Below are 144,179 nucleotides of genomic sequence, written 5' to 3' on the forward strand. Positions count from 1 at the left end.
TGATTTGCTCAAGTTCGCAGAGACAAGAGACGGAATTCAAACTTAAACCTGGTCAGTACAGAATTCTTCCATTATGCCAGCCACCACTTGTTGAAGAAGTAGCATGTGCTAAGTACTTTATAATTATATTACTTCATTTAATCCTCATGACAGCTCCCTTAGGTAGCTATCATAAATTCCATTTTATGAATGAAGATATATAGTTTAGAGAGTGGTATGTAAACTTTGAATAAATAAGTAAACCCAATGAATAAATGACAGTATCAGGATTTGTCCCCCCCATGGGCCATCTGATTTCAAAGTTGATGCTCTGAAACACTCCTCTGTGCAACCCCTTCTACTCTTGCTGCCTCTTGACAGCGAGAACAAAGTACATGCTGTGTAAACTTCATGTCCTATTTCCTTCCTTAAGGCTGGTTGTTTTGTACCCTAATCTGAAGGTCACTGTGTCAGAAGTCCTTGATAGTGCCTGTTTGGAAAAGGGAAAAGCTATGACCTGGAGCAATGAAGACCACCATTTAAATACTCCTTAAACACTGCAGGCTTCCAGAAAGAGAGTCCTGTGTGTGAGGAAATTCAGGCCACGAGTGCTTTTTCATTTCATTGCAGCACTACAAGGCCTGCAAATGGATTTGATCTCTCCACTGGGCATCTGAAACTAAAGTAATTGATTGCACAGTATTGTGTGGATCAGAATGCTTGGTGTAGTAGAAAGAGCACAAGATTTTGATTGAATCTTGGTTTAACTGTGTCTTTGACCCATACATTTGCCTTTTTTTTTTTCTGTTTGTACTTTTAGTGGTTTATGAAATGCCTCAGGAAGAGAGGCATTACCTGCATGCCAGCCCGAGAGAATGCTCAATGAAGATACAATCAGAGCAGGAATGGGAATAATCAGAAGGGCTTCCTTTAGGAGGCGAGTCTTAGAAAGGACTTTGAAAGTGCTAGATTACTCTTACCCTGGAAAACACGAAGATGCCAATGTTACTGCAGAGGCCACCAGCAAGTTCCCATCCATCCGGCACCCCTCACAGAAGCCTCCAGCCCATTTAGGCTCAGCCCCCTTGGCTCCCACTGTAGGCCTTTGGGGAGAAGTTGATATTAACTAACAAAGAGATTCTTTGAGAAGCCTGATAGCCCAGAAAGAAAAGCACAAGCTGGACTCTCCATCTGCTTGCTTCGCTGTTGTGTAACAATCGGAAGGGGAAGAGGAGTGGCTGGGGCAAGGTGCTCACAGTAGCCACAGTCAGTCCCTGGCTGTGGAGGAGCCAATTCTGCTGACAGGCTGGGCCTCTCCCACAGGTTTTCCCTGGGACCAGACAAAAGACGAATAGAGAGCAGGAAAAGGGTGGAGGCCACAAATAAAAATTAATTAGCACTATCTATTTTTCTTTTTTTTTTCCTAAAGGTAATCTCTTAATCCTAAGAACTGGGATTCATGTGTGCCCTTTGGTCTATAACCAAAAACAAAAGAGTCAGGAGAAATCCATCCTGTTCAAAGTCTCACCTATTACTTTTCCTTTTCTCAATGGCTTTTTGTGTTGCAATCTCCTGTGAAGTGAAATAGGCCTTCTAGGCTTTGAATAAGATGAGGCAACCGTGGTCAAGGTTACCCATCACCACGAAAGCTTTGATGTGGAGAGTTTGGGAACTGCAAGGAAATTGGCATGTCAGGAATTGGGTTACCAAGGAAAAAGGGGGTACTGTAATTGTTTTTCAACTGCTGTCCAAATCATTTTTTTTTTTTAATTTTAGCAGTTTTTTTACTTTTATTTTTTTCAGTTACAGTTGACATTCAATATTATTTTACATTAGTTTCAGGTGTATAGCATAGTGGTTAGACATTTATATAATTTATGCAGTGATCTTTCCAATTAGTTGAGTACCCACCTGGCACTATGCATAGTTGTTGCAACATTATTGACTATATTCTCTATGCTGTACTTTATATCCCTATGACTATTTTGTAACTACCAATTTGTGTTTCTTAATTCCTTTCCCCTTTTTTACCCAGCTCCCCAACCTCCCCCCCCCACCCGGCAACCATCAGTTTGTTCTCTGTATCTATGAGTCTGTTTCTGTTTTGTTTTTTGGCTTATTTTGTTCTTTAGACTCCACATATGAGATCTGACAATGAAGTTCACAAACTTGCCACCGTGTGCTTACACTGGAAGCACTGTACAAAAAGCTTGGTAAGGTTTCATAACCTTGGTATATCAGTGTCTCACAGTTGTGTTCGTGTCAACGTGTGTCAGTGTCTTGCTGAGTGGCATTCATTATTGTTGTTGTGTGTTTTTGTGTGCCATTGTCAGAATGTCTGAGCTTGAATTAAAGCAATGAACAAACATTAAATTTCTTGTTAAACTTGGCAAGAATGGAAGTGAAATCAGGGACATGTTAGTACAAGTTTATGGGGATAATGCCATGAAGAAAAAAGCAATGTACAAATAGATTAAACATTTTTCTGAGGGAAGAGAATCTGTCACTGATGAAGAGAGGTCAGGGTGGCCAGTAATGAGCAGATAAACATTTTGCAATAAACATTGCAAAAATTTGTCGAATTGTGCGTCAAAATCATTGGCTGACTGTGAGAAGCATAGTAGACCAAGTAAACAGCAATAGAGAAACAGTTAGGAAAATCGTAACTGAAAATCTTGGCATGAGAAAGGTGTGTGCGAAAACGGTCCCAAGGGAGCTCACCGATGAACAAAAGCAAGAGAGTCTAAGTTTGCCAAGACCTTTTGGAAAGGCAGGACGATGTTTTGGGCCATGTTATCATTGGTGATGAGGCATAGGTGTACTGCTACAATTCTGAAACAAAGCATCAAAACGCACATTGGAAGTGAGCCAATTCTCCACAACTGAAAAAGTTCCATCAGTCCAAATCAAGAGTCAAAACAGTGTTGCTAAACTATTTTGTTATCAGAGGGATTATTCATTATGAATTTGTACCAACTGGACAACCAGTTAACCGAGTTAACTGTTTGGAAATGCTGAAAAGCCTGCGTGAAAAAGTTAAAAACTACCTGAAATTTTCACCAACAATTCATGGCTCTTGCTTCACGACAATGCACAGTTCACATGGCACTGTCCCTGAGGAAGTTGTAGCCAGTAAACAAATAACTATTGGAACATTCTCCCTACTCATCTGATATTGCCCCCAATGACTTGATTCTTTACCCTAAGATAAAGACATTTTGATGACATTCACGACATCAAGTGTAATACAATGATAGCTCTGATGGCCATTTCAGAAAGAGTTCCAAAATTGCTTTGAAGGGTGGACTAGGCCCTGGCGTCGGTGCATAGCTTCCCAAGGAGAGTACTTCAAAGGTGACCATAGTGATATCCAGCAATGAAATATGTAGCACTTTTTCTAGGATGAGTTTGCTAATTTAATTGTAGACATTTGTATAAGTGGGATCATATAGTATTTGTCTTTATCTGTCCGACTTATTTCACTGAGCAAAATACCCTCACGGTCCATCCATGTTGTCGCAAATGGTAAGATTTCATTCTTTTTTTATGGCCGAGTAATATCCATTGGGTATATATACCACTTCTTTATCCAATTATCTGTTGATGGGCACTTAGGCTGCTTCCGTGTCTTGGCTATTGTAAATAGTGATGCAATGAACATAGGGGTGCACATATCTTTTTGAAGTAGTGTTTTGGGTCTCTTTAGATAAACACCCTGAAGTGGAATTGCTACGTCATAAGGTAGTTCTATTTTTAATTTTTTAAGGAGCCTCCAAACCGTTTTTCATGGTGTCTGCACCAATTTGCAATCCCTCCAAGAGTGTACAAGGGTTCCCTTTTCTCCACATCTTGCCAACACTTGTTGTTTGTTGATATATTGATGATGGCCGTTCTGACAGGTGTGAGGTGATATCTCATTGTGGTTTTTATTTGCATTTTTCTGATGATTAGTGACATTGAGCATCTTTTCATATGTCTCTTGGCCAGGTATATGTCCTCTTGTGAGAAATGTCAGTTCAGGTCCTCTGCCCATTTGTTACTTGGTTGCTTGTTTTTTGGGTGTTCAGTTGTATGGGTTCTTTATAAATTCTGGATATTTACCCCTTATCAGATGTATTATTGGTGAATATCTTCTCCCATGTAGTAGGCTGTCTTTTCAATTTGCTGTTGCTTTTTTTTTTTTTGCTGTGCAAAAACTTTTTAGTTTGATGTAATCCCATATGTTTATTTTTTCTTTTGTTTCCCTTGCCTGAGGAGATAGATCAGAGAAAATATTGCTAACAGTAATGTTGGAGCATTTACTACCGATTTTTTTTAAGGAGTTTTATGGTTTCAAGTCTTACATTTAAGTCTTTCATTCATTTTGAATTTATTCTTGTATGTGGTTTAAGAAGGTGGTCCATCTTCATATTTTTTTGCATGTATCTGTCCAGTTTTCCCAGCACCATTTATTGAATAGACTGTCCTTACCCCACTGTATATTCTTGCTTCATTTGTCATAGACTAAATGACCATATGTTTACTTCTGGGCTCTCTATTCTCTTCTGTTGATCTATGTGGCTGTTTTTATGCCAGTACCATGGTTTTTAGATTGCTATAGCCTTGTAGTATAGTTTGATATCAGGCAGTGTGATACCTCCAACTTTGTTTTTCTTTCTCAAGATTGCTATGGCTATTCAGGCTCTTTTGTGTTCCATATAAATTTTAATATTATTTGTTCTAGATCTGTGAAAACTGCCATTGGTATTTTGATAAGGATTGCATTGAATCTACAGATTGCTTTGGGTAGTATGGACATTTTAATGACATTAATTCTTCCTATTTGTGAGCACAGTATATGCTTTCATTTATTTGTATCTTTAATTTCTTTCTTTGGTGTCTTATAGTTTTCCATTTACAGTTTTTTACCTTCTTGTTTAAATTTATACCTAGGTATTTTTTTTTGAAACATTTGTAAATGGGACTTATTTCTTAATTTCTCTTTCTTCCTGATAGGCAAATCATTTTTTCTCCCATCAATTTTTCTCTTTATTCTGTTATGTCCCACATTTTCTCTGCCTCCATCCAATCACCATTTTAGGGACTAAGAAATCAGAGGTCTTGAAATTAGAATGTTCTTTTCAGTGTCTTTTAGTCTATAATCATACACAATGAAGATAGGAAAACCTGTGCAATCCTGGGCTACATCCTCTGAAAGTGGGGAGCAGGAGGAAGAAAAGATATGACTGGAAAGGAAATATGAAGAATAATTTGGAACCAGTTGGAAATTGGGAAGCTACTCTTATTATTTGTTACCAACCACTCAGTTCTTAAGCCAGACATTTGAGAGAGCATCATCACTGATTTCTTTCCCTCATCCCCTCTATGTCCATAGCCAATGGTCCAGGTAATTATGATCTCTTGCATGGGTTATTATAATGATCTTTATTGATCTCCTGCCCTAAGGTATTGTTGTTCTTCAATTTAATTTGCAAATCACAATAAAAATGTTCTTTTTGCTACACAACTTGATCGTGTTTCTCCCCTAATTCAATGGCTCCCTATTGCTTTTAGAATAATTTCCAAACTCCCTAATACAGTATTCAAAGCTCTCCATGATCATTGGGCCCCTATGTCTCCTGCCATATTTCCCCCTGCATTCAAAGCCTATCCTGAACTAGCATGATATGCTCTAACTTGCCTCCTGAACTTGGTACATTCTGCCTGGATGACCTTTTTTCCAATTCTGGCTAACTCATATCTGTCTTTCAGGTTGGTTCTCCCTTCTTCTGAACAGTTTTTTTCTGACCCTTCCTATACTGGATTAGATACCTCTTCAGTGAGCCCCCATGACAATTGTACATGCCTCTATTGTGGCTACTATCCCCATTGCTCATTACCAGTCTGTTTTCCAGATTAGGTTGTAAGGTCTTTGAAGAGGCTTGAAGAAGTAGAATGGAAAAGCCTTATTCATGTTTTTAATTTATATGAATTTAACTATATGACCATATTAAAAGAGAGAAAAAATGAAGGAGGGAGAGATTGAGATATTGTTACCTCAATGGTATAAGTAATGCTGAGTGATGTTGCACTCAGCATGAATCAGCCCACATGTGCCCCTACATAGTATCTTACTGGATGAATATGAATCTCTACTTAAAGGTTTTTGTTTGTTTTTATTTTGTTTTATATCACAGGGCCACTAAATATAACCCACAAGCATCATCTAATAAGGAAGCAACAATATGTTCCAACACTGGAAAAGACACTGGTGACTTTTGACTTATTGAGACACTGGATTTAATTCTCTAATACAGTGTATCCATAAGGGATTTTCAAAGGTAATCTATGCTATATTTAATTTTTGTTTTTGTATGTTTTTAGAATGAATATCTTGGTAAAATATAACTTTGCTCTATCAGCCAAGCTTGCCCCCTTTCTCATGACAACTGCATCCCTACTCCATTTACATGGCTAGTACAGGACCTGCCATGTTCTCACCTGACCCAAGATGGACCAATAAATATCTTCTCCAAGACTATTAAATTTGAGATCCAGATAATTGAATCCATGTCCTTTCTTGTGGGTGAAGATGTAAGATGCAAAATTAAAGGCTGTAATTTTCAACATGTGGCAAAATCTAGTCCACTGAAAAGAATAGACAAGATGGAGAGAGAGGTGACCTGACATGGCAAAGGCTGATTCAGCAGCTGTGTGCTCCTTATTGCTAGAACGTCATAAGCAAGGCCTGGGTGGGGAGTGGGAGGAGACTGCTAATTGGGTATATGATTCCTTAGTGATGATATTAGGTATACGAGGAAGAATGGCTACTCTGGTGAACTTTAAGCCTGAGTTTGTGTGATTCCAAGGAGTGTGAGGATAGGTAGGGACAAGCAACTGTAAAGAATGAGGATTGTCTCTGGATGGAGAAGATAAAAAGAAAGAATGGTGAGTGAGAATGGGAGAAAACTGAGTTAATTGGCATAGGAGATGAAGTGGAATGAATTCAAATTTAAATATTTAGCTTAAGAGCTAACCTAGGCTGGGCAGTTAGTAAATGGAGGAAATTGTGCCTCAGAGAAGTTAAGTCATCCCAAAGTTATACAGCTGCTAAAGTAGCAGACACTCGATCTGAATTGCAGTCTATGGGACTCTAAGGTCCATGCTTACCAATCATCTTGTCTAATCCTATCTTATCACAGATGAGGACAATGAGGCTTTGAGAGGTGAAGTGTCTTGCACAAAGACACCAAGATATCCCAGTAAAACCAACCTAGAACCACCAAACCCCAGTCAAACATTCTTTCCAGGACATTCGTTGCTTCACATCATAATCAGAAAAGAAGGGGGGATTTACTGAAGAAGGAGTTTCTTCTCTCATCTGTGCCCATCATCTTGATAAACTAGGGAGGATATTGACAAAGTGTCACTGGCGTGTGAGACACTTGGAAAAAAACAATCTAAGCAATTATTTACTTTTCAACTTAAGAGGGTGGGGTGGACTAATTTGAGCTTAAAGGATCAGGGTAAAAATGAAGGTGTAATTATTATTATTATAGTGATAATCATTTATTAATCTGCAGATTCTATACAGATATTACTCCACCTCAAGTGGCTTAACTGTTATAATAGGGAATAAGCCAGTGGCTAAGGTGGGGGATTGGAAGGAGAGAGGTAACTGGCACAGTGAGGGACAGAAGGTAGAAAACCAAACTGGAGAAAGAAAACATGCTGATTTGCTAGTATTGAAAGGTTGAAGATAGTCTGACTAGTAAGACATTTTATAGTAAGTTATAACTATTTGTATTAAGGAAGATCTTTCAATGGAGTCCAAATTTCTGATTTCCCATATTAGGAACTAAAGACAAGAATGTTAAGTGAACTGCCTAAGATCACATAGCTTGTCAGTAGCAGAACTTGGACTAGAACTTGAGTCTTTTTATGGTTAGTTCTGTGCTAGTCCAATAAAAGCACAAGGGGTGCTGGAGAATGCACCAAATTGGAGAAGAGAAAGATCAAAAGAAAAGATGTTGGGATATAGGTCAAAGAGGCTAGTCCAGTAGGATCAAATGCCCATCTCTGTTTTCTATCCACACCCTCTCCCCAATGTATTTAAAAAATATATGAGGACCCAAGCTTGAGGACCCAAGCCTTTAAACCTAAATATCATGGGCTGCTCCAAATCAAAGTGGCTTATGAGAGTGGCAAAGGTAATGTGGAGCTTTTTTATTTATCCAGAAGTGACAATCCATATAAATGGAGAATAAAATAAAAGGCACCATTAACAAATGCCTTCTAGTTATTGTGCACATGTCATATGCTAATTTCACACCATTTTGCATCTAAATCTCACAACTCCATCCATTCCACAGACATTTATTTGTCATTTATACGTATCAGGCACTATGTGAGGCTCTGGGGGTTTACTAGTAAGCAAAATAGAATGAAGCTTTCGATCCAAGGGGTAACAAACGCTAAATAAAAATTATGTAATAAATTAATTAATTATAATAGAGTTGGGGCTAGTAGAGAGAAAGAGTCAACAAAGTACAGCAAACATCCTTTAAATGTATAGCTAAACTTACATAGAATTAGAGAAATGTCCACATCCTCAAAGCAAAAGATAAAGTAAAAACAAGATTGGAAAGTATAAACTGATACAGCCTGTGGCACGGGGTGGGAGGAGGGTACAGAAGGTAGAAAGAACACAGGTTATCATCTTAGTAACCATAAGGCTTAGATTGAAATGCCCATACTAGTTCAAGAAACGAGACCTTTGACGACACTGCTCCAAAGGTGAGTAATTGAATGGAGACCCTCCTGTAATGCAGGACCCTCACTGGGTTACACTATTAGTGAAAGGATAAGCTAAATATATATATATATACCATCAGATAAAGGAAGATGTGAACACTTAATTTGTCTCAGCCTGGGTTCTGGTGGAGGGGACTAAGTCCCCAAAAAACTCCATAATTACAGAGCTTCACAGAATTTAGGGTTTCAAAATACATGACCTTGGGGAAGAAATTAACAAGAAAGGTGGTCCCAGGCTGATATCTTTGGTGAAAGCCAAAGCAGATATTCCTTGGAAGGACACAAACTCTTCCTTTCACATCCACATAAATATAAATGTAATGCAGTGGTCCACAAATAAATCACTACTGAGATGAGCTCACAGTTCAAAATTACTAAACACAAAAAGAAGCAAGTCATTGGAAGCAATAAAGAAAAAAATCAGACAAAACCAACAAGATTAGACCCTTAAGAACTTCATCAATAGAACAAGTTGAAAAAGCCCATAAGATAAATATATTTAAAATTACTGAAGACACAAAATGAGAATTGAAAAAGATGGGACAAAAGCTGCTTTAAAATTCCTAGGTAAATTTGAAAAATAACTAAATAAAATATTTAGAAGTAAAAAATACAGTCATTGAGATTAAAATGAATTAAGTAAATTAAAAGCAGTTGAAGAAAGAATTAATAAATTCAAAGATAGGATCATGAAAATTAATCAAGTTCATAAAGATAAAGAAATGGAAAATGAGAAAATGAGATTAAAATATGGAGAATAGATTAAGAATGTTAAGTTATATCTATCATGGGTTTTGGAATGAGAGAATTGAGTAAATGCAAAAGAATGTTCAAAGACAATTTCCTAGACTAGATAAAGACATGGATTCTCAGATATAGGGAGCATAATGAGTACTTAGCATGATAAAGAAAATCCACATCCAGACACAAAGTAGTAAAACTACAGAACACAGAGACAAAAAAATATTTTAAGACAGAGAAATGTATTTTTTTTAAATTGGGGAATGGGAACAGGACTTTATTATTATTTTTATTATTATTATTATTATTATTATTGGGGAACAGTGTGCACTTCCAGGACTTTTTCCAAGTCAAGTTGTTGTCCTTTTAATCTTAGTTATGGAGGATGCGGTTCAGCTCCAGGTCCAGTTGCCATTGTTAGTTGCAGGGGGCACAGCCCACCATCCCTTGCGGGAGTCGAGGAATCCAACGGCAACCTTGTGGTTTAGAGCCCACGCTCCAACTGACTGAACCATCTGGAAGCTCAGCAGCAGCTCAGTCCAAGGTGCTGTGTTCAGTCTTAGTTGCAGGGGCAGGAGCCCATCATCCCTTGCAGAGTCGAGGAATTGAACTGGCAACCTTGTGGTTGAGAGCACACTGGTCCATGTGGGAATTGAACCAACAGCCTTCGGCATAAGGAGCACGGGGCTCCAACCCCCTGAGCCACCAGGCCGCCCCAAGACAGAGAAATATTTTTAACCAGAGAGAAAGACATAGAGAAATGTTTTTAAACAAAAAGGTAGGATACTGTCAGAGGAATGGCATGTGGACTGACTTACAACATTAACCATTGGCAATGGAATACCATCTTCAAAGTGTAAGAGAGGCGAACTAGCGGAGGGCGGGGGCCGGACGGACGAGTGCGGGCTGCGGCTCAGATTGTGTCAGGGGCCCAACTGTTGCATAAAGCAAGGTACCCTCTTGCATTACTCTGCATGGGGTGGATGTAAATTGTACCAGGCTGCCTGATGTCATGTGGCCTGTGTTTTGGACCGTGGTACGTACCTATGCTCCCTATGTCACATTTCCTGTGGCCTTCGTGGTCAGGGCTGTGGGCTACCACCTGGAATGGTTCATCCGGGGAAAGGATCCCCAGCCTGTGGAGGAGGAGAAGAGCATCTCAGAGCGCCGGGAGGACCTCAAGTTGGATGAGCTGCTAGGCAAAGACCACACCCAGGTGGTGAGCCTCAAGGACAAGCTGGAATTTGCTCCTAAAGCTGTCCTGAACAGCAACCTCCCAGAGAAGAACTAATGGAGAAGACAGGGACATATGGGTCCTTCTGTTGGCTGTGACTGGTCTCGCCGCCATGTTGACCCAGCATCTAGAACCCACATCACATTTGCTTTGTTGCTTATTCTGGCCCTTCCTGCCACGTATGTACTGGCTGCTCTTCTGTGGCCAGGCAGATATACTAGCAGATGAGGGGCCAGTGAAGAGGAAGGCCTTGGAGGGTTTTGTTCTGCAGGCTGCATCTGTTGTATACTGGCCACAACTGCCCAGGCTTCTGCACTTCTGGGTACGCTGCTGGGAGGAGTGTTATGAAATGAACGTCGGCTGTCAGTCTCCATGGGGAGGCAGTTTGGCCTCAAGCGGAACTAGCTGGGATTGGGGTGTTTTCTTAGCAGGGATACTACATGTCTAGTTCCTGTTTGCATGGGAAGAATTAAAAAATCTACCTGTCTCCCTTCACTAGTTTACCCTGTCCTTTGTGCTCACTCTTCCTGAAATCCTGTCCTATCATCTCAGGAAGAGGATTCCATGGGGAAGGAGAGCATTTTTCTGTTCTTGGAAGCCCAGGCTATTCACCTTGATGCAGGTGAATTTGCTCAAAAACAATCACCATCTTTTACTCCCTATCACTGTGTAGTGCAAAACTTCATTAAAATGGCATCTGAGAACCAAAAAAAAAAAAAAAAAAAAAAAGTGTAAGAGAAAAATCATCATAAACCTAGAATCCTATACTCAGTTAAAGTATCATGCAATAATGAGGGTGAAATTAAGACATTTTCAGATAAATGAAAACTGAGACTTTATCATTAACAGAAATTCACTGAAAGAACTATTAAATGGTGTATATGAAAAAAGGAACTAAATCAAAAGAGTTTCACAAGAAATGTTGAGCAAAGAAGCTTCTAGGTAAATATACCTTACATTGACTACATAAAACAGGAAAAATAATAATGGTTTACGGGGTGGGGTATAAAAACAGTGAAATTAAAATATGGCTCAATAATGACATATGATATGAGAAGGTGCGGATGGTACCTAAAACATTATATTCCTATAAAATATCAACAGAATTCACCACCCAGAGTCAGTTCCCCTTCCATCACCATATATTTGATCACCCTTACCCTCATCTCCCACACCCCTCCCCCCTTACCCTCTGGTAACCACTAAACTATTGTCTGTGTCTATGAGTTTTTGTTTCTCATTTGTTTGTCTTGTTCTTTTGTTGTTTTGGGTTTATATACCACCTATCAGTGAAATCATATGGTTCTCTGCTTTCTCTGTCTGACTTATTTCACTTAGCATTATATTCTCAAGATCCATCCATGTTGTCACAAATGATCCTATTTCATCTTTTCTTACTGCTGAATAATATTCCATTGTGTATACATACCACACAATGGGATTTATAGTGGATGTAATACAGAATTTTACACCTGAAATCTATGTAACTTTACTAACAATTGTCACCCCAATAAACTTTAATTAAAAAAAAAAAGAAAAGAAAGAAAAGGAAGTCCAGACTAGATGGAAAAAAATATTAATAGAATTAGAGCATGTAATTTATAAATAAGTAGAGTGATGGGAAGGGAGTAAAGTTGATTGAATCAATCCAATAGATGGTAGAAAATGAGGAAACAAATCTGAAGGATAAGTAAGAGGAGTCATTTTAGGGTGTGAGGGTACAGGGAAGAGAGATGAAGTGAGGCTGGAGAGACAAGCTTGGGCCAGATCTTGTTAAGTAGATTAAGAATTTTGATTTTAAAAGATAGATAGTATTTTTAAAAATATGTAGAAATTAAGTCTCAGAAGTTATTTCATTTAAGTTTATACTGCTAAATCAGAGACAGAGCTCTAAGGCATGTCCAGTTCCAAAGCCTTTCCTCATTCCACTGTACCATGCTGTTAATTGCTGTGAAGACATCCAAAGACCAGAGCATCTGACTCAGAGCACTGACAAAAGCTCATTTACGAAGCACTTACTATTTGCCACACACCATAAGGACACGCTTCATCTCATTTAATCCTCACAATTATGAAGCGGTAATTATTACTATCCCCATTTTACATATTTTAGAAAACTGAGGCTTAGATGGTTAAATGACTAACTAGGCCAGTGGCAAAGCAAGCTGTACATTCAGATTCATCTGTCTTCATATTATGCAGCTAGAATTAGAATTTCTGGCACTAGGCAAAAAAAAAAGAAGAAGAAAAAAGAATGCAGAATAGACTGATTCATCTTTTCCAAAAGGCATTTTCTAATTATTAAATATTTTTACAATAATAAAAACCTGAATTTAAAAAGAAAGTACTCAGCCTTAATCCTGCTCCACTGACATACAAACTTCCTAGTTTTCTCATTGCTATGTAAACTTTATGCATATGGACACATTATTTATGTAGTACAATCATATAGTATAACAATTTTGTGTGTTTAGTTTCTGTATGTGTAATAAAATATCCCACTGAGTCGAGGTCTAGTGTTGCTTCATTACTCCTTTATTGTTAGACATTTAGGTGCGATCATCCCCTTTCCTGTAACTTCAATGTCTCCCTCATCATTAGCCCTTTCCTCTCAGCATGTAAACACATGCTCATCTCTCCTATCTTACAACTGAAATACCTCAGTCCATTATACACTGTACTTACTACCCTACCTGTCTCCTTCCCTTTTCATTTTTAAAAAATTTTATTAAAATATAGCTAACATACAATATTGTACTAGTTTCAGGTGCAAACAACATTTCTAGACCTAAAGAAGAGATCACCATGATAAGTTCAGCAACAATCTCACACCATATAAAGCAAACACAATATTATTGACTATATTCCCTATGCTGTACATGACATTCCCATGACTTATTTGTCTTATACCTGGAGATTTGAACCTCTTACTCCCTTTCACCTCCCTCCCTTTTTAAATTTTACAATTACAGTTAGATTTGATATTATTTTATATTAATTTCAGGTGTACAGCATAGTGGTCAAACTTTTATATAAATTAAGAAGTGATCCCCCCTGATTAGTCTAGTTCCCATCTGACACTATACATAGTTATTACAATATTATTGACTATATTCCTTATGCTGTACCCTACATCCTCACGACTACTTTGTAACAACCAATTGGTACTTTTTGACTCTTTCCCCTTTTTCACCCACTTACAAACCCCCTCCCATCTGGCAACCACCAAAATGTTTTCTGTATCTATGAGTTTGTTTCTGTTTTATATGTTTATTTTGTTCTTTACATTCTACATATAAGTGAAATCACATTGGATCTTTCTTTCTCTGTCTGTCATACTCCAGTCAACACAATATTTTCCAAGTCTATCCATGTCACCGTAGATAGCAAGTACCTATTCCCTTCCCTGCCCAAGCAATATTCCATCGCATGTGTGTACCACCTCCTCTTTAGCCATTCATCCATCAATGGACACCCAGGATGCCCCCACATCTTGGCCATTGTAAACAGTGCTGCAGTGAACATATGGATGCACATGTCCCCTCAAAGTAGCATTTTGGGTTTTTTACAGATAAATACCCAGAAGAGGGATTACTGGATCCTTCTTTGTCTCTTGTTACAGCCTTTGTTTTAAAGTCTATTTTGTCTGGTATAAGTATTACTACTCCAGCTTTTTATTTGTTTGTTTGTTTGTTTCCATTTTCATGAAATATTTTTTCCCCATATCTTTGCTTTCAGTCTCTGTGTCTTTTGATCTGAAGTGAGTCTCTTGTAGGCAGCATATGTAAGTGTCTTGCTTTCTTATCCATTCAGCCACCCGACTGTTTTATTGGAGCATTTAATCCATTTACACTGAAAGTAATTGTTGACAGGCATGTAGTTGCTGCCATTTTATTATTCATATGCATATGAAAAATAAACCAAGCTCTGGCCAGTTTTATTAAAGAAAAATTTTGCGTGATTTACTTTTTACCAGTCTGTTCTGGCATGCTTCTAATGATATCAGAATCACATGGATCACTGATAGCCAGTGTGCATACTCCCTAGTATTTTCCACACACTGTGCCCAATTCAATATTATTGCCACTGTAGTGGTGTATACCAGTCTTGGCCAACATAGTGTAGTACTCTATTTCAGATTTCCTCAAGGTTGGGCAGTTGTCGGAAAGTATGACCAGTTTTGCTTTGCCTTGTCCGATCATTTTCAGAGTCTGCTTGTACCCTAGCATGTACTTTCAACTTTTCATAACAAGTTTGAGCCTAGAATTGATTAACTCCAGTGATTTTTTTTGTCTTTTTAGCAGCCATCATCTTCCTGCCTTAGGTGCGGAATGGCCCCCAACCAAGAGCAGCCACCATGATGGCTGAGGAGTGAGAAAGGCTAATTATTCATATTTTTTATCTTTTATTTTTAATCTTAAAAATGTCACTCTAAGATTCCTTGTAGTTCTGGTTTAGTATTGATGAACTCCTTCAGCTTTTTCATGTCTGGGGAACTCTTCATCTGTCCTTCAATTCTAAATGATAGCTTTGCTGGGTAGAGTAATCTTGGCTGTAGGTCCTTGCTTTTCATCACTTTGCCAATCCGTTCTGGCCTGCAAAGTTTCTGTTGAAAAATGAGCTAATAATCTTATGGGAGCTCCCTTGTAGGTAACTAGCTGCTTTTCTATTGCCATTTTTAAGATTCTTTCTTTGCTTTCATCCTTTGGCATTTTAATTATGATGTGTCTTGGTGTGGGCCCCTTTGGGTTCATCGTGCTTGGGACTCTCTGTGCTTCCGGAGTTTGTATGTCTATTTCCTTCACCAGGTTAGGGAAATTTTCCATCATATTATTACTTAAAACAGGTTTTCAATTCCTTGCTCTCTTTCTTCTCCTTCTGGTACCATTATGAAGCAAATGTTGATATTCTTGATGTTGTTCCAGAGGTTCCTTAAACATTTCTCATTTTTGGGGTGTTTTCTGCTATCTTTTCTTCTAAATCGCTTATTCGATCCTCTGCTTCATCTAATTTACTGTTGATTCCCTCTAATGTATTCTTCATTTCAGTTATTGTATTTATTTTTCACTGATTCTTTTTTATGTTTTCTATCAACATTTTAATGTTTCCTATCTCTTTGTTGAAGTTCTCCCCGAGATCACTGAGCATCCTATAACCATCCTATAACTGAGCATCCTATAACCAGTCATCCTACCAATCTAACCGGTAGATCGCTTGTCTCCATTTTGTTTTGTTCTTTTTCTGGAGCTTTGTTCTGTTCTTTTATTTGGAACATATTTCTTTGTCTCCCCATTTTGGCTGCCTCCCTGTATTTCTTTGTATTAGGTAGGGCTGCTATGTTTCCTTGTTTTAGTACAGAGGTCTCATGTAGAAGTTGTCCTGGGGGACCCAGTGGCACAGTCTCCCTTGTCACCAGAGCAAGGTGCTCCAGGTGTGTCCCATGTGGGGATTGTGTATGCCCTCCTGTTGTAATTGAACCTTTGTTGCTATGTGCATGTCAGTGGGAGGGATTGATCTTCAGGCTGATTAGTTGTGAGGACTGGATGTGACTACAATGAAAGAGCAGTTCTGCAAGGGCTGACCCTGCAGAGCAGGATTCACTTTAGCAGGGCTCTGGGCCTGCCCAATCTGCCCTTTGTGTGTGTCATCCTTAGAAGTGGCCAGGTGATTCTCTGGTTGGGTCCAAAGCTGGCCCCAGGACATGCCAGTCCCCAGGGCCTGCTGGGAGGGGCCCTATTGCAGGCCATGTTCAGCCACAGACTGTGCCTTACCTGGGGCCATGTCACATGAGCCAGAGTGCAATCCACAGATGGCTGCCACCCACACTGGAATTGGTGGTACCTCCAGAGGCCAAGCCACGAACTGAGACTGGCTGTCACTAGTGCTGGGCTTAGGGCTGCTCAGCCAGAGGTACAAGACAGGCCAAAGCCAGTTGCTACTTGTTTCAGTTTTGAATCTTTGAGAGATTTTAGGAAAGTCTGTAGCATGAGCCAAGGCAGGTCATTTATACGGAAAAGACACTGTAAGTGGCGTGGGTGGGCCTAAAAGTTGGGTGGGGTGGGGTCTGAGAATCACTAGGACAAACAACCTGTGCTAACCAGGTTGATGGCAACTTAGATATGGTGACCACCTGCATCTGCATGCTGGGAGGGGTTAGGGCTCAACAAATCAATAATGGCTTTCACCAGCTCCTCCATTTGGGAGAAAAATGCCCCTCCAGCCCTCACTCTGAGGCCAGACAAGTCAGTTCCTCCCCATATGTCCCTGGTGAGTTTTGAGTTGCTGCTCCCGTGCAGGAACTCAGAGTGAGTCCATCAGTGAGTAAGTGTGTGGGCCCTTTGGGAGGAGTACCTAGGACTCCAGTCACCCTTGTCTCACTCAGCCATGATCTCTACTGGTTTTCACAGTCAAAAGTTATGGGCACTTCTCTCCCCAGCCCGGAAACCCTGGGCTGGGGAGGAGCTGGAACTCCTTGCTCCTCCCGGGGACATCTTCGCAGCTGAGATATCCCTCCTGATTTTTAATGGTCACATGTGGGTGTGGGACCAGCCTGTTCCATGTCTCACCTCTCCTACTAGTCTCAAGATGGCTTCTTCTGTGTGTCCTTAGTTGTAGGGCTTCAGTTCAGCTAAACTTCAGGAGAATCTCAATGATGGTTGTTCTGTAGTTTAGTTGTAATTTTGATATGGTCGTGAAAGGAGTAAGGACAGCCTTTACCTACTCTGCCATTTTGACTGGATTCTCCTTCCCTTATCTACCCTGTTTTCCCGAAAATAAGACCCAGCCAGACAATCAGCTATAATGTGTCTTTTGGAGCAAAAATTAATATAAGACCTGGTATTATATTATATTATATTATATTATATTATATTATATTATAGACCCAGTCTTATATTATAGTGAAATAAGACCAGTCTTATATTAATTTTTGCTCCAAAAGACGCATTATAGCTGATTGTCTGGCTAGGTCTTATTTTTGGAGAAACACGGTATCAAGTTTTCTGGAAAAGTATTCTCTGTCTAGAGTGTCCACTTCAGTACTCATTCATGCCTCAATCTGCTGCAATCTAGTCTCTTCAGTCCTGTCCTCCACTCTCTTTTGACAACCTCATCCATGTGCAACTATGACAACTAACATCTTTGCTGGTGACCCACACCCAGACTTCTCTAAAGAACAGTCCAGGAGCTGAGGACTAGGCTGAGGTTTAAGACTGTTCTAGACAACTTGGTAACTTTCTCAGTAGTGTGTAGCAGCCTGAGAGAAATAGATAAGAGGCAGGGTTACAATTAATCCTGGTTTGGGCTTTGCCTAACGTAAAGGACAAAGCTGGAGGAGAATTGAGAGCATCGGTGAACATGGAGACTAAAACATAAAATTCAAAATTATAGTCAGACAAGTCAGTGCAAAGTGAAGATACAGTTCTCTATGTAAACTGGAAAGGAAGAAAATGAGGCCAAGGGGGGGCTGATTGGCAGAAAATGACGGGACCAAGAATACAAGTTATAGGAGTAAAATTATGACTAAGCTAGAAGGATAGAAGATTATATTCAGAGAGTGGGATATGATGTTTAAGATCTGACATAGTACAGTTTGGGGGCTGAGAAGAACAAGGTATATATATATACACAAAAGTAAGTAGCTGAAGTGAAGATCTAGGTATTTACATAAACATACAGGTCACCCAGAATGACAGCATGATGTGAAGTAGAAAGATTGGTCCACAAGCCAAAATCCTCAACATATGTGGGGAGTGACCAAGAGGTGAGTCAGTCTCTATCAGTAATAAGGTAGGGCAATAATATAGCACAGACAGGAAAAATAAACTTCAAAGGGGGAGATTTGTGCACAAAGATGGCGAGCTAACAGTTTGTATTCAGCAATGGGGAGAGAGGCAAAAGGATGCTGGACTTCTCTCTGAACCCTGTGATCTCCTCTTAGACCACACATGGAGCAACTCTTTCCAGCTTTTTGAACATTCCATGCTCATTTGCACTTGTCTTTCTAATGTTCCTCATCTCAGTGAGAATCACCATTTCTTATCCACTTGTACAGGCAGAAACCTAACAGTCATCCTGAACATAGTCTGCTCCCTCACTTCTATGTCCAGTCCATCACCCAATCCTGTTAAATATCTATTCAATCTCTCTGGAATCCATCAGTTTCTCTCCATCTCCACTGTCATCACCCCAGTCTTAGGTCTCATCAGCTCCTGGCTGGACTGCTACAATGACTGCCTCCAGACTGACCTCTCTGCTGAAATCTGGTCTCCATACTGAAATTGTGTCAATATGTATCTCTCTTTAGTCTGATCACTCCCACCCCTGATTCATTATACTCCCTTTCTTGAAACTCCTTGATGGGGTTCTGTTGTTCTAAGGATAAAGATAAAATCTTTTACATTCCCTACAGCACCTCATTTGGACTGCTGGATCTGCCTCCCAAATCTCATGCCATGCTTTCTTCCTCTCCACTCTCTAGCTCTAGCCTCACTGACTGGCTTCCTTTCACTTTCTTGAATACATAAGAGGTCTGACCATTCAGTTCGTGAAATTGTAGAAAAAGTGCTACATACCTCATTGCTGAATATCACTACCATCACCTTCAAAATACTCTCCTTGGGAAGCTATGCACTGATGCCAGCACCTAGTCCACCCTTCAGAGCAATTTTGGAAACTCTTTTTCTGGAATGGCCATCAGAACTGTCATACTATTACCCTTGATGTCCTGAATGTCATAAAGATGTCCTCCTTTCAATATTTCTTTTATCTTCGGGTAAGGAAAGAAGTCACTGGGGGCCAGATCAGGTGAGTGGGGAGGGTGTTCCGATACAGTTATTTCTTTACTGGCTAAAAACTCCCTCACAGACAGTGCCGTGTGAGCTGGTGCATTGTCGTGATGCAAGAGCTATGAATTGTTGGCGAAAAGTTCAGGTCCTCTAACTTTTTCACACAACCTTTTCAGCACTTCCAAATAGTCAACTTGGTTAACTGTTTGTCCAGTTGGTACAAATTCATAATGAATAATCCCTCTGATATCAAAAAAGTTTAGCAACAAGTTCATGAACTTAATTGTCAGACCTCGTATGGTCCAACATTTACATATGCTATTCTCTCCATCCTAAATATTGTTCTCTACTCTCCCATGAAGCATCCTCAGGTCTCCTCTCTGCATATTCACATGGTAACATGTACCTCTTCTTGGCAGCGCTTACCACTGACATAATTTTATTGGAGTTGTCGGGTTATATGGTTAATACCTATCTCCTCCTGTGAAATTGCAAAAGTGGTGAGGAAAGGAACTATCTCTGATTTTATTACCACTTCATCTTTGATTCTTAATATGGAGGCTGGCTACATGCAGTAGATAAGATGAGCCACCCAGACCCTCTTCAAGAAAGAGCTTGCTGCCCTTCTCTTCTTGCTGCCTATCTGGTAAACAGAGCCAGATGTCATCCTCCAGCTGTCAGCAACTGGAGTCTGCCTCAGTTGCAGAGTGGCATCTTTGAATGCCATACCTTTTGGGGGCAGTCCACATTTGGTGATTGAGTAAAACAGGTACAATGGGTTGAATGGTGGCCCCCAAAAGATATGTCTGTGTCCTAACCCCCAGAACCTGTGAATGAGACCTTATTTGGAAAAAGGGTCTTTGCAGGTGTAATTAAGGTAAAGATCTCAAGATAAGATCATTTCTGCATTTAGAGTGGGCCCTAAGTCCAGTGACAGATGCCCCATAAGAAAAATGTAAACGGAGATTTGAGACTCAGACACACAAAGGAGAAGGCAGGTGAAGATAGAGGCAAAGAACTAGAGTGATGCTGCCACAAGTCAAGGAATGCCTGGAGCAACCAGAAGCTGAAAGAGGCAAGGAAGTATCCTCTGCTAGAGCTTTGGAGGGAGCATGGCCTGGCTCACACCTTGATGTCGGACTTCTGGCCTCCAGAATGGTGAGGGAATAAATTTCTGTTGTAATTTGTTATGGCATCCCTGGGAAACTATTGCATAGGGGCATAAAGGCCAACATTTGGGCCACTGTGGCATGAGCAATTCCTGCTCCAGAGTTTGCTGCTGTGTTCCTGAGGTTCTGAGGCCTGAACCATGTTCAACTTTTCTTCTCCCCAATCCTGCTTTCTTTCTTCCTCTTTTAACAAATTTTGACATCTAATAAACATCTCATATTCCAAACTCTGTCTCACTGACTGCTTCCAGAGAACCTAGAGTGACATACTATAATAAATATTTGTAAATGAACAAATTAAATAGACAGGGAGTTCCTGGAAGGCAAGAACTCTGTATTATTCATGTTTACAACCTGAAAGCTTTGCACAGTGTCTCACACATAATCCATGTTGAGCAACAATTTGTTAAATGAAAGAAAAAATACATGACCATGTAAATAGGTTGAATTGGATCTATAGATTAAAATGTATTTTGGTAAAATACTTTGTGTTTCTTGTGAGCCTATGCTGAAGAAGGAAGAAAAGAAGGAAGGAGGGAAGGAAGGAAGGAAAGAATGGAGGACGGGAGAGTCAGGGGGCAGGGAGGGATGAAGAAAGACTGATTGATTGTTGCTTGCTGTGTCATGAACTCAGCTAAGCATTGTCATGAGGCTCTTGTGAGGGTGGGATTGAAGAGGACACAACCTCCACAAAAGATAGCTTTTTACCTTGAGGGCAAAATTTTTGTTCTTGCAGAGCTCAGACTCTCCCTATCAACATGCAGAAATAATTTCACCACCCTGCCCCCAGCCATTCTGACATAAATCCTTATGGATGAACATTTTTAGTGTAAAGAGCAAAAATAAAACAGAAGGGACATGTTCAAACAAGGCAGCGGAATGTGGGTAAAGGAGAAAGAATTGCCACTATTTTCAACAGTTGAAAAGTCTCCGTGAAGGAAATGAGATTTCAGAACCACTTTATATCAAAGTGTATTTCAGGGGAACAAGAACTTAGAGGTCATCTACTGCATTACTTTCTTTTATAGATGAAAAAACTGAAGCTCAGAGAGAGAAAGTGATTTGCTCAAGATCCTGCTGCTAAGTTAGTCACAAAGATGAGGCTAGAACTTCAGAGTACTTTCCAATAAATTTTAATGGGGTAGTAAGAAACAAGGAATGAAAGAAGCGAAGGAGGAAGTGAGGGAGGGAGTACTGGCAAAATTGCATTTTAGCATATGTAGCGGGGAGAAAATAATCAGACTCTGGCTAGGTGCTTTGAACAGATGATGCCATTTTTTTCCTACAATAACTATGTGAAACAAAATCTGCAATCTTCATTTTATCATTTAGGATGGTGAACTCAGAAATACTGGGTGAGTTTCCCAAGTAAGTGGTAGAGTTAGGATTCAAACTCTAATCTAACTCCAAAAACCATACTTTTCCTGGACAGCATGTTACAAGGGAGAAGTGCGAGATTAAAGTGGAAAGTTGAATGAAGGGATGGTGATACCTGGGGGGAAACTGGAAAGGAGAACAGGAGTGGGGTTTGAGTAACCAAGAACCCCCAGAAAAGAGTTCAAAAGTTTAGAGTGACAGAAATAGGGCAATGGAAGCTGTCTTCTTGTCCCCAAATGTTTAAGGAGAAAGGAGAAGATGGCAGCTGTGCCTGTGTCTGGAGTTTGAGGCAAGGGTTGAAGTTAAAGGTGGAATGCTGTGATGTAGAGGGGCCATGATTGTCTATGTGGGGAGGTAACGATCACTCAGCAGGAATTAGGGCATGAGCCTGGAAACGGAAAAAAATAGAGAGGTGTGGAATATGGAATCAGTGAAGGAGTGGGAGAAGTCACGTGGGCAAAGCGGAGGGTCATGTGGAGTTCTTCGTGATGACCAAGAGGTTTCCTCCTCAAGGAGCATAAGAAGTGAGCATGCTGCTCATGGCAACAAGAAAGCTGAGCCTGGGGGATGGTTCCGAATTGGCCAAGAAGGACCCCAAATGGGAGGACAATTTGTTTGAATTCAGAGTGGTAAGAAATAGAAAGACATTTAAGGTCACTGAGACCAGCTCAGTAATGTTTTAGAAATCTTAAGAGTCAGTTACAACAGAATGGTGGTTACTAGAGGAGAAAGAGGGTCAGGGGGCAAAGTGGGTAAAGAGGGTTAAATATATGATAATGAAAGGAAACTAGGTTTGGGGTTGGGAGTATGCAATAGAGTACACAGATGTCGAATTATAATCTTGTACACCTGATAATTTTGTGATGTTATTAACCAGTGTTACCCTGATCAATTTAATTTTAAAAAAAGGAAAACAAAATAAAATTTTAAAAAATAAGAAGGAAAAAATAGACCAGCAGATGGCAGAGATACTTTCCTTTCCAACTATAAGGGAGTAGTTCAATACACCTGCTAAGAACAACTAGAAAAGACAGACAAAATGCATTTTTTTTTTCTTTGAAGGCACTGGATATCTATTAAGCACGTAGGACTTGAGTGGTCATATCCTGTAGAGGGGAAGCTTATTTAGGCAAATCCAGCTTTCTACACACTAATTTCACCTATGGGCATTTGTTGATTATTGTGGGGCCAGAGATCAAGAAGCCAGGCCGATTAGGGGAGCTGCTAAGAGGCAGAGAATCAGAAATGCTTAAGGCAACTTCAAGAAGTGGAGAGATACAAATGGAAGGATCTCCAAGGCAGACATGACTTGAGGGCTAAGATCCTGGAGAGAAGTAAGCCTGACATTGAGTACTGATATTTGAGGACTTTCGTAATTAAGCTGTGTGAAGCAAGAGACTAAGAAGACAAGAGGAAGAGGCTGAAAGGCAGAGAAAAGCTTTTAAAAGTCTTTCAGTCTATGGACAATAATTGGAGTTTAGTATTTCTTCAAGGATGGGGGTAAAAGATCCTAGAAAACACCTCAGAGTCTTGGGACATTGGAAGATCTACATCCTAAGAGTGACAGCAAACTAGCTGTAGACAGCTAGTTTACAAAGTCTTTATCTACAAAGACTGCAGATATGCCTCAAGTCAACTCAATGCATGTTGGATTGAGGAGATCTGATCCTCAGTTGCCTGCCAGAGGATAAAGTGAATTTTCTCTAGAGTGAGGAAACATCACTCAGAGCCTCTACATTAGTACATACACAATATACAACATCCAATAAATAACTAACAGATATATGAAGAAATTGAACCACGGGTAAAAACAAAAAATGGAAATATATGCATAGGTGATCCAGATAAGAATCATCTAACATAGACTTTAAAATAACTATGACTATATTCAAGAAAACAGATAACAAGACAAAAAAAAAAAAGCTTACTATAGAAATAGAATCTTTAAAAATATCAAAGAGAATCCTAAAATCCAAATAATCGACACTGTGAAATCAATCAAAGAGCAGATTGGACACAGTGAAAGAGAAGATTAGTGTGCTTGAAGATAGACCTAGCTAAAGAAAGGCAATAGACAAATGCACAGATATTAAAAAGGATAGAAAAGTACAAAAAGGAGCATAAAAATGATGAAAAGTTTAAATATATGTATAAATGAAGTCTCTGAGGAGTAGAAAAGATATATGCAGAGAAACATTTCAAGAGACAATGAGTAAGAATAATGAAAAATTGTCTAGAAACATCAAAATATGAAAAATAGATTAAACAAGAAAAAAAGAACCAGAAGAGGAATAAATACAAAGAAAACCACACTTAAGCACATCAGAATAAAATTACTAAAAACCAATAATAAAGAGAAAATATTAAAAGCATCCAGAGAGAAAAAAAGACACATTCCCTTTAAGAAAAGACCAACATAAGAGTGACAGCTGACTGTGTTCATTCAATAGTAGCCATTAAATAAATAAATAATAAATAGATAAATAAATAAATATATAAAGGCAGAAGGAAGAAAGAGCTGAAGACATCTTTAAACTACTGAAAGGAAAAAAAAATACTGAAACAAAAAATCCAGGAGACATTTTAAGTTACCCGCCCCCAAATAACCTGTCAACCAGAAATTATTTACAGTTAAGACAAACAAAGGAAGGAAAAAAAACTCATAGACATAGACAATAGTTTAGGAGTTACCGGAGGATAAGAGAGGAGAGGAAAGGGGGCTCTAGAAGATGGTAAACGGGATCTAATATATGGTGACGGAAAGAGAACCGACTCTGGGTGGTGAACACACAATGTGAGATATAGATATTGTATTACAGAATTGTACACCTAAAATCTATGTAACTTTACTAACAATCATCATCCCAATAAACTTTAATTAAAAAAATAACATGAAGAAATAAAGGGAAAAAATATATATGTAAAAAAATTCTTCAAAAATGAAGGCAAAATAACATTTACAAACAAGCAAAAACTGAGAAAATTTGTTGTGGAAGACCTTCACTCTAAGAAATTCTAAAAAAAGTCCTTAAGGCAAAAGGAAAACGTTCCCAGTTGGAAACAGAAAAATGAGGGAAGGAGTAAAGAACAATGTAAAACATAAATATGTGAATACATTTAAATTAATATAGACTATAAGGCAATAACAACAATTTCTTATCAAGCTTAAAATAATAGAATTTAACTGCATGATAAAAATAAAAAAGTAAGAGGGTTAATGGAATGAAAGTGTTTTAAGATAATAGTATTGTTTGTGAAGAGGTGAAAATCCTAATTTATATTAGGCTCTAATAAATCCAAACTGCATGTTATCTCTATGTCGACACTAAAAGAATAGTAAAAGAATATATGACTAACAAGTTATTATAATAAAAATTGAATAATCTAAAATAAGACAAGAAACGATCTCTTTTAAAAGGCTTTAATCTACACATGTATATTTAAAGATGGTTTCTTATAGACAACATCTAGTTGGGTTTTATTTTTTGATCCACTGTGACAATCTCTGTCTTTTAATTGATATACTTAGACCACTGATGTTTAGTGATTATTGTTATAGTTGGATTGTTATCTACCATATTTGTTGTTTTTGTCTTTTTTTTTTTTTAATTTATCGGGGTGACAATTGTTAGTAAAATTACATAGATTTCAGGTGTACAATTCTGCATTACATCATTTATAAATCCCATTGTGTGTTCACCACCCAGAGTCAGTTCTCCTTCCATCACCATATATTTGATCCCCTTTACCCTCATCTACCATCCCCCTACCCCCTTATCCTCTGGTAACCACTAAACTATTGTCTGTGTCTATGAGTTTTTGTTTCTTCATTTGTTTGTCTTGTTCTTTTGTTGTTTTTGGTTTTTATATCACATGTCAGTGAAATCATATGGTTCTCTGCGTTTTCTGTCTGACTTATTTCACTTAGCATTATAATCTCAAAATCCATCCATGTTGTCATAAATGGTCCTATTTCACCTTTTCTTACTGCCGAATAGTATTCCATTGTGTATATATACCACAACTTCTTTATCTATTCATCTATTGAAGGACATCCATGTCTTGGCCACTGTAAATAAAGCTGCAATGAACATTGGAACACACGTGGAGTTTTACACTTTTGCTGTACTTACCATTCCCTGTCAAGAACACAGGATGCCATATGGGGCCACTCATGGAAGCCCCAAAGGATGAGGCAAGGCAAGCAGGTTTAAAATGGGGAAGTTTGAATAATAATTCTGGTAGGCTCTGGGGTGTAGGGGCTGTCCCTGGCCCTGGGCAATCAGGGTGGGTGGATAGCGGCCTAGAGCGTGAGATAAGAGAGTGGTTGAGGGTGTGGACTTAATTGACTGTTTGGGAAGGGGAACTGACTGGCCTCTAGCAAGCGCCTTAAAACTGGGTCAAGAGAGCATTTTAAAAAGCTCTATTATACCGGGCACACAGAACGTTCTCAGTAATTGTTAATTCTTATAAGGAATTATAATTCAGGGTCAGAAGTCAGTAGGGAACTTCTTGAACTCCCCTTTCCCCTAGAGGTGCACAATTATCTTGGAGACTCATGTGATGCCAAAGCAGGGAAGCTCTGTTTCTTACTCCTGCACTGTATGAGTCTCCTAAGGCTCTGCTGTAACGAATTATCACAACATAGTGACTTAACACACAAATTGATGATCTTCCAGTTCTGGAAGTCAGATATCTGAAATAGGTATCACTAGGCTAACATCAGGGTCAGGCTGTACTCTTTCTGGAGGCTCTAGGGTGAAATCAATTTTCTCACTTTCCTGGCCTCTAGAGGCCACCTGCATTCCTTGGCCTATGGCCCCTTCCTCCATGTTCAAAGCCACAAGCATAGCACCTTCAACTCTGTGACTATGACTCTCCTACTTGATTCTTTCACTTTTAAGGACCCTGTGATTATCTTGGTCTCACCTGGATAATCCAGGAATATCTCCCTATCTCAAGGTCCTTAACTTAATCTTGTCTGCAAAAGTCCCTTTTGCCATGTAAGGTAACATAGTTCCAGGCTCTGGGGATTAGGACATGGAAACCTTTGGAGTGTGCCTGTGTGTGTTGGGGGTGGGGAGGGGAGTGGAGATTATTCTGCCAACCCAACACTGTCACCGCTGATATCTTCATTATATGAGTCCACATGGTCCCTTGAAACCACGTGGTCCTGCAGCTTTCATGCCATGACTGAGCTCGAGAATCTTCACAGAGGCTGGGAGCCCCCGAAGCTCCGTGGTTCATCCTGCAGCCATTCACCTCTAATATTCTACCACCTCCCATCTCTCTTATCCTTGCAGTTCTCACAGAATTCCATCAGCTTCCCAGCCTCGGGGACTCTTGCCCCATCTTACAGCTTTTCCCCCTCTCCTCATCCTCCTAAGTTGAGTCATCTAAGAAGTTTCTCTGGCTTTTAGAAAATAACAGAATAGATAGTCAGGGGAAAGGGTCTGCTTTTGACTCAGCAACAAGCGCTTTCTCAGAAGTAAGGGAGGCCAAGCTGAAATAAAAATTCATTGAGTTATCCTGCCAACTGTCACATGAGTCACTTGTTTAATGTTTGTCTTTCTGATTAGACTTCACCTCTGGACAGCATACAGGGTCTATACCCTGTCCTAGCACAGAGTAGACACACAAGAAACAAACCCTTGGGTGCCTTTCAACTCAAACAACCTATACTATTCTTCTTCTATACTATTATTACTATTATTATTCTAGAAGGAAAAGCCACCCTAACGGCCCCATCATTTTGTTGTCTCTCAGTACTCCAGTTTCTCTCTCTGAGATGGCAGATTATGCAGCCGGTCAGAAAACTGAACTGGGATATTGGGGGAATTCTGCATGCCCTCCCACCCCTAGTTGTGGAAGCCAGTGCTCTGTGCAAAGCCTCTTGTATGTAATTTTGAGGGAGGAACACTGATAAAGGCATCCACCAATCCATCCATGCATCGAATATAATTAGTACCTACTATGTGCAGAGGGTGGCCGGAGGAGAAGTGATATTTATAGAACAACTGCGATGTGACAGATACTCTACTGTGCACTTTATGCACATTTCACCATAGTTTTGTGGCAAAGCATCACTAATAATAGTTTGCATTGGATTTGTATGCTTTAAACTGTTCAAAGTGCTCTTACATATATTACCTTACTTGAGTTTTATGAACTTATGTGAGTAGGCATGGAAGATATAATCATCCACCCTTCAGACAAAAGGGGACTGATATAGAGAGAAGGGGCTACACAAGTCATGTCATTCGTTGTGTTGAAGGCAGGTCTCTGGACTCCTGGTCCAGCACCACTTCCCTCCCAACCCTGTGCTCTTAGTGGTTTCATAGCCTGTACTTCATATGCCTGATTCATCCTTTCTTCTACATAGAAACCTTGACACCTCTCCTGGCATGGCACATAAACAAGTTCCCACAAAATGTATACGTCCACATGTGCAAAGACCAGCACATATTTACACACAAACACACACTTGTGCACAGATACACGCACACACCCATACACATACGGGTTTTAGGGAGGAAGCATTCAAAACGCATCTTAAACTGCCAGTGGCTCAGAAAAAGCAATAATGAGACAATGCTCCATGAATATTTTCACATTTCTGCATGGCCCAAGCTTTCTTAGCAGAGTACAGGTAACTGGAGTGAAGAATGATTGAATGGTTAAACATGCCTTGGAAGTTAGAGGTAGTGTACTACTCTGGGAAAATGTGAAGACTTATCTCCCCCAGAGCCATTTGCTTGTATTATAGGGGTAATAGACCTAGAGACCCTCCCCTCTCCCCGGAGAGAACTTGTTTACATTCCAGAGCAAAGGTCTCTCTCCTCTCCTCCTTATTCCCTTCTCCATACCTCCTCCTCCCACTCCCCCTTCCTCCTTTCTCTTGTTGCAGATGCCTCATTTAAGCTCCGAGTCTCATAATTTTAGGGCTCCTCTCCTGTAGTACAAACCTCACTGCACATGCAAGTAAACATGTGGCTCTCACAGCATTGCCCCTTGGGAAACTGGAGTATGGGGAATAGGTTTTACTGAGATGCTATGTGAGTAAATAAAAGGTCCCTTCTCTGATCCAGAGATCTTGTGTCAGGATAAATCAAAATAAACACAGATATAAAAAAACTTCACAAAAATTATCTGCCCTAACTCTCTATCGTCTGTTTTTCTAGAGTAGTCTGCACCAATGATAATTATATTATTATTAATAAAATTAGCCACACTTATTGAGTGTTTACTCTGTTCCGGGCACAGGACTAGAGGTTATAATTTGCCCAAGGTCACTCACCTGGCCAGTGGTGGAGTCCAGGAGAATGGGTACCTTTGCCCTGGGTGGTGCTGCATTCAGTCAGCTGCTTTTCCATGGAGCAAGGCAGTGACGACTATTTTGGACAAAGCACAGGTGAGCTGGCTTCTTGTAGGCAGGGGTGCTAAGTCACAGATGAAGAAAGTCTGCAGAAATGGGAGATGTCTCTGTGGGACATGATTCCCCACTAACTAAGCCTTTCCCATTTCTTGCCATAAGGTTCTGTAATAGACTAATTATTGTATCAGTCCTTCATTTGCCAGTAGTATAAAGATGCCAAACCTGCCAGACGGTCTCCTGCAGCTTCCCCTGCTGCTCACAGCTTAAAGTCCCATTAGCAAGAGCCATACACTGAGCTGGACTTCCAGTGTTGGGATACAGAGGAACCTCAGAGTGGTTTTGAGGTGGGTGGGCGGGTGGGGTGTGATAGAGAAGAGAATGAATGGCGCACCCTGTCCCTGTTTGCTGTTTCTCCATTCCTTACCTCCCCTCCTCCTAATAACATGGATGAAATGCTTCCTTAACTGCACTCAGTAAGCATACAGTAAGCCCTGGCCCTGTGCTAGGCAGTTAGTTCCCAGCACAGACAGTATTTGCTCTGGCCTCTGCACTTTTGCTCTTGCTGTGCCTCTCCCTGGAATGCCTTCTCCCTTCCTCTAGCCCATCCCTGATTGTACAGGATGCTCTCGAGTCTCAGCCCCTCTGGAAAGCTCTTCCCTCTCTGAATTCTCTAAAAATGTACCTCTGGCACAGACTCTAACAGAGTTTGAACTTTACACTCTAGATTCAATCCAACTCTTCAATATGTGCAGTATTTATTGAGTGCTAACCAGTGTAGCGCTAGGTGTTGGTGATAGGGTGGGAAGTCAGACTCAGCCCCTTCCTCACGGAGTTTATGACCTACGGAGTTTAAGACAAATTAGAGAATTGCAAGCATGCTGAGTGTTAAGACAGGGGAGGTAAAGAGGTACAGAGAACAAAGGCATTTATCCAAATCAAAGGATTCGGGAAAAAGCCAGCTAGAATATAGATTTTCTTACTCTTTAGTCATTTTGAGTGCGAGTGAAAGTCTTGTCTTCTCTATACACTGCATGTGCTCACTGCATGTGCTCACTGCAGAACCGAGAGCCACACGTGGTTTAGCCTTAGTTAGTGTCCTTCATAATTGTTAGCCCAGGAAACACTGGCTAGTTTGAATGAGACCAATGTGACAGTGTCTGCAAGGAGCCTGTCCCCCCCGCCACACACACCCTGTAGCTGACATGACCATTTTTATCCTCAATGCTGCACCCAAAGTAGAATTTAGGACACTCTTGGGGGTTTGCGAGGGGGTTTCTGTACACTTGCTATCCCAGTTCCTTTGCCTTGCTTCTTACCTCAGGGTCCTCTCGTTGAGCTCCCCTGGCGTAGGCCTAGAAGGAATGCTAACCCCAGATAAAAGCCAAATGTGAATCCTGCTCTGGCCTATGGGAGGGTCACTCCACAGAAAAGTGAGAGGATCCTGAACCCAGCAGCCTGAGCAGAAAGCAGAAATGCTGACTTTCTTCCTGCGAAGGTCCACCATTAAGCCACTTTAATAAAATTAATTTCATTCAACACTTATGAAAATCATACTCTGTGCTAGGAAGTGCATAGGCATTGGGATGGTACAAAGGTGGCTGGGATGTGGCCAAACCCTCAAGGAGCTTACAGGTGAGTCGAGAGACGAATCCACTCAGAGGTGACAATAATGACAGTTTCTGATTAGTGATGTACCCCAGGTGCCAGGTCCTGTGGGCTTTGCCTCTGTTAGCTTTCCCCTAACCACAATCCTCTTGGTAAAGTATTAGTATTTCCATTTTAGACTGAGCAAACTGAGGCTCTGAGATTTTACCTTGCCCAAAGTCAGAGCAGGCTAGTTGCAGAGTCAGGATCTAAACCCAGCTTCTTTGTTTAGTTCCATGATATATATATATATATATATACACACACACATACATACACACACATACATACGTGTATATATATATATATTTCACTACAGCATGCTGGACAGAAATCAAAATGGATTTCTTCACTTACAAAGTAGAATGATACAAGTGCTCCACAAAAGATATGCAAGGTGTTATGGGAATACAGAGGGAGTTGGATGGCTTCAAAGCAGAGGAGTTGGTAAAGGTCTCATATGAAGGAAACAATTTTTAGATATTGATTCTTGTTTTGTTTTTATTTTTTAGGTCCAGAAGGATTCTTAAAGATCAACTAGTCCAGCATTTCATGTGTGTTCTGCAGAGCAATATATTACTTTAAAGAGTGTGTGTGTGTGTGTGTGTGTGTGTGTGTGTGTGTGTGTAGTTTTAAAAGCCTGGAAAGGTTGCAAATTATATTCCTCTCTTGGTCCTCAGAATGCCCATTAGCAAATTAAAGTCTTTGAGAAATCCTGTGGTAAGGAAACCTGTTTAATCCAAGGTTTTCCAAACTTACTGGACCACAACACCCTCTTTTTAGAAACCCTATGAACATTCCAAAGAATTCTTTATTTTTCTAGTTTTTAAAATTGAGATATAATTGACATAAAACATTATATTAGCTTCAGATGTACAACATAATGACTTGATATATTACAAAATGATGACTACACGAAGTCTAATTAACATCCATCACCACACATAGTTAGAATTTTTGTGTGTGATGAGCACTTTTAAGATGTACTTTCTTGACAACTTTCAAACATACACTACAGTAGTGTTAACTATAGTCACCATGCAGTACATTATATCCACAGGACTTACTTATTTTATTACTGGAAGTTTGTACCTTTTGACCCCTTCTCCCATTTTGCCCACATTCCACCCCCACCTCTGACAACGAACAATCTGTTCTGTATATCTATGAGCTCGGTTTGGTTTTTGTTTTAGATTTCATATATAAGTGAGGTCATACAGTATTTGTCTTTGTCTTGTGTCACTTAGCATAATGCCCTCAAGTTCCACCCATGGCAAGATTTCATTCCATTTTATGGCTGAGAAATATTCCATTATATACTTGTATGTATGTGGCACATTTTCTTTATTCATTCACCCATTGATGAACACTTAGGTTGCTTCCATGTCTTGGCTGTCGTAAATAATGTGGCAGTGAAGATGAGAGTGCATGTATCTTTTTCAATTAGTGTTTCCATTTCCTTTGGATAAATATCCAGAAGTGGAATTGCTGGATCACAGGCAGCTCTATTTTTAATCTTTTTGCGGAACTCCATGTTTTCCACAGTGGCTGCACCAATTTACATTCCCACAAACAATGCATTAGGATTCCCTTTTCTTCATATCCTTGCCAGCATTTATTATCTCTTATCTTTTTTATAATGACCATTCTAACAGGAGTGAGGTGATATCTCACTATGGTTTTGATTTGTATTTCCCTAATGGTGTTGAGCACTTTTCATGTACCAGGAATTCTTATTCTTCAGAATATCAGGGTAGTCTAATCCCATCGTTGTGTGGGAAAGGAAAGCAAAATCAAGATGGTCAGTGCCGGGCCTGAGATCCCAGCGAGACAGGCATCAGTGTGGGGCTGGCACGGAGCAGGGTTGTGAAGGATGAGTAGATTGAGACAGTCACAGCGATCTATGTCAGTCAATTCATGGAGATGGGAACTAATCCTTGGTTTGGAGAAAGGCAAATAGCCTAGTTGGCCTCTGTGTGAAGTGCCTGGGGAGCTAGAAAGATGGTGCAGCCGAAGGGAGTGATGGCATGGGAGACAAAATGTAAGGGAAGATCTTATATTCAGTAACAGGGAGTCACTGGAAACTTGGAGCATGGAACAATTCCTTTCCTAATGACTTGTGCCTTAGGAAACCTTCAGTGAAACTGTATACACGTTAGAATGACAGAAAGGAGAGACTGGAGACAGTGAGATGAGGGCAGGGAAAAGGCAAAAAGGGCACTGTGGATTAGATATAGTTACTCCCATTTCACAGAGAAGGAGACCAAGACAGAGAGCAGAAGTGATCCAGCCCAATGTCATATAGTGATCCTCAAGTACAGCCAACAAATTGTTATATTAATGATGGCTTATGCATTTTAAGTCTTAATAATTTACTACATTTTTGTTTTTAACAGATTTATTGATACATGTGTGATACATAAGTCACATATACAATTAACCCATTTAAAGGGTACAATCAATGGCTTTTAGTATATTCACAGATATGTGCATCAATCATCTCAAAAAGAAACCCTGTACCTTTTAGCTGTTGTTTCCCTATCTCCCCATACTCTCCAGACCTACGCAACCACAAATTTACTTTCTGTCCCTATAACATGTTTCCCCAAAAATAAGACCTAGCTGGACCATCAGCTCTAATGCGTCTTTTGGAGCAAAAATTAACATAAGTCCCAGTCTTATTTTAATATACTGTAAGACCAGGTATAATATAATATAATATAATAATACCGGGTCTTATATAAGACTGGGTCTTATATTAATTTTTGCTCCAAATGACTCATTATGAGAGCTGATGGTCCGGCTAGGTCTTATTTTCAGGGAAACATGGTAGATTTCCCTATTCTGGACATTTCATATTAATGCAATCATATAATCTATTGTCTTTTGTGATTGGATTCTTTCACTTAGCATATTTTCAAGTAAATCCATGTTTAGGCATGAGTCAGTACTTCATTCCCTTTTATGCCCAAATAGTATTCCACTGCATAGTTATACTACATTTTCTTTGTCTATTCATCGGTTGATGGACGTGTGGCTTGTTTTTACCTTTTGGCTATTATGAATAATGCTGCTATAAGTATTCATGTATACATTTTTGTGTGAAAAGATGTTTTCATGTCCTTGGGTATACACCTAGGAGTGGAATTGCTGGGTCATATAGTAACTGCTTAACATTTGGAGGAACTGCCAGATTTTTTCCAAAGTGGCTCTACCTCTTTACATAAGGGTTCGATTCCTCCATATCCTCTCCAACACTTGCCATTGTTTGTCTTTTTTATTTTAGTCACCATAGTGAGTGAGAAATGGCACCTCACTGTGGTTTTGATTTGCATTTTCTTAATGACAAATGATGTTGAACATCTTTTCATGTGCTTATTTGTATATTTGTCTTGGAGAAATGTCTATAAAGATTCTTTGCCCATTTTTAATTTATTTTTTATTATTGATTTGTATGAATTCTTTGTATGTTTTATATATAAATACTTTAGATATATGATTTATAAATATTTCCTCCTATTCTATGCGTTGTCTTTTCACTTTCTTAATGGTGATCTTTGAAGTACAAAAGTTTTTAATTTTGGTGAAGTCCAATGTATTTATTTTGGTTTTTGTTGCTTTTGTTTTTTGTGTCATATCTAAGAAACCATTGACTAATCCAAGGTCAAAAAGAGATACAAGTCCAACTTCATCCTTTTACATATGAATATCCAGCATCATTTGTTGAAAAAACTATCTTTCCCGTTAAATTTTCTTGACACCTTGGTTGAAAATCAATTGACCATAAATGTAAAGGTTTATTTCTGGACTCTCAATTCTAGTCCATCAATCTATTTAAGTCTAGACATATGCCTGAACCACACTGTTTTGATTACTATAGTTTTGTAGCAAGTTTGAAATCAGGAAGTGTGAGTCCTCCAATTTTGGTTTTATTTAAAATTGTTTTGGCCATTCTGGGTCATTTATATTTCTATATAAATTTGAGAATCAGATTGTCAATTCCTGTAAACTCCAGCTGGGATTTTGAAAGGGTTTGTGTTGAATTTATAGATCACTTAGGGGATTATTGCTATCTTAATAATATTAAGTCTTCCAGTCTATGAAGATGGGATGTGTTTCCATACGTCCTTCCTTTTCATTGCCAAATAATATTCCATTGTATTTATTCACTTGGACATTTGGGTTGTTTTCACTTTTCAGCCATTATGAATAACATTGCTATCAATGCTCATGTACATGTTTTTATGTGGGTGTATGTTTTCATTTCTCTTGGGTATATATGTAGGATGGAATTGCTGTGTCATATGGTAACTCCATGTTTCACATTTTGAAGAGCTGCCAGCCTGTCTTCCAAAGTGGCTGTACTATTGTACATTCACCACTTGCATTTTCAGCAATGTATAAAAGTCCCCATATCTCCACATCCTAACTAACATTTGTTCTCATCTATTTTAGTCATTCTAGTGGGTGTGAAGTAGTATCTCATTGTGGTTTTGATTTGCCTTTCTCTAATGGCTAATTATATTGAACATCTTTCATGAATTTATTGGCTATCCCCTTCACTTACTTCAAGGGCTTTAAGCAATGTGGTGAGGCCGAGAGGGAAGCTATGGGCTTGGGTTGCTAGGGTTGCCCACAAGCTCAGTTCTTCGTTTTCATGCTCTTGGATATGTATCATAAATAGAAAGTGGGTGTCCATGGAAAGAGAGGTAGCGGCCCACCAAACTCCACCCTGCAGGGAACTGGACTTTTAATGACCTCAGGAACACGGTGGGCACTCAGAAAAGAGAGAACAGGGGTGAAAGGCTTGTTGTGTCATGGAGATCTTAAAAATGATACTTCATTTGGAGAGAAAGAAAACATAGGAAGATGTAATAACTGTTTGAAATTGTTTAAAGCAAAGCAGTTAAATGGAAAAGGAACCAATGTGTGTTTGTGTGTGTGACTCTAAGGAACAGAATTAAGACCCATTGGTAGGAGTTACACTGACATGGTTTGAACACTTTCTAAGTAAGAACTTCAACAATATAAGTAATCTGAAAACGAAACTTAGTGCCTTGTAAGGTAATGAGCTCTCTGACAGTAGAGGTGCTCAAGCAGAGGTGGGCATTTGCTAATAGGGGATGACATAAAGGGCATTCAGACATTTGAAAGAGGTCCTGATGGAGTCTCAAAAACTTCTGACTGAATATTTCTGAATCTATTTAGGTTGAACCATATGAAAGTGCCACTATTTCTCTCTCTGGCCACTTACAGCTCTTTAACATGAGGACACTCCAGTCAATTCTTGGTCATCTGCATCAAAGGAGAACCATAATAATACATAACAACCAAACTAACAATTTGTCAGACCAATTGGATTTGATCGTGTAGTAGATTTGGTTGGGGGGGAGAAGGCATCTCGTTATATTTTATTTAGACTAATAGTTTGGAGACTTTTCTTACCCCATTGGATCCCACACCGTGTACTGAAGTTACAAGAGAAAGAATACCCATTAATAGCAAGACCTTCTGACATTTCTGGCAACTACCCCATCTAGCTCAGTATCTGAGATGGATCTGTGTGCGGCTGAAATATGAGCTAAGGGGAATGTCACTAGTTTGGAGAGGCCTATGCTAAAGGACCATTGGGAAGGATGAGCTGGATTATGTTGGAGGCTGCCCTAGGAGTCATGCCAGTTGCAATCTGTGGGATTCTTCAAACCTGTGTGTGTGTGTGTGTGTGCGCGCGTGTGTGTGTTGTGGGGAGATGCAGCTTGAAATCCTTCTCAGAATGTTGTCCTGAACCTGGGTCAGCCTCCAATCATGAATAGCAAGTATTCCTCCTATATACCCTTCCAGTACAAAGGTCCACTAAATGAATAGACAGAATAGAAAATAGAAAAGCAAGGTACACACACGTGTACGTGCACACACACAGCTTTGTATCACTGTTGATTTTTTTAAACTGAAATGAACTTGATCCGTAAAAACAACAGAAACTCAAACTGAAAAAACAGCATATCAACATTATAAAAAAAAAGGTTTTAAATGAAAAGAACACATTTCCTTCATCCTTGTCCAGCATTGCTGCTATGTTTGGCACTATATAAGGAGGCTAACTGATGTAATAGTTAAGAGAGTTGGCTCTGCGATCAGACTTCCTGAGTTCCAATCCTGGTTCTATCATTTACTGGCTGTGTGACCAATGGCAAATTACTTTACCTCTCTGTGCCTCAGTTTTCACTTCTATAATAAAGAAGAGGATGATAATAATAGTATGTGCCTCAGGGAATATTGTGAGATTCAAATGTAAACTACTTAGAATGATGCCAACCATGTAGTAAATATCAGTACTCAGTTTATAGTTAAATGAGTACTGATATTTGATAATTAAATAAGTACTGATAAATGAGTAATTAAATGAAATATTCAATTTCTTCTTATTATATGATATTATAACAGCTAATTTTCTCGCAAATCAAATCCTAGGTACCCTGGAGGGACAGGTGGATAGTGAAGGTGGATTTTTTTTCTGATAGCTCCAATGAGAAAATGTAGCATCAAGGTTCTTGATCAGAGTTGTCGTTTTCAGCACTTGCTACTAACTAGAATCAACTGGAGAGATTTTTAGACAAAGACTGGCTGTACCCAGGCCAATTAAATAGTAATACCTGGGCGTGAAGCCCATGTCACCATGTTTTTCAAAAGATCCCCAGGTGATTCTAATGTGTAGTCAAGGCAGCAACTCGCTGGGCTAGATTCTTGCTACTTGAAGTATGGTTCAGGGCTCAGCAGCACTGACGTCACCTGGGAGTGTTAGAGATGCAGAATCTCAGGTCCCACCTAGCCCAGGACCTATGAATCAGAAGCTGTGATCCCCTGGTGGTTCACATGTACATTGACATTCGAGGAGCACTGCAGTAGATGACTTCCAAGTTTCACTTCTTGCTCTGAAGTCGGTGTCCAATAAATGCTAAATGATATAATGGCATAGTTATCTGATGTCCCTTTCAGGAAAGTCCTAGGCTGAAAGGCTTTTGGAACCTAGAACAGCAGAGATGCCATCAGAGCCAAAAAGTGATATTTCCCCAGGCATGGAAATCTTGACACAAGCACACCTGCGCTCACAGGCCAAGGGTAATTAATTAGCAGGGTTACCTGGCACTGAAGCTTCTGGTACCAATAGAAACGGATGATGGGAATGACATAGATTGATAGGAACCAGAGACAGAAAGTAAAAAAAGATTATTTTCCCGAGCTCTCAATGAATTTTGGTTTAGACAGTTTGGTGCTGTGGAGTGCTCAGGTGAGTTATTCACACTTAGACCTGGCAGCCTCCAGTGAGGTGTGGTCACCACTCACATAGGAACCCAAGCTCCCATTTACTGTTTCTTTCCCCCCTACGTTCTCTTTCTCTTTCGTAGCCATTTTGAGCACAGCTTTGCACTCCTATCAACCCTCATTATTTCAACCTAAGCACTGTGTTTCCTAAGCACTGTGTCACTATCTCTGTCACATGCTGGCAAGCGAGGCGCTGTTCTGTGTGATAAGAGACATCAAGAATCCAGGGATGGCCACTGTGGGGACAGAGCCAGGAGTGCAGTTTCCAGGCTCTCCCCCTCACGTGGAAAGGTGCTGGCTCAGGTAGTAAATGGCTATCAACTGTGATCGGATGGCCATCAGCTGTGGCTAGTTAGCCGTCAGCTATAACCAGTGAGCCATTGGCCACTAATACAACTGTGGTGGCTACGCTAGCAGCAGAATGGGGCCTACCAAGCAGACGGTGGCTGAGCTAGCAAGAGCGGATTACAGCTAGCACAGCGGACTGCAGTTAGCAAGTGAGGTCGGTTGGCAGAGAGAAGTGGACGGCAGGTTGCGGATAGTGTGGCTCCTGCTTCCTATGTCTCCAATCCAGCCGCCAGTGAGACAATAGTGGTATAACTCCCCTATCTATGGCTCCATGGATGTTCCTTTTTGGCTTCACCATATCCTGCGTTCTTATGTGGGGAGCGGGACCAGAGACCCTGCATGACACTTTGCATGACAGCCACCATACCAAAAAGCATCAAAACTTCAAAACTAAGTCAAGTGTCAATCCTATTAGCTATGCAAGTGGAAACTCACCAGACCTGATGAAAAGTACAATAAACAAAAGATTAGTTAGGCTTCCAGAATGGGGCAACCTGTCTGAAGGAGCACAGTGGAGAACAAAACCAAGTTCCTTTGTGCAGGGATTTAGTGCTCCACTTTTTTTTTTTTAATTGTGATGAAATACACATAAAAATTTTTACCATTTTAAACAGTATAGTTCTGTGGCATTAAATACATTCCTATTGTGCAACCATCACCACCATCTATCTCCAGAAAATTTTCATCTTCTGAAACTGAAACTCTGTACCCATTAAACACAAACTTCCCCAGGCCCTGGAAACCTCTACTCTACTTTCTGTCTCTATGAATTTGACTGCTCTAGGGACCTCAAAAGTGGAATCATACTATATTTGTCCTTTTGTGATTGGCTTATTTCACTTAGCATGTTGTCTTCAGGGTTCATCCATACTGTAGCATGTATCAGAATTTCCCTCTGATTTTTATCCAACATCTTGCCACTCTGTGAGACAATGAATAATTGTGTATCTAGACAAGGTCATTCTGCATTGCAGGAGAGGACATAGGGAGGTATACAATTAGTCTCTGCTTCATCAACAAAGGCAATTGACACAAATAAAGGGAGACTGGGCGAGGGATTAGAGCCTTCATCTATCAATGTAATTGGAAATGGATGAGGGCAAAATGAGAGGACACGACAGATAGGAGGACAGGACCAAACAGAGTTGGGCATGAAGCTGGTGGTATGTACGTGTGGGGACGGAGTCCCAGAGAGCAGTTTCCAGTCTCTCGGCCTCACATGGAAAGGTGTTGGCTCAGTTAGTAGACGGCCGTCAAGTGTGATTGGATGGCCATCAGCTGTTACTGGTTAGCCATTAGCCACTAATATAACTGTTGTGGCTAAGCTAGCAAGTGCGGATTGCAGCCAGCAAGTGCAGTTAACAAGCGGATTGTGGATTGCGGATTGTGTTGACCCTACTTGCTGTGTCTTGCCAGGCCGCCAACGAGACTGGGGTGCAAAAAGACCCCCGTTGGGGTACTGGCAGATGTTTGCTTTTGTGTCTCGACCAGCCGGCATCAAGAATAAAGTGGTATGAACCCCCTGTCCATGGCTCCATTGGTGTTCCTTTTCAGCCTCACCATATCCTGCATTCTTGTGTGGGGAGCGGGAGCTGAGTCCTTGCATGACAGTATGTGTGTGATAGGAAAAATTCTTCCTGAGCTAGCTCAGCTTCCTAAATTTCACCTGCTCCTATGTCAAGTGTGTAGGGCTTCCTCTGGGTAGCACCATTTGTTCTAGAGCACTGGTTTGCAGAATGTCATCCATCACCTTGGGTTATTCTTAGTTTTCTCTTGGACTGTCCTCAATGTGTTTGCAGCTGAGTCCGTTGCTGACTCCAGCTGGCTCAGGCCCTCCACACTCCCTTCTCTACCCCCAGGTCCATGCTCACTGGGTAATCCAAAACTCAGCCTAGAACATAATTACAGCTCCAGACTTCAGGAAGCTCACATTTCAGGAGGGAGCAAAAGTAGGAAGTGTGTCTCTTGCTTAGAGTCTCAGCATCAGAGGTCAGAGTTGGAAGGAACGTCAGAGGTGCCATGCCCTCATTTTATTCTGAGGAAACTGAGAACCAGGGAGGGTGGAGTAACTTGCCCAGTCATTCAGTAGAGCAAAGACAAGAGTTCAGGTCTCTGCTGTTTTTTCAAACCTGAGTTTCTTCTAAGTTCTGATGGCTTCAGCAACAATGAATTCTCCTTCTCCCATCCTTGCCAGCCTCCTGGCCCTCCAATTAACTGAATACCTCTGCCCACACCTCCAGGGATTGAAGATCGGAAAACCCACCTCAGAGGCAGCCCTTGATGTCCGTCCTCCCTCCACCCCCCGCGGCCCCCCCATCCCCTTTATCTCCTATCAGTCCCACTCTCTCCAGGTTGTGCCTTCTCCCTTACCCTCTGGGAACCCTCTTCCTTTTGTTATGATTGCTTACTTTTTCAATCCAAACTGCTGTGAGGCCTTGAGCAAACCATCTGCATAGTAAAATCCCAACTAGAATAAGAAATTAATGAGCAAATTGAATGTTGACATATAGGACTTGAAACACCTTTTGTATTTGCTAGCCGCAGCCCCCACCCAAACCCCTCTTTACACCTTTGTTTCTAGGGCCCCCTCAACTGCTCTCTTGTTTCCATGAAACAACTGAAATGCCCTAAAAGGGACAGCTCAAGATTTGTAATTACTACTACATTGATTCAGGCAAGTTCTTACCTTAGGAATTTTGGACTGATCTGGGCAAAAATTTTTGAAAGTTCCAACCCACCTACTTTAATCTCATTAGAGCACATTCAACTGACAGGCACTGAAGCAACCCTGGGGGGTGCGGGCCTGGATATGCAGACACTTACAAGGGGCAATTTCCTTCGCACCTGGAGATGAGAAATCACAGTTGTCAGCTCTTGCTTTGAAAGACAGGAAGATTGGTGATAAAGTCAGAGTTGCATGCAGAGAAAGGACACATTCCATTCCCTCCCAGGGAGGAAGGAACAGCGGATGGAAACAGCTAGGACAAAAAAGAAGCACAAGAAAAAGGAGAGACAGAGTAGGCATCTCAAACAGTTCACACCTCTCACAAGAGAGCCTGGATTAAAGCCATCAAAACAAATCAACTTTCCCCCTCCCCTTCAACTTCCCTAAAGCCTCCATTGTAAGCATTGGCCACATCTGCTATCCTCGGGAGAAATTACTCAGAAGTTCTAAATCTTTGCCTATCCTCCTAAGTGTTAAACCAACATTGTACTTACTCATTATTTCCATATTATCTCAATGACTCTCCAGCAAGAACTCCAAGAATTTGGACCTGGGAACTTCCCTTCTGACAGAAAATTGGCAAATCTTTCTTTTGTCAAGTAATGATGCTCAAACAAAACAAAATGATGTGAAAAATGAGCAACTATCATCACCATACTTTCTTTTTCTTAAAAAAAGATATTTTTAATAAATAAATAAAGGTCTTTACATAGCTCTTAATTTTCTCATTTTTGACATGGTCCTTCACATTTGGGCCCAGGAAATAAAGGCCTAACCTGTTTGGATAACTGAAAACTTTGTTTCCACTTCAGTGCCTACCACTATCCCTGATCTGCTTCCCTTCCCTAAAATAAAATACTCCCTTTCATCCCTCTCAACAAACCAGAATATTCTACACCTGACTCTCTACACCCTCAGTAACTCCTTCCTCTCTCTGGTATCTCTTGCTCATCCTTGAGCTCATTTTCAGAATCCTCCCCTTTCTCTGCAGGCAGAGGGCCACCCCTCCTCTGTGCCTTTTAAATACAATTAAAAACCTTTAAAAAGCCCCATGCATGGTTTTGCTTTCCTCTGTTTGTTACTCGCAGTCAACTGTGGTCCAAAAACATTAAATGGAAAATCCCAGAAATAAACAATCTATATGTTTTAAATTGCACGTCATTCTGAGTAGCGTGATGAAATCTTGTGCCGTCCTGCTCTGTCCCACCTGGAATGTGAATCATCCCTTTGTCCGGCAGCATCTCCTCGCTGTAGATGCTCCCCACACTTAGAAGTCGGTATTGTCAGCAGCTCAATAGTAACCTAATGCTGCGCCACAATGCCTATGTCACTCACCTCACTTCATCTCGTCATGTTGGTATTGTATCATCTCACGTCATCACAAGAAGAAAGGTGAATACAGTACAGGAAGACATTTTGAGAGAGACAGAACCTCTCCACATAACTTTTATTTCAGTGTATTATTATAATTGGTCCATTTTATTTTTAGTTATTGTTGATCTCCTACTGTGCCGAGTTTATAAATTAAACTTTATCATACGTATGTATACGTAGGAAAAAACATAGTACATATCTGGTTCTTCAGTACCTTATATGGATTCAGACATCCTCTGGGGTCTTGGAAGGTATCCCTTGGGGATAAAGGGGGATTACAATAATCTTATTGTGTTGTAATTGGTTACATTTACACATCTGCCTTTCCCCTTCTGTAAACTTCTTGAGGGCAGAGGTGATTGCTCACCAAACCTCATGGTCCCAAACGTCATACAGAAAGTCCCCTCCCCAGCAGGGGTACTCAGCCACTGGTGGAGGAGGGAATGACTGACACACAGGCCCCTTAATCCACAGACCATGTACTCAGGACTATATGGCATTATGAAGGCTACACTGAAATAGAAAACAAGGTCTTTGCCCTCGGAGAGTTAGCTTTTAGGGAACTGGGTAAATCAAACAGACTTAAATGAGACAATATAAACCATTTGGAATCAGTGTGACTCAGACTGTGGGCATAATAGCTGAGGGAATTTTAAATGAAGGGGAAGTCATCACAGGGTGGGGTTTGCCAGAGATGGTTTCATGGAAGAGTTGAGTTTTAATCTGGGCCTTGAAAGAAGTATAGAATTCAAATTGGCAGAGGAAAGCAAGGATAATCAAGGAAGGGTAACGAGTAGGAGGGAAGGCCTGAAGGAATTATGCAGTGGCAAAAACAAGCTGAGCACTGGGGTTAGTGCACGATGGTAAGAACTAAGGAATCCAACATGGGAGTTCTGAGAGGGAGGTAGGGTGGGTGGGAAAACTTGGACTAGCCAATACGGAGACTTAAATGCCAAGCAGAGTAATAGACTTTTATTGCTGGAAATAAATATTTATTGGAAAGACTGGACGTCATCTAGTCCAACCCACTCCATTTTACAGATGAGAAAACAGAGACACAGAGAGGGAGGAAGCCTGCCTTTCCCAAGGTAGTAGGAACAACAGTATCAGCAGTAAAAGTAAATACAATGGCTGATTTTTATAGAACACTTATAATGTGTTGAGCATTGCTCTGATCACTTTTTATGCATATCTCATTTAATCCGTACAACAATCACATGAGGTAGGTACTCTATCTCCATTATGCAGATCAGGAAGCTGAGAAGTTAAGTAGCTTGCTGAATTTCATAAGGTAACATGGACAAGTGACAGAGTCAGCACTCTGGAATTGATCTCATAGGGTGCTAGTGCTAGAAGAAAGAACAGGATTTGGAATCAAAGGACATGTATTCAAATTCTAGCTCCACCCCAGTAGTCATGTGACCTCAGGCAAGTTACCTAACCTTGCTGATCCTCTGTTTCCTCATTGGTACAAAGGGGATATAAGTCCTACCTCACAGGATTTTTATGGGGATTAAATAAGATTATATGTGTCAAATTCTTGGCACATAGTATGTGCTCAGTAAACATTGGTTTCCTCACCTCCCCATCTCCTCCTTCCGGGAGGCTTGACACCACCTCTATGGTCCTGTGGCTGCAACTCCTCCCCACACCCCCCTCTGTCCCCACTCCACCTCTGGACACTGGTCTTCCAGGTTGCGTGTATTCTGCCCTGGAGGTAATGGTGGGGTGGGTATGGGGGTTGGGAGAGGAGGAATCTGGCTTTCCTGATAGATTGGCACCATTCTCATTTGCCTTTGGTGATGTTAGCAGCATGGGTGTCAGAACAAATCTGCTCCCCTGCTTGGGGTGAGGTGTAGGAAGCCTCGTAATGAACCTAGGGAAAGACACAAGCTAAACTTCCCCAACCCTTTCATGGAATGACCTCTCCCTGGCCCAAGCCTTTCAGGGAATGACCTCTTCCTGGGTTTCTTGAGTTCCTTATTCCCTCTCCACCTTCTTTATTTAAACTATCTCGCATGCTGAGTTGCGCTGCTTAACTGTTCAATAGGAGGCCTCCAAAAACATGTAGAGATACACTAGTTGGTAGGGGACAAGCATTTGTAACAAGAACTTTGCTCAAACCAGGTTGCCTGAGATGGAGAGATAAGATGTCATGTAGCTCCCGCTCCTTGCACAAGAACGCAGGATATGGTGAGGCCAAAAAGGAACAACAACAGAACCATAGATAGGAGAGTCATACCACTGTATTCTCACTGGTGGCTGGTTGAGACACAAAAGCAAACATCTGCCAGTACCCACCAGGGGGTCTTCCTGCACCCCAGTCTCACAGAGCGAGACACAGGAAGTAAGATCCATATGATCCCCAATCTACCATCCACAATTTTTAACCCCACCTGTTAGCCGCAATCTGCCGTCAGATTCTCTGCCAACCAACCCACCCATTGCTAACTGCAATCTGCGCTTGCTAGCTCAGTCACGGCAGTTATATTAGTGGCCAATGGCTAACTGGTTATGGCTGATGGCCAACTAGTTACAGCTGAGGACCACATCCTACCCGAGCCAGCACCTTTCCATGTGAGGCCGAGAGCCTGGAAACTGCTCTCTGGGGCTCTGTCCCCACAAAGACGCACATTTTCATTTGTGGCGAAGAAATGGAATAGGATGAACATTCATTTCTCCTTGTAAAATGTAAGTGTTTAGATAATTTAACCGCTTTTTGGCCTCTTGGTTTCAAACTCCTTTTTTCTACCCTCTTGAGTGTCAGCAAGTTTGAGCACACGTGGAAACTGGTGTTGGGGCTATTGAAGTGAATGAACTGGGGTTATCAAGTCCCTCTGAAGGAAAGGTCACGTTAAGTGAACAAGGAGTTAATGAACCTACGCACTGTAGACGCTCTTTCTATTGCATTTAAATGAAGGGGAAGGAGGGCTCAGGGAAGACATCAGGGGATGAGACCTAATATTTTGAAAGCACCCGATGTGTGCACAGCACTGTGTGAGTGCTGTGTGCGTGTTGTCTTGCTCAATCTTTCCAACAACCCCATGAAGCTGATGAAACCGAGGAGCCCAGTCAGGCAGTCCGGGGTTTTAATCACAGTCTACACATTCTAGCTTTATAACTGAAGCACATTAACTTCTCTCAGTTTTAATTTCCACATTGAAAAATGGGGATAATAGCACCTATCTCATAAAGGAGTTCTGGAGGTTAAAAGATGGTCAAGAATACTGCTCCCTCCTGGCTCAGGGCTGGGGGCTCGGGATTGTCTAGTACTGTGGGTGGGAGTGGGGGTGGAGTGCTTGGGTCTTAAGCTTGGGAAGAATTTGGTTTTTTGCATCTAAGCAAGTTTCATTCTGTTGAAAACCAGGGTGAATGTTTTGGTAAACTCTGAGTGTTTTGGAAAATGTGGGATAGCCCTGGGGTGGAAGTCAGCTGGCCCATAGCTATCTTATTCAGGTCATGGGACCTCAGTTTCCACATGTATGAAATGTCAGCTGGACTCGGTGATCTTTCAAGTTCCTTCCCATCCTGCAAAGAACCTGGTGTTCTAAAACATAAATTCATTTATATAATCGCAACAGTCCCATTCCAGCTCTTCAAATGTGACAGGAAGCTTAGGAGGTACAAGAAAAATACCTCTTAAATAATTTGAAAACAAAACAAAGCAAGCTACGAGTACTGCCTCTGGATTGGATGCGTTTTATATTTCTTACCCTGGTCACCTGCACAGGAAACACAAACAAGAAACTTTTCTTCCCCCTTTTTAAATAACACACACATTGTCTTTCTACTTGACTTTTCATTCTGTCCTTGTGCCAGCAATGTAGATAAGATCTTTAAGGAACTTTTATAATGTCACATACTTATGCAAATTGGCAAAGTGTTTATAGCAACAGGCACCACAACAGCACGCTGCGATTTCAATTAGTGAAAAGCAGCCCGGCACCCTAAGCAGCTTTGAGTGCTGTAATTACAGGAGGACAGCTCTAAAGTGAGAGGGTGGGGTGAGATCTGTCAAAAAGACCGATTCTGGAGCGTTCCAGGCTTCAACATGGCTGTTGCTGGTCAAACCATACTGGTTAAAACCACTCCCTCCTAGATAGTCTAGGTTTCCTATCTGTCCAGTAAGAAGGTGTGGCTGTCCCATTTCATGGATCTCAGGATGGCTATGGCCATAGACTATGTCGGCTGCCTACTAATCCAATTCTATCTTCCATCACATAGACTCTAGAGTGGCAGCAAGGCCTCAGCAACATCTCCAGTCCAAAGGCCCTACGGAAAGTCAGGCCCACATGTGCAGTGATTGGGAGCGGAGCTTTCGAAGTTAGTCAGACCCGGAAGTAAGGCCTGGGTCATAGCCCAATTCCACCACTTACTTGCTCTGTGACTTTGGGTGCAATACTTACCTTCCTTGAGTCTCATTTTCCTTATTTTTAAACAAAAGTAGCCAGACCTGAGTTTTAATTACAATCTCACTTTCTAGCTGTATGTAATGCACTCCCCTCATTGGGTGGTTTGGGAGTTAAATGTTTATAAAAAACTAGCATAGTGCCTGATGCGTAGTAAGCATTCAGTCAACGGGCATTATCATTACATCATCGTCATCGTCGTCATCAACGTCATCAGTATTTTGGGAAACTTCCCAAGCTATATCTGGGGCCAGCGACATTGTTATTGTTAACAGACAATATTCAAAAACAGTTCTGTGGTCAGATTAATTAGGGAAGTGCTAACTAATTAAGGGGCAAAAGTGGACAAGCTTCCTTCTTGCAAGATTTCTCAAAGCTCTAATGAGAATTGTGAATTTTTGAAAGAGCGTTATAGTGCTCATTATGTCTCAAATTGATTTCTCCTCAGAACTCCATTTGGTTGTGGCCATTTGGGGACCAATGATATTTGAAATACCTTTGGGAAATCCTAATCAAGGTTTAGAAAGGGAGAAAAGGAATCTCAGAAAAGAAGTACCTGGTGAGAGGTGAAGAGCAGGACGTTTCAGGAAAGAGGAAAAATAAAGGACTTGAAGAGAAAAGATCTGGACAAAGCTGTGCATTGGAGCCACATGGATGCCGTTGTGAAGTCCGAACACCCTTGCTGCTCAGGGAGCTCTTGTTACATTAGTTTGTTTTGAATCTGTACACAAATGTTTGAGGGAGCCAGGCCAGATTGTCCCCCATTTTACAGATGACCGTAGGTAGGCACTAACGGGTTAAGCTACTAACCCAGGGCCACACAACTAGCAGGTGGTGGCTCTGAGATATAAGCCCACTTTATTTAATGTCAAGTTCTAGATTTTCCTGTGTGAGTGAGAAGAAGGTTGATTTGCATTCTAGCATACAGATCATTTGAACCCCATTTAGCCTGAAGAAGTTCAATACTCAAGGTCAATTTTGGCTTAATTTTGGCTTTAGATGTCACCCAATTATTTTCATTGGTAGCTTCTTTCCAACATTTACATTTGGAACATTGTAAAAATTCACTCTGTTGAGAAGCATAATTAGAATCTTACCAAAAAAATTTTAAATGAGTTTTAGATTTAGTTGAACCAAATCTCCCTTTCCTTCCTATCTTTCTTTTTAACCACATCTCCATCTTTAAAGTTCAGTGGCCTTGGGTTCAATCTCCCAAGCTCACTCAGGTAACCCTCCTAGAGCCCTATGACTTCACTGCAGAAATTGCTGAAGTCAGCCTGTTCCCTTCACAGTCCTTTGGGATAAGGAACATCCTAGGGGCCTGTTAATAGTGCAAGAAGCAACACCCCACCCAGCATTCTATTTGGCTTGGATGAAAAATGTACGCGGTAATGATGCAAAGTGCCCTGGGCAGCCACAGGGCCCAGTGATGTTCCTATAGCACATCACTTGCTGATTAATTATGCAGTCATATAGAGAGCTGCATCAGTTGTGGAGTTAGAGGTGGTGCTGTGTGCTGTGGGGGTTGTTCCCTCTTGCTAATGCTGTGTGTGCTGAACTAGAGAACACTCCCTGCCAAGGGGTAAGAGGCACAAGCCATAAACATTCGTTTGAAGTGGTGGTGATCAATTAGGGACTGAGTCGGAGTCCACCTGTCACACCCAATCTTCTCAAAGCCAGCTCTAGGCACCTGGGAAACCATGTAGAGAAAGGCGTTTTTTCCTCTCTGTTTTGATGGCTGGCTTTTGTTTTTTGTTTTTACTGGGAAACCAAATTCAAACAAAACCAAAAGGCTCACTCTTAAGTGCAAGACCCTGAGAATAGGGACTTTCCCTTACTCACTCAAAGATCACTGATGAAGGCTTTGTTGTATGAACAGCACTGTGTGAAATCCCTGGAAGAAGCCGAGGTATGAGGGCTGACCACCAGGAGCTCATGGGAGGCTGAAGTGACAAGATCCTCAAACCAAGTAGTAGGACAAAAAGGCAAGAAAGGATAATATCCTCGGAAGTGGCAGTGGACAGCAGCCATTTTTGTCAGTTCTTTGAGGAGCCACCCTTCACAATGCAGAGGTCCTGGTGGGGCTGGCCATCACAATCTCCTCTGCTCCGACCCCTAGCAGAGGAGTAAATGAGTGAGATGAGCCCCCTTTCTACCTAGGGTTTGTGTTTGAGTGTGGACACAGAGGGAAGTAACAGTTTCAGAAAGGGTTTAATTTCCACCAGGTTGCTGTGTGATAGAACTGAGCCTTAAACCAGGTATGTCTAGCTCTAAGGCTATGCTCTTTTCCACAATGTCACTTTAACCTCCAGGAAATGAAGGAAATAAGGAATAAAGAAGTGGAATCTAGAGCTTACCACGGTAACCCCCTGTGGAAGAACCAAGGCCAAAAGATGACTTGGATTGTGTTATCATGAAACTTCAAAGTGGAAGAAATTATTTGAAAAGAAGGACCCAATGTAGCCCTCAGCTCCTAATAATGGACAACAAAATGAGGGTAGAAACTGTGCCTCTTTCTTCTTTTCTCCCCAGCGCCTAGCACTTGTTTACTAACAGTCTAATTCAAGAGTGTCAAAACTGCGGCCGGCGGGCCAACTGAGATCCGCAATCCATTGTTAATTGGCCCGCAGCAAATTCCAAAAATATATTTAGTTTACTTAAATAAACCAGGTGAGGCAATACGTACTTCACCTCGAGTGAGTGGCCCGGCTGTTTGTGTATTTTACCGCATAGGGCCCTTGGTGAAAAACATTGAAAAAAGTTTGGACACCCCTGGTCTAATGCCATGCCATTATTTCCTTGGAAGAGCATAGTGATTAAAAGAATAGGCCTTCAAGTTGGATAGATCTGGGTTTAAATCTTCCCTTCACTGGAAAAAGGTGGCTTTTTATATAGAAATAATTGAAAATGGAACCTTATCTCACACCTTCAAAAATCAATACCAAATGGATTAAGAATACCAATGGCAAAACAAAATTGGAAATCTTACAGAAGAAATACATAAGAGAATATCTTTATGACTGTGGGATAGGAATAGATTTCTTCCAGACACAAACATTGCTACTTATAAAAAAAAAAAATATGTAAATTTAACTGTATTACAACTAAGAATTTTTGTTTGTCAAAAGAGTCTCTAGTAGAAATAAAGCTGGAAGCTACAAAATTGAAGAAAATATTTGAAATGCTTATAGCCAACAAAAAATTAGTTCTGAAAATATAATATATAAAGCATTCCAAATAAGAAAAAACTCAACTCAAAATAAAAATGGGCAAAAACCATAAAGAAGCATTTCATAGAACAAAAAACACATATGGAACCAGTAAATACGGCATGTGGATATGGGGAGTTAATGAAATAAAATGAAGCAACATTTAGAGTTTATTTCAAGTTTTAAATAAGAATTGATTTTTATATTTATTTTTTATAAAAGAAACACATGTGGTCAATAAACCTATAAAGAGATGCTCGCTTCACCAATAAGCAGGAAGAGGCAGATCACATGTCAATTTACATTCATTTGCTTGACAAATCTGACAACACCAAGTGTTGGGTATCAACAGGGTCTCATACACGTCGCTGGTGGGAAATTGTAAAACCATTTAGCATTATCTTGTAAGTTGAATGCTTGCATACCCAGCAAATCTATTAGGTATATACCCAATTTCTGTAAGTATGTAGCCAAGAGAAAATCTGGCACATATATACCAGGAGACTCATATATAAAAACTAATCACAGTTGAACTTAATCAAAACAAAGAAAAACTCAAAACGATCTAAGTGTCCATTTAAAGGGGAATGCACAGATAAATCATAGTATATTCATAAAATGGAAAGTTCTATAACATGAAAACAAAAGAGCGAAAGAGACACCCTTCCACATGGATGAATCTAAATAGCATCATGTTGAATGAAAAAAATGTGTGTCCCAGAAGACCACATATAACATGATAGACTTTTTATAAAGTTTGAAAACTGCAAAATCAAAACTAAATTAAGCCAAGCTAAATAGTATACCACTTAGACACACGAATTACTATGAAAAATAACTTTTTAAAAAAGGCAAGGAAATGTTAAGCACAATATTCAGGGTAGTGCTTATCTCTGGGAAGGAGACAGGGATAGGAAAGAAGAAAACGCAATGGTTATTGGTAATATTTTAGCCTTAGTTTGGGCAGTGGGGTCAGAAGTGTTTATTATATTATTTAGCATGCATACATACATAAAATACAGTAAAATAAAAGACGGTCTTCAATGCTTATAACTAATCCAATTCTGTGAAACTAAGACCCACTCAGTCAATTAAAAATAGGAAATCCTGAGTCTATTACACGCTAATTATATGGGCCAACTTAAGTTACTTAACATATTAATCTTGGTTTTCTTGACTTTGGGGAACTAAAAACCATGAACTATTATAAAGATTAACTGAGCAATAAATGGGAACTAATATATTTTTATAACAACTTTATTGAGATATAATTCACATCCCATATAATTTACCCATTTAAAGTCTACAATTTACTGGTTTTTTAAAATGTATTCCGAGTTGTGCAACCGTCAGCACAATAAAATTAAGAACATTTTCGTCACTCCAAAAAGAAACCCTATGCCCATTAGCAGCTACTCCCCATCCCATCCCCCCCATACCATAGCCTGACGCAACGACTATCTACTTTCTGTCTCTATGGATTTGTCTGTTCTGGACATTTTGTATAAATGGAGTCATATAATATGTGGTCTTTTGTGATGGGAGCTAATATTTTTATCTTTCCCTAAAGAAGAAATTCTTTGAGTGTAGCTATGTGTATCCCTATTGGCCTACAAATATCCGCAGCTTGGCTCATATTAATGCTAGCTGTAATCGTGAACATCAAAATAATTTTCTTTTAAATGATTAACTACTATCTATCATCAAAATGCTGTGATATGTTGTCTTCTTCACACAAGTCTAACAGCCCTAAGAAGTAGGCGTGGAGAAGCCAGCCTGCTTGATCAAGGTCACGTGAGTAATTACTGGTTCAAAGTAGAGACCCATACTCAGGTCTGTCTGACTCCGGAGTCCAGGGTCTAACTCATGACCTGATAATGCCCCCATGTATGATGAAATGCTATTCATCTTTTGGAGAAGGCGGATATAATTGGCTTCATTTTTATACAATGACTTTTTTGTCCTGGTGAAGCTAATTTGCAGTTTCCATTGGAATCAAGTCCAATGGTTAAGGGCTTGAGGTGTTCTTTGCCTTATCTATATTAAACCTTTTTTTCTAGAAAAACTTACCTGTGGAAAGAGCGGCAATTACCACTAAAGAGAAAATGTGCCAGTGAATGAGTAGTAGACTGTTGATTTAAGGGTTAGTAAAAACATAAAGAGCTCACTAAGTCCTTAATTACTTGTGTTCAGTTAAGGATGCACCTTCCTGTTCTGACGTTCCTGTGGATATCAAGCCAGAGAAACAGGAGCCGCTGCTATTTTATGGGCATTGAGACAGACTTTCTCTGAGTGTCTAGCAACTCCCACTGCATACTGGAAATAAATGACAGGTAACAAAGAAATGGGGTGGGGGAACTAGCTAAACCTAATTTAATTTACCACATATACTTAAACTACTGTGTACATTGTTACTCTGGTAGGCCATGGCAACTCCAGCATTTCTATAAAGGGTCAGCATTGTTGTTAGAAGAGGATACTCAGGAGGATATTTTTATACTAATTTTACAAAGCAGAGGACACTGTTTTTTGTTTTCTGGGTTTTTTTTTCTTTGATTATACATTTATTTGGTGGAAGAGTTGTTGCTTTTGGAAATTATACTTTCCCACAGAAAGACGCAAAACTCATGGCACCTTCTGCCCGACTTAGCCTCAAGGGAGCTTAACTGGGCCTGATTAAGCAAAGAAAGTCATCAAACTTTTCTTCGACAGCTCAGAAATCCCTTGGGTTGAGTTGAGTTTTAGGTGAAGGGTTCATACTGGTGTCAAATGAGTTCCCGCCATCTCATCACTGTCCACATTTGACAGGACTCCAATTCCACCACACTCACACTGACAGCCAGGAGACAAGCTTTCATTCATGCTTGAGACCTGAAGAAAGAAACACCTGGCTGTGATTACCTGAAACTACAGAGTTAAATTTTTATTGAATAACTTCATGACCCATTTCCAGAAGAGCAGGGACTTCAAATGGTGCCCAGGCTTTAGGGTCTGCCTTTCTCTCCCTGTGCCCTGGCCTCCTTCCCATTATCGACCTCAGAGGTGTCTAGCTTTTTCCTCTTTGCTGAGCACCAAGGATTCTTTTCCCTCCCTTGTAATGGGGAAACAAGGCATTGAGTTGTGTGACAACGTCAGCCCATGTGGCACAGTAATTCTCAGCCTGCCCCAAATCTTGGTAACAGGTAAGAGACACCTGAATTCCTACTTCACTTAATTAGGAAAACTTTCCTTCCATTCTAGAAAAAACAAAATAGCCTTACAAGAAAACAAACTTTGTAAGTTGGCTGGTTCCTGACAATAGGAGAACATCACCAGTGGCAGGTGGGGGTCTACGGAGGGTCTTAAGTTGCCTCAGTGTATAGTTACCTGGAGCAGGTTGAGCTGGAGGCTGGATAGTAACTTAAAGCAATAAAGACATAAAAGAGCCATGTTAAACTCTGGTGACACAGAGTTTCTTTCTTTCTTTTTTTCTTTTTCCCCAAACTCACTAATACATGGCCCTATGAGGACAGGGATATTGTTGCTTGGAACTTACAAGGCTCTCAATAAAAAATTATTAAATGAATGTGTGAAAGCCAATATGGACCAACGATGTGGATGATTGACAAACCTGTTTCCACCTGCTGATAGGATTTACAGTGAGGAGACAAGGTTGGAGATCGGCCCTTCTCATTTCCACTCCTAAGAAGGCTACTGTGCATCACTATCAGCACAAGCAACACTCCTACTACCATTAGTACTGCTAACTATACGAGTTGCTGTTATTGATTGTCTCGTCTATGCCAGATATCATACCAGGCAATCTATATTTATATTCATACTTAAATTGAACCTCACAATTACCCTGTGAAGTAGGTATTATCGTTCCCATTCGATAGATAAGGAAACTAAAGCTCACAGAAGTAACTTGTTCACTTTCACAGTTAAACAGCAAAGAAGGGATTTTAATGTAGATCTAACTGACCCCAAAGTCACTACTTTTTCTTTTTCTTCACTACCAAGGTGTGAAGAAAAGAATGATGTCTATTGGTGTATTCTTATTAAGAGGTTCTAAAGGGAAACCGTGTGCCTTGTTATGAGAAGAAAATATCCTCAGTCAACTCCAATATGAGTCAACGATTTCCATGTCAATGTTATTTGTGGTATTGATGTGGTGGGTTGCTATTATATTTTTCTAGCATTCATGTCAAGTTTGTAATACATGATCAGACATTTGTAAGGGTTCTCACTAATTTACATATTATATAATGTTAGGCATAGATATCTTCTCTGAGAATAGGAGTCAAGTCCCCTGATGCATGCTCTACCATTCTTAGAAGAGCATTAGCCACTGTGTAAATCGTCACAGAAAGACCAGGAATCTGGCACTTAAAGATTATTTAAATAGTTCCTTGATGCAACATCGTTGTTGATTGATTATTGTAAAAGATTACGAACCATATTGTGCCTACCCTGGAAGTGATAAGTCATTTCACCATATAATTACCAGATTACATTCTAACACATGAATCAGGCACTATCAATGCATCCAATGATTTATAGAGCCAAATGTCAGTCTTCTAGAAAAGAGGTGACATGGCATGGTAGATAGACATCCAACATGAAATGGCTGATGGTCTCCTTGGTCTGCTAAATACCAGACAGACTAGAAATCTGCAAATGTTGATACGAAAATGAAGATATCTCTCACCATTTGGTGAAGCACAGAAGACAGAACCGGGATGATAGGAGCTAATGGGGAGAAGATGAAAACAACCTTTTCTCAATCTCCTCTCCTGGCCCTAGGATAAGCTCACAAAATATGTGGCAATAACTCCTGTAGTCCCTTAACTAACTTATTAATGAGTTAACTCAATTTTTAAAAAACTTCCTTGACCCACATTTTCCTCCATCTAGTGAGCCATGGCTCTGATCACCTTTCCAGCAAAATTCCTCAAGAGTTGTTTATATGAACTATCTCTTCTTCTTCCTCTTCCCCAGTTCTCTCTTGAGCCTCTGAAACCGATCTTGACACAGTCAACAGTGTCCTGTGAGCTGTCAGCTATACTTGACAGTCAACCACTCTCTCCTTTAAGAAACACTTTCTTCACTTGACTTCCAGAGAATCACTTTCAAGACTTCACTTGCTAATCCTTGTCTCCTCTGCATCTTCCTAAATCCTTTGACCTCTCAATGCTGGAAACCCCCAAGGTTCAGTCTTTGGAATTTTTTTGTTCTCTAGGTGATTTTATCCAGTCCTTCCTCTTTAAATACAATTCATATACCAACAACCCCAAAATCATATCTCCAAATCTGGCCACCCCCTGAATGCCAGACTGGCTTATCCACTGCCTAGTCTACATCTCGACCTTGATAACTCATAGGCATTTCAAACCTAACTTGCCCAAAGCTGAACTCTTGATCTTTTTTACCCCTCAAACTTGCTCCCCTCATAATCATCTTTATCTCAGCTGATGAAACTCCATTCCCTTGACAGTTCTAACGAAACACCGTGATACCATCCTTCTCCCCTCTATTTCTCCTGACTTTTCCTACATCTCTTAGGAAATCCTGATGGCTCTACCTTCAGAATGATTCCAGATTCTGCCTACTCCTCCTCATCTTCATTGCTGATGCCCTAATCCAAGTTATCATTACCTTTAGCCTGGATTACTGAACTTGCCTCCTTAGTGATCTTCCTGCTTTCATCCTTATTCCCCTTAGTCTGTTCCCTGTAAGGCAGCCAGAATGATCCTTTTAAAGCCTAAGTTTGATTATGTCACCCCTCTGTTTAAAAAAACATCCAATGGTTTCTCAGTAAAAGTCAAAGTCCTCACAGGGCTCCACAAGGCCTTCCGTGACCCCCGACTACCTCTTTCACCTGTTTTCCTGGTACTGCTCCCTCCCTCCCTCACCTCCAGTGCCACCAGCCACTTTGCCTTTCCTAAACCTATCAAGCCCACTTCTGCCTCAGGATTTTTGCACTTACAGTTTCTTCTACCTGAAGTGCATAGATATTCATGTGTCTGCCTCTCTATTCATGTCTCTGCTTAAATGCTGCAGCCTCAGAGAGCCTTCTTGACCAAATTTCCACTTCTTTACTCTTTGTCCTCTTAACTGGCTTTAGTTTTTCTTCACTGCATGCATCACCAGCTGACACTTTATATATTTATGTATCTGTGTGGTCTGTCTGCTCCTGATTCATTATAATCTCACGAAGGCTGGAATTTGGGAGTATTTTGTATTGGTTGTATCCCAATTGCTAGAAGAGTCCCGGGCATGTAGTAGGTGTTTAATAACTATTTATTGAATGAATGGCTCACTTCCTGGAGGGAGATGAATCTTAAAGAACAGGTAAGAAATAACCAGGCAGGTGAGAATGGAAGAGGATTCTAGTCAGAGAAAAAATTATCCCCAGTCAACTCCAACATGAGTCAACCATTTGCAAAGCCACAGAGGCCTGAGAGAATTTGGCAGATTCAATAACTTACAAGCATTAATAGCTCTAAATGACTCTGAAGACCTGCTGTATTAATACCCAGGTCCTTTCAAGGGTTTTTTGCGAAGTGGTACCCCTTCATTCCAGGGTTCAGGGTGTTTTCTGACTAGCTCTTGGGAGAAAGTCTTGTCGTCTGAGCTGGCTAACTGCTCTTCCTTCCCAGCTCAGGAGCTCCCACCTAAGGAGCAGAAGGGAGGTGGGGAAGGGAGAAGGGGAGAAAGAGCCAGGGGAAGGGAGAAAGTGAAGAAGAGGTGGGAGGAGCCCTCAGATTAATCCTGTGGGTTCATTACACCAGCATTGTGGGTCCAAGAAAGCCATACTTAGCAGCTAACGGGCCTTGCTATGTGACTCAGCAGCCTCCAGCATGGCAGCCAAGCTGAGTCGGTTGAAGGAAGCATAGTTCCCCAAGGCCTTAGTTCCTGAGTGAGGTTGTAAAGAGCTCACTGAAATGAATTGCAAAGCCATTCATTTTCCCAGCAAGATGCTTCAAAACCAGGCTCAGAACTCATCCAAAAAGAGGGCGTCTTGATCCAAGTTTACAAGGCATGTGAACCAGTCACCCAGCATCTGCCAAGAGGCCTTAGTTCCATGCGAACTGGGAAACTAACAAAGTTCCGCTGAGTGCATGGCCCATTAGTAAAGGGCCACTGGTTCCTAAAGGCTCTGGGATTTAAATTCTCAGCCTCCACAATGAGGCTGCTTCATGCTCCTCTGACTTCTTCCACTGAAGCGTCCCAGAGTGCTTTCCCAGGGTGGATGATTTACCCCATTAGGTGGATGAGGCTCAGAGAAGCCAAGTCTTGCCTGCAACCACCCAGCAAGTCAGTTCCTGAGGTTGGAATTGAGACCCAAACCTCCCGGCCCTGTTGTGGTCATAGGATGGTACCCTCCGAGCGACTCCAGAGGCCAGCAGGGGCAACGGGGCAAGACTTCTTGCATGAGAACTGAGGAAGACAAAGGGGATGGGGGCAGACATAGGGGTGGAGCACTGCAGATCCATCAGCATAGCTGGAAAAACAACTTGGAACACGTGCACCTACCAGAGGTGTGTCAGTGGCATTTTCTTTGTAAATGAAGGACATCAGCACTGAGATTAGTAGTTGCATAATCATAAAATGTTGGAGTTGGAAGGGGCCCTGGGAGAGCATCAGACCAATTTCTTTTGTTTCCTGGTGAGGAAATGGAGATCCAAAAAGAGTAATTCACAGCTCAAGGTCACACACTTGGCCCACATCAGAGTGAGGCTTGGAACCTATGTATCTTAAGCATTGACCCGGTGCTCTTTCCAAATGCCAGAAATTCTTACAATAATTACGTGTTCTTTGACAGCACCTTGAAACTGGGTAAGTCACCATCTCAAATGTTAGTTAGCTTTTTCCCTCTGCTTTCCGGCCATCTCAACTGAAATGGCGTGAAAGAACCAGAGGTGAAAGGACAGTGTGCCCTGCTCAGACCTGTAATCTACGACTTAAAACCTCCTGAATCTTCTACTCATTTGCTTTTGAAGCCAAAATTAACACAGGAAAGAAATGCTGGGAAATCTCAGAAGGCTTGGAAAGCCAGCTTCTGGGGGTTGGTGAATCTGGTCTCACCAAAGAGTCCAGCCCCCTCTGGGGCAGGTATCTAAGGGAGACGTGTCTGGAACAGTGTTCTCAGGCTTTTTGCCTGGGCCTTCCATCGCACTGAGTGACGATTATGGCTCTTGGCAGAGGGGTAGCTGCCAACAGGAGGCTTTCCCATCCCTCACCTACCAGGTGTTCTTCCAGCAACCACACCAGCTTGGCAGGGAGTGCCACAGCTGGGTGCTGGGATGGGCAATGAAGTGCAGCTCTCTCTTCTCTGCGGTCCAGATGTCAACAGACGGGATATGGATGTGCCCCTCCCTTAACAAATAAATAGGACTTTTATAGGCTGAGTAATCCACAAGGGATGAGCCAGACTGTCAGTTTTCCCAGGTTTTCTAGCCAGGGTCTAACCTCAGGCCTGGATCATAGAGCCTGTCACAGCTCTTTTAGGAGCGACGTTCTTAGAATGCTGGACATCTACTGGGCAGCAGGGAGGCTGTCTTTCCCTCCACTGGAAGTACAGGGAGCTAAGGATTCCTGGGAGCTGCTACTTGTCTTTTAAATCCTCCCAGTCCCCTTTGGCAGCTGTCCTGTTCCAGACTTTACGCTCATGGTTCTGTGCAGGTACAGTCAGTTACTCCCATTCAGCACCAAGAGAGACAAGAGTGAAACTGCTGAAGGAAGGAAAACGCTACATTGTTGAGAACAGCATCAGCCCAAGCCTCATTCTTCTCTAACTGCTTTCTGACCTCAGTCAAAGAAAGAGGCTCTCGAGCCATTTTCCTCTCCCTTCTGATTCCCTGCCAATGCCAGGCCTCTGGGCGAGGGGGACAGACTGGCTGGGTCCTGACAAGTGAAAAAGGGGCGCTGGCAGGTGGACAAAGACCGGGTGAGAAGCTAAATCCTTGAGTCTGACAGTACCCTCCTTCTAGCCAACTAGGAGAGAGAGAGTTCCTGGAGTTAATATGCAAAGAGCTCCAGGCTAGGAGTTAGAGATTGCCGTGCGAGACGGCCTGCAGGGTCTCTGGTCCTGCTCCCCACATAAGTAAGCAGGATATGGCTAGGCCAAAAAGGAACACCCACGGAGCCATAGATAGGGGAGTCATACCACTACCATCTCACTGGTGGCACTATAGTCTCACTGGAAACTGAAGTCACACGACCTGCAACCTGCGGTCCCTTTCTCTGCCTGCCAACCAACCGACTCCCCAACCTGCGCAGCTGTGGCCATTATATCAGGGGCTAATTGGCTAACTGGTTACAGCTGATGGCCAACTAGCCACAGCTGACAGCCATCTACTACCCGAGCCAGCACCTTTCCACGTGAGGCCGAGAGTCTGGAAACTGCTCTCTGGGACTCTGTCCCCACAGAGGTCCTGGCGTCTTAGACACTTGCTTAGGTGACACTGAAACTCAGTTTCTTCAACTGCAAAATGGGGATAGACACAGCTCTCAATGAGTTAGGATAAATGAAAGCTTTGAAATTCTGACGAGTACACCATTCCAAGTAAATCCTCACTTTGCTCTTGTGAGCAGTCATGGCTCAGGTGTTCCGCGCCCTGGCTGGTTAGCTGCTTCTGGCCACTGCTGAGTGACTGGGGGCATGAGGGGGTGGGTGCTCATCCAAAGAGAGGATAAAGGAGGTAGGTCCTGGGGCTTTCATTTGCACTCACTCCTTCCTATAAATAAATATTCTACAAGCACTTTGCCAGGCACTGTTTAAAGGAGCAATGGACAAAATCCCTAATTTCAAGGAAGGATAGTAGAACTGATCTCCTAGTGATTGGGACAATATACACTATCTCGGCCTTCAGCATGCACATGTTTGCTAAATACCAACAATGAGAAAACTTTCTGGACCTTTCAGACAGGAAGGCCAGCTAAGACCCTGGGGAAACCAGCAATCCAACCCTCTCTTAGTGGTCACCCACCTTCCAACTTCTGACTGCATCAGAAGTGCTGGAATCTTTGACTACCACAAGCCTGTTTTTTTAGCATGAGGTCACGTCAGGGTCAGCCATCAATCCCTAATGCTAGACAAACTCACCTCTGACTTAGTCCGAATCCCCAGGTTTTTTATCTACCAAGGAATGAATTGGCACTTTTCAATGAGGAATGACTACTGGGCCCTTTAGAGCCTCATTAAGCTCTGTGACTTAATGACTCTCCTATTTAATGGAAGCCAAAGCCGTTTAAGTGGTCACAGCTGCCAGGAACTTGGTTAAACAGTGAAACTTTCCGAGCAGGTCTGGAGTAGCCACGCTAATCTCCTTGCCTGCCACCCCTCCCCCGCCCTTATCTCAGGCTTGTTTTGACAGCTCAGAGCCGGGTCCCATGGGTCCCACGGGTCCCACGGGTCCCACGAGAAGAACCTCAGTATTGCTCCTTTCCCTTTTCCCATCTTTCCCTCCAACCTAGCATTCGCCGCAGGGGGAAGGAAGGAACAATCAAGCATTGTCTTGTTCTGGCCCAGTGTGTCAGGGCCTCATGGAATAAATATTATTTGCCTGGGAGGGGAACTGGCTGGGAGACAGCTCACAGTGTAAAGTAAGGGCAGAGGAGGAGGAGGACGAGGGTGGTGATGTTTGCATTTGGTTATATTATGAGTTTAATCTTTTTCTCCCTTACTTCTGCGGGTTTTTGGCCCCCACCAAACAGGCCATTAAGCATGAGGCTTGTGTTGTACAGGGCCTCTGCCAAGAAGAAACAAAAGAGATTTTTGCAGCATGTGCCCTTGGTTACTCCCTGATCAGCTCTGGGTGAGCAAGGGGTGTATATTCTAGGGACTGTCACAGGCTGAAAAGAACCTCTTGGAGCATTCCACCTGCTATGGCAGTTCCTGAGCACCCCAAATGTCTTACCTGCTATGGCTTACAGCTCTGTCTCTTTAACTCTTTAGGCAAGCATTGTCAGGACAGTAGACCCCTCTGTGGGTCTGGGGAGACTGAGGCCCCAGATAATCCTGTTGGTCAGCATTTATTGAATTCCTACTGTGTGCAGTGCACTAGATGTTCTAGTATGCTACTACATTTCACTCCTCCTTAGTGTCTTTTGCCCCAAGAAAGCTTCACATCTCTCTGGAATAAAGAACTACAGACCAACCGTTGACTAAGAGACAGACATTTGAGGGACTTCTCCAGAAAGGCCAGGCCTCCTGGCCATCTCAGGAGAAAAGTGGGTAAGAAACACGAGGGCCGTGCTGCCTGTGACAGCCACAAAGCAGCAGGGGAGCAAAAGGGTCTCTCTCTGCTGTGCAATTAGAAGTCCCCCTTTCCTAACCACAAAACTTTCCCTCATCCCAAAAATTCATTTTGGGTACAAGCTACCTACCCAACCGCTGTAATAATAGCTATTGATGATTGAGAACTTACTATATGCTGGGCATTGTGCCAAGTGCTTTACATATATTATCTCACTTAACAGAATGGTACACCTATCAGATCATTTCCACAGATGGGTGAGGTTAAGGAACTTGTCCAAGGTTACACAGCTAATAAGAAGGCTGTGAACTCACCTCTACCTGCCCCCAAAGTCTTAGCTGCTCATGAGGCACTTCTCAGAAGTGGGAGTGGATTTGTGAAGACCCTCACACAACTCCATGTCTCCTTCCCCTTGCCAGCTGGATGCACTTTTGCTAAGGGAATGGGCGTAATCTGTAACTGGTGAGTACTGTGGCTCCAGAGAAAGGCAGCCATAGCCTTGGCTTTTTGGGCCATTGAGCCACCTTCATGTGCTGGGATCTTATGTTCCCACAGGACAGAGACCCTGTCTGTGTACTTAATTATTTTTATATACAAAATAATTCAGTGCTTTGTTCAGTGGCATGTGCAATTAAGGGTCTAGTACATGCTTTTTAAGGGTAAAAAAGATCTCACCATCCTAGCCAGTGAAGTAAACAACCCTCCCCCTTTTCTCAAGGAGAAACAAATAGCCGCAGAAAGCCACACCATCCTGGGCACTGAGTGCGGTGTGTCAAGAGCATGGGTACATGAGTCCCGCAGACCTGGCTTTGGATCCTGACTACACTCATTGGCAGGGTGCCTGGAGCACACCAGCTGACCCCTATGAGGCTCAGTTTCCCCAAGGCTGGGGAAGGTCACAATACCTACCGTATGAGTTTTTGTGACGATTAGGTGAGAAAATGCCCACAAAGCTCCTAGCAGCCTTGCCTGGCAAAGTAGGGATTCACTGTTAGTTTCCTTACTCAGTGCACCTTCTTTCTTTCAATGAAGGTTTCATCATTAAAGAATCTTGATTTGCCTTTGCCTTGGGGACATTCCCACCACCACATGTGCTGGCACCACACCAGGTTGACTGGCATGGGTCCACTGTTCTCCGTGGCATAGCTGAGACCAGGCTGGAGCTTTCTAACAAAATATAACTCAAATGCAGAATAACCAAGGAGACACAAAGCCAGAAGAACATGCAGGTAAACCACAGGGTTACTTCTGCACCTTGTGGCCAATCTGTCCAGCCCCCGTGTCTCCAAGTGGCACTCTCCAGCCTGTCTAGGGTCCTCAAGGTCCAGGCTGAAGAGAAAGAGGCCGAGGTGCTAGAGTTCTCTCCCACCCAAACCCATTTTTGGACCGACTTTCCCACTTTCGATCTGAAGACAGGCCTCCTTCCCAGATGATTACAGGAGTAAGCATCCTTTCAGAGGAGCCCCACTTCCTAATGAGGTCTGACAATTAAGTTAGCAAACTCAGCCTAGAAAAAGTGCTACATACCTCAATGCTAAATATCATTATGGTCACCTTCCAAGTACTCCCCTTGGGAAGCTCTGCACCGATGCCAGTGCCTAGTCCGTGCTTCAAAGCAATTTTGGAACTCTTTTTCTGGAATGGCCATCAGAGCTGTCATCATATTATAGTTGATGTCCTGAATGTCATCAAAATGTCTTTCTTTCCATATTTCCTTTCTCTTTGGGTAAAGAAAGAAGTCATTGGGGGCCAGATCAGGTGAGTAGGGAGTGTGTTCCAATGCCGTTATTTGTTTACTGGCTAAAAACTCCCTCATAGACAGTGCTGTGTGAGCTGGTGCATTGTCATGATGCAAGAGCCATGAATTGTTGGCGAAAAGTTCAGGTTGTCTAACTTTTTCATGCAGCATTTTCAGCACTTCCAAATAGTAAACTAGTTTGACTATTTGTCCAGTTGGTGCAAATTCATAATGAACAATCCCTCTGATATCAAAAAAGGTTAGCAACATCGTTGCAACAAGTTTGCGAACTTAATTATCAGACCTAGTATATTCAGAAATATGGCCTTATCAAGATAACTGTGTCAATTCAACGCAATAAACCCTGCATCCATACAGGCGATACTTACCTGGAACAGCAGGGGAAAGAGAAGAGGGAAGTGCTTTATCTTTACACTGTCTCACTGGATCCTCACAACAGCTCTGTGAAGTATTTTTGTAGACATTTTTGTAGATAAAGACATTGTAGCTGGAAGAGGTTAAGTGAATTGACTAAAGTCACACCTGGCTAGCAAGTGGCAGAGCAAGCACTTGAGCTCAGTCATCTCATTCTAAGCCCAATTCTCTGGTCTCCCTGCCCTCGAGCCCAGGACACCAATCCTAGCAACTATATCTTCCCTAGGAATGAATCTGGGCTCTCCTACTGACTAGCATGAGAGAGGGGTTTCCTGAAAGTATTCAGTGAAACGAGCACTGCATAAAGCCACAGACACAAGGCAAGGGAACCTGGCAATTGTCCCTCTCTCTGGCAGATTGTAGGCCAGGAGACCTGGGTGAAGTGCAGGCTTTACTACCTGGAAGATTGTATAGGTCTGAAATCGTTACTCTCAGTGCCTCAGTTTCTGCATCTGTAAAATGGGGAAGAACAAGTGAATATATATATATATTTTTTTTTTTCTTAGAATGGTGCCTACCACATAGTAGTTATTAACTAGAGATATTTTATAAACACTGTTGTTGTTGTTACTATTATTCCCTGTCAAAATTTTGTGAGGAATAATTGAGATGTGAAAACTTGTTATATGCTGCAAAGATAAGGGATAAACACTCATATATACTGACGGAGTAACAGGAAAAAAGACTTGGCCTCAGACAATGTATTTGAACAATCTCAAAACCGTCAACATGAAACACAGAACCACTCCTCCAAAAAGCAATCACTTGCCTTCTATTGTGTTTGTTTGTTCTATTTCAATTTTAGACTAGATCTTTTACGTTATATATCTAGCTCTCTGCATTTCATGTAGTTATCCTGGATCCCGCATACCATAGGCATACCATTGTTAGAGAAGCAGTACCCGGTCTAAGTACACCTTGGATGCCTTAGTGTGAACAGAGAATACAATTAAGCTCTGTCTTGATTTCTCAGGTAATCCAGGAGCAATCTTTCTCGACAGTCTGGAGGAACCGGCCAGGGCAGCCACCCAGTGAAGGGGAGTTGCTGCTAGCTGATTAATGTCTGAAAGCCCAATAATATCACCCCTCAACTAAGGAGCAAAAGCTCCTTAGTTCCATTTTGGCAAGGTTTAGCACGTGTCTCATCAATTAGCCAACAAGATCGAGTGATTGCAAATTTGTGCCCAGCACCATGTGAGAAATAGCAGGGTATATATATAAGGGAAGTGTCTATGCCATAGTCCCTGCCCTTATGGAGACCAGTGTGGCTGACAGAAAAGACCGATGAAACTGAAACAATGAGAGAATCAGAAAAGAGTGATGTGATGAAGGGTTAGTTTTATGGCACTGAACGTACTTTGGAGTATAGAGTGAAGGGAGACAGATGAAACTACAGAGGGCAGGAAGAGGATCATGCGACAAGTTTGTTAGCTGGGCCTTGATGGGTGTGTAGGATGGATGGGTAGTGGAAGGAAGAGTGACATTTCAAGTCGGAGAAACTGTGTGAGAGAAATCTATGAGGTAGAAAAGAACAAGGACTGTTTATAGGACTGTTTATAGTGAAACTGGCATGACTGGAGTGGAGGAAACACACCGTAACTCCCAAACCCATCGACCGCTTTGCAAGAACGAGGAAAATAAATTCCTATTGGTAATAAAACTGGTTGAAGGTGGTCTAGTTTGTCTTATTTTGCTTCCCACATATGTAGCTATCCATAAACTTTGGCAAGTCACTTAATCTCTCTTAATTCATCTCCCCCCCTGTACAATGGGGATGATAACACATGAAGCAGAATCACTGTGAGAACTAAAAAGGGTGATATGTGGAGGTTCCCAGACTAATAGTCAGGTAGCTAAGAGTCAGGGTAACTAACTCTCCCCTCGTCTCCCGGGTCAGCAGCTCTGAGCTCAGGTTCACCAGGGGGGAAGAAATGTCCCTGGTGCTCTGCCAGGAGCTAATGCCCATCGCTCCTTCCAAAGAGTGTGGGGAATTGCTTTGTCTTACCCGTGTTTTGGGGCAGAGGATAAAGGCAGAGATCTCTTGCTGCTGGGACTTGTGCCCCTGCCACAGAGAGAGACCGAGGCTCTGTGTGAGTTTCTTGCTGTTGACATTGAGCCATAGGAGGTGCAGGAGCAGACTTCGAGCCCACTCACCTGGAAAGCACGACTGCACCCTGACTGAGTGGGGTCCTAACAAATACCTGCCAACTTGGGGGCCCTTCCCAGCTAGGGCTTTTTGAATGGAGCCAGCAGTCCTATTGGGGAGTGGGGGGTAAGGGGTAGGGACAGGGGTTCCTTCTTCCTTGAGAGCACAGAAAGGTAGGACTGGCCTTGGGAGAACCTCTCAAAAGTGCTGACTGGTCCAAGGAACCAGAGGTAGTCTGGTAAGGAGTTGGCCCGCGCATGGGAAAGGTTGAGCCTGAGAAAGAAACTAGCGTGCTGTGTTCTGCGCACCCTGGATTGGATTGTGTGAAGAGAAGCGGAGGCAGGCGGTTGCTAGGGTTGGAAACAAACAAACAACCGACGAAAAATGCCTTGGGAGGAAGGAGCGTCTAATCGATCACCCGTGAGGCACACAGGTCCGCACCTCCTGACAATGCTCCCCGGCCTGGTTTCAGGCCACTGAGTCCAAGTTTCTGCCACAGACCCAGGGCTGAGGCTGTTTCAAAATAGTTTGATAATTGTTTTCCACCTGTGCCTTGCCCAAGAACTACTGCAGAGTACCTTCCCTCTCTCCTCCCACCAGGCCGGGGCCCAGAAATCATTACTGAAAAGGGAGTAATCAGCCTGGCAAAGCTGGGTCTGGGCGGGGAAGCCCTGCCTCCCCGGAGCTGCTGGTGTGGACCAAGGGACCTGGAGGGGCTGCCGGTCCTGGTCCGCAGCACGCGGGGCGGGATCCCGCGTAGCACTTCGGCCCCCAGCCCTATTGTGCTGGCGGAGAAGAAGCCGGGCAGGTGTGATAACATGGGAATCTGGCTCCCAGGGCTCCGCGCCGTCACCTCTCCTACGCAGCGGGGGATCCCGGGCCGCACCCCGCCGACCGCAGCGGGCGTCAGACCCCCCTCCTGGGTTGTTGCTGGCTGGGTGCTCCACGGTGCCGCGTACGTCCGCGGTTCGAGGGCCCCTGCTTGCACCTCTGCACGTACCCTTGGCGTGGGGCAAGGCGTGCGGGTGCGCGCGCCCGCGAGTGTGCGTGCTTGTGAGGGCACCCCCGCGCGCGCGTGTATGCGTGTGTTCTTGCGTGTGTGTGCGTGAGGATGAGAGGGGGGTTGCAAGGCAGGGATTAGGGTGTTTGTGCACGTGTGCGTGCGGGTGCGCGGGAGAACGTGTGTGTACTTAGATGTGCATGTGAGCGTGCATATATGTGCACCTGTGTGTCCGTGAGTGTGCGCGCATGTGCGTATAAACAGGAACCGGAAGGGGGCACCCTAATAGAGAATCCTAAGCAGCCTAAAGACAACCTGAAGCCACCGGGTAGAACCCCCTAAGTAAACTCCTCCACGGAGGATTTTTTATTGTTTATTGCCATTTTCCCAGTGCTCATTAGGGTGCCTGGTGCACAGGAGATGCTTAACAGTTGTTGAGTTAGTGAATGGATCCCAGAGTTGAGGGAGGCCATTCCAGAACTGGAGAGAGTGGAGAAAAAAAGCCGCATTTCACCTCCTTGGCTCTTCTTCTTGGTACCAGCCCTTGCTCTCCCTCCAAGGCCAACTCTTCATCTCCAGGTTGTACCAAGTTTTCTTCCCTGTTCTGCTCTTACATCTTCTCGCCTTGACCTGTTCCTGTTGCCTCCTTTCTTTCTTTCTTTGCTTTCTTTCTTGCTTGTTTGTGTCATGCAGGGTCTCTGGTCCCGCTCCCCACATAAGAACGCAGGATATGGTGAGGCCAAAAAGAAACTTCAATGGAGCCATGGATGGGGGTTCATACCACTGTAGTCTCGCTGGCGGCTGGGTTGGAGACACAGGAAGCAGGCTCCACACAATCTGCGACCCGCCCTCCCCTTCTCTGCCAACCAACCAACCCCACTTGCTAACCACAATCCGCACTTGTGAGCTTAGCCAGGGCAGTTATATTAACGGCTAACTGGTTACAGCTGATGGCCAACTAGTCACCGCTGATGGCCATCTACTACCCAAGCCAGCACCTTTCCACGTGAGGCCAAGAGCCTGGAAACTGCTCTCTGGGACTCTGTCCCCACACCTGCTTTCATTATATTAGTTTCAGATGTACAAAACATAGTGATGAGACATTTACACCCCTCACAAAGTGATACCCCCTCCTCCAAGTTTACTACCCCTCTGACATGGTATATATCCTGCTGTCTCCTTTCTGTTATCCCACAGCTGTCAGAGTGGAAGACAGGAACACAGAGGAGCAGAGCTCTGCCCATGGGGGAGCTACCAAGGTGGCCTTCCCCTTCTGGAAGTGTATGGTCTGATGGGGTGAGACTGGACACTGTTCCCCCCCTCCTCCATTGGGGAATTTAGACTTTGAGCTTAACTTTCTCCACTTTAAAATAGTGCCTGTTACATTCACCTCACTTGGTTGTTGTGAAGAGTGAAGAAGACAGCAGAAGGAAAAGTTCTGGAACTTGTAGCTCCTACAGAAATGTTCATTTATTTTCCTGCCTACTAGGCAAAAATCTGGGAGTGCCCCATGTGCAGCTAGGGATTGGTTATAATTTGAGAATCACTACCAAGAAAAACCCCTCTTTTTTTTTTTTTTTTCCCCGTACTAGATGCCTCAGGTGGAATATAATGGTTGTCGAAAACTAAGGCATGCTTCATTTCTGAAACATCCAGAAGTTAATATGCTATGAGTCATGTATTCTGCTGGGGCCACCTCACACTCAGAAGGGAGGTTTTCCAAGTAATTAAGCCATCACTTTTCGGCCAACCTGAAGTGCCCCAGCTCTGGCCTTGCTGCTGGGGACCTTCCCCTGCCCACAGCGGCTGCCTCCACAACTAGCATGGAGAAGATCAGCAAATTCTTCCTTCAGCTGTAGAGGGAGACACTATGTGAAAACCTAAGCCTGCAATAACATTTTTCATCACTAAAGGAAGATCAGATTTCACCCTTCTCAAACTGATTTAAGGACCTACCAGAAATAACAACCTTCTTGGGGGTAATTAGGAAATTATCTTCTTACAAATTGGTAGATGTCTGCTTTCTTTTCCTTGGGACAAGATGGAAAGGGTGTTGTTTTTCTTTTACTCCAGTGAAGCTATAGCTATTAACCATGCCACCTGGGTAACTGTTCACTTGCGGGTAAGCTGATAGCTTGCGTTCCAGGGTGCGCCTGCTAATGTACTGCAGAATAACATGTTATGTCCTCTGTGCAGCCCTTTCTGATGAAAGGAAAACTTCAATCATATTTAGTTAAAGGAGGTCTTTAAACCTGGCCAGTCAATACCCGGGAGGTGGAGAATTACACCAAGGTTAAGAAGAGGTTTCTTAGAACTGGCTAGACATGAATTTGTTTAAAGGGACTGGGTGCATTCAGTTTGAGCTCGATCAATACTGCCCGATCAATTCTGGGCTTGTGGAAAACAGTGCAGATATTCCATAAGAGAACCCAGGAAGTCCCTAATGGCCCAGGAAGGCTTTCTATTTGATGACGAGGAGAAACTGTTAGATTTCTAAATCCTGATCTATTTTAATTTAGAAATCTTCTAAAATGATATTGGAAATAAAACTAGATACCCAAAGGTAAAAAGGGAATTAGCATCAGCCTCCTCCTTCTGCTCTGACATATTCTGTTTCACTCCTCCCACCCTTTCTCTGTTTCTCTTTCACACACATACACACACAGAGCAACAACCCAACAGGCTTGACAAACCTCTTGGATTCATTAAGAGTCTTCTGGAGTTTTCAATATACTAAAAGGTAATAAAAGATATGTGTTTTTGTGAGTGTGCACGTTCATATGTTTTAGCACTTCTGTTTAGCATTTGATATGTTCCAAGAGCTCTTACATTTACATTCCCTCACTTAATGCAATTATAAAACACAAAAAAAAGACGCTGTATGGCAGACATTGATATTATCCCCAATTTCACCAGGAAGGAAACTGAGACTAAAACTCAGGTGAAGCGATTTGGGTAATGTCATGCCATCGGGTGCAACACAGCCAAGATTTGAGCCCATGTACCCTCCCAGGTCGTTAAAAATGACCATCATCTCACCTGACTCTGTGGAAAGGAACTCTTCATTAAATCAATGTTCTATAGTAAATGGCTGATAGCAATTTCGTGGGCTGTCACTTCTGAAAGTATTTGCATTGAAATAGGAAACAATTCATGATCCAAATGAAGAAAGCTCTAATGGTAAAAATTTCAGGCCCCAGTAACAGGCTGATAAGGTAAATAAATATAAGGACTTAAGAGACACCAGAGTTTCTTCAGTTATGACAAACTTGACAGAACTTTCATTGCTAGGAGCTCCTACAAGCCTCCTGGATGCCTCTCTGTCCTTAGCCTGTGTCCTACCAATCTGTTCTGTGTAGTGCCAGCTGCTCATAAAAGCATCAGAAGTGAAGACTTCCTAATGCAATAGTTCCCCAAGTGTGCTCCCAGGATTAGCAGCATCTGTGGGATCTGATTAAGCGCTTATTAGAGATGCAGACCTGGCCCCAGACCTGTTTAATCAGAAACTCTGGGGGAGGGGTCCAGCAATCTGTGTTTTGACAAGCCCTCCAGGTCATGCTGGTGCATGCTCAAGTTTGAGAACCACTGTCTTATAGCCTATAAGAGAATGTCCAGACACTGCCCCAAGACACACCCACCCCATCAGGTCCCTTACAATCTAACCACACCCACTTAATCCTCCGTGTTCCCTAAACATTTCTTTTTCATGTATCTTTGTTCCTGTTCCTGTTCATTTCAGTGGCATTTTTTTTCCTTCTCTGCCTGGCAAACTCCTACTTATCATTTAAAGTCCAATTCAAAGATCTCCCCCTCTCAAGACTTCACCTGTCTTCTCCCAGGAGAGTTTCACTTAACCCCTTTCCCTGTTCCTCCACAGAACCTGTATAAACCTCAAAACCTTGTCGTGTTGTGTTCTTTCGGTTCCTCTGCATCACACTTACAGTGGACTGTGATAAGGTCAGGGACTTCGTCTTATTACTCTCAGTATCCCTAGTACCTAGCATTGTGCCAGGAATACAGTAGGTGCTTAATAAATATGTATTGGATAAATGAAAAGGAGAATGCATGAGCCCAAGTATTATAACAAGAATACTGAGTAACAGACAGGAGACTGGACTGTGGACACACATTTGGTTACTTCAGAGCCTGACCTGACCCCCAGGTACCCTGACTCCTAGCCCAGGACAGTAATTGTTTCATTTGTCTCAACTAGACTTGGTGAGTTTCGGTAATGTAATTGGTAAACAAGAGAGTCATTTTTGGCTATTTTGTGATAGATAATTATGCCAAACACCCAGAATAGGTAAAATTCTTCCCTTTAGGCCAGGGGTGTCCAAACTTTTTTCAACGGTTTTCACCAAGGGCCATATGCGGTAAAACACACAAACGGCCGGGCCACTCACTCGAGATGAAGTACATATTGCCTCACCTGGTTTATTTAAGTAAACTAAATGTGTTTTTGGAATTTGCTGCGGGCCAATTAACAATGGATCATGGGCCGCAGTTGGCCCGTGGGCCTGCAGTTTGGACACCCCTGCTTTAGGCTATGGAGCTGAGACTTGATGAGGTCACAGACTCTCTCCGTTATCTCTACATCTCTGTGTATTTATATATGACACCGACCTATCACAGTGGTATCTAGACCAACTATTAAGTCGTTTAAAATGCCCAGGAACCAATTTGTGGCAATGAGCAATTAGCTCCATTCATGTTTTAATTTTTCTCCCTTTGAAGTTTAATAGATGGTTATTATGACGTAGTCTTCACTGCCTCCAAGGCTGCAGGCTGCTTGTAGCCTAAGTCTACAGTTAGAGAAGATTAGAATCCAGAAGGAAACTGCATATAATCTAAGGTGACTTTTGGATTCCTTTTATAAGTCTGCTGCTTTGCCTGGGTCCTCTTTCACCATGAAGAGAGTCAGTATGAAAAAGGATCAGGAATCTACCCATTTATTCATTCATTCAGGCAACACACATTTAGTAAGCCTTACCGTGTGTTAGGTACTGGGGATACCCAGAGAGTAAGACGTGGTACCTACCTTCATAGAGCTCTGAGCCTAGTGGGGGAAGCAAGGGTTATAAACAGGAGTTTATGCTATGATAGAGGAAGCCCAGGGAGGGAAGGCTATGTACACTGAGAACTCAAGTGTGAGTAGCCTTTAGCCTGCTTAGATGGAGGTGAGGAGTGTTCTAGGCACGGGAAGCCCAGAAGTAAGAGAGAAAGGCACTCCTGAGGAACTGAAAGTAGGTCCCATGGCTGGACTCATCATGAAAGACATTGGTGCTGCATCTTGGGTTGGATGCCTTGAAATCCAGTAATACAGGTAGTTGCCCAGAATGTCGAAGGATGGAGATAAATGACAGTCTGGTGCCAGGACAGAAGGAGACAGTAGGGGGCATAATTTCTCAGCTGTGCCTTCCTTGAGGGTGATAGGCACAGCCAAATTTTGCCCCAAATATACTTCATATCAAGGAGAATCTCTATTTCTTCAAGCCATTTGTGGCTTTGGGACTAAGAAGTTTGCAAAAGGCAAGGAGCTGTGAATAAAGGATTAGAATTTGTCATGATTATCAGTCTTTCCCTTTCTAATGGCTACTTCCCCAGAGCTTATAAAACATATTCAAAAGTCTCTTTCATCCTAAAAAGAAAAATCGACCTAACTAAATATAAGTCCTTCCTCACCCTGTAATAGTTGCAAACTACCTCTTTATCTCCTTTCTTCCTTTGATAAACAAGTTCCTCAAAAATGTGTGTACTCACCCTCTCCTTTCATTCACTGTTATACACAGGCTTGTGTCCTACAACCCACAGAACCACAATGACAAACGTTATCAATGGCCCTCCTTGGCCATATTCAAAGGACTCCTTTATTCATTCAGAAAGATTTTATTATGTATCTGCTCTGCACCAGGCCCTGGGACAATGGTGTAAAGGCTTTCGCAAAGCTTACGTTTTAGTGGGCTCCTTTTAAATCTTAAGTCTCTGTAGTATTTGCCCTCCTTGAGCTTTACCTTCTAGAAACACTTTCTTGCTTTCAATGACACAGTCTCCAGCACTTCTTCTTCTTTTTTTATTGTTCCTTCTCAGTCTCTATGGTGCGTTCCTCTTTCTCTACGTGTTCATTAAAGCCTAACATTCGGTAGTTTGTATTTTAGGCTATTTAGATTTATCCTCTAAGATTTTATCCTCTGACTTTAATTCTTAAATATGTATCTCAATATCCATAGAACCATCTCCCTCCAGACATCTTCCGGTTGATGGCATCTCAGTGTCAACATAACCAAAGCTGGACTCTGTGCGCTGTGCCCCCAAGCTGCTATTTCTTCTGAGATTCCCATCTCAGTGAATACTGCCACGTAATCATGAAAGCTGAGAATCAGCCTGGACGCATTGGTTTTATTCTTATGTTCCCTATGCCTACAGCCTCTGATCTAGTGCTCACCCTCATCATCTCACCTGGAACACTGCCAGAGTCTCCTTGCCTCCAGACTGGTCCCATCCAACTCATCTTTCACACTGCTATCAGAGCAATCTTCATAAATTGCAAATTTGTCCATGTCTCTCTCCAATATTCTCCATTTCCTCTAGCAGCAGTTATCAAATTATGAGACCCCAAGACACTTTCAGGAGGTCCACAAGATCAAATTATTTTCTTTATAATACTAAGATATTATTTACCCTTTTCACGGCATTGATATTTGCACTGATGGTGCAAAAGCATTGGTGGGTAAAACAACAGGTGCTTTAGCATAAAATAAGGCCATGAAACCAAATGTACTATGTACAAGTACTTGTATTCTTCGCACCCAGAACATGCAGAAAAAAAAGAAGCCAGTTTCACTTTATGTCCCTGATGAAGCAGTAAAAAATATTAATTTTATTAAATCTCAGCCCCTGAATGAGTATCTTTTTAATATTCTGTGTGTCAGCATGCATCCATAAAGCAATTCTGCTACATACCAAAGAATGATTGTTGTCTCAGGGAAAAGCATTGATGACATCATTTGAGTTGCAAGCTAAACTAGCCTTTCTCCCTTCCCATAACACCATTTTTACTTGAAAGCATGACTGATAAACAAACTGTGGTTATTCAGACTTGGGTATTTGGCAAGCATGTTCTTAAAATTAATGAAGTAAGCTTATCACTTAAAGGAAAGTATCTGACAGTGTTAATTGCCAATGATAAAATTTGATCTTTCAAGAAAAAAATTAGATTTTAGAAAACATGTATGTGCCACTATGAGAGTGACAACTTCCCAATACTTAACAACTTTTCTGATGAGATTGGTGGTGATTATTAACAAATGTGTGGGGTTTCTCTTGGATCTTATACATGAGATGTGTCAACATTTGGAAGTCTCAGTAAGCCAATATTTTTTAAATGGCCAATGATTGATGTTATAAAATTATGCATAAATAAAAAAGATGTATTCAGATGCAAGATGGACCAATGGATTTTAATGTAACAGTTTAAAATGTTCATTAATATGGCTTCAGAGTCCACATTGTAACTAACCTTTAAGAAACTACCACTTATCAAATTTTAGTGTAGTATCAAAGAATATTCATAATTATCTAAAAAAGCTATTAAAATACTTTTCCCTTTTCCAACAATATCTGTATTTTCTTTATATACCTCGACCAAAACAACATATTGCAAAAAAAAAAAATTGAATGCAGATATAAGAATCCAGCTGTCTTCTATTAAGCCAGACACTTCTTAAAATTTTTCTGTTTTGAAAAACTGATAGACATAGACAGTAATTTAGTGGTTACCAGAGGGCAAGGGGGGAGGAGGGTGGTAGATGAGAGTAAACGGGATCAAATTTATGATGGAAGGAGAACACACAATGTGATATATAGATGATGTATTACAGAAGTGTACACTTGAAACCTATGTAACTTTACTAACCATTGTCACCCCAATAAACTTTAATTAAAAACAAATTTTTTTCTGTTTTGGACAATACAAATGTTATTTATGCTAACATGTAATGGGTTTATTATTTTTTAATGTCTAAAAATATTAAACATTCTTAGTTTCAATTTTGAATATAATAAATATCCATATATATAATCCACATAAACACAAAATTCTTTGAATCCTCAATAATTTTTAAAAGTGTAAAGGAGTGTGAAAGCCAAAATTTTGAAAATTGCTGACCTATTGAAGTCCCCATTTCTTTTTTTTCCCCCTAGGTATTTTTATTTTTAAAGTTTATTTTAATTCTACATATTACTTTGACTCTTAATGTTCAAGGTTAAAAAATCTGATTGCTGGTAAATAACAGTAGTTTATGAAAGAATTATGAAAACCAAAGTTAAATCTCCAAAATTGAGAAATGTTCATCCTTAAAACAAATGATGATTTGTTTATTAATAAAAATGTATTTGCTTTTGATGTAGTCCAATTAACCTATTTTTTAATCTTTTGTTGCCTGTGCTTTGGTATCACCTCCATGAAATCACTGCTAAATTAGTGTCATTAAGCGTTTTTTCTGTTTTCTTTTAAGAGTTTTGTAGATTTAGTTCTTAAATTTAAGTCTTTAATCCATTTTTAGTTAATTTTTGTTTGTGATGTAAGAAGGTCCCAATTTCTTTGCACAACATATTAGGCCATCCATTGTTTGTTCTTCACCAATCTCTCCAGCCTCTGCTCTCAGTGCTGTGTTGTCACCAGCATATCATTACCCCCTCCCCCACCCCAGTCAGGCCGCATATCCACCATCTCCATGTGCCAGGCTTTTCCCAGCCTTTATGCCTTTGCTCACCCTTTGCCTGAACTACCCTTTTCTTATTTTGTTTTGTCTTGTCTTTTTTCAGCCTTTTAAACATCTATCAAAAACTTCAAAACACACTATTGTCATCGCCTTTAATGAGACAACCAAACCCACACACACACCAATTCTATTAGGAAGACTTAATCACTCTCTCCTTTGTGTCCCTAGGTACTTCTACAAGCACCCATAACACTTCGGTGCTGATTCTCCAATTTAGCCTTCAGGCCTTACCCTGAGTAAAATTGTGGACAGTTCCTTAATGCCGTGTTTCGCCGAAAATAAGAGCTAGCCAGACAATCAGCTCTAATGCGTCTTTTGGAGCAAAAATTAATATAAGACCCCGTATTATATTATATTATATTGTATCATATTGTATTATATTATATTATATTATGTTATATTATATTATGTTACATTATATTATATTATAGACCCTGTATTATATTATGTTATATTACATTACATTACATTACATTATATTATATTATATTATATTATATTATATTATATTATATTATATTATATTAAGACCTGGTCTTATAAAATAGTAAAATAAGACTAGGTCTTATATTAATTTTTGCTCCAAAAGACGCATTAAAGCTGATTATTCACCTAGGTCTTATTTTCCGGGAAACACGGTATTAGGCAAATGAATTGTTTAAAATTTTTTTTCTGTTCCTAACAAAGCCACTTTGGACATGCTTGTACATGTCTCCTTGGGCACTTGTACAAGAGGCTTTCAAAAGGATATTTCTGGAAAGGGGAATTACTAGGTCATAGGGTTTGTGCATCTTCACCTTCACTAATTATTCCTAAGTTGTTCTCCAAACTGGTTGTATAAATATATACCACCAGCAGCAATGAATAGAACCTTCTGATTTCTCCACATTCTTGTCAACTTAATGTTGTCACACTAATTTTTTTAAACTGATAGCTGTGAAATAATATCTGATTGTTATTTTAATTTCCTAATTACTAATGTGATAAAAATCTTTCTATGACCCACCCAGGTTTCCTGTTCTGTAAATTGCCTGTTCAGAAATATCCTTCTTTGTCTTTCTGTTGGGTTGTCTTTTTCTTACTGATTTGTAATTCTTTATGTATTCTGGATACTAACATTTTTCTGCTATATGTGTTGCAAATCCCTTTGCCCTGTGTGTGACTGATCTATTAACTTGGTCTATGGAGTCTTCTATTGTACAAAAAAATTCAATCGTTAATATAATTACATTTATCAATCTTTTTCTTTATACTTTAAGCTTTTTATTGTTTAACAGATTCTCCCCCATCCCAGGTTCATATGATATCACATATATTATTGTCTAAAACTTTGAGAATTTTACTTTTCACGGTTAGTTCTTTAATCCTTCTAGAATTTATTTTTTAGTAAGGTGTAAATAAGGGATCTACTTTTTCTATTCCCATATGTGTAATCAATAGGTCCAAATCCACTAATGAAATATTTCATGTTTTCTCAATTGATTTGAAATGGTATTTGTCATTGGCCTTTTATTTTATCCCATTGGTCTACTTGAAGAGTCAGTAAAATTTTTCTATAAAGGGCCAGATAGTAAATATTTTCTGGTTTGTGGGCTATAGAGTCTCTGTCACAATTATGCAAATGTGTTGCTGTAGTGTGAAAGCAACTAACAAGTGTGGCTCAATGAAACTTCACTTACAAAGCAGGCATTGTGCTGGATTTGGCACACAGGTTGTTGTTTGATGACCCTTAGTCTATTTATCTACTCTTGCACCAATATGACACTATTTCAATTATATGTGTAACTTTATCTTTTATGTTTCTGTTTGGTTGAGTCAATTTCCCCTCCTTGTTTTTTAAAATTGGCAAAACTATCATTGGCCCTTTTTCCTTCCAAATAAATAGGATCACCTTTAAAATTTCATCAAAATCTCTGATTTGAAAGGAGGAGGGGTTTCTTCTATTTTACTTTTCTAACTTCTTCAACTGGACAGCTAACTCCTGATTTTCAGTCTTTCTTCTTGTTGTACATTTCCTTTAACTATTGCTTTAGCTATGTCTCACAGATTTGGTTGCTATTGTTTTTATTGTTGTTATAAATACTTTCTAACACCCATTATGAGTTCTTGTTTCAATTATGGATTATTTAGAAGTGTGCTTAAATTGTCCAAACTGGACAATTTAAGGGATGGGTTAGGTTTATCTATTTTTAGCTATTAATTTCATGTTTAATTACATTGTGCTTGGAGAATCTAGTCTAATTATATAAACTGGGCTTTTTTTTTTGTATTTGTTGAAACTTGTTTTGTGGCCTAGCACATGGTAAAATTTTACAAGTATTTTAGAATGCTTGAAAAATGTATTTTTAGGAGCCAAGTTCTATATTTTTTTGTTTAGATCAAACTTATTGCCTGTATTGTTCTAAACTTTCCAACATGGTTATGGATTTCTCAGGGTTTTTTGTTGTTGTTGTTGTTTGTTTTTTTTACTATTTATTTATTTAGACTTTCAATATTATTTTATATTAATTTCAGAGATACAGCACAGTTGTTAGACATTTATATAATTTCAGAAGTAATCCCCCTGACTAGTCTAGTATCCACCTGGCATTCTACATAGTTATTACCATATTGACTATATTCCCTGAGCTTTGCTCTACATTGCTATGATTATTTTGTAACTATAAATTTATACTTCTTAATTCCTTCCCCTTTCTCACTCACCCCCAACCATCCTCCCATATGACTACCACCAAAATGTTCTCTGTATCTATGAATTTGTTTCTGTTTTATTTGTTTGTTTATTTTGTTCTTTAGATTCCACATATAAGCAAAATCACATTACATCTGTTTTTCTTTGTCTGACATACTCCACTCAGCACAATATCTTCCAGGCCCATCCATGTGGCAGTAAATGGCAAGAACCCATTCCCTTACATGACCGAGCAATATTCCACTGCCTATATGTACCACCTCCTCTTTATTCATTCAATCATTGATGGACACCCAGGCTGCCTCCACATCTTGGCCATTGTAAACAATGCTGCAATGAACATATGGATACACATGTCCCCTCGCAGTAGCATTTTGGGTTTCTCTGGATAAATACCTAGAAATGAGATTACTGGGTCCTTCTTTGTCTCTTCTCATAGCCTTTGTTTTAAAGTCATTTTGTCTGGTATATAAGTATTGCTACCTCAGCTTTTTGTTTTGTTTCCATTTTCATGAAATGTCTTTTTCCCATTCCTTATCCCTTTACTTTCAGTCTGTGTATGCCTTTTATTCTGAAGTGAATCTCTTTATAGGCAGCATATGTAAGGATCTTGTTTTCTTATCCATTCATCCACCCTATATTTTGAGTGGAACATTTAATCCATTTACACTTAAAGTAATTATTGATAGATATATAGTTATTGCCATTTTATTATTTGTTCATATTTTTGTTCATTTTATTTCCTTCTTCTTCTCCTTCAAGAAGTCCCTCTAACATTTCTTGTAATACTGGTTTGGTGGTGATGAACTCCTTTAGCCTTTTCTTTTCTGGGAAGCTCTTTACTTGTCCTTCAATTCCAAATGATGGCTTTGCTGGGTAGAATAATCTTGGCTGCAGGTCCTAGCTTTTCATCACTTTGAATATTTCCTGCCAATTCCTTCTGGCCTGCAAAGTTTCTGTTGACAAATCAGCTGACAGTCTTATGGGAGCTCCCTTGTAAGTAACTAACTGCTTTTCTCTTGCTGCTTTTAAAATTCTCTCTTTGTCTTTAACTTTTGGCATTTGATCTATGATGTGTCTTGGTGTGGGCCTGTTTGGGTTCAACTTGTTTGGGACTCTCTGCACTTCCTCAGCTTGTATATCTATTTTCTTCACCAGGTTAGGGAAGTTTTCAGTCATTATTTCCTCAAATAGATTTATCTTTTTTTGGTTCCTTTACTTTTAAACTCTGTGTTTTTACATTTCAATTGTTGTTTTCAAATAGCATCCAGCTGAAATTTTGGTGGTGGTGGTAGGAATTGTTGAGTAAATTTATTTATTTTGTTTCTTTTTCTTTTGAAAATATGTAAACCTACATAATGACTACCACTATACACCTTAATTAAGATTTGCCAACTGTTAGTCTTGCAAATTTTCTCTCTCTGTGTGTATCTTTTTTTACAAGTCATTTATGCTACACACATCATGACACTTCACTCCTAAATATTCCAAAACACATTTCCAAAGAAGAACAACATTTTTTATATAGCTACATCACCATTACCACACCTGGGAAAATCAACATTAATTCAATAATACCTTATGATATTTGGATTTTCCCAGATGGTTTTCCCCTTTGATTTAGGATCCATTCAAAATTTATGCATTACATCTGGCCATTGTATCTCTTTAATTTCCATTAACCTAGATAGTCCCTCTCACTTCCTTTTGTTCTCCATTATGTTGAATTCTTTATTCAGTCCAGGCCTATTTTTCTGCAATAAATTCCACACTCTGACTTTGTATGAATTTCCCCACATCATTAGATTAATCTCAAACATTCCTGGTAAGAACACCATATAAAAATGGTGTCTATCTGCAGGTAATGCCAAACTTGACTGCTTCATTGAGTTAGTAACTCCCAGATTTCTCCACTGTAAAGGCACAAGTTCTCTTTTCTAACTAAAAAGTAATCTGTGGTGTTTACCTTGAAACCAAATAAATATATTTTACTCAATTATTTTAGCATTCTTTGATGAAACTCATCTGCATAAATTATTACACTGAAGAGTTACAAATAATGGTTTTGTAATTTCATCATCCTTTCCATATTTATCAGCTAGCATGCTTCCATAAGGAAGAAATTTCTCTTCCCTTATTTCCATCTCTCTCTCTCTCTTTCTCTCTCTCTCTCTCTCTCTCTCTCTCTCTCTCTCTCTCTCTCACACACACACACACACACAATAACTTTCTATACTATAAATTGCATATATTTAAAGTGTATAATTTGATGATTTGTGGGTACTCCCATGAAACCATCACCACAATAAAGATATGAGCCTTTTTATTACCTTAGAAGTTCCCTCATTTTCCAACCCCAAGCAAGCATTGATCTGCTTTCTGTCACTATAGATATGTTTGTATTTTCCAAAATTATGCACAAGTGGAATCATACATTAGACACCCTTTTTTGCCTGACTTAATGATTTTGAGATTTATTTACTTTTCTTTTGATTGCTAAGAAATATTCTGTTGTGTGAATATACCATAAAATTAAATTCATTCACCTGTGGATGAACATTGGGTTGTTTCTGATTTGGGGCTGTTACAAATATAGCTGCTATGAGTATTCTTCTACCAGCTTTTGTCTAGGCATAAGTTTTTATTTCTCTTGGGAAAATACCTGGTAATGGAATAACTGGGTCATATGGTACGTATATCTTTAAATTTTTAAGAATCTGCAAACTGTTTTTCAATGTGGATGTACCATTTTATATCCTCAGTAGCAGTATAAGAAGTTCTAGTTGCTCCATACCCATGCCAGTTGGTATGGTCAGTCCTTTTCATTGTAGATTCTAATGGGTGTATAATGATATCTAATGATGCTTTTAATTTTCATTTCCCTGATGAATAATAGCATTGAATATCTTTTCATGTGATTATTGGCCATTCATATATTTTCTTCTGTGAACTCTCTGTTAAAACCTGTCATTTTTTTTGTTATTAAGTTGTTTCTATTCTTATTTATCAAATTGTAAGATTTCCTTTCATATTCTGGATGCAGGTCCGTTGTCTCATATATATTGTAAATATGTTTTTTCAGTACTTGTATGGTATTTGCTCTATAATGTCTTTCAGAAAATAATTTTTTTTTTAATTTTTAGGAAGCTCAATTTATCGATTTTTTTCTTTTATGTTTTGTGTCTTTATATTTCTAAGAAATATTTGCATAACCTAAGGTTACAAAGATTTTCTCTTAGAAGGTTTATAGCTTTAGGTTTTATATTTAGATATATGATTTATTTTAAGTTTACTTTTATGTATGTGCTCATTTTTTCCAATATGGATATCTAGTCTTTGTAGCTCTATTTATTTAAGAGAATTTCCTTTCCCTATTTAAACAGTCTTTGCATCTGTGTTGAAAATCAACTGCATTTTTATTTGTCTCTATTCCTGGGTTCTCTATCTGTCCTACTGATCTATATGCTTACCATTTGCCAATACCAAACTATTATTGAAGGTTTACAGACAGTCTTGAAATTAGGTAGTATAAGTCTTCCAACTTGTTCTTCTTTTTAAACATTGCTTTGGGTATCCTAGGTCCTTTGTATTTTCATATAAATTTTAGAACCAGTTTGTCAGTTTCTACAAAATAGCCTGTTGGAATTTTAACTGGGATTCTGTTGACTCTGTAGACCTATTTGGGGAGAATTATAATCTTAACAATATTGGGTCTTACAATATATGAATATGGTAAGTCTCTCCATTTGCATGGTGGTCTTTAATTTCCTTCAGCTTTTAAACTATTATTCCTAAGTGTTTCAGGTTCTTTGGTGCTATTGTAAATGAACCCATTTTAAAATTTTATTTCCAACTTTTTGCTACTGGAATCCAAAAGTGCAAGTGCTTTTTGCATATTAACCTTGTGTCCTGCAACTTTACTAAATTTCCTTAGTTCTAGGAATTGTTTTATAGATTACGTTGAATTTTCTTTGAAAATAATCATATTATGTGCAAACAGGGACAGTTTTGCTTCTTTCTTTCCCATCGTCATGACTTTTACGTATTTTTATTGTATATTGCAATAGCTAAGACCTCCTATACAAGGTTGAATGGAAGTAATAAAAGTGAGGTCTTGCCTTGCCCAATGTTAGGGAGAAAAAATTTAATCTTTTCATCATTAAATATGATGTTATCTGTAAGGTTTTTTGTGACTGCCTTTTATTAGATTGAGAAAGTTTCACAGTTTGCTGAATTTTAAACATCATTCTTTCAGCACTTACCAGCCAGTGTATAAAAAGATCCCTCCCCTTTCCTACATTTCTCTCTCAATCTTTCCTTTAAAAAAAAAATGACTATTAACTTGTAAATTACTTTGTTCCATTTGTTGTACTCCATTCCCATATTTCTGATACATTATCCCAATTTTGGCCACTGGGAACCCCTTCATGTCAGCTCTCGTGTCCTTTTAATGTGACCTCTTTTATCTTTGAGCACTTCCTTGCTTTTTGGCACAATAGATGTGTGAAGTTCACATTGTGCTTTCCTTGTGCCAGATGTGGAATCATGTACTTTTCTAAGCAACTGTACTTCTTTTAATGAGGAATGATATTTGGAAGCCAAGAGATGGTTGCTAAGCATACTCTTTGGTATCTTATATAACATTGCTTCTAGATACTTTCAGAAGACAGAGCTAATACACACACACACACCTTATATGAATGACTTCAAATAAAATACAGTACTACAGGGTTCTTCCTTACCTTTGCCTATTTAATCTTTGATTCTCTCTTTTCCCACAAACCCTGTTTTCCCAAACACAATATTTTTACTCTTTGCTCTATCCTACAATACTATTTTCTTCATATAGTAACTATGTTACTACATGACCAATACATTTGTTCATGGGAATAGTAAAGGGCACCATAGTGAATCTCATGTGTTCCAGACATAGTCCTCCTTGTTCCCATTATATAGAAGAAAAAATTGTTTCCTATGCTAATTCAAACCAATCATCCCAGCCAGTAGAATGACTCCCTCCTCTAAGACTTGAAAGGCCAAAAATAGCCATTGGAAAGTCTCAGCTTCCAATCTAACCATTTTTTTATGGTGAAAATATTTCTACCCTGGGCCTTATGACCTCCAGTCCCACAAAGTCCAAAAGTGCATGGATAAAAAACAAGAAGTCTCAAGTTGGTTTTTCAGATATAAAAGTAAGAGAGGCCCTTCCATCTCTACATTCCATGCATTCTAGATCCATGCATTCTGGCTATGGAAGATGGCACTGTACAGTGCTTTCTGGTCATGCCCTTGGACAACAGCCTAGCCTTGCAAAATGTTATCCCAAGTTGGTTCTATAAATGACCATTTATCAGGCCATTTCATCATTCTACCAAGCTGGTAGTTAATGGGCCACATGGTAAGGCCTTTGAAATTAGAGGCCATCAGCTCATTGCCATTCTCCTTTCACTGTAAAACATTTTCTCTGATTGGAGAGAATGTTGTGTGTAATGCCATGACAATGAATAAGCTTTTCTTTAAGTCCACGAATGGTGATGCTGGCATCAACTTTACTGGCAAAGAAGAGAAATCTGTATCTATTATTATGAAAACAAATAACTGCCCTTTAATGATGGAAGGTATCTAATGTAATCAGCCTGACATTAGGTGACTGGCTGCTATCCCTAGATAATAGTGACATGTTGGGGACTCATTGTTGCCCTTTGCTGTTGGCAGGTATCATTCAGGAATGGTGGTAGCCAGAGCACCTTTGGTGAGGACAAGTGCAGGCCATTGCACCAATCAATAATCTCTATCTTGCCACCAAAGTAACATTTTTTTCCATTGATCCATTGAGCAAGCACCCAGATGGCTGAGGAAGAAGGCAAAATGACATTCACAGGATGGATCACCTAGTCCACTTAATTACTGAGTGCCTCCTCCACAGTGAATGCTGTGGTGTGCTACTATCTTCATGCTCTATTACAAAAGATCTATCTGCATTCCTATCTCCCAAATCTCCTTGTTATCAATCTTCCAGCTTTGTCTTTCCAAGTGCTTGATTAGCTGGCCAACCTATTAGTAACTGTCCATAAGTCAATGCAGAGTCATACCTCAAGTCATCTTTCCTGCCACAGAGAGTGCAACCAGATATATTTCCAGATATTCTGCCCATGGAGGGGATTTCCCTTCACCACAGTCTTTCAGGGCTTTGATTGGTTGCATAGCCATGCTGGAGCCATCCACCTCTAGCCAGTGCCAGTATGTGTGCAGACTCATTGTAAAATTAGGCTTCTGATTATTCCTCCTCTGTTAATTGGTCATAAAAAATCCTGCATAAGGTTGTAGCTGTAGGTTTAGGGTGTGATGGCAACAGAGTAGGAGTAAATACCACAGGAGTCTAAGCTACCTGCTAATCCAATTTATTTGTTCATTCTGGACCAACCTCTTCCATTAATCACATTGCATATGTCCAATTTCATGATTTAGTGGATCAGAGAATACCCAACTTATGATGGGTATTTCAGATCACATAGTTACTTGGTCAGGCACTCAATTTCTATCAGAGTACTAACAAGCCAAGAACTGCTTTTTGTAGTTATTAGCAGAAGATGAACTCCAAATCCCTAGGGGTAGATGATGTGATTCTCTTCCCTATCTACCAAAGACACTAATTACCATTGAAACTGCAAGGTCATAAGGCCCAAGTAACAGGAAGCTTGCACTGTGGTCTGAATCTGTTTTAGAGTTTCTTTTTCCAGGCCTCATTCAAAACTGACAGCTTTATTAATTACCTGGTAAATAGATCAGAGTGACACATGTACATGAAGTACATGTTTACCTCCAAAACCTAAAGAGGTCCATCAAGTACTATACCTCTTTCTTCATGGTAGGCAGTGCAAGGTACAAAAATTTGTCTCTTACTTTATAGGAGAATATCCTGACATGATCTAGGAAAATGGCTTTTTTTTTCTTTTTTTTTTTTTTACTAGTTTACTGTCTCCTCAAGTTTCATGGGGTTTATCATCTATCTTATGGCATACATATGTTTTATTAAGATATTTGAGATGTGTTGTATTTCCTACTCACCAGATCTAATTAACATAATAACATCATTGTAATGGCCAAAATAATGTTCTATAAAACATCTAAATTCTCAAGATACCTTAATGCTATATTGTGCCAGAGAACAGGAGAGTTGATGACTCTGAGAAGAGACAATGAAAGTGTACTGCTGACTCTGCCATGTGAAAGCAAACTGCTCTGATTATCTTTATTGATCAGAAGAGAATAGAAAACATTCACTAGGTTCATAGTTGCATACCAAACACCAGGATATCTGCCAATTTCTCCAATAAATATACTACACCAAGAGACAGCAGCTTCGATTAAAGTTACCACATGATTAAGTTTCATTCTCAAAGACCTCCATAACTTTTCTACCAGCTAAACATGTGAAATAAAGGTGAATGCTATAGAAATCACCACCACCTGCATTATAAAAGTACTTGATGAGGAAAATATATCTGAAATTATCTTATGGAAAGACAGTTCCAAGGTCTTCTTTTTGACTCATTATACCCTAACAACTCTCATGCCACAGAGAAGAGAACCAACATGGAGATTGTTAGTTACCAAGCATGTCTAAGTTTCACTATACATTCAGGCATATATATATATATATATATATATATATATATATATATATATATTTGAATCTATACAGAGGGTGCAAAAAATATATACACATTTTAAGAAAGGAAAAAATTGTATTAAAATTGTAATACTCAATATATACTGATAACAAAAAATGAATACGAGTCATGTGTATATATTTTTTTGGCACCCCCGGTATATATGTATATGTATACATATATACTTCTGGGTGTTCTTAGAAGTATACATCACAACATCTTGAGTCATGTTATGACTAGAAGTATACTCACAACATCTTGAGTCATGTTGTGGCCCACCAGACCTATATATATATATATATAGATGTATATATATATATATATATATAGATATATAGATGTATATATATATATATGTAGATGTGTATATATATATATATACATCTATATATGGTCATCTATATATTGTCATATATAGTCATATTATATATGTATATGTATATATATGTATATGTATATATATCTCATATATATATATATATATATATATATATATATATATATATGAGAAAATTTAAGGGCCCCTTTCCTAAGGATCTCAGCTTTCTCTTCAATCAAGTGACCCCAAGTCTGTTTTAACTGAATTCTGTTATAAATAGGTAAGAGGCTATGAAACCCCATTACAACATCTTGAGTCATGTTGTGGCCCACCAGACCTAGAACACTTCCACTTATGTATTTAAATTAACACCTTAGCAGATGGACTCTCCAGTCTATTCCTTTGTAAGCCTCACTAATTTGCTACCATACAAATTCATATGAGTGAAAATACAGACTCCCCCTCTATCCCAGCAGCTTATAATGGTAATTTTGTCCAACATGTCTCTGATGGTCAAGTACCATCACCAGACTTTTACCATGCCAAGATTTATTATTTCCACTGAAGTCAGGAAACCCATTTCCATTGCAACATTTGCCACCATGATCTCTGGCCCATGGCAGATAGCTACAACGCTTTTTCAGTAATTCTGGTGCTCTCCTGAGCAATGCAGTTTGTTTATCTTAATGAAAGGAATATCCTCTTGAACCTCTTAAGGTGGGAAAGTTACGCAGTGGCTGAGCAAGTGGCTCATGATAAGTCCATTTCAATAATCTCATTTCTTGAGTCTTTAGATTCCTTTCTCTACATTATTGGTTGTAAGTTTATGCTATTTGAGTATGATCCATGAATCAGAACTTGTTCTGAATGCATAATCGCAGGCCCAGGCCAGACCCACAGAATCAGAATATACATTTTAACAAGATTTTCAAGTGATATTCTGCATATTTAAGTGTGAAAAAAACTTAGTGTACACCATTGTTGATATATTAAATCTAGAATTTGAGGTGAGTGCTCCAAAATCAATATATTCAGCTTGATTTAATCTTGTGTTCTAAATTCCTAGATCTCACACTTTCAGAATCCTCTCTCATGCATTTTGCCTATAAGGAAACAATCACCTTAAAATATGACCTGGCAGAGAGAGAACTACCCCTAGAGTTCTGGGAAGATATAGTAATGGTCTTGTCTACATAAGAAAATTTAATTTTAAAATGTATTGCAAAATTTATAAGCACATGTGAGTTGAAGTAATTTATAACATACGTGTACCTCTTTGGAGCCTGTTGTTATTGAAACAACATAGATCTCTTTGCCTCTGTAGTTCAGATTCATTTATCTAATGATGGTTACATCATTACTAATCATATCACATAATCCATCATGCTGCCCGTAAACACTGCTGCCAATGTCTGTCTCAAAAGTGGTTATTCTGATTCACTCACCATGACCAGAACTGCAAGTTTATCCAGAGTACAGAATACAGAATGAGAATGATAATTTGTTTTCTGGTCATGTTAAATTTACCATTAAAAATTTAATAGTGTAAACATAGAATAGCATGTTTTCCAGCCATATCTTAAACACTTTAAGCCATAATGACTGCACTGCTAGAATGTAGTCTCCTTTGGTGTTATGCAATCTCCTACCTTCACCCCACTCCCCCATCCCACCCTCCCCAATAGCACCACCAGGAGGGAGAGAGAATAAGCAAAAGGCCTATGGGCAGAGTGAGAAGAGTAGTCCCATTTGTGCATTGAATATCTGTCCTTCCCTCAATCAGCATGACTTAAGATTGACCTGGGAAAGCACAATGATACCATGTCAATCAGGGTCAACAGAAGGTATGGATTAGGACATGAGCAGCAGTCTCAAAAGCCTTCAGAGAAGACAAGCACAGCCACTCCCAGAGGATTTCCTAGCATGTGGCACAGAGTCTGTGAAAGGGGTAGATGGCCACCAGGTGAGCCAGCAGTGAAGGTTTCACATGGTAAAGGACACATGCTCTCACTCCACTGCCCTTGAGTACTACTGATTAGAAGCAGCAGCCATATAATGAGTCCATCTAAGAGGCACAATCTCAAAAGGCAAAAATCCAGTAGTCTAGAGCTCTTAACTCATCCCATCTTGTGAGTGTGAGAGTCACCTAAATTAAGCATATCAGCACCATCCTGGTGGCCCAAACCGATATGGGTAAAAATGTCTCAAAAGGGATCAGTGGTGACTGGGGCCAATGCAGGTCCCAGACCAGGCTCAGAGCTCCCTGCCCATCTGATCTGAGGCACTGGAAGAAAGCTTAGAAAAATTTGAGTAAGGCACTTCCACCTTTCAGAATCTGATCTGGGACCTGATCTGGTTTGGGATACCTTGCCAGTTCCAGCCTCCAAAGAGGGAGTTAGAAAATTATGAAGCAGATGCTTCAGGTAACATAAAATTACACAGAACCACATGCAGGCTTGGGGTGTTCTGTCTGTACAGCATTGCTGTCCCAAGCACTAGAGGGGAACTTGGAAACTTTTGAGGAAGGCACTCCAAGCATGTCTCTAATTGCCCCCTTTAGTGTTGGGCCAAGAGTAGGAGCTCTGCTTGTCTGGATCTAAGGACAGTTTTAGCTAGGGGAATAAATACTCTGGTCTCTTTTCTAAGAGATCCTACCACTCCTCACCTTGACTAAAACCAAACGAAAGCCCAAAGACAATTGAGCTTGAATAATGCAGTATATAGAGGTCAGCTTCCTGGAACAAAAAGCAGTATGCAGAAAGGTGGGAGTAGTCTGTGGAGACAAATTGAAAATATCCAGCACATAAATTGACAAGTATGTTTCCTTATCCTTTTTATGATATTAATTTATTATCTTCTAATCTCTATTATTGCTAATAAGTTGAATTTTTCTATTGTAGATACTCTCAGTAATTTTTTCAGCTCTGTATTCCAGTTCACGAATTCTCTCTCCAACTATGTTGAATTTGTCACTTAAATAGTCTATTGAGTTTTTCATTTCAATGACTCATTTTCATTTTTAGAAATTCTAATTTTTGCTTTTTCTTTTAAAATAGTGATTTTTAAATAGTATCTATTTTTTCTTTTATCTCTCTATAAGTATTTGATTTTTGAATAAAGTAGTTTTTAGGTGAAATTAAAATTTTTATTTTGCTGGCTTTTATTCATGATAAATTATTTCTTTGCATATTTGTCAATTTTAATTGTGAGTTTATTTCTGGTGGGATTTTATTTTCTATGCAAGTCCTGTACAACCTGACTTATGGAGTGGTCCTGCATTTATTTTGCCAAATGAGTTTGATTTATTACTAAGTTCAAAATTTTTTTAAGTTCCAACTTTTATGTTAATTTCTCAGCCTTAAAGTTTCTGAGCCACATGATTCAGTAATATTTAGACTCCAGTTCTGTGCATGGTGTAGACTTGGCCTTTAATTTTTCTTAAATAAATATTCTTTCCATTCAGCATTTCTGAAAGTGACAAACTCCTTGCCACCTTCATATGGCCTTCTATTTTTGCATGATTATAAAAACTGAAGCTTAATTCCTGGTCTGAAACTGCACCTTCCCTCTAGACTCCTTTATCATTCTCCCCACTTCCTCACCTCTACCCTGTCCCACTCCCTGTTGTCTCTATATCAGCTTCAGTGCTTACAACTCTAATTTTCAGAATTTTGTTTGTTTTTCTGTTTGATTTTTTGTGGTTCCTAAAGACTTCCTTGGTTTTTCTTCTCAGCTCAGCTCTGCTTTAACATTTTTAAGTTATATGTTATCTACAATTTCTAGAAATTTGTAGTGGAAGAGGTGTCTTACTGTCTCAGGTTTGGGAACTTGGTGGTTTCCAGAATCAGAAGTCCTCACTGTATTTCTATTTCAAATAAATTTAATTTAATTCACCTAAATTTATTAAGCATTTATTGAGAACCTAGAATATGTCAATTCATCAGTAGACATTGGTGATAAAGAACTGAATAAGACCCAGTCCCTGCTTTTAGGAAATTTATGGTCAAGTGGAAAATACAGGCATAGTTTTAAATTATAATACAATTTGGTAATGCATGCCCATTTTGTAGAATAAACAGTGGAGTGGATGGATTGAAAGGATAAATGGCAACAGGCCAGACACCAGTAAAGTGATTATTTGTCTAAGAGATTATGGTGATCTCTACTCTTGTGTTCATAGGGGAATTTCTTCCTAACATTTCTTGAGAAATGTTGTGTTTTTCTAAATCCTGAACTTAAAAAAAATTATAATAATCGGTTGAGAAATTAAAAAATGAAAGTATTCTATTTCTCTTGTAAGAATTAGAGCTTAACTATTAACATAGAGATATTACTGGCTCAAAGAAATCCACTCAACATCAAGTCAAATTCAAAAACAGAAAGCACTAAGCCTCAGAGTGAAATATTCAAGTTGACGTTTCTGGGAACTGGGGGAGGAGCATGGAAGAGAAGCAGTCACAATCTAATCAGTCAGTCTTGCTTATGGCTATTGACATGGTGAAAGTGTGTTTCTGTGGCACTGTCTGCTAATAAGGATAAGTCATTCTTGAAAATAAAATAAGTATTAATGGTTATACACATTGTATACTTTATATACAAATTATATGAGTGGTGTGATAAGAAATAAGTTTTAGAAGAAAAACAATTCCCTAAATGGGCAATTTTGACATGTAATTCTGTGAGGCACTGTTTACCTTGTTAGAAGGTATAAATGCTATGTTATTTGAATATTACTAAGTGTTCACTGGCATTTATGGTGCTTAAATGTTCACCATAAGCTACAGTTCTTTGCAAATATTTTGACAAAAGAAATACAATGAGAAGAACAGGTTAATGTTGTTATATAATGCTCTAATAAGAGACCAGAAAGTGATTTAAATTTTGTATTTAAAAAAGCAATATCTATTTCAATGGCAGAACAAAAACTAGGGCAAGCAGATAAAATATTTTCATTGTTAAAAAAAGAAAGTGATCTTATTTGAAGCAACAAGTTGACTAATGCCCAATGTGAAGACGCTTTTGAATATATCTTAGACCTTCCAATTCAACTAACCTCAACAGAAGATGAAAGACATTTTTCTACATATGGAATGCTTGTCTTAAATCAAAAATCAAGACTACTAAACAGTGAAATTCATGCTTGTGTGATATATAATTCGATTGTAAGGATAATATTTAACTATTAAAGATTTGCAATATTATCTTTCAATTTTTAAAATGAATTTTGCTTGGCATTACTTTGTATTAATATTTCCTTCTTCTAATTTTATCATCTAATTATTATCAAATGTCCATATTAAGTAGAAGTCACTTTTACATGTTACTGAAATACATATTTTTGTCATAATATTTTGGTTCATAATAGTAATAACCAAGCATTTATTATTATACCTTTTTCTTTTTTACATAAAACCTTTCGAATTTTTAGTATAATCAATCACAGAAAAACTATTCATTGTTTATTACTGTGGCCAACCCTTATTATTTAAAAACACATTAATAATTTTTTAGTCAAGATGATAGAGTGGGTAAAAGCTGTGCTAGCCTTCTCTCACAACCACATCAAAATTACAACAAAACTACAGAACAACCATCATTGAAAATTTTCTGAAGTCTAGCTGAACCAAAGCCCTACAACTAAAGACATACAGAAGAAGCCACCTCGAGACTGATAGGAGGGGCAGAGATACAGAACAAGCTGATCCCACATCTGCATGAGACCATATCAGGAGGAATATCTTGGCTATGAAGATCCCCCACACTTGAAGGAATGAAGGCTCCCATTTCCACATGAGGCTTCGCAGCCCAGGGTTCCAGGGCTAGGGAAAGAAGTCCCCATAACTTCAGGCTGTGAAAACCAGCAAAGATTGTAGCTGAGTAAGACGGAGGGTGGCTGGAGTCCCAGGCATTGCTCTTTAAAGGCCTGCACATTAACTTATTTGTTGACAGACTCACTCACTCTAAACTCCAGCACTGGGGCAGCAGCTTGAAGGTGCCAGGGACATACAGAGAGAAACTGAATTATCTGGCTTCAGGGTGAGGGCAGGAGGGACAGCTTTCTCCCAGACAAAGAAGCTGGTGGAAGCCATTGTTTCTTTGTTGAGCCCTACCTGATCCCGGTGTGCAGACGCAGGCAGTGCCATATCTGAGTCTCCATCAACCTGGCTAACACTATTCATTTGCCATGCCCTGATAATATACTGAGACCCCACCCCACCCAACTTGCACACTCACCCAAACCCCTTCTAGGGGCTTTTCCATACAAACAACCTATCTTAGCTCATACTGTGGACTTTCCTAAAAATATTTCAAAGGTTCACAAAACTCAAACAAGCAGCATCTGGCTTCAATGAGTTCCATATCTCTTGCTTAGTGCCCCAAACCTGGCATGAGCAATACCTGGCCTCTGTTAATGCCTTGCCTTCTTGAGGTATCTCCAAGCCCAGAATGGGTGTCAGCCAACTGCAAATTACTTTGTGGCTCATGGCAGGTATCCCTGGACAAGACATAGGGTGTGGCTGAACATGGGGCCTCTCAGGAGGCTATGAAGATCCCCCACACTTGAAGGAATGAGGGGTCTAAACAACAGCTCATCCACTGTAGTGACAACCAGTCCTCACAACAAATCAGCTTGAGAAACAATCCCTCCCACTGACATGTAAACAGCAACCAAGGCTCAACTACAACAGGAGGGCAAAGACAACATACTCAAGTGACAAACCTGGAGCACCCAGATCAGGTGATCAGGTATACTGTGCCATGACCCCACAGGATACCTACTACGTAAAGCCCACACTACTATAACTAGAGGCATAGCAGCTCTACCTCATATATAGAAACAAACACAGTGAGGCAGCTCAAATGGGGAGACAAAGAAATATGATCCAAATCAAAGAATAGGACAAAGCTCCAGAAAAAGAACTAAACAAAATAGAGACAAGCAAACTTCCAGACACAGAGTTCCAAACACTGGTTATAAGGAAGCTCAATGATCTCAGGGAGAACTTCAACAAAGAGATAGGAAACATAAAAATGGAGATACAAACCATAAAAAAGAACCAGTCAGAAATAAAGAATGCAATAACTGAAATGAAGAATACATTAGAGTAAATCAAGAGTAGATTAAATGAAGTAGAGGACTGAATTAGCAATTTAGAAGATAAGGTAACAGAAAACACCCAATCAGAAGAGCAAACAGTAAAAAGAATCCAAAAAGATGAGGATTCTTGAAGGGACCTCTGGGACAACATCAAGCAGACCAACATTCACATCATCAGGGTACTAAAAGAAGAGAGAGAGAAGGAATTGAAAACCTATTTAAATAAATAATGACAGAAAACTTTCCTAACCTAGTGAAGGAAATGAACGTATAAGCCCAGAAAGTGCAGAGAGTACCAGAAAAATGAACACAAGGAGGCCCACACCAAGACACATCATAATTAAAATGTCAAAGGTTAAAGACGAAGAAAGAATCATAAAAGCAACAAGGAAAAGCAGTTAGTTACCTACAAGGGAGATCCCATAAGACTGTCAACTGATTTCTCAACAGAAACTTTGCAGACCAGAAGGGATTGGTAGGAAATATTCAAAGTGATGAAAAGCGAGGACCCACAACCAAGGCTATTCTACCCAGCAAAGCTATCATTTGTAAGTTGAAGGAGCTTCCCAAACAAGAAAAAGCTAAAGAAGTTCATCACCACCAAACCAGAACTACAAGGAATGTTAGAGAAACTTCTTTAATGGGGGGGGGAGAGAAAAAATATGAGTAATACAATGGCAATAACTACACATCTATCAACAATTACTTTCAATGTAAATAAATTAAATGCTCCAATCAGAAGATAGGGTGGCTGAGGAAGCAGCTTTTTTGGCTCCTTCTCGAGTCTCTGTCTGGTTTTATCTCCTCACTTCCACTCCAGACTCTACCAGGTCCACAAGGGTGACCCAGAAGACATACAATGTGTCCACCTCTGGCTCCTGAGACTACATTAGCCGCTCGTAGTTGAAAGCTACTGGCTCCTGTATCAGCTCCTCATCCTTTTTCTGGGTGGGTGGCAGCTACCAGGCTGTCCTGGACATCAACATGAATCTGGCCAGGGTTTACAGCAGGGCTGGGATTATGGGGACCATTACAGCTATACAAGTGAACCATAGCCTTTTGAGTCCCCTGAAGCTGGAGGAGGGCCCCAACATCCAGGCCATGCACAACCAGGAGAAGGAGCAGTTTTGCCTCCTTCATCGACAAGGTGCTGAGTCTGGAGCAGCAGAACAAGATTCTAGAGACCAAGTGGAACCTCCTTCAGCAGCAGCCGATGACTCGCAGCAACATGGACAACATGTTTGAGAGCTACATCAACAACCTTCGGTGGCAACTGGACACGTTGGCCCAGGTGAAACTGAAGCTGGAGTCAGAGTTTGGCAACATTCAGGGGCTGGTGGAGAACTTGAAGAATAAGTACGAGGATGAGATCAACAAGTGCACAGAGATGGAGGATGAATTTGTCCTCATCAAGAAGGATGTGGATGTGCCTGATCACTGCACTGTACACCTGAAGCTGAACAATAATGAATGCCAACTATAATTTTATATATATACTTACAAGAAGCGGAGTACAGCATTAGGAATAGAGACAGTGGAAATGTAATGGCTCTGTGAGATGTCAGAGGGATAGTGGATGGGAGGAGGGGGGTTCACACAGTGTGAGGGATATAAATGATAAATGTCTAGTATTACTTTGTCTTGTGCACCTGAAACTAATTAAAGAAAAAAAAAAGAAGGATGTGGATGAAGCTTATATGAACAAGGTAGAGCTGGAGTCCCGTCTAGAAGGGTTGACTGACGAGATCAACTTCTACAGGCACCTGTATGCAGAGGAGGTCTGTGAGCTGCAGGCCCATATCTCCCACACCTCTGTGTCACTGTCCATGGACAACAACAGCTCCCTGGACGTGGACGGCATCATTGCTGAGGTCAAAGCCCAGTATGAGGAGACTGCCAACCATAGCAGGGCTGAGGCTGAGACCATGTACCAGATCAAGTACGTTGGCTGGGAAGCACAGGGATGACCTGTGTTGCACGAAGACAGAGATTTCTGAGATGAACCGGAACATCAGCTGACTCCAGGCTGAGACCGAGGCCCTCAAAGACCAGAGGGCTTCCCTGGAGGCTGCCATCACTTATGCTGAGCAGCGAGGGGAGCTGACCCTCAAGGATGCTCAGACCAAAGTCGCCAAGTTGGAGGCCACTCTGAGAACCGCCAAGCCTGACACCTGTGCGAGTACCAGGAGCTCATGAAAGTCAAGCTGGCCCTGGATGTGGAGATTGCCACCTACAGGAAGCTGCTGGAGGGCGAGGAAAGCCGGCTGGAGTCTGGGATGCAAAACATAAGTATCCCTACCAAGACCATAAGCCACTACTCAGGTGGGCTGAGCCCAGCCTATGGGAACATCACAAGCCCTGGCTTCAAATACGGCTTAAACTTACAGTCCAATTTCAGCTCAGGTGGGGGCTCTGGCTCCTTCAGTTGCACCAGCACCAGCTCCTCCAAGACCGTGGTTATGAAGAGGATAGAGACTCGAGATGGCAAGCTGGTGTCTGAGTCATCTGATGTCCTGCCCAAGTAAAAAACTAGGCTACCAGGGTCCCTCGTGGCCTCCAACCCTGTGGGAAAGGAGCTGAGCAAGGGAGCGTTGGGCACAGGAGATGTCCCAGTCCTCTGCCCACGCTTGGGGGAGGAGTCTACTGCCTGGGGTACCTCCTCTTACCCATGCCCCAACTAAAAGCCAAGTCATGTTTTTCCCAAAATAAAGTCTCAGCTGGCTATGCCAACCCTAAAAAAAGAGAGGAAAAAAGACCCTTACATATTCTCCCTACAATAGACTCACTTCAGATCAAAGACATACACAGACTGAAAGTAAAGGGATGGAAAAAATATGTCATGAAAATTGAAACAAACCAAAAAAAAAAAAAATACCCCCAAAAAACCCCACACAAAAAAAGCTAGGGTAGCAATAGTTATACCAGACAAAACAGACTTTAAAACAAAGACTATAATAAGAGACAAAGGACCCAGTGATCCCATTTCTGGGTATTCATCTGAAGAAACCCAAAATGCTACTGTGAGGGGTTATGTGCATCCATATGTTCATGGCAGCATTGTTTACAATGGCCAAGATGTGGAGACAGCCTGGGTATCTGTCGATGGATGAATGGATAAAGAGGAGGTGGTACATATATACAGTGGAATATTGTTCGACCATAGAAGGAATGGGTTCTTGCCATCTGCAGTAGCATGAATGGACCTGGAGGGTATTGTACTGAGTGGAATGTCAGACAGAGAAAGACAGATGCAATGTGATTTTGTTTATATGTGGAATCTAAAGAACAAAATAAACAAACGAATAAAACAGAAATAAACTCATAGATACAGAGAACATTTTGGTGGTTGCCAAATGGAAGAGAGAATGGGGGAGTCGGTGAAAAAGGGAAGGAATTAAGAAGTACCAATTGGTTTTTACACAGTAGTCATGGGGATATGGGTATAGCATAAGGATTATAGTCAATAATGTTGTAATAACTATGTATGGTGTCAGATGGGTACTAGATTTATCAGGGTGATAGATGGGAGGGGGTTGGGAGCAGGGTGAAAAAGTTGAAGGAATTAAGAAGTACAAATTGGTAGTTATAAAATAGTCATGGGGATGTAAAGTGAAGCACAGGGAATATAGTCAATAATATGGTAATAACTATGTATATATAGTGCCAGGTGGGTACTAGACTAGTTAAGGGGATCACTTCTTAAATTACGTAAATATCCAACCACTATGCTGTACACCTGAAATTAATATAAAATAATATTGAATTTCAACTGTAATTGAAAAATGAAAAAAGGAGGGAGGTGAAGGACAGTAAACATTTCAAATTTCCAGGTATGGAACAAATAAGTCATGTGGATATAATGTGCAGCATGGGGAATTTAGTCAATAATATTGTGATAGCGTGGTACGGTGTCATTGGTTGCTGGACTTATCATGGTGATCACTTCTCTAGGTATATAAATGTTGAATGACTATGGTGTACACCTGACACTAATATAATATCTTATGTTAGCTATATTTTGATAAAAATATTTTTAAAAAGAATTTAGAAAAAGAGCAACAAAAGAAACTCAAGGCAAGTAGAATAAAGTAGATAATAATGAACAGAAATGGATGATATACAACAGAAACAAAGTGATCAACAAAAAAAAGTTGGTTTTAAAAAAAAATTAATGAAATCTGGCAGGATTTATGGGGGTGAAGAGATTATACACATATAGACAATATTAAGGATGTAAAATGGGAACATAATTACATATACACTTTAAATTTTAAAGACAACAATAGAATACTATGTACAATTTTATGCCCATAAATTTGAAAACTTAAAAAGTTTTCAAATGCCTAGAAAAAGAAAAATAAGCCTGCATTATGAAAGAAAATAAAGAAAAAATAAAATAATTAAAATTTTTTTCATGAACACACACACAACACATAAATAGTTATGAAAAATACAGGATAACTTATGATTTTAAGAATTCCTGGGAATTCTAATTTATTTTTTCTGCATCATAAAAATTATTACTTGTCAGGAATTTGGAAACACTGGCCTGTACTAAGACAGTAGAAGTGGAGAGGAGAGAAAAGAATAAAGAGCTTTGATGAGGTAGAATCAGCAGATTTAATGGCTGAGAGGATGTGAGAACTAGGGAAGAAAGGACTCTAGAATAACTCCTAAGTGTCTGGTTTTGTTGACTTGGTTGACAAAGATTTCAGGAAGAAAAGCAGTGTCGGGTGGTGAGATTATTGGAACATAAAAACTTTAAGGAGCCTGAGTCATTGGGCTGCGGGTGTTCTGTGTCTGGGGCTCAGTGAAGAGGTGTGTTCTGGAGATGAAAACTCAGCAGTGAACAGATGGGAGTTAGAATCATGGGCAAGTTAGTATTTGTTTCCAACTATTTTGGACTTGTTTAACACATCTGAAATGTAACAGAAGAGGTGGGCATTTGGGAGCAATGTGGGGTAATTATTTTATAGCTTTCCCAACCTTACACATTATCTTAGTCATTTTGGCAAACAAAATATGACAGCTGGCTATGGCTTTTAGCCTGTAGACCTTCCAGAGTTACAGATTTATATACTTCAAAAAGTAAAGCAGAAATGCCTTTTGGTTTTACTTTAAATTAAAACCAAAATTTTAGTGAGGAGGAGAAATATTTTTTTATCCATTCTTTTTCCTAAAATTACAACATTTACACAAATATAGAGGGAAAGGTGATGAAAATAAGTTAGATAAACTAGGAAATAATAGAGTATAGAATAAGAGATGAAGAGAGCCCAGCAGAACCATTGTGTTAATATCAAATGGTAATTTTGTGTGCCACAAGTACCACTTTCTAATTATTATTTTTTGAATTGAACATTTGTGGCTATGTTCTGATTTGTTTGCTATAGAGCTCAGAGTAAAAAGCAAAGGCTCCAGAGTTAGATAAATTGAGGTTTGAATCCTGACTCTGCTGCTTTCAAGCTATGTGACCTTAGTGAGCTGTGAAATCCCTCTGAGCTTCAGTTCTCATCTATGCAAGTGAGTCATCCTTAACTTCTCCTATTCTCTAACCCCACTGCCATCATATATTAAGCATTTCTTTTATCTGCTACCTTCTCTCCGTCTCCACTGCCAGTACCCAAATCTAGGCTATGGACATCTCATGTCTAGACCACTGCAACAGCCTTTTAGTTGGTCTCCCCATATTCAGTCTTGCTCTCTTGAAATCTATTCTTGATCCTACAACCAAAGTGATCATTTGAAATCATAAACCTGTTCATATCACTCTACTGTTTGAAACTCTGCAATATCTCCCCATTGCCCTAACAACCCACCACCCCGCTTCAGTGGGGTGCCTACCAAAACATTCTCTGAGCTCCCTCTGCCTCTGGGTCTTTGCACAGATTGAAGACAACCTTCATCTCCTCTACTCATGCACTTTGACTACCTAACCCCCTTTTATCCTTCAAGTCTCAGCTTAGAGGTCACTTTCTCAGGAAGTCTCTCCTCCTCCATCCCCCAATTCTGGATAAGATTCCCTTCATAGGTGTTCTGTGATACAATGCAGTTCTCTCATCCATTCTGTTTTCCTAATTTTCTATTAAATTTTTTATGATTACTTATTGTGCCAATCAGGATAGAAGACACTCTGTACATATTCCAAGAACTAAGAATTTTAAAATGAGAAAAGTAAGACTTATGCAGCCATTGGGGAAGCGAAGATCCAGAAAGCCATCATTAATGCAGCATTGAAGCATGTGATTCCCAAGGGCACACCTGGGAAACCACGAAACCTATAAATCTCTAAGATGATTCCACCAACTATCTCAGACTATGGACAATTCTCAAAAAGTCCACCTGAAAGTTGTTTGAAACTTTCATTTCTCTGTGTACCTGTCTGCATCTGCTTCTAGAGAATAATGGTCTCTCTTTTTCTTCCCCCTTCCTCACCTAAGTGCCTCTCATTGGATGATCTCTCCTGGAACTATACAGAGAAGAGATTCTGGGAAACTCAGCTACCAGTTTCTCTTCTACAAAGTGGGAACACATCAGAAGGGGATGTCAGTGATGTTTAGTTGACAACCCATAATTCAGCACTTGTCCTATGACCACTGAAAACAGTTATGTTAATGATATTGAACTTAACAGATATTTTGCTTATTCACTGGGCACCATTTTCCTGTAAAATCACACACACACAAAAATGGTAACACACTTTTGATATGGTCCATACAATGAGCATTATTACTGAAGCTGAGTTGCTTGTGTACTTTTTTATGACTGTTAAGTGGATAGGTGAGTCACATCCTTATGTCCTACACATAACCTATTAAAACCAACAGGTCTCTACAGACCTGGGAAAAAACAGGGCAGTCTTGCACTCTTAGATTTCATTCCTGGCAAAGGTGCGTTAAGTCAAAATGATGCAAGCTGAATCAGATTTTCCAGTAGAAACTAAGCCACATGCATTACCAACAGGCATATGACAAATTTTTTATAGAAAATGACCACAAATGCCACAACTAACGAAATTCAAGTTATGTTTCTGTACACAAGTCAGTATAAAGCTTTACAAAATGTATAGAACCAAACAGAGCAATATAGAAGCCAACCACTATAACATAATAATGAATTAATGATTTTTGTTATATTTACCACAATGAACAATAAGTGAAATTGCATTTTTCTAGAGACTCTTTGGGTATAATCTGATAAGAATCTTTAAATAGAACTTTGAGGAAACTTAGGAGTTTGTGATGGTTTTTGAGAAATAAATCCAGGCATGTATGCTTCTGCTGCCAAGTTTTTAGTGCAAATCTGCTTCTAGCCAGCAAATGTGCAAAGCAACAAATAATTGGTCATTCAGTGTTTGAATTCTCTGTGTTGCTTTCTGAAATACTGATCCATAAGCACTTGCTACTACCTTCTACCCTATCTGATGTTAGGCATACATTTTTCAAAAATTGCTTTTAAAAGGCACAGCCTAACCTTGGTTTGCACTGACATTTCCATCACTTTAATCTCCTATTACATTGTTTCAGAGTGTCAAGAATACTCTGTTCCTGGCTTGGAATTATAGCCAGAGTCACTAACATACATCATTAGGTTAGTCCTGAGTCTAGAGTGACCCTTTTGCAGCTATAGTTGAATTGACTCCTCTAATGGAGTAATGCACTTCCCATAAAAAATTTAAAAAAAAAAAGACTCTAAAAGAGTGAATAGTTAGAATGCTTATAAGGAAAAGAGCTACGTCTTTTCTTCATAAGCGTTTTGGAACATTAGAGATCCAAATTCATAATATTATTCAGATGGTTCCTTTAGTATAAACATGTCTGTAGTTCCTCTTTGTGAATTGCTTTTAGAATCAGAATAATCACAATGATCAATCTCATCCACTTTATGTTCACAAGACAATTTTCATTTGTTTGCAGCCTTTCTTTTTTTCCTCTTTCTACCTCCACCCCTCTACTTTGTCTGCTGAAGTCCAGTTTTCTCTTCTACTCTGCTACCTTCATGGTGGAGCCAAACAGGATGTAAGTGCTGGGGATAAATAATGGGGATCGGGCTGGTGGAGGGAGACCAAGGCTGCCCAGGACAGGGAAGGGAGTCTGAGATGGAGCACCTCAGGCAGGCAGACCCAAGGCCATGGAATAACATCACTGTACAGACAAACATGACATTGGTGTTCTCAAAGTCCGTAACTTTGCAAGTTTTGCAAAGTCTCTGGTAACTTCAGTGTTCTCATCTGTGAAATGAGTGGGCTGGAGTAGTTAACTCTTCCTCCTCTAACATTCTATGGCTATGTGAGGTATATTGTCTGCTTGCTGAAAGAACACAGTAGGTATAATTTACTAAGCCACTAAAATGTAAATATGTGCCAGAGGTCAGTGTGAATTTAGGTAGAGACAGCAAATTTAACACGTCCATTTAAATTCTAATACCACAAGCCAAAGATGTAGATACTGGATCTGATTGGACACATTCTGGGAGGGTCTTGGGGAATAAGTGGGATTTCCTGAGACATCTGAATAATGAGAGAAAGAGTCGGCTTAACAGCTTCTCAGTTCAAGTGGCCACATACTTTAAGGCTCTGGAAAACGTGGGTCCTCATTAGATGAGCTGGTCCACTGTGCCTTGAAGCACCTCCCAGTACCACCTCTTCTCCTTCCAAGTTGCCACCTGGAATTCCCACCAGCATGGAAACTTTCCTAACCGACTGCCACACCTAGTGATTTTCCTGTGGAGAATCTGCCCCATATGTAAACCCACAGCCCTTACCCCATTCTGACTATATCAAAAGCCCCTGACTTGATGTAATCAGTGTCAATATTGGACTCAACGCTCTTGAAGGCTGTGCAGGATTTGTTTTCCCATTGTGAGTTTGTGCTGTTTCCTTTAGATTATAAACTCTGAGAGGGAAGATGCCACCTCTCTTTATTTCATCTGGTTTGGCTGTGAATTTGTGCATTTAATAGGTTCTTTTTGGATTACCTGTTGAAGGAAAAAAAAATGGTCTCAGGTTTAATAAAGATTTATCACAGCTCATATCATCTTTCAAATGTATGGTTGTTGAGGTGATCTCTGAAGACTTTCTTGCCATAACACTGTAAATGTAAGAGTGACCAAGGTCCCATGAGGACAGATGAGGGGGGCCACACTGCCCAGTGCTGTGGTCCAGGCTGTCCTGTGTGGTCCCATGTGTGAGCTATTCTTCTCTTCTTAATTTTCCTCTTCCCAAAAGTGGAAGTGTCCACCTGTGGTTGTGTAGGTATTTCTCCCTAGATTAGGCTGTGCTCTGGAGATTCTTTGGGAAGAGATGGGCCAAATCACTTTTCCTGTCTGAGAGGCTCAGATTCTTAGCCAATCAATGCTTACGGGTAGGAAAGAGGCCAATGTAAGTGTCCCTACTTTGCATCTAGAAAATACAAAGTCAGAAAAGCACAAAAGAACTTACTCTGGGATTATAGTAAGTAGATGGAAGAGACAAAAAATAAGCTGCGTAATAGGCTCCATCACCCAATCTGCTAAGGATGGATGGGTGGATAGCTAGATAGAGGCTGCAGAAAGAGACCTTAGTCATCCAGACCAATCTCTTCATTTTATAGAACATTGAAATCCAGAGAGAGAAGTAGTGCCCTGCTCTCCGATGCTATTGAAAGCCTCCCTAATTGGATTTAACCTGATCCTTTGTGCTTCTACTACAGATATAGTCAGGCTAATTCTGAAACAACAGCATTCCTCCCAGGCTCCCAAAGAAACAAAGAACACTGGCAGGGCCATATTACTTACCCCACACTCATCTACCCAACTTCATACCCAAAGTCCCAATAAATGAAGTCAGCAAATAAGTAAATTTCAGCAAAATAAATAAATAAGCATGCCTTTTAACTTCCCAAGCTTATGAGATCACAGAATAATCTAGAAGAAAAAACTAAACCAAAGCAAATCAAATGCTATAAAATACAGCTAAAATAACTGAGTATCACAAAGAAAAAAATAAATCCCAAATTTCATGTCCGTAAAACCCAAAGGAGTATCTTGCTGATGTAAACAAAGTATTTTTTTTCATTAATAGTACTTTTATCTTTGTTTCCTTTCTGATGATCGTTTCCAACCAGCTGATCACATGGTTCATGAAAACCCAGATTTAAGTCAAATTCCCTGGCTTCCACTTCCAATATTGGTGTCCCTTAAGACCCTCCTCTATAGAAATTCTGGAGTCATCACTATAAAGGAAACATGTGACACACCTCAGTGTTCCAGAGAAGTGGGCTAGTATTCATTGGGCAGACCATCTGAAAAAAGTTTGTGGAAACGCAGATATTTGTGCCAATTGGGTCAGGCTATGAAAATTGGTGTTGTCTCTCCAAACAACATAACCTCTATTACTGATGGAAGCCCCCTACAGCTGGGTGACAAGAGCAGGATCTTTTATGAAATTCCCCCAGTGAACTCAAAATTCCTACCTTGAAGAGCACAGTGACTGACCAGCTCTTCATCTGACTGACCTAATGGCATCTATCTGTACAAAGGAAAATTTTCTTTGTCCTGCCTCTTAGAAGGGCATGCTGCCCACTGGAAATTTACTCAAGGGTGCTAGGCAGACAGAGAGCAGGATGTTGCCTATGAGCACTTGAGAACCTCGATTTACAATGTTTGAGATTTTCCTGTGATGGAGGAGTGAGTGCTCTGTAAATCAAGCCGTTCTCGGTTTGTCAGCCCCGTGTTAGTGTTTGCTGAGTCCTCAAGTCAAAGGCAAGTTGAAACAGTGTGGAGCCTTTGGCAAACAGCTTATTCCCCCCTCTCTTGCTCCCCATTTTAATGAAACAATTCTAGGGTGAGGTTGGCCCTAGGAATTATTTGTCTGACTCATATTCCCTTTGCTCTTTTCACACACACAGAATGCAACAACTCTTAAGTACCTCATAGCCCTGGGCAGAGAGAGGCCAGGGTTGGGGCAAAGCCCTTCTAGGGCCCACTTCCAAGGCTGAGAGACAAACAGGGAGGTGTCTCTCCCAAGCCTATTTCTTTCATCACCCCAAGCTATTTAGGGACACCATTGCTACACACCTCATGAAGAAGGCTCAAACTCGTTCTAGCTCTCAAAGGTGGAAATAGACCTACTTAACATCCATGTACAATGTTTATAGAGAATTAAGCTAAGGAAGGAGGGAGGAGGCTGCTTTGACATCTGCCCTTCTGTTGGTAAAAGGAGAAAGGGGATACTGCATCTTTAGAAACTTTGGCTAAACTGAGATAACCAGAAAAGCAGCCGGACTATTCGAGGCATCTTGTCCCATGCTTCGTTCTTGATCATCTGATTCAGCAAACATTTACTCTGTTGGCATGGATGGTGCAAAGATGATGAAAACATAGTACCAACCTTCAAGAAACACAGTTTAGTAGGGGAGGCAGACACATAAGTAGCTTTGATATGATCGGTAAGTGCTGAGGCAGTTATTCGTGGAAGGCTGGTTTTCCTTTCCCAAGGGCACAGGCAGTAACACACACAGCCCCCACGCATGCATACGCATGTGTGCAGACACATGCTCACTCAGAACATAAGCTCTGTATCAGTACATATGCCCACTCTTGACTGGAAGAGTGGGGATATTTCAGGTGGAGCAAGAAAAGCCCTGGCAGCACTGAGAGGGGGAGAGTTTGCACAAAAGCTGCCTGTGTTCAAACAAGTGAGTATTACAAATCCTGTAAATTGCACAGCACACTGCCTCTATATGGCAGCTGTCCTGTCCTCTCACACTCCCTACAGAACAGACACAACAGGTTGTCAGCTATCCAGGGCTCAGGATTCTCTGCCTCTCTTTGACTAATCTTCTATGACCTTGAAAAAGTGTCTGCCTTTCTAGACCCTGGGAGTTCTTTGAATAAAATGTAGAAATGGGATTTTATTGGAAAGCGAACTTAGAGTAGTAAGATGATGCCAAGTGGCATTCATTCATTCATTTGTTCATGCCTTATATCTATATTTCACAACTATATTCAAATGTGTCTTATGTGTTAATATGTTTGTGCAAAAGTCGTGTATGTACAGGAGACAAAGATAAATGCAATGTACCTGCCCTCATGGAGCTTGCCCTTAGTGTGAGAGATTTGAGTTAATCAATTAACAAGAACCCAAGGAAAAATGACATAAATATTCTAATAAAAATATATCAGTAGAATATCTACCAACAAGCTTGCTTATGCAGACTTGGGCTTCTCTGATTAGTTCATCTACACACAGAAATGCAAGCGAAACAAACAAACAAACAAACAACAAAAGGAAGAACTCAAACCCAGAGAGAGTGGAAAGTGGAAGTCAATATCATAAGTGAAAGTGGATTTTTAGGCCTGCATGTAGGACCCGGAGCTGTGGCCTGGTTTTCATGGTTATACTGGCATAAGGCACGGTCTTGAGCATGCATAAATTTGGAAACTGTAATTAAACCCCCTTGACAAAGCCTAGTGACTTGAAAGTTTTCCCAATCCCTGGAAAGGGAACTAGGAAAACTTCATCAACCTATGGAAGTGACAAGGAATCTTGACATCCATTTGAGGCTATGATGGAGCTAAAAGAAAAACATCATTTATGAGAAGGCAAAACTCCAGGCCTCTGCCATATGAGGGTGTGGGGTCTACATGTATGCTGTACATGCACATAGGAACTCCAAAACCAGACAGCAGCATAACATCAACATGGGTGCTAAATCATAGAAATCCTTGTGGCTCCAGTAGAACCCATTGAAAAGTGACTTTGTAGAGGCACTTAACTCACAGTAGACAGTATTTCCCTAGGGGGGATAAATGATAAAGATAAGCTCAAAATCAAAATTTATCAACCACATGAAGAAACAAACAACGATGGCGTGAGGGACTGTATATGGATATTAAGCAAATGCAACAAACAGATTTAGCACCTCAGTAACGGGAGATAATTATGCGATGTAATATATGGATGTTTAAACTGATTAGACAGATAAAAAATGAAGAAATAAAAGCTGCAATGACAGTAGAAGACAGTTTGGAAATGTAAAAGGAAATTCGATAAAGAACTACATAATACTTTTACAAGTGAAAACATGGGCACTGAAAGTTAAAAACTCAATTGATAGGTTAAATAGCAGATTTGTTTGGTACAACCACTTAAGAAAAGAGTGCAACATTATTTTGAAAGTTAAGCATTCACATAGTCTATATCTCAGCAAGTGTATTTCTTGGAACAATATCAAGATGAAGTCAAGAGACAAAAATAATGATGTTTACAGTAGTGCTGTGCATAATAGCACAAACTTGGAAACCACCCAAATGTTCACTGACAGAAGAGTGGATAAATAAACTGTGTTACAGTCACATGATGACACAATGGAACATTACAGTGCAGTCAAAACAGATGAATTACAGCTACATACAGCAGTATGCATGAATCTTAACGACATAATTATGAATGAAAAAATAAGCCTCAGAAGACTATTTCAGCATAGAACCATTTTTACAAAGTTGCAAAATTTTTAAGGTTAAAAAAAGTAAACAATGTGCTTTTAGAAATATGTATATTCTTAAATTGTGATTTAAAAAAATTTTTAAGTGAAGGAATAATAATCACAACGTGCCGGGCAGTGGTTTCTTTGAATGAGAGGAGGCACTGGGATAAGATAGATAACAAGCACATAGATAGATATAAGTTATTGTTAACAGTCTAGTTCCTTCATTTTTTATGTTATTAATGAACTGATACATATGTAAGCAAACAAAAGAGGGCCATACATGAACAAATAATACAAGTATATAATGAAACAAGAATTAATGTCAATCTCTATTTGTGTACTTGAGATGTTTTAAATCCATAGTCGATTTGACATAGTTAAAGACACTGAAGGATAATTGAAATTACACATAGAGAGATATAGATGAAATAGGGATAAAGAGGGAAGCAAAAGGATGGAAATACAAAAAGGCAATTGAGATATGAAGAACAGAATGAATAGGTACAATACTCATCTATTAGACATTCAAGAAGCATAAACTAGAGCTACAAAAGAATAGAGAAGAAAGGGAGAGAGAAAATATTCAAAGAGATCATGGCTGAAAATTTTCCAGAATTAAAGAAAAACATAAGACCCTAATTTGAAGAAATATACCAAGTTGCAAGCAGGATAAATAAAAGCCAGTACAAACCTAGACATTTAGTAGTGATTCTAAATGACATCAAAAATGCAGAGAAAAACTTAAAAGATAACAAACACATTCCCCCAAAAAGACAATTAGAACAATAAAGGAACAAGAGTGTTATACAAGGTCTGACAATTACATTCGTGAACTTGCCACCGTGCACTTACATTGGCAGCACTGTACAAAGAGCTCTGTAAGGTTTCATAACCTTGATGTATCAATGTCTCACAGCTGTGTTTGTGTCAATGTGTGGTGGTGTCTTGCTGAGTGGCATTCATTATTGTTGCATGTTTTTGTGTGCCTTCACAAGAATATCTGAGCTTGAATTAGAACAATGAACAAACGTTAAATTTCTTGTTAAACTTTGCAAAAGTGGAAGTGAAATCAGGGACATGTTAGTCCAAGTTTATGGGGATAATGCCATGAAAAAAACAGCAGTGTACAAATGGATTAAACATTTTCTGAGGGAAGAGAACGCGTCACTGATGAAGAGAGGTCAGGGAGGCCAGTAATGAGCAGAACTGACAAAAACATTGCAAAAATTTGTTGAATTGTGTGTCAAAATTGTCGGCTGACTCTGAGAAGCATAGTAAACCAAGTAAACATCGATAGAGAAACAGTTAGGAAAATCTTGGCATGAGAAAGGTGTATGTAAAATTGGTCCCGAAGGAGCTCCTGGGAAACAAAAGCAAAGGAGAGTCAAAGGTTGCCAAGACCTTTTGGAGAAGCAAGACAATGTTTTGGGCAGTGTTATCACTGGTGATGAAACATGGGTGTACCAATAGGACGCTGAAACAAAGCGTCAAAGTGCACAATGGAAGTCAGACAATTCTCCATGAACAAAAAGCATAGAAACTAATGATAAAACCATAAAATAAAGGCATAAAAAAGCAGGCGGAAAAAAAAAAAAGTTCCATCAGTCCAAATCAAGAGTCAAAATGATGTTGCTAAACTTTTTTGATATCAGTAGGATTATTCATTATGAATTTGTACCAACTAGACAGTTAACCAACTTTATTATTTGGAAGTACTGAAAAGGCTGCATGAAAAGGTTAGACGACCTGAACTTTTCACCATTTCATGGCTCTTGCATCATGACAATGCACCGGCTCACACAGCACTGTCTGTGAAGGAGTTTTTAGCCAGTAAACAAATAACTATATTGGAACAACCTCCCTACTCACCTGATCTGGTTCCCAATGACTTTTTTCTTTATCTGAAGATAAAGGAAATATTGAGAGGAAGACATTTTGATGACATTCAGGACATTAAGGTAATACAACGACAGCTCTGATGGCCATTCCAGAAAAAGAGTTCCAAAATTGCTTTGAAGGGTGGACTAGGCACTGGCATTGGTGCCTAGCTTCCCAAGGGGAGTACTTTGAAGGTGACCATAATGATATTCAGCAATGAAGTATGTAGCACTTTTTCTAGGATGAGTTCGCGAACTGAATTGTCAGACCTCGTAAGTGAGATCATGTGGTATTTGTCCTTCAGTATCTGGCTTATTTTACTTAGCATAATGTCCTCCAGCTTCATCCATGTTGTTACAGACGACAGGATTTCCTTCTTTTTTAAGGTTGAATAATATTCCATTGTATGTATATGCCACATTTTTTTTAACCATTCCTTTGTCGATGGACATTTAGGTTCCTTCCAGGGCTTGGTTATTGTAAATAATGCAGCAATGAACATGGGAGTGCAAATATTTCTTTGAGGTCTTGATTTCAGTAATCTTTTTTTATTTATATTTGGGTACACTTTCTTTGTATTTGAGTACACTTCTTGTAGGCAGGATATAGGTGGGTCTTGCTATTTTAACAAGTCTGACAACTTGTCTTTCATTGGAACTGTTCAGACCCTTGGTCAGTGGGGGGCATTGGGAAGGTAGAGTGTTACTGCCTCTTTCTCCTGGTATTGGCTTATCTTCCCTGATCTGTATATCAAAGTTCCCCACACTTTATTTAGTTTCTCAACACATATGATGTCAAAGTGCATTAATTTAACCTGGACTAATGACAGTATTTGTCTTTTCCTGTACACAGTGGACCTTAGAAGCCCTAGAGAACATTAGCCGTGGATTGCTCCAGCTGAATACATTCTTGTATCGATCTGGTACAGAGGAAGAGACAGCAGCTTGAGTTTCTCAAGGCTAGAAGTTTTACTTCTAACCAGCTATGGGTCCTCTGGTAAGTTTTTGACATTCTGGGTCTCACTGCCCTCAACTTTAAAATGAGGAGATTCTACCAAAGGACATCTACAGCCCCTTTCAGCTCTAATTTTCTACAGGGCTATGAATTCTTAAGTATCATTACAGGCAAACAGCAGGGAACATGAGTTAGACAAGTCCCGAGAACCAGCTAAGAAAAGTGCTGCAGAGCCACTGGAGTGGGAAGATGAGTTGGGCCTCATCTACCCCACTGCAAATGAGGCTTCCTTTTCCTAATGATTTTGGTTCCGTGGCAACTGTGACAGTCGGTCCTCACCAAGGCAGTTTCAGGTTGACTCCAGCACATCACTGGGGATTCGATGGACTGGTCTCAGTTCCTCCTTTTTCTTCTCACTCTATCCCTGCTCTTGCCCCACTAGAACTGTTTGTGCATGTGTTGGGGAAAAGCCCTAGGAAAGCAAGTCTAGGTTCCTTAAGCCCTGAGTTGGGATCCTTGGAAAAGTCAAATTACCCAAGGATCTCTAAAGTTGCACTCTCTAATATGGTAGCCACTAGTCACATGTGTCTGTTGAGCCCCTGAATTATGACCCATCCTAATTGAGATGTGCTGTAAGCATGAAATGCACACCACACATATGACTTAGTATGAAAAAATATATAAAATCTCTTGTTAATAATTTTTATACTAATAGCATGTTGAAATGATAATACTTTTTATATACTGGGTTAAAATTATAGCATTACAATTAATTTCTCCTGTTTTGTTTTGTTTTTTACCTTTTTAATGAGGCTACTAGAAAAATTTAAATTGTGAATATGGCTCATATGGTATCTCTGTTGGACAGTACTGCTCTCTAGAATATCAAATTTATACCTTCTGGTGATAATAATAAATCTGCTTATAAAGGGGAACGTCCTGTAATTAGGCACTCATTATCCATTACGTAACTTCAACAACTCTCGGGTTTTTACCCCCGTCTCTTACAGAATTTTCAAATAAGTCAATCTATCAAGACAAAATGAATTTATCTTTATGTTTCTCTCATTTTTCTTTCAAATCACTAGAGATCTTTGAAAAAGATAGCAAAGAGTGGGCCTTTGGGTAAGTTTGGATTTGTTTGTTATTCGGGACAGGAAAATTTGGCCAAGAGCCAGTTGTTCATCTATAAAATAGAATTGCAAAAGCACATGTGTATATCTGCAGCTTCCACACCTACACACACACACACACGTTTAACTGTTTATGTTATATATCAATGTTAGGCAATTTTCCTCGTAGTGGTTATTGTAATTATTATTTTAATCCTCATCATTGGTATTGTTTCACCTTCACTTTGTGTGAAAACTTTGTGAACCAGACACTTGCTTCCTTCACACAGCAGCTGCTTCAGAAATAAAATGACTTGCAAGAATTTGTAAATTAGATTTGCATCTTGAAGTGTTGTGAAAGTTGAATGTGTTGGGGATGGGGAGGCGAGGGGCAAGCTCTAAGGAATGAAAGTAGGAAGAACAGTTCCTGATTCTCTGGTAAAGAACCGATTGGGGCTAGAATGACTTATGTGTCCAGAAAGAACTCCCCCAATGAGAAGTGTCTGCTGTCTTTCATTTGGTCCAGAAGCACTGTCTTGGGTAAACATAAACCCTTTGGGGAGCTGTCTGGTTCCCAGCACAAGGGAATGGCTATAGTGCATAGTTAACTGACACCATCTCCTCCTCCTCTGTGCCCCCATAAGATGTTGTTCACTCCTTCATCACAAACATCCAGGACAAGACAGACATGGGCTGCCTGGATATAGGAAAAGAAATAAAGGTACAGTTGCTACCTAATACCTTCGAGTGTCTTAAAGGGGCAGAGCTGGGAGAACTTCCACCAAGTCTATGCCTACAGAGAGAAATGACTACTCCCTGGTATGAAGCCAGTCTCATTAGAATTCTCACCATATGTCCTGGGGACTATTTCAAGAGCTTCCTATCTGGTTGCTCTGCCTTTAGGTTAGCCCACTCTGAACCAAACTTTGCAAGGCAGTCAGATGTCAATCTGATCACATCATGCTTGAAACCCTTCAAACACCCTCTATAATTTTTAGGAAAAAAGTTCAAAACCCATAACATCTCTAACAAGACCTTCCCCATTTAGTTTTGTTTTTCCTTTTTGTCTAGCTTCATCTTTCACCCTATACTTGCAACCCCCCATAAGACACCTTTCTCTCTTTCTTTAGCACCTTTACTGAAACTATTCTCCCTAGATGTTCAGTTGAATTTTACGGACACTTATTGGGCATTTGTTATGTCTCAGGCATGGTTCTGGGCTACCAAGATGAAGAGTAAAATGTCCCTAATATCAAGACGCTTATAACACTTAGAATGCTTTTTCCTACCCCATCGACCTAATGAACAGCTAGTCATCTTTGAAGGCTCAGCATATGTTACAGCATCTCTGTAACTTTACTAACAATTCTCACCCCAGTAAACTTTAATTTAAAAAAAAAAAAGACTTTTCTGGCTCTGCCAAGACAGAACAATCCCATGTGCTTATTTCTATAACATCTAGAACAGTGTTACACAAAGTGCCAGTTCACTATGAGAAAGGAGCTTGTGCCAGAATTTAAATCAATAAACTGCTTATTTTATCAAGAAAGCCTTAGTTAAAAAATAATGTCAGCTGGACAAAACAGTGTACTTAATGATGCTTGCCAGTAACAAATACTTTGCAGACCAACAATTGGTCACTGGACCCCAGAAGGAGAGAATAAAAATAATGGAGAAAAGGTAGAATTTTGAATATGCAGTTGCTGATAATTTTGAAACTAAATTTTACAACAAAGAGGTGTAGCTAGCAAACCAGCAAAGAAAATACAGTGGAATCATGGAAAATAATCTATAATAAGACAGAAAATAAAGGGAAAAGGGAATAAGGAACAGATGGGTAAATTTTTTTTTTAGTTTCTTTGGGTGACAATTCTTAGTAAAATTACATAGATTTCAGGTGTACAATTCTGTATTACATCATCTATAAATTCCATTGTGTGTTCACCACCCAGAGTCAGTTCTCCTTCCATCATCATATATTTGATCCCCCTTACCCTCATCTCCCACCCCCTATCCCCCTTAACTTGTAGGTCAAACCCAGTAATAGTGTGGTTTGGTCTGGAGTTGGCTTCTGGGTGTGTTGAATCTTTGTGCCTCTTAAGCTGGGCCCTTGTGTAGGGCAAGTTCAGAACAAAGCAAATCACCAAGCACAACAACAACAACAACAAAGAAAAAACCAAATACATTCACATTTAAAAAGAACTGATAACCCACATTCAATACAGGCAAAGATATCAAAGATATAAAAACAAAAGAAAACCAAAAAAAGCAGCGCCAGTCTTTACTTAAGCCCACCAAATATTCTCCAGATTGTCCTCTGCTGTACCAAAGAGTCGTCTGTGTATAGTGCAGGCAGAGCCGGTCACCTGGTGCCCAGAGTGACCTTGAGACTGCAGATTTAGATGATTGGGGCTGAGGGGTCTAGATGGTAGTTTCTACAAAATCAGTGCAGTTTCTGCTCTTGCCTGCACATATGCGCACTGAGAGTAGCACCACCAGCCCTGTGCCCAGTTCTCCTGAGTCTTAGGGCACTTCTTGTGTGTGTGTGTGTGTGTGTGTGTGTGTGTGTGTGTGTGTGTGTGTGTCTGTGTGTGTGTATGTGACATGCGGGAGATTTCTGAGCTTCTAAAAGCCCAGAGATGTGTCTGCCACCTACTGCTGATCACTGGGTGTGTCTCCACAGTTGTATTTGCCCTGCCCTAAGCAGGCCAGAAAAGGTGGAGGCTAGGGATGGAGGGGTCTTCTCTTTCCCAGCTGAGCAAAAATCACACTCTTCACAGCCTCTTCCCTGGATCAGAGCTGCATGCCAGTCTTCCCAGAGACTGAGCACTAAGGCTCCTCTGTAATTTGACACTACTCCTCAGTTCAGGGGCCAGTTTAAGTCTCTAGAAGGGGGGGATAGAATTGGGAGAGTGTGGGGAGGGGCCCAGGTATGGAGTTTGTGTCCTTTGTCTGACCTAGGGTCCAGCTGGAGGTCTCAGCTGAGGTTACTGCCTCAAATGCTGGATATGCTGCCCCCTTGGCAGGAGACATCAGCTGGTTTTTGTGTTCTCTGTTCTGTCCTGGGATCCTCTGTGTCTCTGCATCCACGGATGCTGACCACGTCTCCACAGCTGCAGATGTGGGCCGTGTCTCCATAGCCACGGATGTGTCTGCGTCTCCACTCCGCTCCCTTCCCTCTTCCCCTGCTTGTCCAATTTGCCCACCTTCAAGTAATCCTTGCATGAGTCTCTTAGCTGTTCTGCGTGATTTGCAGAGAGTCCTTTGATGGTTATAGATGTCCCATTTGTGATGAGATCTGGAGGAGAACTCAAAAAGTCCACCTCGCTGCCACCATTCCTATGACGTCACTCCTGATCACATTTTTTACTTAGTAATTCCTCTCATAAGAATGTAAGCTATGGAGAAAATCACAGCAATGTCCATACAATCAGAGAAGCACTTGATGAAGTGAGAGGCTGCTGAACTTTGACATTTAAGGAAATCTCTGTCATATCACAGGCTAACCACAGAGATAATGGAACAGAAACTTCAGTGACCACATGCAATAAGAAATACAAGAGTAGTTTTTGTATTGAATAGTTTGCAAGAATAGTTTGGGAATGTTACTATACAAATGGATGACTTCTGACATTAAAAACAATCCCTGAAGAGGAGTAGAATCTGATTTCCAGAATTACCATACTATAATACTCAAAATATTCGTTTCTTAACAAAAGTTACAAAGCATACAAAGAAACACAAAAATATGGCTCATTCCCAGGAAAAGAAAATTTGACAGAAGCTATACCTGAGAAAGCGCAGATATTAAAATTATTAGTCAAAAGACATTAAATCAACTGTTTTAAATATGGTCAATGAATTTTTAAAAAAACATGAACAAAAAAAGCTAAAGGAAATCAGGAGAGCTATGTATGAACAAATAAAGAATGTTAATAAAGAAATAGAAATTATAAAAAGGAATCAAACAGAAAGTCTCGAGCTAAAAAGTATAATAACTGAAATAACATCACTACAGGGATTCAGTGGCAGATTTGAGAATGCAAAATAAAGAACTGGCAAAGTTGAAGGTAAGGCAATTGAAATTATCCAGTCTGAGCAGCTAAAAGGAAATAGAATAGACAAAAATAAACAGAATTCATGGGACACCATCAAACATACCAGTATCTATATCACTGGAGCCCAGAAGGAGGAGAAAGGAAAATAAAAATATATTTGAAGAAATAATGGCTGAAAACTTCCCAAATTTGATGAAAGACACAAAACTCTGCATCCAAGAAGTTTAAGGAAACACAATCAGGATAAACTCAAAGATACAGAGATCCACACCAAAAATTCATAGTCAAATTGTCAAAAGACAAAGAGAATCTTGAAATCAGCAAGAATGAAGCAAAACATTACATACAAGTGATCCTCAACAAGATTAACAGCAGATTTCTCATCAGAAACCATGGAGGCCAGAAGGCACTGAGATATATGTATATGTGTGTGTGTCAATCCAAAATTCCATATCTGGCAAAACTATCCTTCAAGAACAAAGGAAAAGTTTAGTCATTCCTAGATAAACAAAAGTAAGGGAGTTGGTTACTAATAGACCTGCTAAACTCTTTAGGCTGAAATCAAAGGACACTTGGCAGTAACTCAGATACATATAAAGAAATAAAGAACACTGGTAAAAGTAACTACATAGGTAAATACAAAAGTCAGTATTATTTCACTTTTTGTTTGTAACTCTTCTCTTTTTTCTATATGATTTAAAAAGAAAATGTATAAAACAATGATTATAAATTCTTATTAATGAGACTACAATGTATAAAGATATGATATGTGACAAAAACAATACAAAGAGGAAGGGATGACGGATCAGAGCAGAGTGTTCATATGCTATTGAAACTAAATTGGTATTATTCAAAGTAGATTGTCACAAGTTAAAAATCTTAATTTAACCCCCAATGTAATGACAAAAAAAATAACTAAAAAATGTACAGAAAAAAATTGAATCAAAATGGTGTACTAAAAAAATTAAAAATCAATTAAATACAAAAAAAAGCAGTAATGGAGAAATTATAGGACATATAAGACATACAAAAAACAAATAAAGTGAAAGAGGCAAATCGTTTCCTTAGCAGTAATTACTTTAAATGGAAATGAACTAAACTCCCCAGTCAAAAGGCACAAATAGACTGTGCTATAGACTAAATGTGTGTCACCCAATTTTTTCTTTTCTCTTTTGTATTAGTAGGTGGGGTTTTTAGGAGATAATTAGGTCATGAGGGTAGAGTCCTCAAGAATGGAATTAGTGACCCCAGAGAGCTCCCTCATCCCTTCTACTGCATGAAAATACAATGGGAAGATGCTGTGCCTGTGTATGAACCAGCAAGTGGACCCTCCTACCAGACACCAAATCTGCCAACACCTTGATCTTTGATTTTCGAGCCTTTAAAACTATGAGATCAACAACAAAAAAACAAAAAAACCCAATTGAAAAATGGGCAGAGGATCTGAAGAGACATTTCTGCAAAGAGGACATACAAATGGCAAATAGACATATGAAAAAATGCTCAACATCACTAATCATCAGAGAAATGCAAATAAAAACCACAATGAGATATCACCTCACCCCAGTCAGAATGGCTATCGTCAACAAGAACAAATTGTAACAAGTGTTAGAGAAACTGTGGAGAAAAGGAACCCTCATACACAGTTGGTGGGAACGCAGTTTGGTGCAGCTGTTATGGAAGGCAGTGTGGAGGTTCCTCAAAAAATTATGAATAGAATTACCATATGACCCAGGCATCCCTCTCCTGGGTATCGACCCCAAAAATCTGAAAACATTTATACATAAAGACACGTGTGCTCCAATGTTTATTGAACTTTATGTACGATGGCCAAGACATGGAAACAACCAAAATGTCCTTCGATAAATGAATGGATAAAGAAGTTGTGGTATATATACACAATGGAATACTATTCGGCAGTAAGAAAAGATGATATAGGAACATTTGTGACAACATGGATGGATTTTGAGTGTATAATGCTAAGCGAAATAAGTCAGACAGAAAAAGCAGAGAACCATATGATTTCGCTGATATGTGGTATATAAACCAAAAACAACAAAAGAAAAAGACATTCATCCCTGGTATGCAGGGGTGGTTCAACATCCGCAAATCTATTAATGTGATACACCACATTAACAAAATGAAAAATAAAAATCACATGATCATATCAATAGATGCAGAAAAAGCATTTGATAAAATCCAACAGCCATTTATGATAAAAACCCTTAAGAAAGTGGGAATAGAGGGATCTTATCTCAACATAATAAAGGCCATATATGACAAACCCACAGCTAACATCATACTCAATGGGGAAAAGCTAAAACCATTCCCCCTAAGATCAGGAACAAGGCAAGGATGCCCATTATCTCCGCTTCTATTCAACATAGTTCTGGAAGTTCTTGCCACAGCAATCAGACAAGAAAAAGAAATAAAAGGCATCCAGATTGGTAAGGAGGAAGTAAAGTTATCATTGTATGCAGATGATATGATACTATATATAGAGAACCCTAAAGACTCCACCAAGAAGCTATTAGAGCTGATAGATGAATTTAGTAAAGTGGCAGGATACAAAATTAATATTCAGAAATCAGTTGCATTTGTATATACCAATAATAAAACATCAGAAGGAGAAATTAAAAAAACAATCCCATTTACAATCGCTCCAAAGACTATAAAATACCTGGGAATAAATTTAACCAAAGAAGTAAAAGATCTATACTCAGAAAATTATAAGACACTGATGAAAGGAATGAAGGAAGATATAAATAGATGGAAACACATATCATGTTCATGGATAGGAAGAATTAATATAGTTAAAATGTCCATACTGCCTAAGGCAATATACATATTCAATGCAATTCCTATCAAACTGCCAACGTCGTTTTTCACAGAAATAGAACATATAATCCTAAAATTTATATGGGACCATAAAAGACCCCGAATAGCAAAGGCAATCTTGAGAAATAAGAACAAAGTGGGAGGTATAACAATACCTGACTTCAAATTATACTACAAGGCTACAGTAATCAAAACAGCATGGTACTGGCATAAAAACAGACACATAGATCAATGGAACAGAATAGAGAGTCCAGAAATAAATCCACGCCTATATGGCCATTTAATCTACGACAATGGAAGCAAGAATGTACGATGGAGTAATGACAGTCTATTCAATAAATGGTGCTGGGAAACCTGGACAGACACATGCAAAAAAATGAAGTTGGACCACCTCCTTACACCATATACAAAAATAAATTCAAAATGGCTTAAAGACTTAAATGTAAGGTCTGAAACCATAAAATACCTAGAAGAAAATATAGGAAGAAACTTCTCAGACATTACCCGGAGTAAGATTTTTACTGATATACACCCTCGCGCGAGGGAACTAAGAGAAAGAATAAACATGTGGGATTATATCAAACTAAAAAGTTTTTTCACAGCAAAGGAAACCATCAATAAAACAAGAAGGGATCCTACTGAATGGGAAAAGATATTTGCCAGTGATATATCTGATAAGGGATTAATATCACAAATCTATGGAAAACTTACTCAACCCAACTCCAAAAAAACAAACGATCCAATTAAAAAATGGGCAGAGGACTTGAAGAGACATTTTTCTGAAAAGGACATACAGATGGCAAACAGACATATGAAGAAATGCTCAACCTCGCTAACCATCAGAGAAATGCAAATAAAAACCACAATGAGATACCACCTCACCCCAGTCAGAATGGCTATCATCAATAAATCAACAAACAACAAGTGCTGGCGCGGATGTGGAGAAAAGGGAACGCTTGTGCACTGTTGGTGGGATTGCAGACTGGTGCAGCCGCTATGGAAAACAGTATGGAGGTATCTCAAAATTCTGAAAATGGAACTACCTTATGATCCAGTAATTCCACTCCTAGGTATCTATCCGGAGAAATCCAGAACTTCAATTCAAAAATCTCTATGCACTCCTATGTTTATTGCAGCACTATACACAATAGCTAAGACATGGAAACAACCAAAATGCCCATCGGTAGATGACTGGATTAAGAAACTGTGGTACATTTATACAATGGAGTATTATGCAGCCATAAGGAAGAAAGAAATCTTACCATTTGCAACAACATGGATGGATCTAGAGAACATTATGTTAAGTGAAATAAGTCAGACAGAGAAAGATAAGTTCCATATGATCTCACTTATTTGCGGATTCTAAAGAAAAGAATAAGTGAATGAACTAATCAGAAACTGTTTGGGAGACAATGAGGAAAAACTGAGGGTTGCTAGATGGGCGGGGGGAGAGGGGGGTGGGGGGGAGGGTGAGGGGATTGGAGGGCAGTCGGTGACCACAGGATGGCCACGGGGTTTGAAAATTAATCTGGGGAACGTAATTTGGTGGTTACCAGAGCGTAAGGGGGTTGGGGGGTGGGGGATGAGGGTGAGGGGGATCAAATGTACGGTGATGGAAGGGGAGCTGACTCTGGGTGGTGAACACACAGTGTGATTTATGGATGATGTGATTCAGAATTGCACAACTGAAATCTATGTAATTCTACTAACAATTGTCACCCCAATAAATTAAAAAAAAAAAAAAAAAAAAGAAAAAGACAAACAAATGAGAAACAAAAACTCATAGACACAGACAATAGTTTAGTGGTTACCAGAGGGTAAGGGGGGAGGGGGGTGGTAAATGAGGGTAAAGGGGATCAAATATATGTTGATGGAAGGAGAACACACAATGTGATTTATAGATGATGTAATACAGAATTGTACACCTGAAATCTATGTAACTTTACTAACAATTGTCACCCCAATAAACTTTAATTAAAAAAAAAAACTACGAGAAATATATTTCTATCATTTATAAGCCATCCAGTCTAAAGTATTCTGTTATAGCAGCCTGAATGGACTAAGATGGATAAAAATCATTATAAAACTGTATGCTGTCTATAAGAGACTCACTGTAGCCCTAAGGACAGAAAGAGGTGAAAAGTGCAAAGATAGAAAAAGATATCCCATGCAAATAGTAACCAAAAGAAAGCTGGTGCAGCTATACTAATATCGGACAAAGTAGATTTTTAAGTCAAAAAAATTACAGCAGACAAAGAAGGACATTATATTGATAAAAGGATTAAATTCCCTAGAAGATATATCAATTATAAGAAGATATAGCAATTATAAATAAATATGCACCAAACATCAGAGCTCCTAAATATATGAAGCAAACATTGACAGAATTGAAGGGAGAAACAGACAACTCTAAAATAAAAATTGGAGGCTTCAGTGTGGAAAAAAAAAATTGGAACTTCCTCAAAAATTATATACTAAAAAAAAAAAAAATTAAAAGAGGGACTCAGACAGATACTTGTAATTCCAATGGTCATAGCAGCATTATTCACAATAGCCAAAAGATATAAATGATCCAAATGTCCATCAACTGATGAACTGATAAACAAAATATGCCGTGTACATACAATGGAATATTCCTCATCCATAAAAAGGAGTGAAATTCTCATACACACTGCAACTTGGATGAACCTGGGAGGCATTATACTAAGTGAAATAAGCCAGACACAAAAGGACAAACGTAGTATGATTCCAATTAAATGAAATATGTAGAACAGGGAAATTCATAGAGACAGAAAGTGGATTAGAGGTGACAGGGGGAATGGGGAGTAATTCCCTAAAGGATACAGAGTTTCTGTTTGGGGTGATGAAGAGTTTTAGAAATATTTACAAATAGAGGTGATGTTTGCACAACAGGTGAATATAATTAACACCACTGATTTGTACCCTTAAGAATGGTCTAAATAGCAAATTTTGTTATATGTTTTTACCACAATAAAAAATTTTTTTAATAAAGTGATGGCCCTTCATAGCTATACATAGAATGACTTGGATGAATCTCAAAAACATATTAATGTTAACTGAAAGAAGACAGATAGAAAGACATTTAGAAAAAAGGAAGAATATGATTCCATATGATTCAGGAAAAGTACTCCTGGCAAAGACTAGGGGTAGGGAAGGATTGAATACAAAGGGGCATGAGGGAACTTTTGGAGGTAATGCAAATCCTCTATATGTAAATAGTCATGCCACCACAAATAAAATTTACATTTACATATCAAATGTATTTGATATGACTATTTACATTTATCAAAATTCATGAACCATATACCTAAAAAGATTAATTTTGCTCTATATAAATTATGCTACAATAACCAGATTTTTTAAAAAATGCCCCTTGTAGTAATGTTGGCCTATGCTGTCAGAAAGCCTCAGATTTGGAGAAGTCAGCTTTCATCAGTTAACGTGTCTCTGAAGTTTGATGTGCTTCTCCTTGCACAGCCCCAGCAGCCAGGCCCATGGATAGCTGTGCGTTTGAAAGCCCTTGGCTACATGACATTTTTTTATTACCAACAAGGGTCTGACCTGGGGTCATTTCCAGATCTGAGGACCTGGAGATAGAAGGTGCCCAGAACTAAAGGCAGAGATGGCCTCTCCCAGCTACAAGGCCAGAGCTGGGCAAAGACAAAGAGAGGGAGAAAGGAGCCCTGAGCACTCCAGGTCTCCTTTCATACTCCCTCTGCCAAGAAAAGGAAAATTCCTCCTTTCTGACTATCCTGCATCAAGAGTCTTTGGCAGCTGCTCCAGGCCATCAGGTGAGAAAGGCACATCTCTCCTGGCTGAGGTGCTTGTCTCTGATACTCTTGGAGTGAAACACATGCATTTCTGGTGACAGGCAGCCTGCCCCAGCCTTCTCCTCATGGCCTGTTACCGATGCACCCAAATCCTGCCACTGCCTAGGCAAGGACCCTGCCTTCCACGTCCTTCTCCCATCCAGGCCTGTCACTTTTTCCCCCCTCCCTATCCTATGCCACCAGCCCAGCAAGGGTTGTTGGGGCAGGCCATGGGCTTGCCCCGCCATGGGAAACTGCTCTGCTGTTGGTTGCAGCCAGCAAAAGTTATTGCCTTGGAAAGAGTTTTACTCAGCTCCCATGAGCAGGATAGGGAATTCAGCCATCTCTCCCAGTGCCACTGGCTCTCGTTTTCAGATGCACCTGGGGACGTGGATTTGCACCTGGGGCAAATTGGGAGTAGACAATGTGAAAAATGAAATATTAGTCAGGGAGCCATGACATTGCCTGTGGAGACAGAGAAATTGATGAAGAATTTGCTTTATTTGGTTGTCATATAACCCCACAGGAGTTAGAATGGACTTTTGAAATACCCTAATCCAACAATGACATCTCATCCCTAAGGCAAGCAGCACAAATTGGTTACCTGATTTGCCCAAAGAGTCATGGCCAGTGCTTGCCAGGGCTGGGACTGGAATGCGTTCTCCTAGCCAGTCTTGTTTAACCTCAAAACCCGCCAGTGGCTCACCTTTTCTCCCAGAGTACAAGCTGAAGTCCTATGGTGGCCTCCAAAGCCCCACGTGACCGGTCTTCACCCCACCCCAGAACCTCTCTCTTTTTATGCCCCCAGCATCAGCCTCACAAGCCCCTCACCTCCTGCAAGTCTTGGCTGATTCTCTCCTTTCCAATGACGCCTCTCTGGATATCCCATTTAGCATTCAGCCTGTCCCCCTTGCCCTTCTGGCAATCTGATCCCCCTCACCCAGATCTACTTTCTCGGTACATCCCACCTCCTAACAGGGAACTTCAATGCTCTTATTATGTTTCCTCATGTTGTCTACCTCTGCCACCAGATTGTCAGCTCCACAAGGCAAAGTGCCATCTGTTTTGTTCACTGCCATGTCCCCAGCAACTACAGGGGGACCTAACTTAACCAATATTTGCTGAATTAATGATGAAATGAGCCTTTTAAAGTGCACATGCACTATATGCTTACTTATCTTTCTAAATCCGCCCCTCCCAGAGGCTTAATATCAAACTTACCAAATGACACACCTGCTTTTAAAATTTATCCCCACAAACAGGGGTGTCTAAAGGGATGCCCCATCCCATGCCCTGATAGTCCCTATCCAGGACCTCGTTTGGATGAAGCAGCACTGTATTTTTGACTTAGAAAGGGCTGGCACTTGACAGCAGTGGTGTTGGTGGGGACGGGACTAACACCTCATTGGGAAATAAGGCTTACCCTGGCCCCATGCAGCTGAGGCCCCAGTGGCCCTGCCACAGGGCTTGGAGAGCCTCCCACACTTACTCCTTTTGGAGATGGCATTGATGGCTCAGTCATATATTCAATCAACTATCATCAGCCCAGGATTTGTGGTGGGTCCCAGGATCCCATTAAAATGCGTGAATTTTTGTTTTGCTTTTCTTTTTAGAGGGGCAGCACAGTAAGTCCATATCATCCCATTGCTGCTGGATGTTTGGTGAGTTTCTCTGATTAACAGCGAGCAGGCCGGGAAGGGAGTTTCATCTATTGACCACCTGGACTTGGTTTTTACACACATTATCTCTCATCCTCCCAATAACCCTGGAATGTTATATTTTAAGAAACTGAAGCTCAGAGAAGTCAGGGGACATGCCTAGAGTCATGGCCAGTAGGGATAAGGCAAAAGATTCAAATTCATGTTCTTTCTAATATACCAGGCTTCCTTCTTTAGGGCATTCAACATACAGTTATTACAAGAATAAATCATTAAAGGCACAAGAATCTAAAGGAGTGAAGCAGAGAATATGTAAGCTTTTTTTTTTTTTTTTGGTTGTCAAATGATCTTTAATTGAAATGATTTCCTTTGTAGTTTTTTTTAATTAAAGTTTATTGGGGTGACAATTGTTAGTAAAGTTACATAGATTTCAGGTGTACAATTCTGTATTACATCATCTATAAATCCCATTGTGTGTTCACCACCCAGAGTCAGTTCTCCTTCCATCACCATATATTTGATCCCCCTTACCCTCATCTTCCACCCCCCGCCCCACTTACCCTCTGGTAACCACTAAACTATTGTCTGTGTCTATGAGTTTTTGTTTCTCATTTGTTTATCTTGTTCTTTTGTTGTTTTTGGTTCATATACTACATATCAGTGAAATCATATGGTTCTCTGCTTTTTCTGTCTGACTTATTTCGCTTACCATTATAATCTCAAGATCCATCCATGTTGTCACAAATGGTCCTATTTCATCTTTTCTCACTGCCGAATAGTATTCCATTGTGTACATATACCACAACTTCTTTATCCATTCATTTATCGAAGGACAGTTTGGTTGTTTCCATGCCTTGGCCATCATAAATAAAGTTGCAATAAACATTGGAGCACACGTGTCTTTATGTATAAATGTTTTCAGATTTTTGGGGTCGATACCCAGGAGAGGGATTGCTGGGTCATATGGTAATTCTATTCGTAATTTTTTGAGGAACCTCCACACTGCCTTCCATAACAGCTGCACCAAACTGCATTCCCACCAACTGTATATGAGGGTTCCTTTTCTCCACAGTCTCTCTAACACTTGTTACAATTTGTCTTGTTGATGATAGCCATTCTGACTGGGGTGAGGTGATATCTCGTTGTGGTTTTTATTTGCATTTCTCTGATGATTAGTGATGTTGAGCATTTTTTCATATGTCTACTTGCCATTTGTATGTCCTCTTTGGAGAAATGTCTCTTCAGATCCTCTGCCCATTTTTCAATTGGGTTGTTTGTTTTTTTGTTGTTGAGTTTCATGAGCTCCTTGTATATTTTGGATATTAGCCTCTTTTCGGAGGCAAAAATCTTTTCGATTCAGTTGGTTGCCTCTTTATTTTGTCGATGGTTTCTTTTGCTGTACAGAAGCTTTTAAATTTGATATAGTCCCATTAATTTATTTTAGCTTTTACTTCCTCTGCCTTTGGAGTCAAATTCATGAAATGCTCTTTGAACCCAAGGTCCATAAGTTTAGTACCTATGTTTTCTTCTATGCAGTTTATTGTGTCAGGTCTTATGCTTAAGTCTTTGACCCATTTTGAATTAATTTTGGTACATGGTGACAGACAGCAGTCCAGTTTCATTCTTTTGCATGTGGCTTTCCAATTTTGCCAGCACCATTTATTGAAGAGGCTGTCTTTCCTCCACTGTCCTTTGTAGTTTTTAACTAGCTGGACATCCCACTGCACTACTGTTGATGTCATCTATGATGTCATGAGGGTGGCAGCCATCAACATTGGAGCCCACAGACTGGGCTGTCCCCAAGATCTCTCTAATGTTTCCAGAAAGTTCTCTAGCTAAAGATTAATGCTGCATCTGTCAGGCAATGCTGACAATCTCATCAAAAGTGGTATTTCCACTGTGCTTAATTATTATTTTTTTTTTGGCTTCTTTTTGTTGCTTGGTGGTTGTTTGAGGACTTTGATGACCAGGGCAGAGGCAGGAGTTACCACCACCTCAATCCGGGCCTGTCTGTTCTGAATGGTCAGTTTCACCACAATCCTCAGACACTGCCAGTCACTGGTTGCTTTAGTGATGTCATCACCAACCGTTTTTGGAGACAGACCCAGGGGGCCGATCTTGGGGGCCAGGGCACCAACAGACGTGGCACTAACTTCCCCACCAGTGCACCTGAGGTATATGACTTTGATATCATTGGGGTCAAACTTCGGTAGCGTGGTGGAGGCGGCTGGTGTCAGATGAATCCAGATTCAGGACAATGGAAGAAAGTTGCACCTTTACCTCCTCCGAGCCGAAAGCCAAAAAGAGGATATGTAAGTTTTAAGAGAGGGGAGGAACAGGTGCAGAAGGAAAAGAGAGGGAAGGCATGGCTGTAGCAAATCGGGCTACTTGCTTCTTCCCTAAGAATAGTGGTGTCATATCTCACATATGCACTGCTCTTTGTGGCTCTCAAAATGTTTTTGTGTGCATTTTCTTATGACCGCCTCAGAACAATCTTGCAGGGTAGTGTTATCTTTCCCATTTCACAGATAAGAAAACTGAGACTTGGAGAAGCCAAATAACTTTCTCAAGACCACATGGCCAATTCAGTGGTAGATCTGGGGCTCCACACAAGTCTTGTGATCCCCTAGATCAGTATTCCTACCCTTCCTAATAAAGAGAATCACTGCCTCATTGTAACAATGTGTAGCAGTCACACGCAGAGGGAGAGGAGCCCAGGGAGGGACAGGAATATAACTAAGACATTTTGACATAAAAACTCCTGGAAGATAGGGCCTGGGACTATGTGCAAGATTTCACAGCACCAAGTTCAGTTGCCCATACCATGGGGCATCTGTGCTGAACAGGCTCTGCTAGGTGGCCTGTGTCCTGGTCCCTCCAACCTCCAAGGTGGGAGCTGAGGGCAGCATCTTCTCACAGCTGCCTACTTAGGAGGTTTTAGAAACACCTACAGCTCAGCAGGATACCAGTCCCTGCCAGGAGCTGGTGCCACAGCTTAGAGAGGTGTCACGACTGACAAACCGTGGGCTAGGAAATCATTTAAAATGTGCCTGTCTTTCATCAAATTCAGAGTCAATAAGCATGGAAACACTCACACACACACACACACACACACACACACACACACACACACCAAGAGACCTGAAATGCCCCAGAATGGAGGCTCTGCCTTTCATGGAGAGGATACTATCCTCAATGCTTGGGTTTCCTTCCTCCAGGTTGCACATCGTCAGGCCCTGGGCTCTTTCCCTCCAAGGGTATTACTTGTCACTTCTCTAATGTTGTCACCAGCTTTGTTGCCACAATGCCCAGCAATCCGGCAAATTCATCCATACCAAGGTGCTTAAGTGATACACAAGATAATGGGGAGGACACCGCATTGGGAGGTAGGGGACCTGGCACTGAGTGATGGTGACCTTGGGCAAATCCTCACATCCCTCTCTGTGAAATGAAAAGTGGCACATAGTACTTGGCCTCCAGAAATGTCACGAGGATACATGAGGCCCACACACAGAAGCACTTTATATATCACAAAACAGCAAAGGAAGATTAGCTGATTGATGATTTTTAAAGGATTCCTTGAAATGAGAGCACTGCCGGCCTGAACTGGTTAATTTCCAGCTATGGAATTTTGGTTATGATTGAATCTTGGTGATGAAAAGACTTCGATTCTATTGAACTTCCTTGATATTTCTGAAATCACACGCTCACCCATTTTGTGAAGGTGCAAAGATGGGTTTGGACGGAAACTGCTCTGTTCTGTTCTGTTCTTTCCCAATAGAGACAGACCATAGAAGTGGCCAGCCAGCAGCTCCGTGCATGTGGCCCTTCCTGACCTAACATGGGCTCGCAGGTCTTGTTCCCTCAGCCTCAGGAAGGAAGTGGCTACAGCTGCATAAGACGAAAGTGGACTCTGGCTCAATGCTTTGTCCCAGAGGTGCAAGCTGGAAACAGAACTCCAAATACAGATGACCCTTGAACAATGCAGGAATTAGGGGCACCCACCCAAGGCAGTTGATAATCTGCATATAACTTTTGACTTCCCCAGAACTCAACTACCCTGGTACTCATGGGGGATCAGTTCCAGAACCCCTCCACTCCCCAAAAAAATCTGTAAATGCTCAAGTCCCCTATATAAAATGGCATAGATCAATGTATACAGTCGGCTCTCTGCATCTGCAGACTCCCAACCACAGATCAAAAACAATACATGTATTTGCTGAAATAAATCTGTGTATAAGTGGACCCACACAGTTTAAATTCATGTTATTCATGTCAACTGTAGTTTCAGTTATTCCAGGTATGGATTCTTTATCTCACTTTGCACCTTCAGACACAGCCTAAATGCTGGGAAAACTGTGTGGAGGAAGCTCCCTGGTGACCCTAGGAGAGGCAATGGGGTTAAATGCTGAATCCCCAGGACAGGCAGAGTCACCCCACTAAAAGCACACTCTAGGACTCCAGGACTAGCCCAGCTGGAGGAGCTCCCTCCCTGTGTGGCAGAACAGGCACCAAGACCTTGAGGTGGTCTTGACCTCTGGAAACACGTTGGCTTCTCCAGGCACGACAAAAGGACATACATACACTTTGCAAGGCTTTTCTAGGAGGGAAGCTCTTGTGCCAGGCCAGTCTCAACCAGGCCCCCTGGTGGTCAGAGAGATCATTTGCAGGATGGATGGGTTCAAGAAAGTTACCAAGTTTCTCCCCACGGGGAATTGAACCCATGGACTAAAGTACACCATCAGTCTCTTTGGAGTGCTGCTCTGACTGGACTACTTTGGGACCTCCCTATTACAAGACGTCATAGCACCGACGTTTTCCTCACTATATTCTTCCCGATTATAATTATACAGTTCCTGTGTCCATCTCCTTGAAGAAAGCCTTGACCCCTGTTATAAAGTTCGGTTCTTGCATATTATCTGTGCTCATAACCAACTTTTTTGATACCCTTCTGCCTCAGGAGAGAGTCAGGCCATTGTAAATAGTGCAGGTCAGCAATGAGAGCTTCACCCTGCCTGCCAGAGCTTCCCATGGGCCAGAGCCCGGAGCTCCGCGGGTGTGCCCACAGCCTCCGTGCCCCCCCACCCCCAGCAGCCCGGTTCCTGTCCCTCCCCTGTGCGCCCACAGCACCCTGGGCTCCCTGATCTTGGGTCTCATCACAGCACTCTCTAATTCCCTGTTGCCCTTCTGTGTACCATCTGTGAGGCTGGGGTGTGTGGGTGTTCTAGTCTGCTCCCTCTGATGATTAGCAGAGGCCGGGCATAGAATGAATAGTCAACAAAAGTGAAGTGAACTGAGTGAGTGAGTGAATGTCAAGCCCTCGTTGTGGGCTGGGGACACAAAGATGAATAAAATTCTGTCTTCTCATACGGAGTTCAAGTTCAGGTTGGGGAGACAAAGTAAGAATAACAAAACAGTGAAGTAAGAGTTATAACGCAGCTTTACAAGAACAGGTAATAAAATAGCCATGACTATGCCTTAGTGGGTCAGGGAAGGCTTCACAGAAGAGTGACTTGGAGCAATCTTGATAGGAAAGGAGAAATTTCAGGAAATGGAGAGGTGGGTGTTCCTGGGAGAGGCATATGAAGAGGTGAGGAGGCCCAGAGCGAGAAAGTGCAGCACGTACTGTGGGGACCTGAGAGCCTGATGGGCAGTGCAACAGAGAGGATGGAAGGGAGAACTGAATGAAAGGTTCCCGATGGATGGGAATGTCGAAAAGGGGTAGGTTGGGGATTTGTGGAAGGAATTTAAGAAGAGTGTGTGAGACCTTCAGAATTTTTTCCAAGATGATCTCTGACAGCATTATAGAGAGAGGACTGGAGAGGAAGCATACAGAGGCAGGAAGCTGCGGGGATACTGTTGCCACAGTCCAAGTAAGAGACAACGGAGGTGTAGATCCCCACACGGCAAGGGGGCTGGAGTGAGCAGGATGGAGTCAAGAGATATTTCGAGCAAAGGACTTGGAGCTCAGTTTTGAAGGGGGGGGCAGAAATGGCAGTGAAGGGGGACATGACAAGCAATCCAGTTCTTCCTGCCACATCCTCTCCCCCAAATCCTCAGTCACTCACATTCACTCACTCACTCAGCCATATCCCATGGAAGGACAGAGACCCAGCTCACTGATCAGACTCCATATAAGTCAGTGATTTCCTCTGACAAAGAGTGATATTTTAGAAACCCCAGTGTAAGGTGCAGATAGTTTCATTGGAAACAATATTGTAGATAGTATGGAAGAGTCACCTCAAAATATGAATGAATGAATGAGAGAATGAAGGAAAGAAGGAAGGAAGGAAGGAATTCTTCACAAGTTATCCTAAGACAGCCGCTAACAAGTTAGGTTTGTCCTTGGTCAAAAAAGGAAAGAAGGAAGGAAGGAAGGAATTCTTCACAAGTTATCCTAAGACAGCCGCTAACAAGTTAGGTTTGTCCTTGGTCAAAAGAGGAACTACCACCCTCTTTCTCCCTGCCCCTGTTTTGAGCCCACATGTACAGGGATTGCTGGCTTCCAGGCTCCCAGGCTCCCCTGTGATGTGTCTCAGCTTGCGTTTCTTGGAGATCAGAACTGCAGACCTGGGAAGGAGGTCAGGTTCTAGAGCTTGCTCTTTCTATACAAGGGCTAGAAAGATTGAAATAAAGGTGGATACCCCTAGATTTCTAACCATTTTGTTTTTGACAACCCTGAAAGAGACTGTTAAAAGTTACTCCTTGCTTTCAAAATGATCTCACCCCTTGCCTGGAGATGATTACATGACCTCCAAGCAAAGGCAGATAGCAACCAAGAGCTGAGATTATTGAAGAGATTAATCTCCCCATACAGGGAAAATTTCCCCCTTTTTTTGCATAGGCAGCAGCTCAATAAATAATTAATGCTTGTTAATCTTTTAGCTATTTCTCCCATTGTAAAAAATTAATTGGTCTTCCATCATCTATTGCATTGTAGCCTAGAGGTATTTGGCCCCCGTCCGCCACCTGCTGAAACACGCTCCTCCTGAAGCTCATTAATGTGTGGCAGTGACACTTGGCAGTCGTGCCCAGCCCCCAGGTTCAGGGCATGAATGGGAGTGCACAGCGCTGTGGCAGGCACCTCCAGGAGAGCCTCGCACAAACACTGCCTCTTTCTTCCCGAAGGCTTGGGGAGTATGCAAGCACTCCTTCTCACATCTCCTCCCTCATTGCTGAAATCCCATTTTGCAAAAGAGGTTGAGCAAGGTTCATGATGCAGTAGGGGAGAAGCACCATGTCTCTCCAGGCCTCCATTTAGAGACATGAAATGTCCTGGGATCGCTTTCCGGCTTTTGCCACTGAGCTGTGCCTCAGTTTGCCTGAGCAGGACTATCAGACCCACAGGAGGTGAGATGGAAAGGCTCAGTACAAGAGGGAAAACTCCCTAGGTGGCTTGGTTCCTCCAGCCTCCACTACTACATTTTTCTCTCTTTTAAATCATAAATCAATCGTACCATCTCCTCAAGGAAGTTCCTCTAGATTAAACCAGTCTGATTACTCCCAGCCCAATATGTGACTTGCCCTTCTCCCTCAGTGCCCTTTGGTGATTATCCTAATGACAAATTTCTGTTGATGACTAACTTGTCTCCTTTATTTCCTCATATTAGAATTTAAGCCCCGGTAGGGCAGAAGTCATGTTTGCCCTGTAACAAATACGCCAATCACTTGTGTGGCTGCAAAAAGTCTTATAGGAGAGAGGGGGCTGTCAGCTGGAATGGCCAAGGAGAAATTCAGTGAGAGCAGACCCTGAGTCAGCACTTGGAATGGTCCCTTTTGGAAAAGCCATGCAGCTAGCCTGTGGGTCCAAGGGACATACTCATTTCAGGGGCTTGCTTAGGTATGTGTCCCCACCCTGCTACATCTGCTACTGATGAGTAATGCCACTTAGCCTCTCCCAATCCCAGGATCTCATCTGAAAAATGCCTCCCTCATACAGCTATTGTAGGGATTACATGAGATGATGCGTGTAGAATGTTTGCAAACTGTGGGGCACAAAGTAAGTATGAGGATTTATTGTTCTCATCATCTGTGTGGTCCTCTCACTGTAGTACCTAACCTAAAACCATCTTCTGAGATACCTCCCTGTGCCCACCTTGCAAGCAGGCTGAATTCCAGCATGCTAATTTATCTTCCCTCCCTTCTTGTTTCTTAAGTGATAGAATAGGGTAATGTCAGAGCCCGAATGATTCCTTAAGGTCAACCAGCTCCTAATTTCACAGGTAGGAAACGCTCTCTGCTAATTAAACTCTTTACATGGATTATCTAATTTAACCCTCATACAACTCTGTGAGGTCAGCACAGTCATTATGCTTCTTGGATAGACAAGATAACTGAGACACAAGCGGTCACCAACTAAAAGTATCAAAGCCACATTCTAAGTGATTCCAGAGCCTATGCTCTTAATTTACTACACTTTTTGCCTCTATGCATGATCTTCTCATGGGTTGACTCTCTCTAGTAAAGAAACTTTGAGAAAAATGCACTACTAGTTACAGGAGTCACTGAAAAATAAAGCAGAATCCCTGCCCCCAACAGTTTATGATCACTCTCTTTCTTTCACTTCCCTTCCTTCCTCTTCCTGAACAATTCAGTCTTAAATCCATTAGTGGGATTGAGCAAGATAGGCTTTCATGCCAGAGAATGGGGATGTGATGGCCCAGAATGGGGTGTCAGAGCCCAAGCAAGGTGCATGAAGAAGGCACGAGAGTGTTAGAGCCCAAAAGAGGTAAGGAGGGCATCCCCAGGGGGACCGCCTGGCTAGATGTTGGAGCCCAAGCTGAGCGCCTATGGAGGGCATCTATGCAGGGGTGGACTAGCATGGGATATTCGGGCCTATGCAGAGAAAGCAGGGATGTCTCACAATGGATGAAGCCAGTACAGGGTACCAGCCAGAGCCTGTGTGGGGTGAAGAGGGCAGCGTGTGTGGGGAGCGGTGGTGGTGCTGATGGGAGATTGGTTAATGCAGAGAACTGACCAAATAAGTAAATATATTAAAGATAATGGGAGCCAAGCCTTTCTCTATCAGTAAAGGGAGCTAAAAGTATGAAAGGGGGGGGAAATTAGAATGAACTTTATGGTTCAGGGTTGGATCTGAAGGTACCAGTGTGAATTCATGGATTTCAATACAAGGTAGTATTGCTTAGGGAAACTGTGACTAAGTGGGAGAATTCTGCTTCTTTGGGGGACTCTTGCTTCTTCCAGGGGTATGGAAGTCTGGGTGCAAGGAAAATGATTGTATGCTAAAACATGCTGAACCAATGCGCCTGGCCAGTCTTTCCTGCTCATGAGAGAAGATGTCCACCAAATAGGGGGAGCAACACCCACATCTCTTCTCAGCTTCAGCACCATTATCCAAAGATCACCTGGCACCCACTTGTGGGGGCAGGGGGGATTGTGTGCTAGTCCCTGAGAGCTGCTTCCAGTCTAAGTCTTAGACCTGTGCTTCCCAAGCCTGGGTAAGGAGAATCACCTGGGGAGCTTATTAAAAATACAGCGTCCTGAGTACCATCCCAGAACCACCAAATTGGAATCTCCAGGTGGGTCTTGGGAAGTTGTATTCATAACAATCTCCTTGTTAATTCTTGTCCAGTTAGCCTATGGGTTATGGATTAAGGATTGGGAGCCATTAGTTTAGAAAATGGTATAGACACTTCAGTATTTGGAACACTGAATAAAAAGTCTTCATTCTTAATTAACAGAAAAAGAAGAAGAGGGAGAGGGGAAAATGCCATTTGACATATTTATGACATCTCCCTTTTAAGCATCACAGACAATATCCTGCCTAAATTCCTTTTCCATCAACCACTGGATCTCACCATGAGTTGGGCACTCCCCAAATAGCAAGACAGCTCCAGGCTATAGCAAAGAATCATGTGTTTCAGATGTAGGAAAAGTGGAGTGAACAATTCAGAAATTCTTCCCGGACTTGAAAGGCCTAATATAATCATTCCACACCATTAGCAGAATTCGACTCTGTCCCCTTAAACATTTGCCCATCCCCAAGGAAGTCAACAACACTCTGAGGCTACTAAAGTCTATTTGGTTGCACCAAAGTGAACAGAACCTTTTCCAGTAAGTCTCATCCAAGCTTCCCTCCACGGTTGTCTGTCAGGCACCTACTATTTGTCAGGAACTGCATTAAGAGCTTCAGAATAGTCAAAGATGGAATTTTGAAAAGGCTTTTTATGGCTTACAGAGCATTGTCATCATACTCAAAATAAAGAGGAAGACTGTGTCAAGGGAGACAAACAGAAGTGCTTGAACAAAAGTATGAAACTGAGACTGTGAAGGTGTATCCATGAAACAAGCAGTCAAGTTGGCCAAAGAACAGGGGACCACACAAGACTTTTCTCTGCAGCTCTGAGAGAGAATATGATGAATCAAGAAGCTGAGGGCTAAATACATGTTTGTAACTCTGGCAGATCCTGCCACCACAACATAGCATAAAAGCCATGGAGACACCCTTTAAGATATTACCTTGAGCCAAAGACTTATGAAATTCATAATCTCTCATACCTATGTTGTTCTAATTGGGACTTTGCTGGAGACAATGCCTTACCCTAAAAGAATGAATCCCTGGTGGGAATACTGGGCTTCAAGACAAGACAGTGGGGGCAAAGTTTCCTAGACAGGAAAGTCTGTTAACATCCCTCAAGTACCAACATATTCGACTTGATTTGGCAGTGCCACTGACATGGGGTCAGGGGATCTGAGTTCCAGCCCAGGCGCTGCCATTTGTTTGCTGTGTGGCTTTGGACAGACCTCTTAACTTCTGTGAACCTTGAAATCCTTATCTGTAAATCGGCCATAGGGTCTCAGCCCCGCTTATTTCACAGGGTTTCTGTGGGTGAGGTAATACACAAAGAGCTTTGTCAACTACAAAGCATGAATGAAACATAATGTGCTATCATTATCATCTAGGTGACATAATCCTTCTCTCTGTTTCCTGCCTCTTGTCCTTTGCAGGTGGACCACCTCTCCTTCTTTCCATGGGACAGTCTGTGGGTCAGGGGCAGTCTCCCTCCATTGTGGTATCTGCTCACTACCCCACCTATCTGAGTCAACCACGAAGAGGCATCTGTGAATCTGATCTGGGGCTTGCAGCCCAGAACCTTTGAGCCCCACACCCCTGAGGCCACCACACATTTATTGTAGGGAAAACACCTTGGTCATATATTATGTATTTTATTTTTGCCCAAAACCACAGAGCCACCCAAATTATAATAGAAATAAAGTCCTATTGATGAATTTGGGTTTTGCCATGGTTTTGTTAGTGGTTGGTGCCACAGCTGTTGCCGAGCTATTGTTAATCCAGCCTATGGAAAAGTTCCCATTTTCCATAAGACACTTTTCTTGTATTCCATCCAGAACTGACTTGCTTTGAGCCCAGGAATGCTAAAGACAGTAAGTCCAAGCCAAAGACCTCCTGGTGTTTATCAAGGAAAACCCACATCAGTGGAGAACCTAGGTGCTGAAAGAGAAGAAATTCAGTTCTCATCCATCTCCCCATAACCAAGTTTCTTTCTCCCAAAGAAGAGATCTTGAATTGCAAAATGCCTTAATGGAAAAAACAGCCACAGGGCACCAACTTAATGGGATTGTATCCAAACTCATTATGTCATGAAAAGTGTCTTCCCCCAAGTGCACACAGGCTGTTTCCCAGCACTTATCCCTAATCAATTTTTATAGAGAGATGAGGCTGAGAAGGCGGGTTAGAAAGTGGTTTATAGCCAGGGAGATGCACAATCCCCCAATTCAGCCCTTTTGGCTCTGGGTCTTCTCACATTAATAAAGGGCTATTCCCCAGCCCTGAGGTACTGTGCCCTCCTCTCGGCTGTCCCTCTCACCATCATCTCTTTTTACTCATTTAGAGGGACTTTTGACATGAGATTTGCTAAGTTGGCATTTGCATTTGTCATATATCACAAAGCTTGAATAGAGGAAGCCCTCTAAAGTGAAAGCAGTGTTATCTCTGTACAGGATAAGCAACTAGCTGGGACTCTCAGGAAGGAGCAGTTCCATTGGGGATGGTGTGGTGTAGTACAGTGAACACCAGTCTGGGGGTTCTGGTTCCAGCTCTGTCAAGAAATAACAGCTTACTTAGAGGATCTGGATGGAGCCCCCAAATGATCTCCCAAGTTTCATCTAGTTAAAAAAATTCAGTGAGTTTCTGAAAGGACTGGCTCTTGCTACTGTCAGCCTGATTGGGTTAAGCAAAGCATGATGGAACCTAAAACATGTTCTAGACGCCAGAATTCCATTACTATACACAGAGGAGATTTTGGGATTGTAACTAAAGGGTGGTATGAAGGAAGGGAAGGTATAGGTGAAGGAAGAGGCGGGTGCAGAGAATGGGATAGTAATTTTCTAAGGATGATTTGGGAGATAACTAGTCCAGGGACTGGCCACCCAGTGTAGGGGCCAGTTCAAGTGGCCTGGAGTTAACCAGTAAGAAAATCAAAGGAAAGGGTGGAATATCAAGAATGAGGTCACTGCCTACCAACCCCCCTGTCACAGTGAGGATCAGTAGAGCAATGAGTTCTGAGAAACTGTGTGGGTAAAGGGTAGCCTGAGTACAGGGGAGGAAAGCTTAAGAGGGCAAGAGTCGTCTCTTTACTGCCTCGCCCACATGAAGATTGCCAGTTTTCAGCAAATTCCAGCTTATTGTAGTTGATGCTAGGTTAATTTACATAAACTATTATGAAGAAATTTATAAATACAAAACAGATATAACTAGATTTTGTAGAGCTTTGAGAAGCAAGGCTCTGATTGCTAAATATTTACTTGTGCAGACTATGGCTTCAATAACCTTCTAACCCATGGCCACATCCTTCTAGGTCTAGTATCTATAGCAATAGGGAATTCCCCAAATTAATTCAGTGCAGCCTCCGCACAAGATATTAATATAATGCTATATTGATATGCTATAGATATCATTAGTAAGCTTCCTGGTTTCAACACTCCAGCGAGAGTAGGGGAAGTCCCAGGCATAATACAAAGTTCAATTGCTTTACTACTCACTCTCAGATTGTTCTTCAAATAGCCCTTGGCATCTACACCTAGAGAACCTGGGCTTGTTCCCAGGGACCCTTAGAGAAACTTTTTCTTTTTTTAATTTTATTGGGGAATATTGGGGAACAGTGTGCTTCTCCAGGGCCCATCAGCTCCAAGTAGTTGTCCTTCAATCCAGTTGTGGAGGGCGCAGCTCAGCTCCAAGTCCAGTTGCCATTTTTGATCTTTAGTTGCAGGGGGCACATCCCACCATCCCACGCAGGAATTGAACTGGCAACCTTGCTGAGAGCTCGCACTCTAACCAGCTAAGTCGTCCAGCCGCCCCTCCTGAAGCTCAGCAGCAGCTCACTGTCTTCAATGTAGTTGTGGAGGGCCCAGCTCACTGGCCCATGTGGGAATCAAACTGGCAACCTTGTTGTTCAGAGCTCGCACTCTAACCAAGTGAGCCATCCAGCTGCCCCTCCCAAAGCTCAGGAGCAGCTCACTATCTTCAATCTAGTTGTGGAGGGCGCAGCTCACTGGCCCATGCGGGAAACGAACCGGCAACCCTGTCATTCAGAGCTCATGCTCACACCAACTGAGCCATCCGGCCGCCCCCAGAGAAACTTTTGTACAGAAGGGAAGGACCGGGCCTTCTCAAAGGCATTAGAGATCCTGACTCTAGAACCAGGAGGCAACTGAGTCAAACTACGATCAGTTCAGCTCTAAGAATAGAACTAACATCTTGGTGTTTATTTTCTACAAACAAGGACATTGTTCTGCATAATAACAATGCAATATAAAAATCAGGAAACTAACTCTTTTTTTTTAATTTATTGGGATGACAATTGTTAGTAAAATTACATAGATTTCAGGTGTACAATTCTGTATTACATCATCTATAAATCCCATTGTGTGTTCACCATCCAGAGTCAGTTCTCCTTCCATCATCATATATTTGACCCCTTTACCCTCATCTCCCACCCCCAACCTTCCTTACCCTCTGGTAACCACTAAACTATTGTCTGTATCTATGAGTTTTTGAGAAAACTAACTCTTATACATTATTATCATCAAATCATCACACCCATCTAAGTTTTGCTAACTCTCCCAACAATGTCCAGGATCAAACATTGCCTCAGTTGTCATGTCTCTTTAGTTTTCTTTAATCTGGAACATTTCCTCAGTCTGTGCTTGACTTCCATGGCTAGGGCGCCTTTGAAGATTACATAACAATTATTTTGTAGAATGTCTCTCATTTTGGATTTGTCTAATGTTTCCTCATGATTAGATTTGGGTGACACATTTTTTTGGCAGGAATGCCACAGAAATGATGTTGTGTTCTCCTTGCATTTTATTAGATGGTACATGATTACAGTTTGCCTTAGTATAGCTAACGTTAAATTTGACCACTTGATTAAGATGGTGTTTGCAAGGTTTCTCCACTATAAAGTTGCTTTGTTTCTCTTTGTAGATATGAGACTATTTGAGACTAAGAAGATACTCCAATCCTTATCAAACTTTCACCCACTAGTTCTAACATTCATTGATGTTTCTTGGCTGAACTAACTACTATAATGGTTGCCAAATGGTGATTTTCTAATTTCATCACTCCTTCTATTAGTTGGCATTCCACTGTAAGGAAAGCTTTCTCTTCTCTTCATTTATTTATTTACTCATATATTTACATCAGTAGACTCATGGATTCTATTTTATTTAATGGAATATAATTGGTTACTAACATCACACATTTTCATGTTCAAATTATACCAGATTTGGTCCTGGGGAATCCCTTCAGGCTGGCTTCTAAGTTCTTTTGACCTGTCTCCATCATTCTTTGAGCACTTCCTTACTTTCCAGCACAAAATACTCCATGGTCATTATGTCCTTTCTTTGCCATATCCACGGAATCAGTCATTTCTCCAAGAAGTCCTGACTCCATTTAGTAGGAAATGGTATTTAGAAACTAAGATCTAAGCAGTCAGTCTGCTTACTTTTCCCAGGACCTCTCAGTGGAGAGGATGCATGCACACACACAGACACACACAGACACACACACACACACACACACACTTTAATCTATCGTGACGGAAAGCAGATCAGTGGTTGCATACCGATGATAGACAGGAGTGTGTAAGAGGAATTATAAAGGGGTACAGGGAAACTTTTGGGTGATCAATATATCCATATGTTAAAACTTATCAAAATGTACATTTTAAATATTTGCAGTTAATTGTATGTAAATAATATTTCAATAAAAATGTTAAAATTGTTGACATCCCTGAATTCACCATGTGAAGAAAGCAATACTCTATGGATATCTAACATCCTGGCTTCTGAAGTATTTAAAGAAAAATCATGAATAGAATTTTTCAGATTAATAAATTCCTCTTAGAGCCAGTAAATGTAAAATAAGAATAATTTTTAAAACTCTGTAAACATTTTTATTAAATTAAGATATAGAATGTGGATGTTTGATTTTTTTGGAATTTTTTATGTTTAATAAATGGGAGTGTATTACGATTTTTATTCTAAATATAAGTGAATTCTCTAAAACAATGATAATGGGTAAAATCAATATAACTATGTAAGCAAACTATATGTCTTGCATTCATGAAAAATATTTAGTAATTTCTTTTGTAAACTTTATGACAAAAAACATATACTTCAATTATATCCTTAAAAAAATATTTTAAATGCTCTTTGACCCAATAATTCCATAGCTAGTAATTTATTTTAAGAAAGAAATCAGAGATATATGGATAAGTATGTTCATTACAATGTTACTTATAATATGAAGAATTGAAATACATCTTAATGTTTGATAAATTATAGTGTAACAGTACAATAAAACTCAAAATAGACATTAGACTATTGTAGAATACTTAATGTCATGGAGAAATGTTCATTACATATTTTAAGTGAAAAAGAAACAATGTGAATATAATCCCATTTCTCTGGAGGGAGGAACAAACAAACATACATGCATTTACATGTGTGTGTGTTTTTAATATATGCATGTGCTTTTTATATATGTAAATACATCAAAATGTTGATGGTTGTTGCTTCTGAATGGTAGGATTGTGAATATTTTTCTTGGTGGTTTTCCATATTTTCCAATTTTTATCCAATTATATGCATGCATATATGTATCTGTGTAAACCCATCATCCCTTATTTATAATTCTGAAATCAAAAAAAAGTTTTCAAAATGAAAGTTTTCCATAAAGTTAGTGTAAATTGTTCAGCAACAAAAACTTGGCCTGAACTGACATGAGCTTTTATATTGTCTGTAATTATTAGTCTCTACATGGTCTATATTTGTCCTATTTAGTGTGGATATGCTTATATTTCAATTTTTAGTTTCATGTGTACAAAACACTGTAATAAACATTTATCATTTATACCCCTCACAAAGTGATAACCCACCTCCCCAATCTGCTACACCTCTGACATAACACACAGCCATTACATTTCCACTTTCTCTGTTCCATATGCTGTACTCCACTTCTTGTGAATATATATATATATACAAATATATAAAATATATATATATATATATATAAAATTATAATTGATATTCATTATTATTCAGCTTCAGCTTCAGGTGTACAGCGCAGTGATCAGGCATCTACACCATCCCTGAAGTGGTCTCCCTATAAGACTAGTGTCCAATGGATACCCTACAAAAATCTTTACAACATTATTGATTATATTCCCCAAACTGACTTTTATATCCCCATGGCAATCTTGTGATTACCGATTGTGCTTTCTGATCCCCTCACCTTTTCCCTCATCCCCACCCCCCTTCCCATCTAGCAACCCTCAGTTTTTCCTTTATGTCTCTGAGACTGTTTCTGATCAGTTCGTTCATTTATTCTATTCTTTAGATTCCACATATAAGTGAGATCATATGGTATTTGTCTTTCTCTATCTGACTTATTTCACTAACATAATGTTCTCTAAGTCCATCCATATCATTGCAAATGGTAAGATTTCGTTCTTCTTTATGGCTGCATAATACTTCATTGTATAAATGTAACACAGTTTCTTAATCCAGTCGTCTACCGATGGTCATTTCGGTTGTTTCCATGTCTTGGCTATTGTGAATACTGCAGCAATAAACATAGGTCTGCATAGATTTTTTCCGAATTATGGACACGCTTATATTTCACTGCAGAAAAGGTACTGCCCCAGAACTCCTGGAGATGTTACAGAATATTCAGTATATGTATCATCCTATTATCCCCCAAAATGTTTGAACTCCAAAGCATCTGTCCCCGAGGGTTTCAGATAAGACATTGTGGACAATATTTTGTGATTAAGGGGAAAAGAAGGAGGAAGGAAGGAAGGAAGGAAGGAAGGAAGGAAGGAAGGAAGGAAGGAAGGAAGGAAGGAAGACATTTATTTTCCAGTTGTAATAAAAAATCCTGGAAGGGGTGCCAAGGGCAAATTATATGCAATAAGATATTAAAATGTAAATTTTGCTGTTGTTTCTATCAAAGTTCTTCATCCAAAGGCCACCGGAACACACAGTTGGATTCACTGCTTGTTGCAAGGAGGGAGAACATGCACCGTGGGGAACCACAGGATGTCTCAGTAAGGGGGGGGGGATAGAACAAACTTGTAGGATTTAGACTTTTGTTTGTGATTTGGGGGAGGGCCTAAGGGAATAGGGGTTCACTTTAGACTTTAGACTTTAGACTGGGTGCTATCAGAAAGTGGGGGCAAATCTATGACTGGGTAGATGTCATCTATCTGGAGGGGAGACTACACAAGGATAGAGGTGTAATTGGTACCGAAGCTGAGGGAAGTGCCGGGTCTTGTTTTTGCCTGTGCAGAGATGATTATGATGTGACCTCCTTGGTCATGGTGTCAGAGCATTCTGAGGTTGGTGTTTACATGCAAGAGGAGAATCACACGGCCTGCTATGAGTGCTAGGCCAGCTTCTGGAGGTCAGGGCTATGCTTTTCTTCTTTCTCATCTCAGTTCAGCTGAGTCCCAGAGCTGTGAAAAAAGAGTGTCAGAGGCCCTCTGTTCTAAAGAGGGTGACAGAACATCAGTACAGAACTTGCTCAATATGACCCAAATACCAGCCCAGTGACCCTTAGCCAGTCATCCACTTTCAGCTTGAAGATTGATAGGCACAGATGGAGGAGGATAAGGATTTCCTGAGGGAGAATATTGCTCATGGAGGCAGGAAGCACTTTGCCCTCATCTTTGTCCATAAACCAGGAACATGTTCCAAGGTTAGAACCTCAGCAATCTCTAAAGGTGAGAAGCTGGACACTCCCTGGCTGCAGAGAAGGGAGAAGGCAGATGGGGAAAGAGCCTTGGATGACCCCAAGGAAGGGAAACAGCCTCCAGCCAAGAGGACCACCTTCAGAGCAATAGAGCCGCCACATACTCTCTGTGGTGGGGAGGGCTGCTGGTAGCCAGGATGAGGGGCATCAAAAGAGACCAGGCACAGGTGGGCTAATGGACCAGGAACCCAGCACGGAGACCTCCAGGAAGCCACAGGAGCTCTTCCTCACAGAGCGCCCCAAAGCAGATTATGACTATGCCCTGACCTCTCCTGCTTCTCCTCCTCCAGCTCCAGAGAAGCCAAAAGCAGACTTCTGAGTAAAGAAGGAGTCAGAGAAGGGAAAGGAAGTAAAGCAGTGAGGAAACCACCCTTGTCCCTCTTCCCTCACCACCGGTTTCCCTGACTGAGTCAGACCCACACTGGGGGAGGGGACAAGCTTTGGATCAGGCCAGAGACTGAAGTTTGAATAATTCAATGGACTTGATGTAATACCTCCAGAAGAAGATGTTTTAATATTTGAGAGGGACCAAGAAAGTTACAGGATCTACCAATGATACCAGCAAGAAGAGAAAAAAAGAGATTCAAGCAAAGGTAACGGTGTAAAAGAATAAAGTTGTCTGCTTGCGTTCAATGATCACAGTTTGTTCAGTAAGTCCTTACACATACAGGATGATATGCCAGTGAGTCTTTTAATTAATACACTTTTTTAGAGCAGTTTTAACTTTACAGAAAAATTTGAGCAGAAAGTACAGAGATTCTCCATATACTCCCTCTTTCCCCAACCACCTCCACTTTCCCCTATTACTAGCATCTTGCATTCCTGTGATGAGCTTGCAGTAGGGTGAGACCAATGAACAGATCATTAATACATTATCATTAACTAAAATCCATAGTTTACATTAGGGTTCATTCTCTGTGTTGTACAGTTCTACGGGTTTTGACAAGTATATCATGACATGTATACACTACTCTTGTATCATACAGAATAGTTTCACTGCCCTAAAAATACCCTGCACAGTATCTATTCATCCCTTTCTCCCTCTCCTTAGCCCCTGGCAACCACTGATGCTCATACTTTCCCAAAGTTTTGCATTTTCCAGAATGTCATACTGTTGGAATCATACAGTTTATGGAATTTTCAGACTGACTTCTTTCACTTAGTGATATGCGTTTAAGGTTCCTTCATGTCTTTGGATGGCTTAATAGCTCATTTCTTTTTGTCACTGAATAATATTCCATTGTATGTATTCCAAACTTTATATTCCACAGTTTGTTTATCCACTCACCTATTGAAAGATACCTTGGTTGTTTCCAAGTTTTGGCAATTATGAATAACGCTTCCATAAACATTTGTGTGCTGGTTTTTGTGTGGACATGTTTTCAACTCATTTGGGTAAATAATTAGGAGTGTGATTTTTGGATCAGATGTTAAGAGTATGTCTAGCTTTGTAAGAAACCGCTGAACTGTCTTCCAAAGTGTCTGTACCATTTTGCATTCCCACCAGCAGTGAACGAGAGGTCCTGCTGCTCCATATCAAGTCAGCATCGGGTTTTGCCAGTGTTATTGATTTGAGCCATCCTCGTTGTTTTGCTGGTAAAGTTTTTAAACTGGCTGTCCAGCAAAGGGAAAGCCCTAAATTGTTTGCAGATTTTCATGGTATAAATAGTCCCAGCATGGCCAATTTCAAGCAAGGATATCCCTGAACGCAGAGTTGGGAAGAGAGGTGCGGAGCTGTGTGTGGGCTTCAGTGCACTGCTGCCTGTAAAAATGCTCAGTTCAGAGAGAGCTTAGCCATTCTCGACAAATCCTTCTGTCATCTTAGACTGGAAGGCCACTACTTGATCATTAAGGGCTGCTGTCCTGGTGATCGGAGTAACAAAATCATTTAAGCAGCTTCCTCTACAGAACCCAGGCTTCACTTGTAAGTACGCAAATTTCTGTCTTAATGACAAAGAGGCCAGGTTGACAAGGGTGAGTTTGGCCATCACTAAGTCATTCCCATCAATGCTTCGTGCCACAGCAGATCTTCCAATCTCTAAAAACTTGTCCGCAAAATCCGCATAAAATGGTTTATGTCAGCAAGCCCAAGACTTGCCACCCTAGACCGTCTCTCTGTTGTTCACCTCCTTTTAAAGAGAGCTGTTAGGGGAGCTTCCTCCTTCCTCTTTCTCCCTCACATTTCCTCACTTCCCTTGCCCTATGTAAAGAATTTAGTTGGTGACCATTTGGCAGTATAATTTGGATACAGAAATGCTGATCTAGAAGGCATGAGGCAATCCACATCCCCTCACCCAGCCAATAGGGTTTCCAAAGCTCCTTAGGGGACATCGGATATAGGTGTTAAGCTTTCTGAAATAAAAAGACAACAAGTTTTCAAAACCTTGATGAGGGTTCAATTATGTAACCCCTTCCTCTCTTCCTAGAGTATTCTTTCTTAGTCATCAATAATTGGAGTTGGTAATGATCGTTTGAT

At 40.6% G+C, this 144,179-nt stretch overlaps 1 protein-coding gene and 3 pseudogenes across 1 annotated transcript; 2 read left to right on the top strand and 2 right to left on the bottom strand.

The window, feature by feature from the left end:
• Positions 1 to 10,384: 10,384 nt before the first annotated feature.
• Positions 10,385 to 10,804, top strand: LOC117017610 (small integral membrane protein 12-like). Its single transcript, XM_033098028.1, has one exon. It carries the CDS (start codon positions 10,526 to 10,528, stop codon positions 10,802 to 10,804), a length of 279 nt encoding a protein of 92 aa, XP_032953919.1. The 5' UTR covers positions 10,385 to 10,525.
• A 3,869-nt stretch (positions 10,805 to 14,673) lies between these two features.
• On the bottom strand, positions 14,674 to 15,058 carry LOC117017857 (60S ribosomal protein L30-like; annotated as a pseudogene).
• A 32,365-nt stretch (positions 15,059 to 47,423) lies between these two features.
• Positions 47,424 to 96,136, top strand: LOC117017351 (keratin, type II cytoskeletal 8-like; annotated as a pseudogene).
• A 28,973-nt stretch (positions 96,137 to 125,109) lies between these two features.
• Positions 125,110 to 144,179, bottom strand: part of LOC117017352 (60S ribosomal protein L12-like) — a 19,821-nt pseudogene continuing 751 nt past the window's right edge.

This window comes from Rhinolophus ferrumequinum, chromosome 25 (genome assembly GCF_004115265.2).
Source record: "Rhinolophus ferrumequinum isolate MPI-CBG mRhiFer1 chromosome 25, mRhiFer1_v1.p, whole genome shotgun sequence".
Classification (NCBI taxonomy): Eukaryota; Metazoa; Chordata; class Mammalia; order Chiroptera; family Rhinolophidae; genus Rhinolophus; species Rhinolophus ferrumequinum.

Coding starts and splice junctions, on each gene's coding strand:
- LOC117017610 (XM_033098028.1), top strand. CDS start 10,526: ATGTGGCCTGTGTTTTGGACCGTGGTACGTACCTATGCTCCCTATGTC.